Below are 123,011 nucleotides of genomic sequence, written 5' to 3'. Positions count from 1 at the left end.
TCTCTTCCTCTCTCTGCCACTCTTTCTCTCGCTCTCACACTCTTCCTCTGTTTGTCTTTTTCTCTTTCTCACACTCTTTCTCTCTTTCTCTCTCTCTTCCTGGCTCTCACTGTTTCTCTCTCTTCATCTCTCTCACTCTTTTTCTCTTTCTCTCTGTCTTCCTCTCACTCTTTTTTCCTTGTTATCTCTCTCTTCCTCTCACTCTCACTGTTTCTCTCTTTCTCTCTGTCTTCCTCTCACTCTTTCTTTCTTTTTCTCTCTGTCATCCTGACTCTTTCTTTCTCTCTCTCTCTTCCTCTCTACTTTGATGGACGCATGATGCACAATCTTATCTTGCTTTTTATCTAACAGGCTGTGATTCACGAATCAACGTCCCCCCCCCAATACCACCAGAGCTGAATGCGCGTAGAACCTGCGATGATGCATGGCCATCCTTACAATGCCTGAGAAAGTTGCTTCGGCACGTGGTGGACCCTCTTACACATATGCCAGGGCCGGAAGGTGAGCAGAGAGGCTTCTTTCTGCAGCAGGGGCAGTCCCCTCTGGGCGGTGGGAGTGGATAGTGTGCAGCAGCCTGAGCACACAAGAGTGCACAGACACTTCTGAGCAATGAGAGTGAATGGGGTGAAGCAGCCTGAGTGCGCATTGGCGAAACAGAGAATTACGTATGTGCAGTTGTATGTACTCTGCAACTACTAATTCTATACTATCTTTCAGATCACTAAACTTGAGGGTGCATATGTTCCGGCACGTGGTTGGAGACACACCGGTGGCACAAAGGTGAGCTGCAAAGATTTTCTCCAGTATCAACACTCCCTCTCCCTCTCCATCTCTCCCTTTCTCTCTCGCACACATTCTCTCTTCTCTGTCTCTTCCTCTCTCTCTCATTCTTTTCTTCTCTCTCTTCCTCTCTCTGCGCTTCCCTTCGATTCCTAGTGTGCACTCCACTTTGCGGAATTGCTGATGCTCTGCCGTGGCGCCCCCATTAAGGGGTGGTGCAAGCTCGACGGCCGAGTCGCCGCCATAAATCAACGCTCTTTTGCCAGTCCCACCAAATGAGCAGCACTCGAATGCACACTAAGGTGGCAAACCTTTTATTCAGGATACAGGTAAGTTTGCGCCACGGCAGAGCATCCGCAATTCCGCAAAGTGGAGTGCACACTAGGAATCGAAGGCAAGCGCAGTTTGCGGTGGCCCATCCATGGGCTTGAAAAGTTCCACAGAAATTAATGCACCATCTGAGGTTGGATTTTTCCGGGACTCCAACATCCACAATGCCGAGGGTTAATGGACCGGCCCATCTGGGGGCGTGATTTGGCAGTGATAAATGGAGACCGGAGCATGTATTCATCATAGCGATGGCCTCTGAGGAAGAAAGCAGCGACTTTCGAAACGCGTAAGGCGAATCGCATGCTGGCTGTATGATTGATACCACGAACTGAACTTGCCTGTATCCTGAATAAAAGGTTTGCCACCTTAGTGTGCATTCGAGTGCTGCTCTTTTGGTGGGACTGGCAAAAGAGCGTTGATTTATGGCGGCAACCCGGCCGTCGAGCTTGCACCACCCCTTAATGGGGGTGCCACGGCAGAGCATCAGCAATTCCGCAAAGTGGAGTGCACACTAGGAATCGAAGGCAAGCGCAGTTTGCGGTGGCCATCCATGGGCTTGAAAAGTTCCACAGAAATTAATGCACCATCTGAGGTTGGATTTTTCCGGGACTCCAAAATTCACAATCCCGAGGGTTAATGGACCGGCTGATCTGGGGGCGTGATTTGGCAGTGATAAATGGAGACCGGAGCATGTATTCATCATAGCGATGGCCTCTGAGGAAGAAAGCAGAGACTTTCGAAACGCGTAAGGCGAACCGCATGCTGGCTGTATGATTGATACCACGAACTGAACTTGCCTGTATCCTGAATAAAAGGTTTGCCACCTTAGTGTGCATTCGAGTGCTGCTCATTTGGTGGGACTGGCAAAAGAGCGTTGATTTATGGCGGCGACCCGGCCGTCGAGCTTGCACCACCCCTTAATGGGGGCGCCACGGCAGAGCATCAGCAATTCCGCAAAGTGGAGTGCACACTAGGAATCGAAGGCAAGCGCAGTTTGCGGTGGCCCATCCATGGGCTTGAAAAGTTCCACAGAAATTAATGCACCATCTGAGGTTGGATTTTTCCGGGACTCCAGCATCCACAATGCCTAGGGTTAATGGACCGGCCCATCTGGGGGCGTGATTTGGCAGTGATAAATGGAGACCGGAGCATGTATTCATCATAGCGATGGCCTCTGAGGAAGAAAGCAGAGACTTTCGAAACGCGTAAGGCGAATCGCATGCTGGCTGTATGATTGATACCACGAACTGAACTTGCCTGTATCCTGAATAAAAGGTTTGCCACCTTAGTGTGCATTCGAGTGCTGCTCATTTGGTGGGACTGGCAAAAGAGCGTTGATTTATGGCAGCAACCCGGCCGTCGAGCTTGCACCACCCCTTAATGGGGGTGCCACGGCAGAGCATCAGCAATTCCGCATATATATATATATATATATATATATATTTTTTTTTACTTTAATATCCCAAAAACTACTGAATGGATTCCCACCATTTCAACAAAAGTGCCCTTTCTGGACCAAGCCCTTTCTCCCTGCCAAATTTGGCGTAATTCCGTTCAGCAGTTTGACCAGTAGCCTTGTCTAATGTTTCCTATGGAAAATGCATTGAGAAAACCCGTTTTGGAACCCCCTTTTTTCTCAGCCCCCTCATGACCAATCACCCCTACATTTTCAAGATAGGAAATGATCAAGAAAGAGAAACTTTTTGGAAAATTTCGTAAACATTCACCAAACGACGCCAAAGTTATAAGCACACAGAGGGCTCCAGGAGGGGGGCCGCGCAATCCCCCTCCCAACATGAATGAAGCCCAAGGACTGTGGGGACCCCAGAGGGCCCCCGCAAACCCAGTGAGCCCCCGCTATTATTTTTTAAGAAATTCCCCCGGGACCTAGGCCACCCCGGGGTCTCATTAGAATAAAACACGGGAACCCGCGACCTCAGCGTGAATTGCGCCAACATTTCTTTTTTTATAAAAATGCTTTCTTTGGCCTTAGGGGTCCTTCTGGGACCCCCTGAGCAGGCCTAGAGGGTCAGGGTTTTTCTACCCTGCCCCCTTCTCTTGTTTTATACCTTTGTTTCACTGTTTTCTAGTGACTCGCTTCTACCAAGCCACAAGATGGCTGCCAACACTTCCTCGTTTGGAGTGTTGGCACCCAATCACAGTGAAGCTAGTGCGTGGGACTTAGGCTCCGCCCAGATATTGAAACTTTTATTTTTCTAATTTCTCAGCAACCACTTAACGGATTGACACCATTTTTTAAAAAGGTTGCTTTCTGATCCAAGTACTACCTTTTTGCCAAATTTGGGGTAATTCAGTTCAGTACTTTCGGCTGTAGGCTTGCACAAAGTTTCCTATAGGAAATTGATTTTTTTACTCTTTTTTTTTTAATTGCTCAAAAACTACTGAACGGATTTACACCATTTAAAAACAGCCTCGCTTTCCGAACCAAGCTCTACTTATCTGCCAAATTTGGGGTAATTCCGTTCAGCAGCTCCGGCTGTAGCTCGTCGCAAAATTTCCTATGGAAATTAACATGTGGAAAACGCGTTTTGGGACCCTCCTTTTTTCTCAGCTCCCGCTTGATGAATCACCCCCAAACTTTCAGGATAGAAGCTGACCTGGAAAGACCTTTTTTGGGAGAATATGGCAGAGTTTCGTCAAATGACGCCTAAGTTATTAGCAAATCAAAATGCTTTTCCTATGGAAACTAGGTTGTAACTATAACTACCTACTGGCGACCACCAGTAGGGAAAAAAAAAATATATATATATATATACACACACACACAAACACATGTTGGAATAGTAAATAAAAAATATTCACTATCCAGCACCCCCCAGTGTAATGCGTTGTAATGGAATGCGTTTTAAAACTTGCGTTGTTACAGCATGCATGGTAAAAGCATACGTTGTAACAACATACATCCGTTTATCAGGTAATTAAACCCTGAATGTGCCACAAAGACTCGCTCCTGCTCCTAATCCTCCCAAGCTTTGCTCCAATGGACTCGGTAAAAACCGAGTCACACGGCCCCCTTTCCAAATCCGCGGGGTGGTGCCTTTCCGCGGCTTGGCGGCCGCGATCACATCAAAAAACAAGGTGCCCTCTGCACGAAAGCTCACTCGAGCCAGCACCGATTTGTGACCAATCTTTATTCAGGGAAGAGCAGGATGCATGCCGTGTGAAAATATGTCCAATTGCTGTTTCAAAGCATGACTCGTTTCGGGCGGAACGCCCTTCTTCCTGGTGTACCACAGCAACTTAGTCAGCATCACGCAACTGTGCAGGTTTTGACCAAATTCTCGCCCTCTAGTGGGCCAAGGGGGGTTTGGGGGGGGTTGCCAACTATAAGGAGGTCCCCCCCCTTCCCCTGGGCTATTTGGGAGGGCTTCGGGGGGGGAGGGGAAGGGGTTCCCCTTCCAGAGCCTTGTAGAAGGTTTGCGTTGGGCTGCATTTTGGTAGGTTTTTTGCAGCCCAACCTATATCCCTCCCTGTCTCCGCCCCCCAGCCACCATTTTAGGTTTGGTGACCTGGTGGCTGGGAGGTTTAGCTTAGTTTTTGTCAAGGTTTCTGTGAAGTAATAATATATACATTTAGCTTTATAATTTAGGGTTAGTGTATTTTACAGTTGTCTCGCTGCGATGGAGGATCACCGTGTGCTGGAGGCTCTGCGCTTGTTGTCCGAAGCCGGCCGGATGGATTTGGTGATTGGGGGGGGGGGGGGGGGCGGCGCGTCCCTCGCGCCAGGCCTCTGCTGACGTGGCTGCGGTGGTGGCAGCCTGTTCATCGCCAAAGAAGCGCCGGTCTCAGGGGGTAAGTGAGCGGGCCGCTCCCGTACTCGGAAGGCGCCCCGTCTGCAAAGGCGCGTGCGAGGAAAGAGGAGGTGTCGGGTGTGTCACGCGACCCTCCGTGTGCAGGAGCGGAGGTCGCGTTAGTGCCGCAGGTGACCGGGCGCTCTTTTGAAGGCGCCGGTAGCGATGCGCGTCTTGGCCTTTTGGAAGCTTCCTCGGCGGCCGTTCATGGCCGTGGAGGCCGTAAAAGGAGCACGAAGCGCTCTTCTTCATTGTCGGGATTGGAGCGGCAGGAGGGGTTGGGAGCCGGTGCTTCACAGCACGGTGCGCGTAGAGGCTCAATTGCTTTGGGTGAGGGGAGGGGTGGTTTTGTAGAAGGCAGGGAAGTTTTCTCTTTTCCTCATGCGGCGCCTGGCCATGTTCATTTTGATCAACACTTGTTAGATGCTGTGAATGTGGCAGTTTTTGATGTACCTCATGACGATTTAGGCCAGGCTTCTTTTAATACAGATATTACACATGAAGAGGGGGCATATGAAGGGGCAGGTTTTGCGCATAGCCCCTTGTTGTTTTCTGGTCCTCCTTCGGAGCATGAAGAGGCTGTGTCTTTATTGGGAAGCTCTAGAGGTGAAGGAGAGTGGGCTCCAGTTGGGTAGGGGTGTGTCAGTGCTGGATCTGTTTTTGATGGGGGGGTTAACAGGTCAGGGGCTGGTGGTCAAGTTGAAGGTTTGTCTGATGATGTTGTATTACATGAGTTGGAGGGTAGGGTTGCACAGGGTGTACCTTGTTCACTTTCTCGTGTTGGCAGTAATGTGGGGCAAAGTGATGTTCTTCCTGTTAGGGGTCTGGTTAGTGTAAGGGGTGAGAGTGAAGGGGTTATTGTGGGAGAAAGGGGTGCTTCTAAATCTGGTTTCTCTGCGCTGGATGCGGGCCAGGTACGTGTTGGGGGGTCAGCAGTAGCGAATTTTTCTGAGGCTTGGAAAAATGTTTCAGATGTTGGTATTAGCAATGTGGTTACTTCTACATTCTCACAATATGGTAGGGATTTTGGGCGAGTGGGTAGTGTTTCAGTTCGGGGGTCTTCAGATGCTGTTCATTGTTTTTCAGAGTGTATGGGTGGTTCCCATTTTGAGTATCAACCTCCTAGTTGGGAGCGTTTTGGGAGGGTGTGCATGGATAGGAGTGGGCTGCAGAGAGAGGGTGGGGAGCAGGGGTTGGCTGAGAGGACGTTAGGTAGGGTGTCTTCTTCGGTGGTTGCACCTACTAGAGTGGTTTCGAGTGACAATGAGGATGTGGTGGGTGATTCTCCTGTGAGGGGGGCGCCTTTGAGGAGTATAGGTAGGGTTTTGTCTCTTGATAGGTTGCAAGCAAGGTCAGTTGGTCCAGTTGTTTTGCAGCAGCTTGGGGCTGGAACAGGTTTTGTTATGAGGGGTCCCAGCACACCAGTCCAAACTTTTTCTTTTCAGGTCATAGATCGGTGCGGCGGTCCAGACTTGGTAGGGCGTGGTCCAGTCCAATTTCGCCGAGGTGAAGTGAGGAGAGAGCCTAGCGCGGCCATCTCTGTTCCACCGAGGGAACCCGTCGCGGTCAGCACACGAAGGTATTGCGCAACCTCGCTGGCCCCAACGAATAGCAGGTCTCGGTGGTTGACCTTGCCGTCGGCTATGGAGCTACAGAGTCAGCGCTGGGGAAGGTACAGGCGTGTACAGTCTGTTCCCCCTCCAGGAAGACATTCTATTCAGTCTGAGCTTAATGTTTCTAATGACGGGTTGGGTAAGACCCGAGGTGTGATGGTAAATGAGAATGTGGGGCTTCTGGAGGTGGAGCCGGTGGTGTTGGATTATGTCGACAACACTCCTGAAGAAGGGGAATTGCGTGAAGTGGAGGGGAGAGCCCTCCCATGTGTCACATAGTGTTTTTCAGGTGTCGTCTGTCGCACAAAGGTCAAAGGAGAGACGAGAGCACGGCCCATCCATTAGGGCTCCTCGAGGAAGGACCATGTTGGATTTTTCTGCGCCACGGGCGGAGGCTGCAAGGGCAATTCCTTTAGAGCCAGGTGAGAAAGCAGTTACAAAGGCCAAACCAAAAATGGTGTCTGTGGGGACAGCAGTGGAGGGGGTTGGGGGGGTTGGGGAAGGGAGATTGTTGAAAGGTAGATATGTTAAGGACACAGGTGTAGGCACGGATGTCAGTGTTGGGTCAGTTTAAGGTAAGATTGAAAGGGGTACAAATACGGATGCTGTGGAGGTGGTTAAGGAGCCACTTCACAGTAAAGAGTTGAAGATTAAAAAATTGCCTTATATGGGAGTCACTAAACCTTTAGGCGCTCATCTTATGTTGGCGACAAAGGAGCGCATTTGGAAGGGTGAGTATGTGGAGATATTGAAGCTCCTTCACCGTGAAGTTAGGTCTGAGGAAGGTTCAAAGGAAGAGGAATATGAGCTAGCAAAACGCCCAAAGGTACCATTGACTATTGAGAATTGGACAGCGGCTTTTCTCATATATGCAAGTGTTTAGTGTGAGAAATTTCCAGAGCGCAGCGTTTCTATATTTAAATACATGGATGTGATCCGGAAGGAGCAGCTTACTGGTGGGGGGTATGCTTGGGCCCAGTATGATGAAGAATTCAGGGCAAGGATGGCATGGGACTCGGAAGCAAAGTGGGGGGAGTTGGATACTGATTTATGGCAGCATACGATGGGGGCCGCCTCAGGGGGCAAGACCATTTTTACGGCCAGCGGTCTTCCTTTAATTTTATCAGCCCTTTCAGGCCAAGCCCACCCGGGGAGAGGTGGGGAGTAGTTCAAGTTCACAGTCAGGAAGTGGTGCTTGCTGTGACTTCAATAAGGGGTTGTGCACCAGAGAATATTGCAAATATAGGCATGAGTGCTCCGGCTGTGGAAGGCGACACCCTTTGTTTAAATTTTGGGGGCCCAATCCGGGAGGTGGCCATCAAGCGACTCAGACAGGTGCAGGTGCGTCAGGATCGTCACAGCAGTTTAAAGGGGGTCGGGGAGGTAGAGGCGCGCAGGGCTCTGGGCCAAAGGGCTCATACGCCAGTTAAGCTGCCGCAATTACAACAGGCCCTTCAGGATTATGAGAATGCAGATGTTAAGCAGAAGCTGTTGGAGGGTTTTCAGTTTGGTTTTTGTTTGGGCTACTTGGGACCAAGGCAGAGGCGTTGGGCAGACAACTTAAAGTCAGCTTTCGAGCATAAGGCAGTGGTGCGAGAGAAATTGAGTAAAGAAGAGCGTGAAGGACGTATGGCAGGCCCTTTTCATGACTGGCCGATCCAGGATTTGATCATTTCACCAATTGGTGTGATCCCTAAAAAAGAGCAGGGACAGTTCAGAGTTATTCAGCATTTATCATGGCCGGAGGGGTCCTCTGTGAATGATTTCATTGATGAGGAGGCTGCTTCGGTTTCATATTCCTCAGTTGACGTGGCCATGTCACTTGTAGTGACCGCGGGCGCAGCTGCTGAGATGGCTAAGTGTGACATTAAGTCTGCATTCCGGCTGCTTCCAGTCCATCCAGATGACTGGTGTCTTCTGGGTATCCATTTTGAAGGGAAATGGTACGTGGACAAAGCATTTACGATGGGTTGTTCCATGTCATGTGCTCTTTTTGAATGTTTCAGCACTTTTTTGCAGTGGCATTTCACACACCATTCTGGTCATTCCCTGGTAATGCACTATTTAGACGATTTCTTTTTTGTGGGTTCCCCGGGCTCCGCGGAGTGCCAGACAGTTCTGGACACTTTTCATGGGCTCATGGAGGAACTAGGTGTGCCTTTGGCTCCTAAGAAAACTATGGGTCCTGCCACAGTATTATCATTCTTAGGCATTGAAATTGATTCTGTGGCAATGCAGGCTCGCTTGCCGGAGGATAAGAAAACAAAGATGCTGGAACTGTTGTGTGGTATGTTGTTGAAACAGAAGGTGCAGGTGAAAGAGATTCAGGTGTTGCTGGGGCACCTTAATTTTGCGTGCAGGGTGGTGAGAGCGGGGAGGACTTTGTGTCGTCGGTTGGGCAGGGCTCTGGCTGGACAACATTTGCCGCACCATCGTGTGCGTCTGTCAGCGGGAGTCAAAGAAGATTTGCGGATGTGGAAAGTTTTCCTTACTTCCTTTCATGGTGTGCCATTGGTCACAGATGTGGACTTTCAGTGGGATGTGTAGATGTTTTCTGATGCTGCGGGCAGTGAGGGTTTTGGCCTGTACTGGAATGGGAGATGGTGTGCAGAGCGATGGCCGGAAGATTGGTTGAACGGGGGAAGGAGTATAACATTTCTTGAGCTCTTTCCTTTGCTGGTGGCTTTGACTCTGTGGGGAGAGGATTTGGCACACAAAAAAGTACTTTTTTGTGTGGATAACATGGCAGTGGTCGAGATTGTGAATCGGCAGTCGGCCAGAAATGAGCAGGTACTGAAGCTGATGAGAGTCTTTGTGTTGGGTTTGAAGTATGACATTGCATTTCGAGCCTTGCACATTCCTGGTGTGGACAATGACATAGCGGATGCTTTGTCTCGTTCGCAGTGGGGGAGATTCCGTGGACTGGCCAGGGAGGCGGACATATCACCGACCCCAATGCCGATTCATCTGTGGCACGTAGGCAACGTCGGGTATTACAACTGGTGGTAGGTTCTTTGTCTGTGTCCACGCATTCAGCTTATTCTTTGGCATGGAAGTAGTTCTTGGAATCGGGGGCGTGCAGGCGTGAGGAAGTTTGGCGCCGATCTGAGGATGTGATTCAGTTCATTTTGGACCTCATGGATAAAGGCTTGTCTAGAGTTACCATTGCAGGAAAGTTGGCAGGGATATCCTTCATGGGAAAACGTTTTTGGGGTTATTCTCCGTCAGCTGGTGAGATTGGCAAAAGAAGGTTCCAGAATGTCTAGGGCTCCTTTATCTTGGCAGACACTGGCTCGGATATTAGCTGTTCTGCCTTCAGTTTGTAGTGATGATTTCGAAGCCTGTTTGTTTGCCATGTTGATGGCTTTTATGTTCTTTGGGGCTTTTCGTGTTTCAGAATTGTTGGGTTCCAAAGCTAAGGTTGGGATTTGCTGGAGAGACGTTTTTTGCTCAGAAGAAGGTGTTCATGTGTGGCTCTCCAGTTCCAATACTGACCAAAGGAAATTGGGCAAAGGGGTGTGGTTAGAAGAGTATTCTCCTAAGATTACATGTCCATTGCTGTTGGCTCGCCGTTGGCGCAACCTATCAGAGGGCTCTGATTGTGATCTTGTTTTTCAGCACATCAACAAAGCACCGGTTACAGCATATCAATTGCGCATGGTTTTGCATAAAGCTCTGCAGCAGATTGGTTTGGATGGGGACCAATTCAGGACACACTCGTTTCGAATTGGTGCGGCGACAGAAGCGCATAATAGGGGCTAGTCTCAAGGGGATATCATGAGGTTTGGCCGCTGGTCGTCTAAGTGCTTTCAGCGTTATGTGCGGGGAGACGCGGGGGAGGCGCATGCGTCATCCTCTTTTCCTTGAGCATTAATTGTTTTCTCTTTTACAGGTTCAGTGGCTGGGCCCCGATCTCAAGCGGTGACGGTTTGGATTGTGGGACATTCGTTCATCAAGTGGGCCCGGGTTCAGGCGGCCCAAAGTTATTTTGGAGAATTGTTGGGCTTTAATGATAAAATGTTCAATATTGTTTGGAAAGGTAAAGGGGGGATGCTTTGGAGTGAATTAGTTCCCTGCCTTAACAAAGGATTAGTTGGGAGTTGTTTCCCAGATATTTTAGTAATCCACTTAGGCGAGAATGATCTTTGTGCAACTAAAGGTGTGGTTTTGTTGCGGGCTATGAAGAGGGATTTGAGTTTTATTAAGGAACGTTGGGCTGGTTGCCATGTTTTTTGGACCGAATTGATACCCCGTAGGATTTGGCGAGGAGCAGTGAATCCGAGAGCAGTTGACAGGGCCAGAAAGAAGATGAATGCGGAGGTTTCTAGATTTTGCCGCCAGCTGGGTTTTGGGAGATTGTCCCATAGAGAGATTCGTTTTGAGTCGGTTTAGTTTTTTAGGGACAATGGAGTCCATTTATCCAGAATAGGCATGGACCTGTATTTGTTGGAGTTAAGAGAGGTTTTGGCTAGGTCTTTGACCATGCAGCGGTGAGTGTTTTTGGGGTCACACCTTTTTTCCTATTGGGTGGGCAGAAAGGGGGGATGGGTAGTGTTGCTCCCCCCAACTTCCTGGGTGGCGGGGTCTAGTTGTTTCAGGGCAGTTTGTGTCAGATTTTGGTTGATTATTGCTCAGGTTTGTGTTAGCAACAGGGAAAGGATAAGTTGGTCATTGGTTGGATGATCATACATTTTGGGGGTTTGACAGAGGTGAAGGGGCAGGCAGGTGATTGGTTAATGGAGGGCCTGGTATGTGTAAGTTATTGGGGTTGATATGATGACGTTATGTTTATTAATGATGATGTAATGTTTTATAATGTTGTTGTAATGTTTGAAATGTTGTATTGTATGGGTGGGGGAGGGGACATAAAAATGTTAGGGGAGGGGGTGGGGGCGGGGTCAGGTTTATTTATTTATTTAGTGAGGTCTAGTTTTGGAAGGCTTTGCCGAGGTTATTTAATTTGTAATGTGCACCTGTTCCTAATAAAGCGGCCTTTTCCACATTCAAGTTTTCTGGTCTGCTTTAACCCCCCTTTCCGCCCTCCCTCCCAAATCCTCGGGGTGGTCAGTGTGGCCCATTCAGAGTTTAATTGCCTGATAAACAGCAGAGATATTGTGACAATCAATTTTACACCCACTGTATGTCCCAGAATCCATCTGGGGCTGACCACTTACCTGATTGGCCCATTGGAGTGTGAGAATTTGGTCAAAACCCTCACAGTTGCGTGATTCTGACTAAGTTGCTGTGGTACACCAGGAAGAAGGGCGTTCCGCCTGAAATGCGTCGTGATTTGAAACAGCAATTGGACATATTTACACACGGCATGCATCCTACTCTTCCCTGAATAAAGATTGGCCACAAATTGGCGCTGGCTTGAGTGCGCTTTCGTGCAGAGGGCATCTTGTTTTTTATATATATATTTATGTATATAACTTTCTGGCGGTTGCCAGTAGGAAGTTAGGACCTAGTTTCTATTGGAAAAGCATTTTTTGACTTGCATATATATAACTTTTGTGTCGCTTGACCAATCTTCATGAAATTTTCCCCAAAAAGTGTTAAAGTAGGTTCTGTGTGTCATGGAAACTTTGGGGGTGTTCCGTGGAGTAAAGGCGCGAAATAAGGGTGCGTTTGTAATGTTAATTCCCATAGGACCGCATTGTCAAACCTACAGCCTGTACTACTGAACAGTATTACACCAAATTTGGCAGAAAGGTAGATGTTGTTACGCAGATTCTGCATTTTAGGTTTCACCTGCACAGCGCTTGTGCTATGCTTGAGAAATGTATTGTATTCATTATAATCTTGAAAGGAGCAACGTCCCGCTCACTTGCTTTTCATTGGCTCCTATGCTTATTACTTACTTTTCCTTCATTTCTATTGGCTGCAGCATAGTTCCATGCATTTACCAATGCTTGCTCCTCACGTGCTTCTCTTATTAGTTTCCCATCACAAAAGTACTGTTTCCTTCCGCTGTTCGGGCACATTTTTGGAATACACACTTTTGCTTAACGTTGTTTACTTTTCCTAGCTGCATGAATTTATCTCCCATTTTATTTAAACTTTTTGAGCGCACATTTTAAGCATACTTGTAAACCCATGCCGAGACTCGAACCCGCTCCCCAGCTCCAAGGTCAGCTGTTCTGGCCATAATGCTACATGCTCCGTCTTTCCCCTTTACTCTATTTTTTTCCATATAATCTGTAGCACTTCAAACAAGTGCATGTTTTTGCAGACCGTTCTCCCCTCATTGCATCCCCCAACATTGCTGGCATCCGTCTCCAGTCGCCGTCCCCTGCTCTGGTCATTACTTTCACCCGCCACCCGGCCCGTCATTTTTTGCTTATTTAGCAAGTTTCTGCTACCGAGGGCCGCACTCTAATATTAATATCACAGTGTGAAGGATTACACTGGTTTTAATCATCACGCGTTGACACGAGGGAAAGAACAAATTAAATCATTGCTATTGTTTTGCTATACATCACAACAACAACAAATATTAAGAATCTAATAGGCAAAACCTCGCGCATTTACCAATGCTTGTTTTTATTTGGTACAAATCCGCTCAGTAGTTTTTGATAAATGAAAACTCTTACAATATAGTGATATCTCTGGCTGTGGATATTTCACTGCGATTTTGCGATGGTCGCAGATATTTCACTGCGACATCATGGTAAAACGCGTATGTGTGTGCCAGCGGGAATGCTCCGATTGGCGGGATGCAACCTGAATAGAAAGTCGCGCCCACCATTTTATCGATCGGAAACGGTTCCCGCGGCTGAACATTTCTGTGAAAGCTAGCATAAGGTGTCAGGATAGAGGTACTCTGACCCCATGTTTGAGAAATGGGGCTGTTAGTGATATGTGTCCAAAATTTATTTTTTTGATTGTGTGTCATATTCGCTACGAGGCTGCAACCGTCAGTGCGCCCCCCCCCCCGTACCGTCACAGGGACGTTGTGACTATCTCAACATCTTCGCGAATGTTAGTAGAAATATGATAAAAATATATATATTTGTGCACACTTGTCGGTCACTGTCACAGACTCATGTATGCACTCACAAACTCACTCAGACACTTATACACTCATTCACATACCTACTCACACACTTATACATCCAGTCACATACCAACTCAGATACTCAATCAACTGCTCACATACCCATTCAGGTACTCATGCACCCACTCACAGACCCACCTTGGCACTCATGCACCCACTCACAGACACATTCAGATATTCATGCGCCCATTTATAGACTCACTAGAGTCACGCACCCATGTACAGACCCACTCAGAGACTTACACACCCACTTACAGATCCACTTGCATGTTCACTTATTTACTCACAGACCCACTGAGACACTCACACACCCATTGAGAGACCCACTGAGACTCATACACCTACTCAGAGATTCACTCAGATACTCGTACATCCACTCAGACACCCATACAGTCATGCACACACTTAGTAACAGACCGTCTTAGAAACTTATGCACTCAGTCACTAGCTCATACACTCAGAGACTCACACACCCACTCACAGACTCACCCAGATATACATGTACCTACTCACTCACCCACTCAAAGACTCACAGACCCACCCAGACACTCGCCCTCCCAGTCACAGACCCACTCAGACACTCATGCATGCACCCTTTCACTCACCCACTCAGAGACTTATGCTCTCACTCACAGACCTACTCAGACACTCAGAAACTCACTCACAGAGCCATCCAGATACTCACACACCCATACAGTCACTCACACACCCACTCACAGACCCACACAGAGACTTCTTCACCCAGTCACAGGTCCAGTCAGACAGTCATATACTTATTTTCAAATACACAAAGGCACTCATACACCTACTGACAGATTGACTAAAACACTCATGCAACCAATCACAAATCCATTGAGACACTGATTCACCCAGTCATATATGCACTGAAACAGCTACGCAGTTTGTTACAGAACATTGATAGAATGAAGCACGTCTTACAGAACACCGAAATACTTATAAAGTGAATGAGAGTCTTACTGATAAAGTGATGTATGCAGTCACAGGTTCCACTAAAAGAGTTATGCACTGTGTTATACATGCTACTGAGTCTTTTAGATAGTAATGAGTTCAGTGTGTTGGTTATAATCTATTTTGCAGTAATAAGTTTTGTATATGCTGGTAGTTATTGAATGTCTGCTTTTGTTTTGTCATTTCGCTGAATATTTCTGGTAATTGCAGGTACCGAGGTTATCGCAATTTCCGAGGTCGCCGCAAACTAGGAAAATAAATTTCAGATGTACTTTTTTCGATAAATGAATACAAAGGGGAAAGTTAAATCAATATCTTACTAAGCAGCTAGACTCAAACTTTAAATAAAACATATCTATTTATGTGTTTTACACTTTGTCAAGGACAAGCGGTATTCACTGTGTGCCCTCGGAATTTGCGATGTTGTCATGAAAAGCAAAAATATCTTGAAATAAGATGATTATTGTACTTTTAAATAATTGGATGACAAATTCAACAAGTGATGCACCATGCATACTTAATGTTCAATATCCAATTGTAGAAAAAACATACAAGGATGTTATAGGTATGAAATAAAATTTTAAAAACCTTAGAAGTTCACTGAAAAAAACCAAATGTTACAGGGACGTTATAGGTAGGAAATAGATTTTGAAGAACCATAGAACTTCAGTGAAAGAAGCAAATGTTACAGGGATGTTATAGTTAGGAAATAAAATTTTAAAACATTCACTGAAAATACCAAAGGATACAGGGACGTTATAGTTAGGCTGACATTTCACTCTTACAAAATCAGAGAAGTTCAGCAACTATAACTCGCGCCCCCGAAATGTACTGCTTATGACCTCACATATTACATCACTCATGACATCACTGATAACATTTCAATTGGCATCACTGATTACATCATCCACACAATCTCTGATGCACTGATTCATAGATCAACACACACATCCACTCACTCACCCACTCATACAGCCACTCCCACACCCACTCCCTCACTAATACAACCATTGACATCTACTCATACATCAATACATCCACTCACACACTGAGTCCGTCACCCGTAGAGTTACTTAAAACACCTGCTCACTCACCCATACGGTCAATCACAAAGCCACTTACTCACCCATACAGTTACACACACACACACATACTCATATACTCATACTGATACTAAGACATACTCCCTCACCTATAGTCATTGACATAAGCACACACTTACCCATACAGCCACCCTTACATTCACTCACTCACCCATACAATTACTTACATACATCACTCAACCATACTCTCTTTCACATACCAAGTTACTCACCCATATACCACTAACACATGAATTCATTCACAAACACAGCCATACACACACTCACTAACCCATACAACCTTTCACACACACACTCACGCACCCATACAGCCCTTCACACACACACACTCACTAACCCATAGAACCACTGATTCACCCATTCACTCATCCATACGAAGTCACACTCACCCTCACTTACCCACACAGACACCCAGACACCCATAAAGGTATTCAGACAACCAATCACTAACCCACACAGAAACTCACATACCCAATCACACACCCATACAACCTCTTAGACACTAACAGGCAGACAGATATAGATAACAAGATACATAACCAGTCACTCACCCATACATTCACTGAGACACCTAATCACTCACTTATACATTTAGTCACGCACCCACTGAATCATCCAATGAGGTACACATACACCCACTGATTCACCAATACACCTTGGTGTATATATTTAACACTCATAAACGTTTTAAAAAACAAAACAATCACAACCAATGGATGATGTCATCAGTGATGTCATTTGAGATGTCACAAGGGATGTCATCAGTGATGTCACTGACCATGTCATGAATGATGCTAACTATGACTGCTGAATTTCTCTGGTTTTGCACGAGTGAAATGTCAGCCTAACTATAACATCCCTGTAACTTTTGTTTTTTTGGTACATTTCTACTTTTTTTTAAATTCAATTTCCTAACTATAACGTCCCTGTAACCTTTGTTTTTTGTCGGATTCAGACAGATGTCTGATTTTAAAAGGTTCTCACTGCAACTGCGCATTAAAGAAAATGTCTCCAGGAGCAATCCATATAAAGAAGGAGAGCTAAACTGAGGCCATCTATGAGTTGCGATTGATCCTGTGTAACTTTGCCAGACCTTTATGGCTACCCTATCTTCGGATCATGCCCCAAGTTGATTGTAGCTGGGCAGCTGATACTGAGCCTCTATCTACTACCTTGGCTATTTGAGCCCCTCTGCTCTCCTTCTTTATATGGATTACTCCCGGAGACATTTTCTTTATTGTGCCAGATTGCGACATTGGCCAGAAGTTTCCTTCTTAGAAGAATGATGATCTTTACTCTATCCTAATATACTCCCCGATAACCAGTTGTTGTGAAGATTGTTGTGAGCTCCATGTGTAAAGTTCTATTGAATATCTCCTGACTGGATGGCAGGTTGCCACCGACCTAAAAACACAGACAGTGCCCTGATGAGGGTTGTTGTCATCGAATTGTAACTTCTGAAACGCGCGTCGGTGCACTTCTGTACATTCGTTTCAATAAATATCATAGTAGCATTTTCATTACTGTATTATAAATGTTATTACAATGAGTAATAATTTTTAGAACTTCCTGATTTTTCCTGTTTTTGATGTTTGTTATGTGTATATTCTTCCATAATTTCTATGGTGTGCTATTTGCTCTAATTGTTATGTAGTCGGTCATTTGTCCTTCTGGTTTTATTGTACCTAAATGAAAAAAATTAATTATTTGTTTGTTAATGTGTGGTGCTCACTAACTTTATATAAATGTAATGTATATATATATATATATATTTGCAAAAAAAAGAAGCAGAGAACTCTGGGTAGTTCTCAAGTTTAGGTGGAAAGCAGCTCCTGTACAGAGCACTCTCAACACCAGCGACACTCTAGATCTGCTCATCTCAAATGTCTACTTTTCTATCAAAGTCTTTAAGCATAGGTTTAGCACAGTGCTATCCACGCCAAGATAGAAATGGACAAAGTCTTTTGCCATTTCTACAGCAAAGTTTTTAAGCATAGGACTAGCACAGTGCTGGCCTTGCTGAGATGTAAAATGACAAAAGCCATTTATCACTCCAGGCACAGTATTACAGCTTTGAATTGATAAAATATCAACCAAGCCAACCTGAAATGAATAAGAGCAATCCCTGACACTGTGTTTCGCTTTAATTAGAGCTCTTCAGAGAGGTATAGCTTTGTCCAGGCACAAGGGAGCACCCAGTATAAGTCAAAAAATACCCTTTCAGGCATAGAGTGACGCATAAATTAAGCAAATAAAGAAGCAGAGAACTCTGGGTAGTTCTCAAGTTTAGGTGGAAAGCAGCTCCTGTACAGAGCACCCTCAACACCAGCGACACTCTAGACCTGCTCACCTCAAATGTCTGGTTTTTTATCAAAGTCTTTAAGCATAGGATTAGCACAGTGCTACCCACGCCAAGACAGATATGGACAAAGTCTTTTGCCATTTCTACAGCAAAGATTTTAAGCATAGGACTAGCACAGTGCTGTCCTTGCCGAGCTGTAAAATGACAAAAGCCATTCATCACTCCAGGCACAGTATTACAGCTTTGAATTGATAAAATATCAACCAAGCCCACCTGAAATTAATAAAAGCAACTCCTGACACAGTGTTTCGCTCTAATTAGAGCTCTTCAGAGAGGTAAAGCGTTGTCCAGACACAAGGGAGCACCCACTATAAGTAAAAAAATACCCTTTTAGGCATAGAGTGCCGAATAAATTATGAAAAAAAAGAAGCAGAGAACTCTGGGTAGTTCTCAAGTTTAGGTGGAAAGTAGCTCCTGTACAGAGCACTCTCAACACCAGTGACACTCTAGATCTGCTCACCTCAAATGTCTGCTTTTCTATCAAAGTCTTTAAGTATAGGATTAGCACAGTGCTGTCCTTGCCGAGCTGTAAAATGACAAAAGCCATTCATCACCCCAGGCACAGTATTACAGCTTTGAATTGATAAAATATCAACCAAGCCAACCTGAAATGAATAAAAGCAACTCCTGACACAGTGTTTTGCTCTAATTAGAGCTCTTCACAAAGGTATAGCTTTGTCCAGACACAAGGGAGACCCAGTATATATATAGTGTGCAGCAGGGCTGGGTGTAGGCACTGACTCTTAAACACCCGCCCAGGGCAAAGAGATCGTAACTGTGCAGCACCATATCCGCCGATACGATTCGGAGCAGGGAGGCGGCGGCCAATGATGTATTTAATGATTCGTCAAGTGGGGCAAATGTAACACAAGCGCTTCACAACACAGCGCAACCAGCAACTAATAATATCAAGGAGCTATTTAAAAGACTGGAGAAATGCAGCAAATAGGAACAGGCAAAATGGTGGGAAATTAAATCTTTGACCAGGTACCTGGAGGTGGGGAGGATACAGAGGGGGTTGAAAATTATGCTCACCCCCAGTTATGAGAATCCTGAGCCCCGGATGTTATCTGAATGGGCGGACTGTAACCTAGATTCAACGCTCAGACTGGTTACAATTTTGATTAAATATGCTGAAAGTAACGGGCAGCTTTGCAAATAAAGATCGATGAACTGAATGAGGAGATTGGGAAGTTGGATGACAAGGCGGCATTCCAAAACAAGCATATGCAATGCAAAAGGTCTTGCATTAGGAAAGTTTGAGCTATTGGTCTTGTAAATGACAATTTTTTTTATTTATGTGTTGGTTTTGAAAATAGCTAAATTAATAGCTTTGTCATTTACAATGCCAATAGTTATAACTTTCGCAAATGTGACACCTATAGCATTTGTAATGCAACATGTTTTGTATTAACGTGACTTAGATGTATTGATATTACAAATAACAATGGCTTATCATTTTTTAAATAATTAATACTTAAATAAAAGTGATTGTAATTTATGTCAATAGCCTAAACTTTAGTAAATAACTTTTGTGAAGATTATGTGCAGTGTATTTTATTGTGACGAAAAACCAAGAACAGAAGTAAAATATTAACATCTTTTTGTGACATTTGTGATAAAGCTTGAAACATTGAGAGAACATATTTGAATCAGTGATACTGTGGTGGTGCTGAGTGATGCTGTGGTTTCGCTGAGTGATGCTGTAGTTGTGCTGAGTGATGCTGTGGTTGTGCTGAGTGATGCTGTGGTTTCGCTGAGTGATGCTGTGGTTTCGCTGAGTGATGCTGTGGTTGCGCTGAGTGATGCTCTGGTTGCACTGAGTGATGCTCTGGTTGCGCTGAGTGATGCTGTGGTTGTGCTGAGTGATGCTGTGGTTGCGCTGAGTGGTGCTATGGTTGCGCTGAGTGGTGCTGTGGTGGTGCTGAGTGGTGCTGTGGTTGTGCTGTGGTGGTGCTGAGTGATGCTGTGGTGGTGCAGAGTGGTGCTGTGGTGGTGTTGAGTGATGCTGTGGTGGCGCTGAGTGGTGCTGTGGTGGTGCTGTGGTGGTGCTGGGTGGTGCTTTGGTGGTGCTGTGTTGGTGCTGAGTGATGCTGTGGTGGTGCTGAGGGGTGCTGTGGTGGTTCTGAGTGATAATGTGGTGGTGCGGAGTGATAATGTGGTGGTGCTGAGTGGTGCTGTGGTGGTGCGGAGTGATAATGTGGTGGTGCTGAGTGATAATGTTTTGGTGCTGAGTGATAATGTGGTGGTGGTGAGTGATAATGTGGTGGTGCTGAGTGGTGCTGTGGTGGTGCTGAGTGATGCTGCGGTGGTGCTGAGTGGTGCTAAGTGATGCTGTGGTGGTGCTGAGTGGTGCTGTGCTGCTGCTGAGTGGTGCTGAGTGGTGCTGTGGTGGTGCTGAATAATGCTCTGGTGGTGCTGAGTGGTGCTGTAGTGGTGCTGAGTGGTGCTGTGGTGGTGCTGAGTGGTGCTGTGGTGGTGCTGAGTGGTGCTGTGGTGGTGCTGAGTGGTGCTGTGGTGGTGCTGAGTGGTGCTGTGGTGGTGCTGAGTGGTGCTGCTGAGTGATGCTGTGGTGGTGCTGCTGAGTGATGCTCTGGTTACGCTGAGTGATGCTGTGGTTGCGCTGAGTGGTGCTGCGGTTGTGCTGAGTGGTGCTGGGGTGTTGCTGAGTGGTGCTGTGGTGGTGCTAAGTGATGCTGTGGTGGTGCTGAGTGGTGCTGTGGTTGTGTTGAGTGATGCTGTGGAGGTGCTGAGTGGTGCTGTGGTGGTGCTGGGTGGTGCTTTGGTGGTGCTGTGGTGGTGCTGAATGGTGCTGTGGTGGTGCTGAGTGGTGCTGTTGTGGTGCGGAGTGATAATGTGGTGGTGCTGAGTGGTGCTGTGGTGGTGCTGAGTGATGCTGTGGTGTTGCTGAGTGATGCTGTGGTGGTGCTCAGTGGTGCTGTGGTGGTGCTGGGGTGGTGCTGATTGGTGCTGGGGTGGTGCTGTGGTGGTGCTGAGTGGTGCTGTGGTGGTGCTGAGTGATGCTGTGGTGGTGCTGAGTGATGCTGTGGTGGTGCTGAGTGATGATGTGGTGGTGCTGAGTGATGCTGTGGTGGTGCTGAGTGGTGCTGAGTGATGCTGTGGTGGTGCTGAGTGATGCTGTGGTGGTGCTGAGTGATGCTGTGGTGGTGCTGAGTGGGAGATGGGGAGAGGGAGAAAAAGGAGAGCAGGGAGAGGGAGAGGGTAAAGAGAGAGAGAGAGGAGAGAGGGGGAGAGATGAGAGAGAGAGGGGGAGAGAGGAGAGAGAGACGGAGACGAAGAGAGAGGAGAGGGAAGAGGGGGAAAGGGAGAGAGGTAGAGGGAGAGAGGGAGGGTAAGAAGAGAGGGGGAGGACGAGAGCGAAGGACGGAGGGGAGGGAGAGGGGAGGGAGAGAGGGAGAGAGAGAGGAGAGCCGGCAGAGTGGGAGATGGGGAGAGGGAGAAAAAGGAGAGCAGGGGGAAGGTAACGAGGGAGAGAGGAGAGAGAGGGGGAGAGGAGAGAGAGAGGGAGAGGGTGAGAGGAGAGAGGAGAGAGGGAGAGAGAAGTGAGGGAAAGGGAGAGAGGTAGACGGAGAGAGGGAGAGCGAGAGAGTGAGGGGAGGGAGGGAGAGGGAGGACGAGAGGGAAGGAGGGAGAGGAGTGGAGATAGAAGGCAGAAACTGCCTGAGAAACAGACACAAAGAAGGAGTAAGAGAGAAAGGATGGCAGGCTTTGAGGAAGAAGAGTGCCGCAGACAGAGATCATGTGGTGAGAGACAGGAGGGGCAAAGGCAGATATGGAAGATGACGATCCACCGAGCAGGTCAAGCCGCGGAGAGGCACAGGCATAGAGCAGGCAGAGCACGGGGAGAGGTGGGGCACAGAGAGACTGAAGGGCAGTATCAGCTAGATTGTAGGTGCTATGAAAGAAGGAGATAGTAAGTCTGAAAAAGGTACGAGTGGACCAGAGAGATTGCGAGAGAGAAAGACGAGAGCAGACAATATGAATGAAAGGGAGAGAAAGAGTAAGACAAACTGGAGGGAGACAACGAGAAGTTGGGGAAAAATGAATGCATGGGGCTAGCAAATGAGGGACTGGGAAGTACGTGATACAGACGAGATAGTGGTAGTAGATGGACGAGTTGAAAAAAAGATGGCAAAAGGCAGTACAGTGAGACACAGGGAGAACGAAAGAGAAAGAAGAGGGCATCATTGGGTAAAAGTGACAGAGAGAGAGAGGCAAGAGGAAGTGTAAAGTTTGAGTCCAAGAGAGGAGAGCTATACAGACAATAAAAGCATGGGTGCACAAACAGACACAGGCAAGAGATAGAATACTCTGGGAAAAATATAGCAACGAGAGATAGAGTGACAGCAATAAAGAGACTAGGAGAGTGAATGGGAAACTCGGAATTCCAATATTTTAAGGGCAGAGTAGGAAAGAGACATGCATTAGACAGGCAATGAGGATGAGAAAAACGAAGATCAACGCACGAGAGGAAGAGAGCAATAAAGACCCTGAGTGGAGACAAAGTAAATGATAGAGAAATGTAAGTGCACCCACGGGAGAGACTGGGTGGGGCAGGACAGACAAAGTGCGATACAGAAAAGAGACATGCATCATACAGAAGGGGCAAAAAAGAGATAGAGACAGTAGAAAGAGATGGGCAAAAGGCAGTACCTTGAGAAAACAAAGATGAAAAAACATAGAAAAGGGTAGCAAAGAGAAAAGGAGGCTGGCAGAAGACAAACAACGAGTAAAATAAAAAGTTAAAATAAAAGGAGACACGGCCTGGAGGCCGTGAAACTGAAAGTACGGCCGGCCGTCCGTGAATAATTAGGGGAGCCTTTGATGCAGCAGGGGGCGGAGCGGGAAGAGCTGCTGGCGGCACCAAGCTGTGAGTGAGATGCAGAGCGTGAAGGGGTAAAACAGACAGAAGAGGGCCTGAGTGTTGCTCAACGATAGAGGAAGAGACAAGACAAGAGACGGGTCAGAAAGAGGAATAGTACAATGAAATCGAAAGGATGACAGAAATAGTCAAGAGAGACAGATAAAGGGAATGGAGTGTGCAAGACAAGGTGAGGCATGGCAGAGTGTGAGGCATAGAAGAGGCAATCAGATAGGTAGGACTTTGCAAAAGACAGCTGGATACTGAGACCGAAAAAAAAACAAGGCAGCTCTGGGAGGGGGGCTGGGCAGAAATGCGAGTCACGGCCTGGCGGACGTGAAGTGTGAAGCAGTGGGCGGGGAGGCAGGAGCAAATGGTAAGGGGAGCCATTGAAGAGCAAGCCAGAAACACCAGGGGGGCGGAGAAGCAGATTGCCTTCAAGGCAGGCAGGCAGAAGGCTCGGGCTCGTGCATGAGCACATGCACTCGTGGAAATCCTCTTTTTGGGAGACCTTAGTTTAAGTCTTGGTTTCACGGCATTAGACTCGTCCTATTCGTTCCTGCGGAATGGAATAGGCCGAGACCTAAATATCGGGAGGAAATGACTCATCACCTACAGAGAGAGAAAGAGGTGAAAAAAGATGCAAGGCCTACAAGTTTCAAAGAAATAAGGTGGATTACGAGCAAGGTCGCGTATTCACCTTTGCGAAGAAATATGACGCAGTAAAACAAGTGAAACTTGATGCTATTAGTGGCATGCAAGCTTCAGCTTCTGCCTCCGATCCGAGCTCAGCTTTTGACAGTAGCTCAGACACTGATCAAGTTACAAGTCGGGGGCTGGGGTTTACCAAACCCTCGGTGGGCCAAGAAATGGATTACATCAGGAAAGACAGAATGCAAACGCTGGGCCCACGAAACCAGACTGCCACTGCTGCCAAAGAAAGAAACAAAACAACCAAAAAAGAGGTGCATGAAGGCAGCAACGAAAGCAGAAACAAGCCAGGGTACAAAAAGCTGTCAAACAAAAGATGGAACAGACGCTAAAGGACAAAATGGATGCTAACACAGGCATTAATTTAACAAAAATGTCACTGAATGATGAGGAAAGAAGAACATTGGCATTGGGACTATCTTTCAGTCCTGTAAGAGATATGGACTATGCAAAAACGAGGGTAGATCTGTATAAATGTGTGCTCAAAATCAAATTGAGGAAATACCACCTAACCCAAGGAGCACACAACCGAGTTATGGATAATGAATTGCAAAATACAGGGAATACTGGCCCAATGATGGCAGTTGGTGATGGGACCTTGCTGAGATATTTGAAATCACTCTTGGATGAACAATATATAGACCAACCAATGAATGAAACCGAGCCTGCTCAATCTCAAACTGGGACTACTGCACAAACTAGCTTCAGACCTAAATCAACGTTTTGTACCATCATGCTTCGAGATAATGTGGACATTTTTCATGAAAAAGTGGTCTATGAAGTGAAAAAACGTTATTGTTCATGTATGCGATCCCAAAAGAAATACACCAAATAGGATCACATTTATTCCAAGCTGAATTAGAAATTTTAAGGGGATGGCAATGTCATAATCAGAAAGTCTGATAAGGGCGGCAACGTGGTCATGTGGCTACGAGATCTGTATATGGATGAGGCCCTGTTACAACTTAACGACAGGAGTTGTTACAAAAGAAGTACCATCCAAACAATCAAATGTGCATGGGGAGACTTTAACAATAAACTCTTGGTATGGAAATCTTGCGGCCTGCTAAGTGCGCATGAATTCAAATTTCTGAAAGTAGACTACCCTGTTATACCAGCTATATATTTCATCCCAAAAATACATAAAGACATGCACAAACCACCGGGGAGGCCCATTATATGGCCCAGGGTAGTCAACTTGAGAACACGCCCAAGTACGTGGATTTCTTCCTGCAGGATCATGTCCAGGGGCTCCCATCTTACATACAGGACACAGGGGATTTCCTATGTAAAATTCAAAATGTGAATTGGAATGAGGATTGTGTACTGGTACCACTTGATGTTACCTCGTTGTATCCTAGTATTCATAATGCTGATGGTATCAAAGCAATTGAATTTTATTTGATTACAAGACCCTCACAACATATAGCGCACAACAGGATGTTAATTGACATGATTTCCACCTGCTTGGAAAATAATTTCTTTATTTTCCTAAACCAGATCTTCCAACAAATCAGGGGTGTTGCCATGGGGCCTGCTTTTCTCCAAGTTATGCCTGCCTGCATATGGGTATGTGGGAGGAGCAGGTCCTCATGGCAACGCATAGCAAAACCATAGGCAACCATGTACTTTGCTGGTTTAGGTACATAAATGATTTGTTTTTAGTTTGGAAGGGAAGTGAAAATGATGCCCATTTTTTTGTATCTGAACTCAATAATAACAACCTTAACTTGCAGTTTGTAGCTCAGATGAGCAAAACTAGCATAGTGTTTCTGGATGTAGAAATTTATGTGAGGAATTGTAAGTTAGAGACCCGCCTACATAGGAGACCATCTGCAGGTAATACCGTATTGCATGCCTATAGTCAACATCCGAGCCATCTGATCAACAGCATCCCCTACGGGGAGATGTTGCGGATCAGAAGGATATGCAGTACGGACCTGGATTGTATACAAGCACAGATGGCAAGCAGGGAAAGGTTCATGGCAAGGGGGTACTCGGAAGGGGTCGTTCAGACAGCAATGGAGAAGGCCAACAGACTACAGCGCTCAGTGACTCTATTGCCAAAAACATTTGAGGCCAATTCACATTCAATCGTCAACATAAAACCCTCCGTAGAATTGTTAACAAAATTGGCCACTGGTACTTAATGACCCGGTATTAGGTAGATGCTTAACAGGACCTCCAAAAGGGGGTGGTGATTGACGGAGCATCTGAATAGATCAAACACTCACACCCAGTCAAAAGATCTGGGTTTAATCCATCACCGTTCTTTAGCCCACTCTGCCACCCCAGTTCAGACATGGCTATATGCAAATCAGTCTGACCCTGTGCCTCATGGGAACAGTCCAGCCCGAACTGCCAAGCCATGTCTTCCCTGGACCGGAAACAAGCTTCCGAGGACCGGTTTCTGGCATTCCAACCGTCTTCAGCCCGGCTTGCTTGAATCCAGTGGCAAAGTGAGCAAGAGTCTCACGTCTGAGCATACCCTGCCACATGGCTTGGCAATCAACTTAATCTACCAAGCGGAGTGCCGGATCATTATTTTTCTTGTGAGTGGATTAATTACGAGACCCTGTCCTGGTCTCGATTCCGGCACCAACTCGCAAGCGCTCCCTCTGCGATATATATATATATATATATATATCTCTATATATATATCTCGCAGTTTCCGTATCGGTAGACACAACACTACAATCCCAGTAGTAAAGAAGATACGGACACGGACCTCAATTCAGTGCTGTTACTTTATTTTCGGTGCTCAAGCGTCACGACGCGTTTCGGTCCCGCCTTGGACCTTGATCACACAATCGAGCCAATCCAGTATAAGAATTGGCTCGGTAGTTTGGTCTGCCCTGTTCCCATGATGCACGGGGCCAGGGTCAGACTAATTTGCATGTAGCCAGGTTCTGAGCTGGGATGGTGCAGTGAGCTAAAAAACGGTGATGGATCAAGTTCTGATCTTTGGACTGGGTAAGAGTGGTCTGCTTAATTCAGACACTCTGTTCATCACCTCCCCCTTTTCTGAATCGTTTTTGTCCACCATAAGCGTGGAAGGGTATACTCAGCTGTGAGTCCCTTGCTCATTACACCATCAGGATTCAAGCAAGCCGGGCCGAAGACGGCTGAAATGCCAGAAACCGGTCCCCGGAAGCTTGTTTCCTTCGCAGTATAAGAATTGGCTTGGTAGTTTATTCTGCCCTGTTCCCATGATGCACTGGGCCAGGGACAGACTGATTTGCATATAGCCAGGTTCTGAACTGGGATGGTGCAGTGAGATAAATAATGGTGATGGATCAAGCCCTGATCTTTGGACTGGGTAAGAGTGGTCTGCTTAATTCAGACACTCTGTTCATCACCACCCCCTTTTCTGAATCATTTTTGGCCACTATAGGTGTGGCAGGGTATACTCAGAGATGAGTCCCTTTCTCACTGCACCATCAGGATTCAAGCAAGCCGGGCCGACGACGGCTGAAATGCCAGAAACCGGTCCCCGGTAGCTTGTCTCCTTTCTGGTGAAGAATTGGCTTGGTAGTTTAGTCTGCCCTGTTCCCATGATGCACTGGGCCAGGGACAGACTGATTTGCATATAGCCAGGTTCTGAACTGGGATGGTGCAGTGAGATAAATAACGGTGATGGATCAAGCCCTGATCTTTGGACTGGGTAAGAGTGGTCTGCTTAATTCAGACACTCTGTTCATCATCACCCCCTTTTCTGAATCGTTTTTGGGCACTATAGGTGTGGCAGGGTATACTCAGACATGAGTCCCTTTCTCACTGCACCATCAGGATTCAAGCAAGCCGGGCCGACGACGGCTGAAATGCCAGAAACCGGTCCCCGGTAGCTTGTCTCTTTTCTGGTGAAGAATTGGCTTGGTAGTTTAGTCTGCCCTGTTCTCATGATGCACTGGGCCAGGGACAGACTGATTTGCATATAGCCAGGTTCTGAACTGGGATGGTGCAGTGAGATAAATAACGGTGATGGATCAAGCCCTGATCTTTGGACTGGGTAAGAGTGGTCTGCTTAATTCAGACACTCTGTTCATCACCACCCCCTTTTCTGAATCGTTTTTGGCCACTATAGGTGTGGCAGGGTATACTCAGACATGAGTCCCTTTCTCACTGCACCATCAGGATTCAAGCAAGCCGGGCCGACGACGGCCGAAATGCCAGAAACCGGTCCCCGGTAGCTTGTCTCCTTTCTGGTGAAGAATTTGCTTGGTAGTTTAGTCTGCCCTGTTCCCATGATGCACTGGGCCAGGGACAGACTGATTTGCATATAGCCAGGTTCTGAACTGGGATGGTGCAGTGAGATAAATAATGGTGATGGATCAAGCCCTGATCTTTGGACTGGGTAAGAGTGGTCTGCTTAATTCAGACACTCTGTTCATCACCACCCCCTTTTCTGAATGGTCTATAATAGGGGCACTAACATCTAAGGCCTGCTGCGCACAAGGTAATTCTGCAAAGGACATGAGAATAGAAGTACTCTCAAAGGGATTTAGTGTGGCCTCCTGCAGATCACCTTCTACCTGATGGGGAATAAGCGCCGGAGTTAGCGAAAGGCGCCTCTTGGTGTTCTCTATAGCAGTAGAGACGACGCCTATTGTTTTTGGAGCATTTTGTCTATGGCTGTAAGGGTAGGGAGAGGTTGGGTGGAAGCAGCTAGCTGCCTTGTCACTGGGCGTGAAGTGGTGCTAGGGGTGTTTTTCCCCATGTTAGTCTTTGTTAGTTAGATGCAAAAAGACAGGAAGGGGAACACTACTATGCTTAAGAATAAATGCACATTGCATCGGTCAAGATAAGAGATAATAACAGGTGTGGTCCCTAGCCGTTCAGCGTCGGCCAGTAGGGACAAGCTATGGCTGAAAATGGGGTGCTAAAGTGCCCCTATAGCATTAATACAAGAATATAAAACCAATGGAGAAAATCAAAGCATTTGAGTTGCAGATAAGTAGAGAAGATGTCTCAAAATGTCAGGGGGGTGGCCCAGCCCTGCCTCGTCCTGCCCTGGACGGCCACAGACGGCCCGCCCTTTGCCCGGGCTATATATAATTAAATAAAACAAAATGTTGTATTTAAAATAAATCATAAACTCAACTGGTCTGCCTTATGGTATTTGTTATATGCAGATTTTGGAGAAGTGCTTATGTTATTTTGCTAAGTGTATCTTCCCCTGGATTCTTCTCCAAATATATGTAGCTCCTCAGGGTCCCTCTGTATATTTTTGCAGCACTACAGTGGTCCATTTTAATAATTCTTTACTAAAATGTAAACTTTTTCAAAAGGTTCCTATAGGGGTAGGAAGAGTAGGCAACACTCCCTTTTCCGGAGCTGGTCATAAAAGTGGTGCATGGTTATTAATATGCTGGCAGGTGAAGTCCACATACTCATTTTTTCTTCTATGTGTAGGCCAGACAATATATAACATAACATGAAATAACGCTAAATTCAAAGAATGATATTTAAACGAATGCTAATTGTACGCAGCATCTGTCTCATATTCCCGGAGATGGAAAAGGGATGTGGGGTAACTGCAAGAACTGTGGACTGAGGAGGTGGGGGATTAGGTTTGATTCTCAGAACCTGCTCTACGGGCAGATTTACAAGATCCTGCACCATCAGTACGTCACTTTTTGTGACGTACTGGTGGCATATCTTACTGCCCCATATTTACAAGGACAGGAAATTCCTGTCCTTGTAAATAGGGCCCCTTTACATGCAGCACCTTGCGTAAAAGGGGCGTTCCATGGGTGTTGCTGTGGGTGTTCCCACGCAACACCCATGGAACGAGATACATTTCCAGATTTACAAGGATTCGTAAATCTGGAAATGCGTGTATGCAGGGGAGGCGTAGGGATGTGCAATGATTAGAAATGTTTTCATTTATCCTTGTTTTTTCCTCTTCAATACATGCTGCATTCTACAGCACGCATTGAAAGAGGAAAATGCCTGTAGCAATTGTTTTTGTGCAGGAAGGTGCTCCTTCCTGCACAAAAACTATTTCCCCACAACTTAGGCATCCTTGCAGCATGGTGCAAGGGTGCCGGCGCATGGCTGCAATTTGTGCACCAGGGGAAGCACAGAGATGCAACATATTGTACATATGTTGCATCCCTGTGCTTTGAAATTGACTCAGTGCAGCGCAGCCAAATGGCTTGCTGAATGCACTGAGTCACTTTCATTGTAAATCTTCCCCAACATCCTTTGATTCTGAGCAAATCACTCCATATTCTCATGCCTACAAACTATTAATGCGTCCTTGTGTAATGTAACTGGTGCTTATACCTTTGGGTCGATTATGTGCTCTATGTTAATATGTTGTTAATATGTTATTTGCATTTTAATGCGCACAGCTGCTCCAGCGAAGGAGCGTCCTGGCGCAGGTAAAGGTAAACACAACACAACACTAAGTCCAGTAACAAAAAAGCAGAACATTAAAAGCAAGGAACATTTAAAACAGGAAGGTTTTCAGAGCCCTACGAAAAGATATTAGGTCATTCGAGAGGCGGATTTCCAAGGGGAGCGCATTCCAGAGGGTTGCAGCTTTCACGCGGAAGGAGCGACCCCCCATCCGACTAAGTCTAAAACGGGGGACGACCACCAAGGACTGTCCAAGGGATCGTAGTGAGCGGGTAGGAACATAGGGAGAGATCAGTGTATTGAGTATCCCGGGTGCCAACTCTCTCAGAATTTTAAAAACCAGGCAAAGAGCCTTGAATTGGATACGTTTGCTTATCGGGAGCCAGTGCAGGGACCGCAGAGTGTTAGAGGTAGGGCAGGTTTGAGGCAGACCAACCACCGCCCTAGCCGCCGCGTTCTGGACTCGCTGTAAGCGAAGAATCTCGGCTTGGTTCGCTCCTAAAAGGAGTGAACTGGCGTAATCCAGCCGCGAGATGATCATTGCTTGAATGACCAGCTGTCTTGTAGGAGCATCAAAGAATCGCAGCAGGGGTCTTAGCCCGCGTAATACTCCAAAACAGCAGGCCGCCACTCTCTTCGTGTGAGTCACAAAGCTTAGCGTGTGGTCAAGCCATACTCCCAGATTCCTGAGTTCCAGGACAGGGGCCGGCGCTGATCCCAGCTCCGGAGGCCACCATTCGTCCCCCCAGTGGTCCGCTTCCCTTCCAACGATCATCACCTCTGTTTTTGTCGCGTTCAGCTGGAGACAGTTGTTATTCATCCAGCTGGCCACCTCTCTCAGTCCACTTCGGAACCTGAGGGCATCCTGCTTGGCATCCCCGCTGATCGTAACCGCCAACTGAGTGTCATCAGCATAGGAGACCATGGTTAGGCCCCATTTCCTGACGACCTCAGCCAGCGGCTGCACGTACAGATTAAAAAGCGTGGGACTCAGCGAGGAGCCCTGAGGGACCCCCAGGTCCAAAGGATGGTACTTGGACTGAAATGGAGGGGTGGCAACGCAGAAGGAGCGATCACTGAGGAAGGAGCGGAACCACTGCAGAGCTGAACCACAAATGCCAATGTCCTGCAGGCGGTGTAGCAAGATGCGATGGGAAACAGTGTCAAAGGCAGCGCTCAGGTCTAGTAAAATAAGCGCTGCCGTTTGACCTGCATCGAGCACACTCCGCAAATGCTCAACCATTGCCAGAAGGGCCGTCTCAGTGCTGTGGCCAGCACGAAACCCATTCTGCGTGGGATCCAGGACATTCACTAGGGTCATATGCTCCGTGAGGGCCAGATTTACATGGGCCTCCATGACCTTGGCCGGCCAAGGGAGCAAAGATATTGGGCGGTAGTTTTCAGGTCTCGACGGATCCAAAGATGGTTTTTTTAGGATCGGGGAAACCACCGCTTGCTTCCATTTGGCAGGGACCAGGCCAGAGGTCAGGGAGAGGTTAATCAGAGAGCACACTGCAGTGCGTCCCTGAAAAGCAACGTCCCTGAAAAGAGCAGATCTTACCGGGTCTGCAGGCGATCCAGACTTGACTCGCAGGGCCCACTTAGCAAACTCCTCATTAGAGATGGTAGGAAGGGAGTGCAGCGATGGACAGCTGCTAGAGCCGCTCCAGGGAATCACTGGAGACAGAGTGCTCGGAAACGCCTGGTAGATTTTCCTGACTTTGTCCAGAAAGAAGGTGGCTAGGGCTTCACAGTGGGCGGTGGAACTGTCCAACTGTGGGGGAACTCTCTTTGCCATCAAGTCTTTTATGGTTTTGAAGATGGTTTTGGTCGGATTGAGGCTATTTCGGAATTCGGCTGCGTAAAACGCCGCCCGGGCCCTACATATAGCTCGATGGTAAAGCTTGACTAAGGCCAGGTAGATGGATTTCTTGTCGGCATCGTACGACTTACGCCACTCCCTTTCTGCCCGTCTGCAAGAGGACTTCATTGCACGCAGCGCGCTGTCATACCAGGGGCTAGCCTGCCGGGGACTGGACTTGCTGGAGATGATAGGTACCAGGACGTCCAGTGCCCTGGTAATCTAGTTGCAGAACCGGTCATAGCCCGAGGTGGCATTCAGCAGGGGACCTAGAGGCTCAGCACCCATAATGCGGTGAAGGTCCTCTAACCTGAGTTTGTTCCAGTGGCGTCGGGGTATCCGCAAAGGAGGTGGTATAGTGGGATTGGCAGGGAGGGGAAGCCAAGCAGACACCAGATAGTGGTCAGACCATATCACAGGATCAACCGCCACAATCCGGACATCCGAGAGAGTCGTAAAAAACGGATCAAGAGTGTGGCCGGCCACGTGCGTAGGCTGAGAAACAAGCTGGGTCAACTGCAAGGCCTCTAAGTCGGCCAAAAAACCACTGATGGCCAGAGACTCTAACCTATCAAAGTGGAGATTTAGGTCGCCCAAGATAGAAAAATTTGCACAACCACTAGCCAATAGGCTCACAGCCTCCGGAAAGGCACCTCTAAAAGCTACGTCGCTGCCTGGAGGGCGATAAACAACCATCCCTGACAGCGAGAACTGAGGGCTGATAGAAACCTTAAACAGCGCACTCTCACATCCAGCAATCTGCAAGACCGTCCAGGTACATGTGAAGGCGGATTTGATAAATAGGGCGATCCCTCCACCTCTAGAATGGCGGTTAGATCTGAAGCATAGATAGCCCGGAGGACAGGCAAGATTGACTATAGCGTCATCAGTGTCTTGTAGCCAGGTTTCAGTTACAGCCAGCAGATCTGGTGTCTTATCCAAAATGAGATCAGCCACAGACAGATGGTGTTTCACTAGAGATCTGGTGTTCAGATTTAAAAATCGTAGACCAGATCCCAGGCTACCAGGCAACGGAGGGAGACCGGGAGGAGCTCGTGGGGTGGGGGAAGTGGCGAGCTCGCGAATACCTACAGGCTGGTCCAATGACCATCTGTTGCAAGCACACTGAAACGGGCCACACAGCGGATGGTAGGGTGTGGCAGAGCAGCGTGGGAGAGTATCTCTGATGGCAAGAAGCGAGGCACCGGAATACGTAATCATCCTGACAAGCCGACAGATACGGGCACACGGATATACACAAAGTAGAGATAAAAGATAAAATCTTTTGGCGTACCGCGCGTACTTGGCGCGGACGGGCGCAGACGGGCAGACTCTGGCTCGACTCCGGCGCGAGTCAGGCGCTACCGCTGCACGTCACCGCTGCGCGAGCAGAGTGAACTTTAAGTAGCAGCTCACCTGGGCTACAGAAAGCGCTAGAGCGCTCGAGCAAATGGCACAGGAGGCAGAGACCACCCCAAGACCACCCCAAGATGGCGGCCAAGCGCCACGAGGAAGCTACCAAAAACGGTGAAATTCCGCGAAAAAACGCGGTGGGGACACAATTTAAAATGCAAGTATGTGGCCAAATAAAATAAACTAGTAAAACGAGTCACATATGCAAAATTAATACAGAAGTCAAAACGAGCTTTTTAAAACAAGTAAATAAGCGGCGCACGCTTAAATGCTAGCCAGTACAGCGCGCATGCAGGCACCTTTCCCAAGAGTGAATAGAGGGAGAGCTCGCCTTAAGTAGCAGCTCACCTGGGCTACAGAAAGCGCTAGAGCGCTCGAGCAAATGGCACAGGAGGCAGAGACCACCCCAAGATGGCGGCCAAGCGCCACGAGGAAGCTACCAAAAACGGTGAAATTCCGCGAAAAAACGCGGTGGGGGCACAATTTAAAATGCAAGTATGTGGCCAAATAAAATAAACTAGTAAAACGAGTCACATATGCAAAATTAATACAGAAGTCAAAACGAGCTTTTTAAAACAAGTAAATAAGCGGCGCACGCTTAAATGCTAGCCAGTACAGCGCGCATTCCAGCACCTTTCCCAAGAGTGAATAGAGGGAGAGCTCGCCTTAAGTAGCAGCTCACCTGGGCTACAGAAAGCGCTAGAGCGCTCGAGCAAATGGCACAGGAGGCAGAGACCACCCCAAGATGGCGGCCAAGCGCCACGAGGAAGCTACCAAAAACGGTGAAATTCCACGAAAAAACGCGGTGGGGACACAATTTAAAATGCAAGTATGTGGCCAAATAAAATAAACTAGTAAAACGAGTCACATATGCAAAATAATACAGAAGTCAAAACGAGCTTTTTAAAACAAGTAAATAAGCGGCGCACGCTTAAATGCTAGCCAGTACAGCGCGCATGCAGGCACCTTTCCCAATATTCCTATAACACTGCAAAACGAGCATTTTGTAGCGTTTGTGCTTGGGCTAGCGCTTGAGCAGCAGCAGCGTTACGCTAATAATCACAGGAGCCGGTGTTACTGTCTACACGTGGCTCCGACTGGCTTGTCGTAGCCACGCCTCTTTATTTATAGTCCCCGGCGCCTGACGTCACGCGTCAGCGCAGTGACGCTCTGGGGGCGCGGGTCATCTAGACCGCAGCTTACGCGCCCCAGAACACTACATTCCTTCTAACCTTTATCAAAATAAAACAACATAGGCATTACATTAAATCATAAAGTGATGGATCTGTTACCAGTCTGTGAGTGTCCATTCCAGGCTTCAATCTACCAGGTAATCAGCCATCTGGGAGGAGGGAGCCGGGTTTCTCCTCAGTCCATACCGGAGTTGCCCGCCCAGAGACACCCCTGCCCTCGGTGTTTCTGAGGGGGGGTATCTGTTTCTCCAGCCGGAGAGGAGGGGCTCTGTGTCCTGTTTCCAGGAGTGCCTGGAGATGGAGATGCGTTAAGGTCTATCGGGCCTTCTTCCTCCGAGACGTACTGCTCCGTCTCTGGCTCCTCTCTCTCTCTTGGTTGGGGGCTTTGGCTGGGCTGCGCGGTCCTCGGGGACCCGCCCTGGTGGGCTTTCTTGAAGAATGATATGTCTCTGGTAACTGTGTCTGCTCCTCTTCTGGCTATCACCATGGTGCCCGTCCGACGGGTGACTGTCCAGGGTTGGTGTTCAAATGGGAGTCTGAATTTGCTGCCGGGGTATCGGTCTTTGACGTAGACTTGGTCATTCAGTGTGATCATGGACTCACGGGCCCCTCTCCGTCTGCTGGCTTGCTCATTGGAGTGAGTTCGATTCGCCAGAGTCTTTTCTTTGCTGGCTCGCGCCGGGACCCATGTGGGATGGTTCGGGAGGGTGTCTTTCACTATTCGGCCCATGGTCGAAGCACTAGGCGCCGCCTCTGTTGTAACATGTGGGGTCATGCGATATTCCCTGAGGAAACTGTAAATGGCCTTATCTAGAGGTGATCTGTCTGCGAGGGCTATGCGGATGGTCTTGTTGAGCGTGCGCATGAACCTCTCTACTTCCCCGTTGGCCTGGGGCCATCGCGGGGTTATTTTGAGGTGATGGATCCCCCAGCTCTTGAGGTAGTTGGCGAATTCTTGACCTTGGAACGGCGGTCCGTTGTCAGTTTTGACTACCTCAAAGATACCCTGAGTGGCGATGGTTTTCTCGAACTTTGCGATGACTTCCGTGGCCGTTTGGCCTCCTACTATCTCTATCTCCGGATACTTGGTGAAGTCATCAATTATAACGAGCGCGTATCGCCCATCAAAGAGATGTCCGAAATCCACGCTTACACACTCCCATGGCCTCTGGGGGTTGTCTTCGGTTACGACTGGGTGAGGGCGGTCCGGCATGTTCTGACAGTCTCTTCCACCAAGGGGTCCATGCCTGGGAACCATACCTTGGCTCTCAGTCGGCTTTATGTTTTCACCATGCCTTGGTGTCCTCGATGTGCTAGCTCCACCGTTTGGTGGGTTAGGCTGCTTGGCAGGACTAGACGGGGACCTCGTAGGATGCATCCTTGGCTGTCGAGAGACAGTTCCTCTTTGATCCTCAAGATGGACTCCAGGGTGGCCTTTGCCTGCGGAGTTCTTTTGCTCAGGGATTCCTGGATGGAGCGCCAGTTTTCTGACTGTATCGCTTCGGCGATTAGTTGGAGGCATTCGTCACTCTGTGATGCTTCGATGATAGACTCTAGGCTTATAGGTAGCGGTCAGGATCTTTCCATCACCAACCGGACATACTCATTGGTGTCCTCCGCTTCTTCCTTCTCTATTAGAGTGGCTTCCCGGGGGTGTCTTGACAGGTAGTCTGTGGGGTTTGTTGACCCTGGTTTGTACTCCACTCTGTAGTAATACCCCTGTAGCTGGAGTATCCACTTCTCGATTCTGGGAGGTGGTTTTGATACTGTGCCTTGGAACAGTGGCAGGAGAGGTTTGTGGTCCATGGTTACCGTAAAAGGGTGGCCATACACGTAGACGTGGAAATGTGGGCAGGCCCAATGTATGGCTATGGCCTCTCTTTCTATCTGCGAGTACCTCTGCTCCGTGTCTGTCAGCGAGCAACTGGCATAGGCAATGGGTGCCCACTCCCCGTTGTACTGACGCTGTGTTAGCACTGCTCCTAGCTCGAAGGGGCTGGCATCCACGGCTACGTTGGTGGACTTGGATGGGTCGAAGTACGACAGAGTGGTGTCTGCCGATAGGGCTGCTTTCGTGTCCCGGAAAGCTTTCTCTTGTTCTGGGCCCCATTGCCACGTGGTGGCTGATTTGCTCAGTTCTCGAAGTGGCTTGGTGAGGTTGGAGAGATCCGGGATGAAACGACCACCGAAGTTCACCATCCCCAGGAAGCTTCTTGCTTCTGACACGTTTGTGGGGGCCGGGGCTTCCTGGACGGCTTTCACTTTATCAGGATCAGGTGCCACTCCTTGGTCCGAGAATGTGTACCCAAAGAAACTGATTTTCCGCTGCAGGAATTGGCACTTCTCCTTGTGTAATGTCAGACCAGATTCTTTGACCCGTTGTAGAACCCCTCGTAGTCTTTGGTGGTTGTACGGGATCGGGAGCAGGAGAGGTGGAAGGGAGCGACTCTAACACGTTGAATAAAGTTTTTAAAGAGGGTTTTATTTTTAAGTAAGCTCTTCTCCTTCTAGTAGTTTGTTTAACATGAGCAAACTCGTTGGGATCCGTCCTGACTCCTTTAGGAAACGTTGAGAGTTCTAGGGTGTTTCTTCCACGCAGGTGCCAGTAGTTCTCCAGAACGGAAATGATGAGGGGTCGTCGGGGCCAAGGTCCTCAACTCCAACCATGAACGGAAGAAAAGAAACAAAAGGGAATCAGGCTGACGTCCTCACAGGATTATAAGGGACCAGGGGGTGAGGGTCACCGAGTGAAGGAGTGCAAGTAAACGTAAGCTCTAGTGCCTAGTAGTGCTCGTGAAGGGAGAGGGACAATGAGGCTACACTTTTAGCAGTGTTCACTCGTTTACTATACTACTACGATTCACCCAGCCCGCCACTTTGCCCCGTACCTTAGCAAGCCACACTCCTCCCGCGGGAGTGTGGCAGGGCGATTCGCAGGGCCGTTGGCCTCCTGGCTTGTTGTCCACTGCTGGGCTCGTCACGGCTTCTTCTCTGCAGGGCTCCGGTTCCGTACTTCGTCTCCAGCCTCGTCCGTCTTCTCCTGGGAGAACGCTGTCCGCCGCTTCTATGATTCCGCCTTCTTTTGAGCGTGTGACGTCGCAGGTGGGTGGAGCTTCGTTGGTAGAGTTAAAGGGGCCGTAGTTGATTCCAGCTTCGTGCCCCCAGTTGCCTCTGCGCCTGCGTGAGTCCATTCGTCCAACCAGGCTGAGTCCCGCTGTTTGTCAGAAACAGAAAGGGGAACAGCTGACCACCAGTCTTTTAGGTTATCGGGACTGTATGTTCCGGCACGAGTCCCACCCCGTCACAGTGGTGCTCTTCAATTGACGTTGCGTAGATGAGCAGATCATCCCTCACGTTCAGGACTCCCGGGAGGCCGCTAAGGACTTCGCGAATGGTGTTCTGGAACACTTCTGCGGCACTCGAGATTCCAAAATTGAGGCGCCGATATCGTCTCAGTCCTACGTGGGTGGAGAAGGTAGTAATGTATCTTGAATCTGGGTGGAGCGGTAATTGATGATAGCCCGACCAGAGGTCTACTTTGGAGAACCATTTTGCCCCGTTAAGTTCGCCCAGGATATCGTGTATAGTGGGGGTCAGGTGCCTCTCTCTCTTCACCGCTGCGTTCGGGAGATGCATGTCGACACAGATGCGGACTTGTCCAGGCTGTTTGGGTTCTCGGGCCACTACTATGGGGGATACCCATGGAGTAGTTCCACTGACCTTTTCTATGATTCCTTGCTTTTTCAGTGTTTCAAGTTCGTCTTCCACCTTTTTCCTTAAATGGAACGCAATGCGCCGATGCCTCAGTGCCACTGGTTGAACTGATGGGTCGATGTGGAGAGATACTTCCTTCCCTTTGAGGCACTCGATGCCCTTGAATACCTCTTCAAACTCTTCCATGATGGTGTCTAGTTCTTCTTCTAGTACTGCCAGAGCATAGGATATGAGTTGTAGGTCTTCTGCAGTTTGACCACTTAGCAGCATGCCACTGCGTTCTTTCGTGACGTAGATCGTGGTGGGCACTGTGGCCTCTTGGTGTCTCAGTTCTGTTTTGAAACATACGATCAGGGGGATGGGTGTCTTCTGGCCGTATGCGAACACTTGGATCTTTGCCTCGCGTAGCGGCGGTTTCACCTGCAGTTGGTTGTATACGTTTGCCGCCATTAGCTCAATAGATGCCCCTGTGTCGATTGTGGCTCCCACCTCCTGCTGGTTGATCATGATGCGGCATTTCAGGAGCCGCCGTTTCTTTCTTTTTGGTTGGTCAATGGCGTACATGTAGTGGACTGGATAGTCCCCAGTGTCATCGTCCATGTCTTCACTGTCTCCTTCTTCTTTCACCACATGTGCGGCTTCTTTCTTTGCTTTCATGGACCTGCATACCGCCGCAAAGTGGTTCATCCACCCACATACGCTGCATTTCTTCCCTCTTGCTGGGCAGTCTTGATGCGTTGTGGCTGGCCACCGCAATAACCACACTCCTTCCTTCTGTCTGGTTGCTTCCTCCCGCCTGTTTGTTTCCCTTTCGGCCTCACCACGTTCACTTTTTCCGCTGTGTGGGCCTGTTCGAGTTTGATTGGCCGGTGTAGGGCCGACTCCATATGGGACGCTCGTGCCTGGGACAGTTCTTTGGATCGACCCAGCTTGAGGATGTCCGCGAGGGGCTTGTCATCCTCTTGGAGTATGGCAACACGGAGTTTCGACGAGAAGCAGCCTTGGATGATCTGCCCCCTGATCTCTTCTTGCTTGTCCCGGAACCTGCAGGAGCTGGCTAGCTCTTTTAGTCTGCTGTGGAACGCATTTAGGGATTCATCTGCCTCTTGTTTCGCTTGGCGGAATATGAACCCCTCATAATCTTTGCCTGCCATAGGTTCAAAGTAGGCGGTCAGAGCTGTGAGGAGCGTTTGGTATGTCTTTGGGGTGGCTTCCGTCAATGTTTTGTATATGCGATGTATGTCCTTGCCACCAAGGTGTAGGAGCAGGGCTCTGCGCCTTTCCCTTGAGATTCCCGCTCCTTCGAAATATATTTGGAGGCGGTCCGTCCAATCCATCCACCGTGGGGCGAGGGATGATGGCGCACCGTCAACTACGAACGGTTCCAGGGCGGGAATGGACGCCATTTTGGCACGTGCGCGGTGTGCTGTCGAGCTCTGCAACGCTTATGGGATGAGGCCGCAGTCCTGGGCTACTTGGTCGCCCCTTTTGCTGGGAGGTGGTATCGTCCCTTGCAATGTTTGGCGCACACTCCCTGTCTGGCTCTGGGGCCTCAGTGGTGATGCACGTGCTAGTTGGCTGTGGGGTGGCCTTTGGCTATGGGGGCTGCGTAGCGCGCTGTTCTCACCCCCTTTTCCGGCGTAGGATGCACTGTGAATGCGTCCCCCCGGCTGTGCCGTCGCTTCGTCTCTCCGTTCACCACCCGTGGGTTGAGCAGGGCTACCGTGCCTTAGGATCAGGCCTAGTAGCAATGAGCTCCCCCTTGGCATCCGCAGTGCGTAGAAACTGTGGTGCGACAATGGCTTTGTGCCGGTGAGAGGGTGGGTTCGTTAATACTCTCGTCGCCAGTGTAGCGTTTGTGCTTGGGCTAGCGCTTGAGCAGCGGCCGCGTTACGCTAATAATCACAGGAGCCGGTGTTACTGTCTACACGTGGCTCCGACTGGCTTGTCGTAGCCACGCCTCTTTATTTATAGTCCCCGGCGCCTGACGTCACGCGTCAGCGCAGGGACGCTCTGGAGGCGCGGGTCATCTAGACCGCAGCTTACACGCCCCAGAACACTTCACATTTATAATGCATTCAGGCTTGCATTTGTGAAAATTAGAGCTATTGGCGTTGTAAATTGCAATGTTTTTGGCTGATTTTTTTTGTTCGCAGTGTGGTAATCATTTAGCAAGACAAGCATCTGCAATGAAATAGTTCTCGCATTTACGCGAGTTTGAGCTTTTTGGCAATGTAAATGACAATGCCTTTAATTTCTGTTTTGGTATTTAAAATAAAAATAAAAGGCATTGTCATAAACAATGCCAATAGTCCAAACTCACGTAAATGCGAGACCGATTGCATTGCAAATGCTTGTTTCTTGTAGTTCTGCGTTCCCACGTGCTGGATTACCTACGCTTTTAACACGGATATCCTATTCCACGTCTGCGTCCTGACTGGGAGCGCGAGGCAACTGTCACTATGCTATAACCAAAGCCTCTGGCTTTGTTGAAGGTTAAAACCATTGCAACGTATTTTCACGCGCTGCATAGGTATTTCCTCTACGTCATACTATTCAGAGACATCCTTCTTCAACCATGGCAACCGAGTCTGTTGTTCTACGTTCATCACCAACAACCAATCAGAAGCGGAAAGGGGATTTGAAAAGGCACGCGGAGAGTTAAAGGGCTAGCGAGACCCGGAGGGCGTTAACCTTATGGAGAGGTGAGATTAGTCACTGCCTATAACCAACCACAGTTTTAAATAAACATTGAAAGGCAGGGGCAACGGCCAATGATAACCGAGATGGTCGGTCTAATGAAGAATCGAGTGGCGGCCTGCGTTTGGTACATTTAAAGGGACCGCGTCAATTTACTTTCTGTTCAGCTTTTCTTGTCAACTTCCCTGGCCGGTTACCCACGTCTGCTGCTAGCGCGAAACTATCATGGCCAAAGGTATTTATCATAAGCGTGTTGTGGGGTGGGTTGAAGGATTTTTGGGAACTCGGTGCAGGGCCTTAATTTGTAATAAGAGTTGGTACACTGTTCCCCAAAAGCGGACGGTGCCTAAAGTGTGCCAAGTCCACGCCATTTATTAATTGCTTTTGTTGCATGACGCGGCCACTCAGGTGTGTTTTAATAGCTGTTGCGGGAATTCCACGAACTGAGTTGATTCCTTAGACGGATTATGTGTTCCTACTAAATGATCCAGCGTCGAGTGGGGCGCCATTGCCCTGTTCTGGCGTTTCGTATAACCATATTGTGTGTTGTTTTTTTTTTTTGCCTGAATGTGCAATTTAAAATCGAAACCACGAGTTCCAGAATGCAACATTCCGTTGCTAAAACGTTGGACTGATGGAATAGCTTGACAACCGCCGCACCCCGAAAAGCGCAAGCCTACGACCCTTACACGTGATGCTGCCCACTTAGCGTGGAACGAGTTCCTACAACCCACCTAAGAAACTAATGCTGAGGACATAACTTGCGAGCATAGATAACTTTTTGTTCAGTAGCTGTACAGAGCACGCTGTCTAGTTTCGGATTAGAATCTTTGCGCGAGTCTCTAGTCTGAGTAGCAGCGCCCTCCTCCTATCCGTTGCTTCGTTCCTGTGTAGTCTCCAGGTAGTCCCGCCTTCTCAAATCGTTTGAAGGACCATCTAGTCTAGTGGATGGGGAATAGCAGTTCCTTTCTTCAAACGTGCATTAATAGGATTGCTTTAATCTTACATAGCATTTGAATGGAGCGTAGGTTGCTACTTTTGCCGCCCCCTCCCCAGTGAAACCAGTTAGAACTTTGATATTGTAAAGTTCTTGCATGCATAATGTTGTTTTTTGACATTTGTTTTTGTGAGGCAGTGTTGCAAAGTGGTGGACAGTATTCGTGGACCTCCCATTCACACATGAATGCTGTGTCAGGGCTGATGTCCAAGAGTGCAGTAATTAGTTTGCGACAGTGTAGATGGCACTAGCTTCTCATTAGTGATAATGGCCGCCCGATTCAGACATATAATGTGATCTTACCACATTTGAATATAACAACATTGGAAAAATGCCTGATGACCAAGCAAGCCATTGTCACCTCTTTGTCTGCTATTTCAGATTTTTGCCGCCTCTTTAAAAAAAGAAGTTGGTCTATAATCCACGGCATGCATGAAGCTAAATAGTCCAGACTGGGGTAATTATCCAGCTTTTAAGCAGTGGGGTGCTGTACAGTATTCGGGCCGAGGGTACCATGCATCGAGGAGTTATTGCAGATTGTTTACCCCTTTTGGGTGTTTAAGCTGTAGGCAGGTATGAGAGTACATGCTGGGAAGAGGCCTGTGTAGAGCACTCTGGTTTTACTTGATGTCAACTGAGTCTCACGAAGTTATTTTTATTTTTTTTATTTTTTGTCATGCCATCAGGTGAATCTACAAACTCATCCGTTAGGTGATAGCTAAGAGTGTAGGACGATAGGCGGTGTTAGCTGAATAAAAATGGGCATTCCAAGAGGGCAACAAAGCATCTGGAAAAAGCATGTAAAACGTTTGAACTGACATTAAAAGATTCTGCATAATGCTAACCTAAGGGCTTCTGCAATACAATCTTAGTGCAGTTGTCATGCAATAAAATCTTAGTGCAGTTGTCATCCAATCTTAGTTTTCAGATACCCATGTCGAGGCAGGCTTGAATTTAAGATGAGTGCTTACTTAAAGTTTGAGTTTCCTGTTTAGGGACATTTAAAAGGGAATAAAATGCTACATACGTAGTTTCTGCACGTGTGACATCAAATAATCTATACCTATACTGGATGAGTTTATTCATAACTGAGTCCTTTGGCAGTGTCTGTGTCATATTACTAACATAGGTGTAGAGTTGTATTTATTTGTATTTACTTTACTCACCATTATGAGTCTTAGTCACTTATGTTCTATGTGATGCCTCTTTTGGAATTATTCAAAAATAGTTAACTCCCACTACTCCACACCACTCATTTGTAGCCATGCTGAACAGCAGCCACACTGGTGTACAACATGGCTGAAATACATTGCCAAAAGCATTAGCTCTAGCAGAGGTGAGACCTATTGGATTTGGCAGTTATTTTTATAGTCTGGCTAGATAGTGCAGCTGCTGCCACACAATGTGAGCATCACTAGAGGGGCTTTGCCCCCCCCCCCCCCCCCCACATGTTGGGAGCCAGGCGCATATGCTTTGTGTGCTTCTACAAAAAAAGGGGCTTACCCGCCACCCTAGTGGGATCATTTGGCTTATCTATCCAGCTGCCAGAGCTTGTACTTTCAGGGGGGGAAGACGCATGACTCTGGAATGCTGTTAAGGTGTCTTACATAAGAAGATGATGTCATTTTTCTCTGGCAACAGCACAGATATGGAGGGCAGTCATTAAACCTACATGGATATTAAGGTGTGGCTTGACAGTGTAGCTATCACTTGACCTTTTAACCTACACCAATACTATTCTACAGTTGTTTCCACACAGACACCTATCTATTCCCATGATGTTTACTTGTAATGCTTCACATTACCATACAACATTCCAAAGCCATATCTATTTGCATTGTCAATGCTTGTAAACCTAGTTTCAGCTTCTCAAAGTTTCTCCCAATGTTTTGCTTTCTGTGAAATGCTGCCTAGTGCCTACAGGCTATCATCTTCCAAGGGCATACATTTTCAATGGGATATTTACTTCGGTATCTACTTGTTAATAATTTGTATTGGAGGTGATCACCACTGTATTGTTACCCATGACCTCGTGAGGGCAGCTTACTGCATATCTTGCTATGTTCATTTTGATGTAAGACTTTGCTTTTGGTGCCACTTGGACCATGCTTCTGTGGAATGGCTGCCGGTCTCTGTCGTTATCTATTGCTATTATGTTTGTCCTTTGTATGTCGCTGCTGCTCCGGAAATACAACTGTTATTAATGTGACTGTTTATATGGAAAGTTCTGTGGCCAGTTTAAACAGTGTACATGCATGTCACAAGGTCTTCCCCCTGCTTCGTCTCACTGGTCGGGCTACTGCTCCTCCATGGCAACCACAGAGGCGCGTGCTGTCACCTCGTGCCTTTATACTAAAACCCTGCCGTTTCACTTGAGTCACCAAGAGCACGTGCTACTCCACCATGCACCCAGTGCAAGCCCCGCTGCAGGCCACGGAAGCGCGTGCTGCTCCCCATGCACGTCATACTGCCAGGTCAACTGTTTTCCTTGCACGTTGCTGCCCTGTACCTGGCATTAAAAGCCCTAGTTTTTTGGTCTCCGCAGGCCCCTTTTACAGCGTTACTGCTATTGCTGTCATAAATTGCAAAGGCCTTGTGTTCAGCACTGATTGTGGCGCACCTCCTGCAGGACTTGTCTTCACTGAGTAAGTGCTTCACGAGACCATGAAACCCCCTTACCCACCCCAACCGCCCCGTATAACTTGAGGACCTGTTTATTTTCCATCTCCACCCCGTGAACCAGTGTTATATTACATGCCCTTACACTTTGACTGCACCAGTCTGACAGAACCTTCCCTTCTAATGGGTTGTGTTGTGCTGTGCACCCTCGGTGGAGGCTCTGGTACCCTGTGCAGGCACAGCTGAGCCTATGGTTCTCCTTAGCCCAGGCTCTCCCATGACTGCCCCCAGCCCCCTCGTGCACGCTTGCTCGGACCCCTCGCGGTGCTCTGCTTGGAGCCGCAGCGGAGACCAGGTCTTCTCGGCTGGCAGTCTGTGAGCCGGCAGGGTGGGGCTCTGCTGCTGCCGGGCAAGCGTCTTTGTGCCGAGGCTGACCTCTCCCTCCCTGCTAGGCCCTTTTTCTGCCCCTTCTCCGCTGCTCTGGGGCCTGTCTGCTGGGTAGGGGCCCCGGGCCCGCCTGAGTGCGCAGGCCCAGCTCCTGGCCTCCGCACGGCTCTTGTAGGCCTGTCCCTGGTGCCCCGTGCCCACGGCTCGGCCCTCTCACCGGCTGCGCAGGCTCTCTGGGTGGGAGAGTGAAGCCCGGCCCCTCCTCCGGGCCGCCCCTCGGCTCCCCGTGAATGGGAGGCTCCGCCCCCTCGGCCCCCACTCTTGGCTGGGCCTTGGCCCTTCACTCTGGTGGCCATGGTCCGACCCCCTGCCTCCCCGTGCTGAGCCTCACCCCCTCTCTGCCCAGCCGGGCCCTGGGCAGGGCCTGTGCTCGTGGGGCGCCCCCCCTCCTGCGCTGGGCAGGGCCTGGCTCCCCTCGCTCCCGGCGCCCCGCGTGCTGAGGCTCAGCCCTCTGCTGGGCAGGGCTCTGGCTGGCTCCCAGCACCCTCCGTGCAGGCCCTGCCGTCGGAGAGGCTCGGCCCCTCTCTGCTGGGCAGGGCCCTGATTTCAGGCCACTTCTTGGCTGCGGCTGCTAGCCTCAGTCCCTTTAAACATGGCCGCTCTGTGCGCTGGGTGAGGTGGCACTGAATGAATTGAAGAGCGCTGTTCTGCTTCACCCTTCCTAAATCACACGAAACATTTCTGTTCTTCAGGGAAGAAAATGTCGAAATCCAAGGAAGGAAAAACGGAAGAAGTGTCAGAGAGCCAGAGAGGAGGCGGCACGAATGAGAACCACCCGAGAATGAAAGGGGTCAGCTTTCTTTTAATAACTTTTACATGTGTATTATGTCCTTTCCCGTACCACATGCATGACGCTCACAGCACCCACAAACACTCTATTTCCCACCATTATTCATGTTTACGTGTCATTCAGACCTGAAATAAAGCTTACACTTTTACATTGGTTGACCTCGCTTTTCCGCATTTATATTTCAACTTTAAAGTACTTGCTATCTTTAACCATCCTAATCTATGGTTATTCTCCTATTGGGGCCGCAGAGTATAAACGGTTATAAATCCTATATCCAAACATCTACACACACTATCCATGCTAGATCGTATAACCAAATGTCCACATAATATTAGCAAAGTCGTCAGAACTACCAGACGGTGCATATTATTATAGAATTTACGTAGCTCAGTCCCTGCTCCCAGGCAGCAGCACGTTTATGTTTACAGAATCAGCAAAAATGGAATGCACGAACCACTGGGGTGGCTGAAGTCGTATAGTGAAGCATGAGAAATAGTTTGCAATTATGCCCAAAATAAAATCCAGTTCCAATTATTGCTCATAATTGCTGGCAATATTAATGTAGACTTTCGAAAGCATGGAAGGTGTATTGCCGTGAGAAATTTCTCGAAGGTACATATTGCCGCGCTCAATAGAATACACCGCTTGCTGTCAGCCATAGCAATTCATAATACCAAAGCCTGTTGTCTTAATAGAACACATTAAAACTAATGGAAAACACTGGGGATGTTATGCTTAACTACCTAGAACTTTCAATGCCGATTTGGATGCTATCTTTGTTTAAACCGCTTTCCAGATTTCCACCATCAATACTGTTTTTTTTTTTGTTTTGCGAATAACACTTTTAGAGTATTCAACAATATTTCGAGCCTATTGTAACAGACCTGGATATAGCGCGGCTTTCCTGACGTACTTTAAAAAACAAAATCATATGATGCATTCTCTCTGGTATCAGTTTGCCTTGAAGTTGCAATGATGAGATATCCAATACATAAAGATTTTTTGTTTTTGCTCCTAGCTAAAGCATCTTTTGAAAACCTTTTTGACCTAAAAGGGCCAGAGGCAAGGACCGATCGGGCGAATATTTTATTTAGAACCAATGTTCTGAAGCACTGTGGGGCACCATTAGCATACAAAAGGTTCATAAAGGCAATACGTGTCTTACAATTCATAGTGTCTACAAATAGAGGCTTGGACATAAAGCATTCTGACTAATGTCCCAGTTTGGGACTATGTATACACAGGAATAACATGCTGCTTTATGTCCTCTTCAGAGTACTCTGAGGCACTGGAAGTATACAGTGATTCACAAAATATAGCAACATTTTTAAAGCCATTTGTGTTCCGCCATCTTCCATTTGCCACTCGTTTCACATTTCCAAGCTGACTTTATGGCACAGTTGAGTGTCCATCACAAACCTGATAGAGAGGAAACTATAAGCCGTTGGCAAGTTGCAGCACTGGCAAAGTGGATGGCTCTCACTTGCTCCTTACTTTGTTTGCATCCTCTTTCCTTTTGTTCAGGCAAGGCAAACTCCTCATTATCCAAGACGCCGCAAGGGTTTCTATGATTAAGTTTCAACTCTGACCCCACCTTCCTTTGGTCCCAGAATTGTTAGCTTTTTTTAGTGATGAAATCATAAGTGGTTTAAGCAGTGAGTCTTCAGTGGTGCTAGAAAGCCCACATATACCCTTCCTTTGCTCGAGGCAAAAGACAGTGTGCCTTGAGTAGATTTTGGTTATTCCCTTTTGGCCCTTTTATTGTGTGGAAGATTAGGGCTGCAAGGTTAACGATTAGGGTTTCTCTGCCCATGGAGTGCCTTGTCTATACATGCCCCCTGAGCCTCTTTCAAAGTAGTGAAGGGATGCACACCTTCTTTTAACACTTTTTCTTATTTTCTCCATTTTTATCTTTTCTTTATTGTCCATTGCGTGCAGATCGGTTATTAGGCATTTGCCCCACTGCCATTTGTCAAAATGTACTTTTAAGTGATGGGACTACCATGTAGCCCCAAAGAACCATTCGCACAGCTTCATGCCGCCCCTGGCGTGCATGTTTTCACCAAACTTTTTGAACCATTACTTTTATATTCCAACTTTTCTCTGTAATCTTTTTCTTTTACCTTAATTCATTATTTTTCACTCTTTCATCCAAATCCACAGACCGGGTAAAAATGCCAATTTTCATTTTTCTAGTATTCAAACAGTGCCAATCCAGGCTTTTCGAAAGAATATGGATAATGCAAAGTTCAACGCAAGCAGTCTTTATTTCTTATAAAAACCCAATGCATTTCGGGCCACCCATGGGCCCTTCTTCGGGGGTCACTGCTGTGCTTGTATTTAAAAACCCATCTTCATCAACATCGTACTCGAGCCTCTTTGACATAAAATGCCCCTATATGAGGTGCCATGTAGGAAAACACCTCGAAGTCTGAGACTGGGTCTTCACATCGTAAGGTGAGTCCCCCCCCCCCCCCCCCCCTCCCCCCAAGAGTGTGCACCCTGTGTGGCTTCTGACTAATGTCCCAGGTTAGGACTATGTATACACAGGAATAACATGGTGCTTTATGTCGTCTTCAGAGTACTCTGAGGCACTGGAAGTATACAGTGATTCACAAAATATAGCAACATTTTTAAACCCATTATGTTCCGCCATCTCCATCTGCCACTCGTTTCACATTTCCAAGCTGACTTTATGGCTGGAAGAGAAGCAAAGCTTCTTTGAGTCCTTCATACACCCATCACATACTAAGATCAATCCATTGTCTGTAGTCCATGGGCTGCCTACAAAAACATGCAGATTGGGGGTAAAAACTTATTTTCTGGTTGGTTGGCTGAAGGGAAACTCTTTCTCCTGAACATGCGCTCCGTGTAAACTGCTCTCATTTACAGGCAGGTCCTCAAAACATAGCTGATGCTACTCATCTGAAAATCCAAGATACATTAGGCTCCTGCAATACATAAAAAAGTCTAACCCTATCCAGACACCATTACCCCCTCATGGGTCCTCCCCGTCCCAGTCCTAACAACGTGAGGCAGTCCTGCCTCCACCCAGCCAATCACAACGCCAGTATTCAAAAGTTACATAAGCCCCTCCCGCCTACCGCCATGCCTGTTTTTTTTCTGCTCCGACGGCTGTCGGAACGCTGGTGCTCCCGGTTCCTGTTTCTGTTTCTGGCTTTCTTCAGGACGGTGCCGTGAGTGTTTCATTTGCAGTTTTATGCTTCTGCGTTATTTTACTGTGTGAATTTCACAGGAGTATTTCATTTGCAGTTTTTTACTTCTGCATTGTTTCCTGTGGGTTTTTCTCTCTGTGCGGCTGCTCCGGTCCCCCGGTCAGCTGCGCTCCTGTTCTGGGGTCAGGGACTCTCCCCGTTCATGTGCTGGGCTGGGGCGGGGAGTTTTCGTGGTGTCCTGGCCCCGGGTCGTTCCGGCGCTGTGGTTCTAGTGCAGCGTCCGGCCCCCACGGTCATGGTCTTTTGACCTGGGGCTGTGGGTGGAGACTACAGGGCTGCCCATTGTAATTTTCACCGGTCTCACATTGTGTGATTTGGTGATTGGGGGCAGTGTTGCTTGGAGGTTGCTGGGCACTTCCTTTGTTGTGTGGTGAGTTCCTGTTTGGTTCGATTGCTCGGGTTCACTCACCATGTGTGAAGGGTCGTCTTCACCTGTGCCTGCCTGGCTGTTTCCATGCGGCATAGTTTCCAGGTTCTGCAGGTGGATGACATTTTGCAGATTCTGGGGCTGCGCTGAATACTGTGAAGGGCTACTGGTGTTCACGAGATCTTCCTGCCTATGCTGTCCAATTACCTGGGTTGGTATAGTTTCAATCTGTGCTTTTCCACAGTTGTTGGTGTTGGCTGTCCAGTATGCGCTGCCAGGGCCTACTTTGCGTTGTCCTGAGGATAGGTCTTTATTAGGGTGATGCTGGGTTGTGGCCCTAGATCCCTGGATGCTGTGGGGTTTTCCGCACAGTTTGTTTACTCTGTGGTGGTTGACCTTTTCCTTCCATGTTGTCCTGTTGGATATCCTGTCTGATGCATGGCTTGCGGCAGATACGCAGGGTTTTCCTCGTTTTCTGGGATGGTGGTTTTGCCTGGCGGACTTTGTCTCTCACTTTCCTGCATTTCCATGTGTTGCTTCTTCTTTTGGGGTGCGTGCTGGCTCTTGTTCGGCCTGTACTTCACTTTTCCTTCTCATGGGTCGTGTGGAGTTTGGCTGTTTGCAGGCCTTCCTTCCTGTCTTGGCTTGATGGGTTGAGTCTTCTCCTCGGCTGACCTGGTCCTGGCGTCTTGGTCCACTGTCTGTTTTTCTGTGGCTCCTTGGCTTTTTGGCTCCCTCTACTGACAGTCTGTGTGGTGGTGCTCTGTCTTCCTCTCAGCCCTTTCGTGGTCGGGGGTGGGGGAGGCTGTGTTCCGTTTGGTTCCCGGCCTCTGTTGCGCCTACGGCTGCCCCTGGGTGTTGGTCGTCCAGGGTTTTGGGTATTGTTGTGCCCTGGGAGGGGGGTCTCTGTGACCTGGTGGTTGCGGTTGCATCTCTTTTTCTTTGGGTCTGTGTCCCACTCCTGGTGTTCATCTGTCAGTGGGTTCCCTGTCTCCGTTGCTGTTTTTGTTACGGTTTGGGGGGCTCGGATCCGTTGTTCCTGTCTTGTTGGTCCGGTCTGCTTTCCGACTGGTGGGTCCTGTCGGGCTTCGCTCTTGGTTTCCGGATTCCTTTCCGGGCTGTCCCCCTTTTTGGGCTGTTTTCACGGTTGCTCCGTTGTCCTTTGACCCGTGTTGCATTTACCTTCTTCTTTGGGCGTCGGTCTCTTTTTGTCCCTGGGCGCTGTTGTGCTGGTTCCGGTGGCGGAGCGGGCCAAGGTTCCTCTTCCTCTTTGTTCTTGGTCCTGGCGCCCGTTGGTTCCTTTCTGCACGGTTCTGTGTCCTGGGGCTTTATACCATTTGGTGCCGCTGGTCGTTTGTTCCCCTTGCGGTCTGTCATTCCCCTCTTCCTGGTGGGTGTTTTTTATTTTGTATTTTTTTTGGGCTTCCCTGGATTTGGGTGTTGTCTGTTTTTCACGTTCCATCCGTCTGGCTGGTCCGCGGTTCCTGCGGTTTGCTGTGGATGAGTTCCTTTCTCTGGTTCGGGTGTTGCCTTTCGGCCTCTCTCCTGTTCCCCTGTTTTTTCCGCGGTGCTGGCTCCTGCTGTGCAGGTTTTTTGCTGGTTGGCGGTTCCGCTCTGCTTGCACCTGTTGTTCTTTGTACTGCAGGGTCAGGTCTGGTCCATACCTGGGTGGGTGACCGCCTGGGGGGTGCTGTTGGCTTTTCCCTATGTGGCTTTTGTCCGGTTTCTGCTTCCACCCTCCTTGTGACTGTTCTGGCGATGGTGGCGTTGTGGCCTTGCTACGGTTACTGGGGTTTGTTGTGGTTCTGGCCATTTTTCTTCTGGTTCCTGTTCGGGGCCTTCGGTTTCTCGGGGCCTGTTCGTCACTTTGCAGGGGGTTGTTTTCACCCTCCGGCTCGGTTCTCTTCCCTGTTGGCTCTTTTGTGGGTCCTGCTGGGTCGCCCTTCTGCCCTTTGGGGTTGGTTGCGGTTCCAGGAGGTGGTGGCTGCCTCCACGGCTGTGGTTCCTTGGGTTTGCCTGTTCCTCCTGTCCTTGGTGTTTCTTCTGATTGGCTCTTTGGGTCCTTTTCCGTGCAGGTTACATGGCTCTGGTTCCTCTCTCCCCTGTTCTGGTTCCTACTTTGGCCTGGTGGCTTTGCTCTCCCGACCTGGTGTTTGGGGTGCGTTTTCAGCTCCCTTCTCTCCTCTTGTTGTCCTTGGACGCCTGTCCTTGGGGTTGGGCGCCACGTTGGGGTCCTTGGTGGCGGCCGAGTTTTTTGATTCGTGCTGGCCTTCCCGTGGCTATTTGCTGCTTGGGCCTTCTTGGGGGGACCAGTTGCATGTCTCTGTTCCTGCTGGCTTCCATGTGTTGTTCCCACGACACTATGGCTCATTGGTGTGTCTTCTGCCTCTGGTGGTTCGGGCTCCCGCAGGTCTCTCTGGACCGAGTCTCCTCTGTGGGCTTTGAGTTTGTGTTCAGGACTGTCTGCGTTTTCGTTCGTAGACGCTGCTTGGGCCGTTTCCTCCTGTCCTCTGTTTTGTGCCCTCTGTGCTCGCTTCGGCGGCGCATTTTCTTTGTTTGGTTCAATTTGGTGCGGATTTGCATGGCCCCTGCACATTTCCTTGGCCTTCGGGCTTTCTGTGTGCCTTCCCTCCTATTTTCTCCTCCTGCATAGTCTGGGGATGTAAGGGGGTTTGTGTAGGTGTCTGTATCGTTAACCTCTCTGTCTTTGATTTCTGCTCCTGCTGCTGCTGGCGGGGGTCGGGTTTGGCCGGACTTCATTGACTCCGGCTCCGCTTTTTGGTCCACAGCTGGTTTTTGCCCTGATGTCACTTGCTTCTGACGGCCTGGCTCTTGTGCGGCTGTGGTTGGCGTCTTTGGGCTATTCCTCTGTGGTGGCTCGTGGCATCCCGTTGTCACGTCGGCCTTCGGCCCTTGGGTGCTGTGGTCGTCTTTGGGGTTCTTTTTTCTCTTTGTGTTCTTCCCTTTGGGTCGTTCCTGTGCTGGGGGATCCTACCTCTGTGTTGGATTTTCTTAGGACATTTAGGGCCTTGCCCCTTCCGCTTTGTCTTCTCAGTGGGCGGCGGTTCGTGCTTGTCGGGGTCCTGGAGCCTCCTTGGTGGTTTTTGCCCCTTTGGAGAGTCGGTTTCTTCTAGGCTTTCGGCTTCGTCGGCCGGTCTCTCCTGTACTCGTGCCTTCTTGAGTTTTTGCCTGCTGTTTGGGGGGGGGTCTGATGTTGCCCCCTTTTGAGCTCTTGCTGGTGGCTGTCTTGTTCTGGTTGTCAGCTACTGTGGATTTTTTGCTGGCCATCACCTCTGCTCGTCGGTTGGGTGCTTTGGGTGCTCTGCTCGTTTCTTTTCCCTGTTGGGAGTTCCTGCCGGATTGGGTTGTTTTGTGGCTTGTTCCGGTCTTTCTGCCTGGGGGTTCTTCCTGTTTCCTTTGGCAGCTGGAGGTGTTTCTCCTGTTTTACCTGCTGCGGGGGTCCCTTGTTCCCCCTTCCTTGGTGGTTCGCTGGACTCTCCGGTTTTTCCCACCTTTGTTCCCTGGTGTTTTTCCATTTTCTCCTGCCCTGTTTGTCTCCTGTGGAGGTGTGGCTTGGGGGATATGGTTTTCCGGTTCTGAGGTTGGTCAGTGGGTGCGTTTGGCGGTCTGCCTGCCTTTTCAGTCCTTTGGGTCTGCCTCCTCCGTCTCTGGTGCTGGGTCGTTAGACACGTTCTGTGCCTGCTTCCTGGGCTGGGGCGGCAGGAGTTTTCTACCGGGAATTTGTTGGGCGGCCACCCGCTGTCCCGTCTCGTATTTGTGCTCCCTTCTTGGCTTGTTGTTTTGCATGCCTCTGCTGGCTGTTTTTCTGTTGGCGTCTTGGACTTTGCTGTTCATTGATCTTTACTGATTTGTACTCTGCATGGATCCCTGGTGTCCTGCGTGTTTTGTTGGTTCTCTGCTTGTGAGTTCCTCACGTTGTTAGGACTGGGACGGGGAGGACCCATGAGGGGGTAATGTCTTATTACTTACCGGTAATCTTCATTACCCCGATTAGGGTCCTCCCCGTCCCAGTCCTGTACCCTCCCGCCCTCCCGCTGTGTTTGTGTCGGAGTCTTGTTGATAACAGGCATGGCGGTAGGCGGGAGGGGCTTATGTAACTTTTGAATACTGGCGTTGTGATTGGCTGGGTGGAGGCAGCACTGCCTCACGTTGTTAGGACTGGGACGGGGAGGACCCTAATCGGGGTAATGAAGATTACCGGTAAGTAATAAGACATTTCTGAATAGTAGTACAACTAAACACTCATCTACCAAAAACAGCAAAATAGTAATACTCCTCTCTACTCCTCGGGGTAATTGAGTTACAAAGGACCACCTCTCACACATCTATACTACATTATCAATTGAAAAGTAATTCAACTAACTTAAGCAACTGTGTATCCAGAGTGTATTGTGCTTTAAATATTTGACTTTTGTGGCCATAATCTAACCTCTATATTGTGTTTTGTTTCCTACCGCAATACAACTGTTTTCTATTTCTATATATTTCCTGCCTTATGAAATAAGGTCAGAAGTTAACACACCTTTGCGAAATAGACAAAGGAACTGCCTACCTGCAAAAAGGGCACATGTTCCAACTAGTGAAATTTAAACCACTATGTAGGGGCAGGTAATACGTTGATGCTAGGGTACGAAAAAGATGAGGACCAAGCAAACAAGAACTAGGACTACAGTTCATTCTTAATATAGAGGGGGTAACTCCAGCTCGAGGCTAGGGTACACTTTCTGTGGACTGTGGCGAAATTATCACAAAGGCTCATTGGAAAACATTATTTTTTTAATAAGTTTTAATTGGTATAGTTTTCTGAAAAACAGGGTGCAAGTACATCTTTTGCTCTGAAGACTAAAAGCATTGTAAAACATGACAACTTTGAATCCAATCGGCAGTGGTACATTAATTTGTGGCATAGCCATCACTAAATAATGTCTGGTAATAAGTACAATCATATGGTATACATTGGGTTGGGGGGTGTATTTCGCCTCTCATCACTCCTGAGTCCCTTAGTCTTGGTTCTTCCTTACTCTTTATTTCAGACCCATAGTAGGTCAACCAGGGGTCACAAACCTTGGAAGACTTCTTCGAGTATCCTCTTGCTTTGTATGCCACACTCTCTGCACCCATGTATAGGTAAATTCCCTTTCTCCACTCCGTCACTGTAGGGAGGGTCGGGGCTCCCCAGTTTCTGGCATGGTCTCTCTTGGCCACTATCGGCCCTAGATTACACAACAGGAGTTTGTGCATGGGAAGATCCACCTCGGAGGGAATACCTAACAGGATGTGTTTGGCATCAATGGGTAACTTTGTCTCTACTTCAAATGCCCAATTACTCTATTATTTGAGTCCAATAGGATTGTATGTGGTGGCAATCCCATAGTGCGTATATGTAGGTCCCGTTCTCTCTTTACGGCGGATACACTCCGGTGACTTGGCTCTCCCGATTTTATGTAGGTGTGCCCAGTCAAAGTAGACCCATTTGAAGGATCTTGAATTGTCATTCGCAACCTTACTTTAATGGCCGCTTCTCTTGGATGCATCCGTGTCGCTTCCAAGTCTTTCTTCTAGTTCGCCCGTAGTATGCTCCCAGATTTTCTGGTATGTTATTTATCAAGGTTTTGTATGTCCATGAGATGGCTTTGCCTGGTATTTCTCTCTGAAGTAGCCTTCTCTCTAGGGGTCCGGATTCTGGGATAGCTTCTGTGTCTAGTTGCTCTGCCCTCCAGGTGTGCTGTAATTGAAAGTATTTATATCGTTGGATGTTATTCAGCTTGTACTCCTGTTGAATGAGATCAGGGAGCCTCCCTCTAACAGGTCCCCAAGTCTGGATATCCCCACCACATTCCAGGGTCCAAAAGTCCTGCAGCTTAACCAATTCTGGCAAGCGTACCCCCTCCCACAGCGAGGGGTCTCATTTGTGCATCTCTTGTCCCACTTCATTTGAAGTTCCGTCTCTTTCCAAGTGTCTATGGTCCTCTGAGTTGCCGGCAGCAATTGCTGCACTCCTATGCCCCTATTTATGTAGTGTAGATGTGTTGGGGTTTGAAACTGGAGCCTCTCAAGGGCGTATGTTGGATGGTCACCCGCTATGTATCCCCATTCATTGATGACCAATAGGTGTGTTGATCAATAAAATGATCGTATATCTGGGAGTGCTGTATCCCCATTGTATTGACTAAGTTGAAGTGTCTGAAGTGCTACTCGTGGATGTCCCCCTTTCCACAGGAGTGTGTGCTTCTCCCCGTCTATTGTCTTTGTATTTTGGGGGATATAGAATAACTTGGGAAGAGTGACCATTTTGTACATATAGGCTCTACCTAGTAGTGCCAAGAGAAGTCTTCTCCACCTTTCTACATCCTTATTAAAATCTATCGGCACTCTCTTTATATTGTGGATGAGCATTTCCGTTATGTTGGCGGTTATATAAAAACCCAAGTATCAAAACCCCTCTCTATTCACGTGGAGTTGCTTAAAAGACCCTGTGTAACTAGGCACCCTTCCACCGGATAAAGACTAGATTTGTCCCAATTTATCTGGTACCCAGCATGTCTTATTTCTCTGACCTGCAATATAATGGGAAGGGTCCCTTCAGGGTGGGTGACATGAAGGATGTCATCAGCGTAGAGTGAGATCCGCTCATTCCCTAAGAAGTCCCAGATCATCACTAAAGACTGTTATGGCTGGGTGGTTTCGTACCGGGCATGCCAGTGGTTTCAATACTAGAGCAAATAATAATGGAGACAGAGGACATCCCTGCCTGGTGTTTCCCTGCACACTGGGAACTCTGCCAACATTGCTCCATTTACCCGCACATGTGTCTATCCAGGCTAAGAAGTCGGGACCAAACCAGAATTTCAATAGTGCTTGTCTCTCGAATGGCCAGTGAACCTCGTGGAATGCCTTCTCTGTATCCAAGGAAAAGAACACATGCGGGTCAGGTATGTTTTGTACCGTGTCCAGCCAGTTGGCCAGCCGGCGAAGGTTGAATCTCATTGCCCTTTTTGGCATAAATCCGGACTGGTCACAGTGAATGAGGGAAGTTATCCTGAAGGAGGATTATATCCGGTTTCAATCTCCTGAAATAGTTGGCCACCATCCCTATCTTAATTTTATTTCCAAGTCTGTTGACGTTCCATGTCAATAACGAGAATATCTCCTCTCCTTGTACCTGAGACCTCACTCCATTATGGCGCCGTGCCATGTGTATCTAGCGTTGTTTGCACTCCTTGTTGCCTTCAATTCAACAACCTCTTTGTCTATCCCTTAATGATAAGTAACCCTCCTTTTGTCTAACTCTATAACTTAAGTCTCCAACACCCCCTCCCCCACCCCCCCCCATCCTCACATTTCTCTCACTAACCATGCATACAGTCAACATGACAACAGTGGCGTAGGTTAAGCCTTGGAGGTCTGTATCCTCCCCACCCCCCCTTTGGAGATTCTCCCCCCAACAGAGAGTGAGTTCCCCATAGAACTAGACACCCACTAGGTGTTACTTGTGCATGTCAGGGGCACTTAGTGCCATCTTACTGTCCTCTGACAAGCCTGCATTTCTCAGCCTTCTTCGCCTCCTTCATACACCTGTTGGGAGAGTTCTTGGACAGCAGTATCTGGATTTGGTTCCTCTAAGTAAGCAATCTTTTGGAGTAATGGGTGGTCACTATCTGCATCTGCTGAATGTTCCTGTTCTGATGGGTCAGAAGTGGTGCGTACTTGGACCCTGAGTTGTCCCCCCCCCCCGCCCCCCCCCCCCCTGTCCATCGTCTGTCCTCCTCTGTATCCTTAGAGTGGATTGCCTCACCGGAGCATCGTCTCCGTTGCAAGGGTGTCCCTGCATGCATCTTAATTGTCTGGCTTGGCCTATGACTCCAAAGCATGGGGAAAACTGAGCTGTCGGGAGGGAGTCCTTGAGCCACTGGGTGAGTAAGAGCCCTGCATCTGTTCCCTCCATATATCCTATAAAGCATAGGTTGTTCCTGCATGGCTTTTTTTCACTATTATCCACTTTCCAAGCCACCTCCTTCAGAGAGGCAGCGAGACTGGTGACTTCTTTGCGCAGGGTATAGGATGTGTCTTCCCTCTCTGATATATGATGTTCTGCCTTTGTGACTTTCTCAGACATGTTTTGCAGAGCTTTTTGTAAGAGGGTTACTTCGGAGCAGACCTCAACTATCCTCCCCGCCAAGGCCTTCTGGACAATTGTATTGCCGGCAGGATGGTTGCATTTTCTGGCCGGGGCGGTGTTTCCTCTTATGCCCCTGACGTCAGACCAACGGCATTTGTGTAGCGATCCATTTTCCCTTGCCACAATGTTTTTTGCTCCTTGTCTCTAGCCTTTGCGAGTGATGGGTTCACCGTCTCTCCTATCGGATGCAGCGTTGCTCTCACACCACTTCACTCCAAGGCCTGCAACCTGACGTAGGCCCACCTGTGCTATCATCTGTGGGAGGAGAAACCACAGAAGGGAGACTCTCTGGTCTCTGTGTGGCCTTCCTCAGTCTCTGGCGCTCTCCTTCATGGTTCCCTCTAGGCCCTTCATTCTGCCGAACTGCCCCTCAAAGGCACCCACCCCCCCCCCTCGTTTGAAGGTTTTTTCGCTGCCCGGGGCTTAGGGCTCTCTACCTGTGGATTCTGTTGGACAGGGGGCTGGAATTTAACGTCCACCTCTATGCACTGGTTCCAACCAGGTCTGTCCGGCTGGATATTTTCCCTGGGGCCTGACTGTGTACTGTTTCGGGGGGGTGGAGCTGTGTTTTGTCTCTTATTGCCTCTTCTTATGGTGTCTGTTACCCCCCCCCCCCCCCCCACACCTATACCTTGCATTAGTTCATAAGGATTCCTCCGGACTCTCCAGGTATCCATGCGGGGACAGCCTCTACCTCTGACTCTCACTCCTCGAAACTAATAAAGCAAATCCAGGTCCGGTTGCCCCAGCCTAGCATGCATTTTTTCACTTTGTGTATAAGTGGCTGCATGGGTTGGTGAGTAGGTACATGTGTAGGTATATGGGTTATTAGATGTTTTTTAGTATGAGTGTTTGTATGGTTTGGTGGAGGTATTACTTATCACATAGATGCATGAATGACTAACTCTCTCTTTGTATGTGTTTTTGAAGACTGCATATGTGCAGGACTGTATGGGTGGATGAGTGTGTATATGTGTGTGTGTTAGTGAGTGAATGACTGTCTCACTAGTGTCTTTATCAGTAACTACATATGTTTTAATCTCGTTTATGTGAGTATTGATGTATATACGTGAGTATATGTGAGTGAGATATTGAAAGAGTTCCTGTTTAAATAATTATGTGTTTCTATAAGTGATTGTTTAAGAGAGTAAGTATGTGTAAGTTTCCTTAGAAGTAAGGTGGTAGTGTGTGTATAGCTGTATATGCAAATAAATGGATGTTCAATAGTTTACTTGCATGTGTGAGAGTAACTTTTGGATGACTGTCGGTGTGTAACAGGATGTGTAGGTGAATCACTACATATGATTGAGTATATGTATGAGTGACTATATAGAACTGTTGGTGAATGAGTGGATGTGTATATAGATGGTGGAATTATAGAATTGGTGGTTGTAACTAGTATGGGTATCCCTTTTTTTTGAAAATTTTAATTTCTATTTTTCAATATGTGTTTCATGGGTTACTTTACAGTGAAAGGAGGTCTGTCACAAGGATGGTGTCGTCAGTGATGTCATGTGTGATGATAAAAGCCCTGGTCATGTGACCTTAAAATAACACTTTTCATTGGTTATCAGTTTTTTTTACAACTAATGAAAACCCCACCCATTTCCTTAATTTCTTCTTTCACTTTGGAGACAGCAAGACCTGTTTTTTTTTCTGTCCTACCATTTTGTGGAAAGAATGGCAGCTAGACCATCCAGCAGTAGTGAGGACTCGGATGGCTTCATTCTGAGGAAGAGCCTCCTCAGCCCAAGATCAAGGAGCATTTTATTTGGAAAAATTTTTTAATACCTGAAGGATTAAAAAAGGTGAATGCTCCCAAAGTAGAAGGCAAAATCTGCCAAACTGCTTTCCCAAGGCACGTAATCCCCCCAAGGGATGGTGCCTCTACATCTACAGGAGGAGCCACAACATCAGGGAGAGGACGTGCAGCGGAATTGGAGATGATTCCGAACATTCAACCTGTTTTTAGTGACATTACTATTAAGTGCAAGCAATGCGATGAACTGCTTTGCTATGGTGAGCAGAGCATCAAGCTCATTGCACGCAAGAGGCAAGAACACCGCTGCCTTCCCCAGCCCTAATTTGTCCCCTTTTTAGGTCTCTCGACCGATCGATGCGCGCAAGCGCATTGAGCGGACCGAGAATTCATGTCGGCAAAACACAAGTCAAACCAAGGGCTTTCAGCCCCGCGGTTTTCTTGCAGTTCGCGTGTACATGCACGCGCATCGCCAAGCCCAGCCTCTCTCATTCCCAGGCTCTCCCGCCCCCATCCGGCATCAGGCACTCCTCCCACACCTCACGGACATCTGCATGCAAGCCCAGCCTCTTGCATTCCCAGGCTCTCCCGCCCCCATCCGGCATCAGGCTTCTCCTCCCCTAGCAGCACTCCTCCCACACCATTAACTCCCCCCTCCCACACCAGCACCTCCCCTCTCTCTCCCGAAACACAGCCTTGCCCTAGCAGCACTCCTCCCACACCAGCACCTCCCCCCTCCCACACCAGCACCTCCCCTCTCTCTCCCGAAACACAGCCTTGCCCTAGCAGCACTCCTCCCACACCAGCACCTCCCCCCCCTCCCACACCAGCACCTCCCCTCTCTCTCCCCGCAAACACAGCCTTGCCGTTTATTTTTTTTAATGCAGCATACTTTGTGCTCCAAATTTCACAGAATGCTGAATCGGAGTGGTTTTGTTGTTTTCTTTAATTGTAGATTATAACCCAGATTTTGAAAATGGCCACTGACATCTAGCAACGTGAGCATTTGGTGTTGCTTGTTGACTATGCGGCAGTATCAAACCAGAAAGGATAGCCCAGAAGGAGTGGCCTCGGTATCAAGGTGCCCTACACCCCGTGAGAGAGGGGGACCCCTACCATGAGCTTCCTGCACAGGCGCTTCATTGCGGCCCGCAGCAGCTGCTGTCTGGAACCAGGGCTGGACTGGAGTTCTGGCATCATTTAAAACCTGCCTGGACTCTGTTGGACTCCAAACAGCCTCGAGGGCTGCTGGAGACGACCAGTGTGGTTAAAAGAAAACAGGATGTGCAGGCATGGATGCTGCCGAAAAACAACAAAGCAACAAACAGCGCATGCAATTCAAAGCGTGCAGCTGCCCGCAGAAAGTAAACACCCGTCTCTACAAGCGGCCCTTTAGAGGGGAAAAACAGACATTTTAAATACCGGCCTGACTGCTACAGGATAACGAGCCATATCACCTTCAACAAAAATACGTTTTAAGGCTCCAAAGTTTAACGTACAGTGTAATGACCAGCTACGGCGACGAGCTGCCCGGGGTTGGAACCAGAACCCACGGGGTGACTCCTCCCAGCCAGGCACAGAGACCGACACTGGGGGTCAGTCCTCTGCAAGCCCACACAGGCTGCACCCTCCGGTGCAAATTCTTATTAACCCCAGCACCTTCAGCTTTTCCACACAACCAAGTGCATACTATGTTGGCTTTTATCGGGGAAAGGGAGCGCCCCGAAGAGGCCCTTCCACCGAGTAAACACAGGCACTGTACAACCCCCTGCCGTCCAATGTTGAATGGCTCCAGCCAAGCCACGCTCCTTGCCCCATTTTTTTAATTCACATGCGATGCCGTAGCAGTGCAAATATCGCATTCTGTTATGCCCACATTAGACATTGCTGGGCAGGCTGCTGTACATGAAATGTGTAGTAAACCTGCTACGCCCCCTGTTTATAGTAAAAATCCGTTAAAAAAACAGGAGTGACATAAAGAGCAGTTATTAGAACTTCACTTAAATTAAATGAGCCCTTTTACTGTCTTTTGGGTTTTAAAATCTAGTTGTTACTGGTGAATAAGCCCACACGGTAAACTGCCTCAATCAGCACTTATTTTAAGGCGGAATGTATCTCTATTTATGTCTGTGTGGCCTGTTGCTGAACTGTCCTCCGTGCAGCCAGAAGAACAGAGTTCTTAATCCAGTTTGAACAAATGTATCCCTCGTTCCTTAATTGACAGAATCCAGATGCACAAGGAGACGTGCAAACATCTGTCAAAAAATGTTTTGCGTAAAGAGAAGCAGTTAGCGGGGTGTTTTTTTCACTAGGTTTTTTTTCCGTTTATTCCATGAACTAGATTGTGATTTTCCTTACAGCAGTAGTTTGCCAATGAGCAGAGCAGCTATAACCTGCACCCTGACAGCCGGAAGGGTTAGTTTATTGAGAGCAAGATAAGAAAATACCCAACTTGTCAAAGCTTCCATTAGTGCCTTCCCGCGGACTCTTAAAGGTGTGCAGTTCTATTATTTTCATGAATCCTATTCCTGATGGGTTTTTAGGGTCGGAGTGCATTGCCTGCTACAATACCCTACGGTCACATTTTTCCTCGGACCAGAAAGCGTTTTAATATAAACCTAATCAGGGAGCCAGTTCTCTTTAATTAGTTTAACATTTTCCTCCGGGAACCAACGCACTCAATGTCTGAATACTTTGACATTCTTCATCGATTTTGTATAAAGCTGCATGTCTTGCACGCGTCTGTCTAAACCTAAGCCATAGTGTTTGTGTACGACTAAGAATTTGCACAAATTCCACATATCTTCATATGTTTAATATATTTGCACACTGAAACGTTGTTTTTCTCCAATAAATGATGAGATTTGTAGTCTGTAGCAGTCGCTTTATTGAAGTTTCAACAAATCGACCAGCTCAGGCAAGCTCCTGACTGCAACTATCTCAGAACAAGCACTGGCGTTGCCAATAGGTCTCGCAGTAGGAAAGTTGGAGCTATTACAATTGCAAATAACAATGCCTTTTATTTTTGTTTTCATTTTAAAAACATAAAGGGCTTTGTCATTTACAAAACCAATAGCTCCAACTTTCCTACTGCGAGACCTATTGGCAACGCCAGTGCTTGTTTTTTGCTCCTGTTGAGCAGTTTTGCATTCCCTGTTTTTGTTTTTGTTCTGAAAAAAACATAAAAAAAGAAGAAAAATAACAGTTCTTTTTAGTACTACCTCCAGTTCTCAAAAAGAGCTATATTCTTATCAAATTCAAAATGAGTAACTGAAGTGGAGTGCAGTGAGCGAGGAGAGGAAATGAAAATGAGTGAGAAAGCAAAGAAAGGGACGAGAGGGGAAGGGAAGTGAATTAGGGGGACTGAAAGAAGGTGAGTGTGGGGAACGAGAGTGAGGAGAAGTAGAGTGAACATGGGGAATGTGGATAAGTGAAGAAAATGTAGTAAAAGAACAGTGGTGTGGAAGGGTAAGAAAAGACTGACGCAAGCCCTCTCACATTATACCTGCGCCAGGTGTAATGTATGCAAAGGGGGCTTATTGACGCAAGAAAGGGTCGTAGAAGTGACGCAGTGAAATCTATGAGATTTCACTGCGTCACTTTTAGATCACCATTGCGTCAAAATCTTGCACATGGGGCTGGCCCCATTTGAAAGGATGCATTGCTGGAGTTGCATCACTTTTGTGACACACTCCAGCAATGCATCACTACCTCTAAGTACTTTAAATTATTATTTTACTGTTTCACTGGGTTTTTAACATGGTACGCTCCCCGGTGCGCGTACCGGGCGCTCCCCCAGCGAAAATCGAAAAAAAAAAATTTTTTTGCCCTGCGGGGCCCTTTTATGGCACCCACATAAAAACTAGGGGATCGGGGGGAGTCTATCTGCCCCCTTATGGTCATTTCCCCCTTTGTTTTTGCCTCCTCTTGTGTCTCGATCTTACCGAGACACCAGATGGCTGCCGCTCCGGACTGTTTCGAATGTGTACAGACACCCGAGAGCCAATCGGCTTTCCGTGCGCAAGTTGCATAGCGCGCCCGGTGCGCTCCCCGGTGCGCGTACCGGGGACCTGCCATAGATGTATTTTTTTTTTTAACCTAAATTTACTCAAAAACCACTGGCGCACATATCATGAGACATAGCAAAGGCACATCAGGCTACCAGTCCCTACAATTTTGCCAAGTTTGGTGGAAATCCATTCAGCCGTTCGTGCTCAAAGTGAGTTCGACCGCCCTATGGAAATTAACATGGGGAAAACACGTTTTGGGACCCCCCCTTTTATCTCGGCCCCCGCTTGACTAATCCTCCCCAAACTTTCAAGGAAGGACCGGAGCTCCGCGAGGCAAAACTGAGGATATTTTCAGGCAGATTCGTCAACCGGCGCCAAAGTTATTCCAAATAGGATTTTTTTCAAAATCCTAACTATAACTACCTACTGGCGACCGCCAGTAGGTAATATACATTTTTTTTTTTTATATCGACCAGCAGCTCTGACAAGGCAGTGCACTAATTTTCAAGTGTCTATCCACACATGAACATGCGAAGGGCTTCCAGCTTATAAAGTGGGCTGACCCATTGCCCTATGTTGTATGCTTTGCTAGGCATTTAAAAATGACACTTTAACAGATCAGTGTATTACGTTTTTAGTAACATGATTTCCCCTCCCCGAAAACCTGTAGCTGGTGAGACCAGTAAAGTTGTCTCTTTGCTAGATCTAATAAGAGGTGTTGGTTCACACTTTACTTCCGTATTGTTAATTTGCCTCCTAAACTTTTGTTGTTGTTTCCTTCTGCACCAGGACATTGTATTTATTGGGCAATCCAAGATCTACACCTACATGAGTCCTACTAAATCTCCCAATGTACGCCCTCCACTTCAAGAAGAGAACTCTGCCAATCCATATGAAGTGAAATGTGCAGGGAAAGCGATAATTGAAGCTCACAGAAAAGCAGAAGGTGAGTTGTTACCGCCATGGCTCCTTAGTTTATAAGTATAGTTGTATTGTCATTTTGTAGGAAGAAAAGCACATCTACAGTGAACATCAAACGAGAGTAGTGTAACTACACATTTAGAATTCTCCTGCCACTCGGATCATTTTGCAGTATTCCTTTATGATGTACTTCCTTGAACTTTTGGGAATTAGGATTTTTTTGGGAGTCGTGCACTAGCATTTTAGTTTTGTTGCTGTAAAGATGTTAGTTAATTAAATGCCTGTGGGCCTTTGAGCTTCTACCTGCAGAAGGAGCTGATGCGACTTCATCATTCTCTAGCAGATGCTTGTCAGTCTGCAAGCATTGAAACGTTTTACTTCAAATGAAAATCTAGTTTCATAACTTATTAGTTTACTAAACTACATATTGACATTGAAGAGTACAGTAAATCGGTAATTTGTTAATTTAGAGCACACTGCACACCCTGGCAAGTTCCGGTGAGTTCTCAACAAAGTGGTTAAAAAATAGACTCCCAATCGTGGGCTGCCCTAATTGATTCTAAAAGTGTATGCCTGTTTCAAGAGACCTGGGCAAGGGACGAGCACACTTTTCGGGGCTTTGAGATATTTGCGATACCGGCAAAATGGGGAGGGAGGGGTCATCCATCGGGAGGACTCGCTATCTGGGTGGCATCCCACTTGGGTTGTCTAGCCACACGCTAAGTTGTGGATTCAGAAGACAAACTGGTCGTCCTTTTAGAATGGCCCAGATCGCTTAAATTACTCATAATAAATGTCTATTCCAGACCACTCCCTATATCTAGTGTTTCAAAGACCATAGAAGAACTGTCGTCCTTCCTGGATGCCATTCCTGGGGGCACGCCCTACGTGGTGGGGGTGGGGGGGATTTTAATTCACATTTCGAGCCATTACCGGGCCTACTAGATGGACCCTCCCTAGAGGAGGATTCAAGTTGGCAGGTTCCTCCCTCAGAGGCCCACCCGCCGAGAGCATAGACACCACTAGCCGTGCAGATAAATACATTTACCCTCACCCATGGCCTCAGGGCTTGTAATGGCCGCGTCAAATCTGACATCCCGAGAAAATGTACATATAACAAAACAGGGAGAGAATAAAGACTAGACTACCTCCTTGTACAGCTATCTGCCTGGAAACTGGTTATAGACTTTAGAGTGATAGACAGAGAAGACAGCGACCATAACGCCCTGGAACTGGAATATGTTATCCCACGTACCGAGGACAGGGTACAGGACGAACAAAGGGTCAAGGCTGGACATCTCCTAGAAAATAATAGAAAGAGAATAAGATGGGAGAATCTGTCCACCAGGGACGACAAGATAGCGATCCTCTATGCCAGGATAACACCGATTCTGGAAGAGGCATTTGCCTCGTGGGGGCCATAGGGTACCCAGGAAAACAGAGACCTGCTCCGGAGTATACACGAACACTTAATTAAAACTCTAGAGGTGGATCTGTTTAGCAGTGGACCCTCCAGGACCAGGGGAATACACAAAGATACCTGGTTTAACACCACATGCCGAAACGCCAAACGTGACCTTGTGCTTACAATCAAAGCAGGGGGAACACGGGAGGAGATTCGTGCCAGAAGGCGGGCGTATAAGACACTCGTGGCAAACGCCAAGGTGGTATGGGATCTCCAACACTAGGAGAAGCTCTCTGAGTCACTAGCAACCAGGGACTCCCGAACATTTTGGCGTGTAGTCAGCCACGGTTCCGAAAACCTTCCATCGGCAATTGAACCAAACATTGCCCCGAGTGTGTGGCAAAACCACTACCAGTCCTTATACGCCCCTGAGGCTGAATCCTTGGAATCCCCACCCCAAATCCTGCAAAGTAATCCGGCTCCAGAGCCCTTTACTGAAAAAGAGGTAAGGGCAGCGATCTCAGGTTTATCCTCTGGTAAGGCCCCGGGGCTGGATGGGGTGCCGGGATATTTATTTAAACAGGACCCAGGTATCTGGGCCCCCTACCTCCTGTTGATATTCATTGCAGTCCTTGAGGGGATGGAACTACCTGATACTTGGCTGGGGACGGAGGTGGTCCCGATATTCAAAAGGGGATCTCCCCTGCTTCCAGCCAACTATCGCCCAATAAGTCTAATTGACGTATCACAGAAGTTATTTGGCAGGTTAATACTCAATAGGCTACAGACCTGGTTGGACGAGACAGACATCCTCAGTCCACTCCAAGCAGGATTTAGAAGAGGAGTTTCCACAGTCGATCAACTATTCCGACAAAATATCATCTACTGGAAGACAGCACTGATTGAGGGCGGCATTTTGTACGCGGTCTTTGTGGACCTATGCGCCGCTTTCGATCTGGTTCCGGGGGGCAAAACTGTGGGAGGTAATGGCAGAGTTGGGCGTCCCGGGAGACATCCTCGAAATCCTAATCAGACTCCACAAAGATAATTATGCACGAATTGGGTGCGGGAAAGGTGGCAAGCTGACAGGTTCCCCGTTCGCAGAGGGGTGAGGCAGGGTTGTGTGCTAGCCCTGACCCTGTTTTGCCTCTTCGTGAACGGGGTGATAGAACTCCTAAGGAGGATTAGTAACATCGATGCACCAAAATTTGAACAGCAGCAGGGTGCCCGCAATCATGTTTGCGGATGACACCCTGCTGCTATCCAAATCACCAATGGGGCTACAACGGGTGCTGGACGGCTTTCTAGGATTTTGCAACGAAAGGGGGCTTGAAATCAATACTGCTAAGACTAAATTTATGATTCTCAACCCAAAGGCCAATAATCGCCCAAACCCCCACCTGGGCACAGTATGTTTGGAAAGGGTATATACAATAGAATACCTTGGGATAACCCTAAACCAATATTTAACATGGTCGGCCGACATAACAAAAGCTAGCATGAAACTATTGCAGAGGACGGGAGGCATCACGAGAATCGCTAGTAAATCCCCACTCCGCCTGCTGGCACCTGCCATTCAGATTTATAAAGCCCAGGCTCGGGGGGGGAATTATCTATGGAGGTGAGCTGTGGGGCCACACCTTGACACACCATCCAAAGCATAGAAAACAAATTCATTAGACAGCTGGTTGCCCTCTCTCCAAGTACTCCACTTCTCCCATTGAGACTAGACCTAGCTTTGAGACCTATTACGGAAGAACTGGGCCTCAAACCTCTGATCTACTGGCGCCGCCTCTGGAGCAGCCAGGATCTTGTCATCTACAGATCAGAGCTGCAGGAATTTCTCAGGTTACCTAATGCCACCAAAATTCCTTGGCTAAAGTATATAAGGAGAATGTGCGAGACTCCTGGAGTGCCCGACTTATGGCCCGATCCCGAAAGTGCGTGCAAGAGGATGTCCAGAAAAGCACGGTCTACTCTGTTCTACAATCACATGCTTCAAAAAACACTGGATACCACCCGGGAGGGGTCCTTAACAGATCTCTTCATTAAAATCAAAGATCTCTTCATTAAAATCAAAGACTCGTACAGCCATGAATGCGTCCTGGATGGCATGACACCGGTGCTTACAAGGAAGATCTTTTTGCAATGGAGGCATGGGTGTCTCCCTCTAAGGTCCTTCACAAAGGCTTGGGCAGGTGGATCGGAGACGGGGCGTGCCCGGCATGTGCTTATAAACTGGAGAATGACTTACATGTGGTCCTGTTCTGTGTAGCCTATACCAGAATTAGGAGACATTGGCTGGTCCCTCACCTAAAAAACTTGGGTTTCAGAACATATGCTCCGGCCTATAGAGTACTAAAGTCGGATCTATCTCCGACAACAGTGTTTGCTATGGCAGAATTCCTGACTGCAATGAGGCTGGCACGCGCTCGAATAATCAAGGGCACCACAACACTGTGAACATCTCTTCTTCCCTTTTTATGGGCTTACCCATTTTCTAGATTTGTATTGCATTAAGTATATACATATACTGCTTTTACTGGGTTTTTACATGCATTTTTATGATTATTTTATTCTGTGTACATCTTTTATGATCGAAATAAAGATTGAAATTGTACATTGGTTAAAAAATAATTATTTATTTATTCCCTTTTCTTAAAACACACTAAGGACTGGTCACAGTGTTGTGATGCCAGAGGATTTGTATTGGAATGAGGCGCAATATTTGATGTGGACGGTGTAATCTTTTGGGTAGCGGTGTGGGGTGGGTTAGGGGGAAGATCTACCATGTTAAGCGGCTATTTGGTGGTAGTATTTCTCTCAGTAAAGCAGCTTTCCAAATCTTCTACCAGGGTGTCGGTTGTATCACATTTGCAAACTAGTAGAGTCAACGTGGAATGTGTTTCTGACTTTGTGGACTCTGATAAAAAAGGCCGGATGTCTATGTTTAACTAATGCACAATTTAAATACCAAAATGTAGCGCAAAATAACCTGAAAAACCGGTTCTGTTGGCAAATACTCTTGCATACCAGTGTTCAGTACAAGTGCTGCAGCAGTGGGGGTTGTTTGTATTTGCAGATGGTTGAGTGACTTAAAATAACTTGGGTCATCCAGCCTGGACTTACTCTTTTGAGTACTATGCACTGCTTGGTAAGGCATGTACATTATACATAACTGTGGTTTGCAGTTAATTGCTATTCAGATGTTTTTAGGGGGTGTTGGGCATCTTCAAAGTTGCCTTGCACAAATATTCCTCCACGCTTAACGCTGAAAATGCTGGGTGGGTTCTCTGCAGGAGTAAATAAAACCTCTGTACTTTATGTATACATGGAAGTTGTGAACAGAAGCAAAGTTGACGCATGTGCCAAAATACCTTTTTACATCTTTTGGCTGTTTGAAAAAGATGAAAAAAAAACCGCGTTTGGGAATGTTCGGGGAGGAGACTGGCCAAAATGGTGTGGAGCTGAAGGACTTGGTTTTTATAGATGTTTCTTGTTTACCTACAATTGTGGTTCCCATTTGGCTCCTGACAGGCAACATGAGCATTTTGCTTGGTTGGAATCTACATGCTTTCACTGGTTAAGCAACTTTACTCCACCCAACCCCCACCTCACCGGTGATTTTTTATTTTTTTTGGATAGACCAGTAAGCCTGGAATTTTTCTTTTAGGAAAAAGTTACCCAGGGGCTTATTGTACGCTTTAAGGGAGGTGTCAAAATATACATGGTCTCCTTTACTAAGGTGCTTGCTTATGCAATAATATTGTATACTGTGCAGGGCTGAAACGTAGAATTTCGAGATAAAGAACGATGGATCCACGGAGGAAAACTCGTTTGTTGCCTTTTTTCTCTGTGCTTCAGTGACGTTATGCGGCTTCTGATGGGATAGAGCCTTGGTATGTGCCTTTCTAAGTGTCCAACTCCTTGTTAAATCTGCATTGTGGAAAAGAAAAACTGATCTCAATGAAAGGGCACAGTTTCATAATTTCCTTTGTGTTGTATGGCATAGTCTTAAGGTGTAGGATTACAATTAGTATATCCAGACCTTTCAAATTTTTAATTTTTTTTTGCACCTTTTCCCCACAGAAAAAAGAAATGCTTGTAATGCAGCTGAACTTGCAATGAAATCCATAGATAAAGAAGGATGTAATTCCTTGGAGCCCATGCACAATGGCCAAAAAGGAACTTCCACAGAAAAACAAGTGGATGTTGCGTTGCCGCCAGCGGTTAAAATAAGTGCAATACCCGCCACTTCCATCAAAGCAAAACCTGCATCAACAGCAAGGAGGAAGTAAGTGAATTGTGCTCTGGCTTTGAAATAGGTCATTTATCTGTTATCTGTTATTTTTTAACTAGTTTAAGTAGTATTATAGTTGCATTTAGGTTTTGCTTCATTCCTCTAATGCGGCACAAGTGCATTACTGAATGGAGAGTAGGAAGTACTTGTTTGGAAAAGGGTTGTGCTGGGTGGCGAAAAGTAATTTGGGTGTGTGAACGATGACCGGAGTGGTGGTGCTGTTATGCTATTGCCATAATACACTATTAAACACAAGACCCAAGATAAATCTAGGTCATAAACGTGTGCAGTTTGAAATAATTTATTGTGCTCTTGTTGGAAGGGTGTGAGTTATGAATGTTGCCTATGAATGAAGTGGTTGGTGTCCTGTGTAGTGCATAGCAGGATGCCCATCATGTGGCTACGTTCATGCTAAGAATGCAATGGAGGAGAGTAAAATAGATGCACATGTGATCTTGCCTACCATCTTTGAGAGGGAACAGGTTCCACTTCTTGGGTTTTATTGATCTACACATAGAAGAAAGCATCAGAAATGCCCTTGATACAGGGAGCCATGGTACATACTCTGTGGACTTAATCATGGAGATACAGAGGAGCCACATGCATCATGTGGGCCAAAGATGGTCATAGCAACATGTCCTTTTTTTTTTTTTTTGCATCTGGGTACTTTATTGCGCCATCTATTGGTTGTGTCCAGAAAGTCTCCCTGAAGTCCTTTTCTCTCTCTGCACACCGTTTTAGGTCGAGCTAGAGTAGCGCATGCACTGCTTGCTCGACTTTTAGTAAGGGGCTTCAGAAATCGCCCCAAGCTCACCACACACTTGTGCGTTTTTTTCTTTCTTCCTCACAGCAGGGCTTTGCGTGCGTCTTTCAAATGTATTTATTTTTATTTTTATTTTGAAAGTTTTATATAGCGCGGACAAGATCTTTGCAGATATCAGAGCGCTTTACACAGAAGGGGTACATGAGGAAGCATAGTCAAACAGATAAATCAGAATCATGTAAGTCAATAATACAGGTAATACAAATAAACAACTGGGTCAAACAGGTAGTACAGATCATTGCAGAGTCTTTAAAGAGTCCGAAGTAATAGTTCAGGTGTATTTTGCCATGAGGATAGCTTTTACTTCTTTCTTAAAGAGTGTAGTGGAAGAAATGAGCCTAGTTTCGGGAGGGAGTGAGTTCCAGATCCTGGGTGCCATTCCTGAGAAGGAGCGTTTATAGGTTTTTTCCTTCCGGAATCTACGAGGTTTCAGCAAAAGCTTGTTTGTGCCTTTAGTGTTTCTAGCGCCGCCAGAGATTGTCAGCTTCTGAGTGAGGTAGCCGGGAGAGTTCAGGTGTACCGCCTTGTGTGTCATGCAGGCGATTTTCAGATGTATTCTGGCTTCAAAAGGCAGTCAGTTCAGGGATTTCAAGTCAGGAGAAATATGAGAGTGCTTTTTTGACCCAGTGATGAGTCTCGCTGCAGCGTTTAGAGAAGCTTAGGGGTGCAGTAGTAGTTAGGGGGAGTCCGCAGAGGGCGACGCTGCCATATTCAATTCGAGGGATGACTAGTGCTTGTACTGCCGTTTGGAAGTCTTTGGCTGGGAGGAAAGGTTTAAGTTTCCTCAGGGTATTGATTTGGAAGTTCGCTCCCTTAGTTGCCTTGCTGATATGTTGCTGCATGTTGAGATTGGTGTCGAGGGTTCTGCCTAAAGATTTAGCTGAGTCCACGATGGTGGGTTGGACATTGAGTGCTGTTAGGTGTTTAAGCCAAATTTGAGTGGTGGAGATCTTCTCTGGAGGTGAGATCAGAAGGAACTCTGTTTTCAGAGCTTTGAGTTTGAGAGGGTTATCGGCCAGCCAGGATTGGGTGCTTCTGATCGTTGAGTTTAGGAGCAAAATGTTTTTGGGGGATTGTCATTTGAGATAAAGTTGGGTGTCATCGGCGTACATGTGAAAGTGTACATTGGATGCCTGTAGCAAGGTGGTGAGAGGTTCCATAACTAGGTTGAACAGAGTTGGGGATAGGGAGGATCCTTGGCGGACGCCCAGCATTACAGGTATTGGCGAGGACAACAGGTTGTTGCTCTTGAATTTCTGCGACCTGTTGTGTAGAAAGGAAGTGAACCACTTGAGAACAGTTCCAGATAAACCCATTCTTGTGTTTAGTAGTTCGAGTAAATTCTCATGTTTAACGGTGTCGAATGCTGAAGAGAGATCAAGAAGGATGAGGAGGCAGGTGTCGTTTTGGTCTAGCATTTGAAGTGCGTCGTCAATTATGTGAGTCATAGCAGTTTCTGTACTGTGTCCTGCTCGGAAGCCTGATTGATGAGGGTTGAGGAGATCAAACTGATCTATGTGTTTAGTCAGTTGTAGTTGTACGCATTTTTCCAACAGTTTGGCGAGAGTGGGAATATTGGTAATAGGACGGTAATTGTTTAGATCAGTGGGGTCTGCTGTTGGTTTCTTTAGTAAAGGTGTGACTTGTCCAACTTTGAGGGAGTTAGGGATGGTTCCTTGTTGAAGTGAGCTGTTAATAATTTTGGTCCTGTGGGAGGAGCAAAGGGGTAAAGTCTTTTACAGCGTTAGCAGGAAGGGGGTCAGTGAGGTGATTGGATGGTTTCAGGGTGCTGAGCAGTCTGCCAATTTCTTCTTCAGAGTAGGTGCCAAAGGATGACCATGTAGCATTGTTCTTTGGTTCAGTGGATGCTATGTGGTGGGGTTTGGAGTAGAGGCTTGCGTCATTGAGGAGATCGCTCCTTATGTTGTCAGTTTTTTGGTTAAAGAAAGCAGAGCAGTCTTCACAGGAAGGTGTATCGCCCATAGTGCTGAGTGATTGGCGTTGTTCCTTGGATTGTGTTCTGATTAGCTCAAACAGTTTTCTCGGACGGTTTTTAGTTTGGTCGAGCTGGAGGCTGAAGAAATCAGTTTTGAGCGTTTTATTTTCCTGAAGTAGGCGTTTCTCTTTTTCTTCAGAGTTTTTAGGTGCAGTGCAGAGGGAGCTGATCTCCAGGTGCGCTCCGCCATTCGCATGGCCCGTCTATCTTCATTGAGACTCCCCGTCGTACCATGGGTTGGAGATCTTGGTGGAGACTCTTTTCAGTTGCATGGGTGCAGCCTCATTGATTATTGAGGTCATAGCATTGAGATAGTGGTTAGTCAAGAATTCAACATCCGTAGCGCCGGTAGGAGGAAGTAGGAGATTGCAGCTGTTAGGGGGTAATGAGTTTGAGTTGAGTTTCTTCAGGTCTCTATTCCAAACTTTGGGCTTGGAGGATTGAACTGGGTTAAATTTAACTTTTTCATTGATGAAGAATGTGACGATATGATCCGACCAGTCACAGGGTTGGATTGACTCAAGTTGAATAGAGTCCTCTTTGGAGATAAGGTCGAGGATAGAGCCTTTGTCATGGGTCGGACTATTGCATATTTGGGTGAGATCAAGAGCGTTGAAGTTTTTGAGGCTATTTACCACTGTGTCACTGCGATCATTCCAATGGAGATTGTAGTCGCCAAGGAAAATTTGAGTGTTTTGCCGTCCTGAGTTGGTTGAAATTGTGTCCATGAGTTGTTGGGAGAAGGTGAGATTGTCCCCAGGTGGGTGGTAAATGATGTGTAGTGAGCATACAGGTTTGCTTTCGCTGGTGACATCAAGGCTTAGACGTCTTCTGGTTCCACACTGGCGGGATCTACATCAGGTGGTGTACAGATGTTACCCCGGTAAGCGTTCCAAACTCCCCAGATCTTACCCCACTTGCGGGGTCGCCCCCCTCGACACATACACAGACCTCTTTCGGAACATACACCAGTCGAGGTCCACAATCCATCCACTTCCCAACCCGAGCAGCACCCCAGAGTTGTGCAATATTGCGTTTAGCTATCGCACAAGCTAGATTGACCCAGAGTTTGCCATGACTCAAGAGGTCTCCAGCTCGCTCCGCACACCCCATACTTCACTCATCTTCAGATGTATCCTCGTCCAAAAATCGCGGACCTTTTCACACTCCCACAGGATATGAAGGAACGTTCCAAGCATTCCACACCCTCGCCGACAATCCCCAGATACGACCAACCCCATTCTCAACAATCGAGGACCCATGGTGTAGGAACGCTGCAGAATCCTGAGCTGACCAAAAAAAGTCTCATTGGAACCGCCACTACTCTAGGGGATGACACCGCCTCCCTCCAATCTTCCTCATCCAGGACTAAGCCATCCACCACCCACTGTTCCCTGAGCTGCACCAGGGGATCCTCAGTATGGTTAATGAGTTTTGTATAGGTTAACGATATTGCTTTGGTGGGCAGATAACCATCCAACAGTCTGTCTTCCAACGGGGAGGCTACCGGAGGTGTCTCCACTGGGGATTTCAGCATGTAGAGCATGACTGACTTGAAGGTATCTAAACCGTTCAGTATCATGCAGCTGGTACTTGGCCTGCAACTCCTCAAACGTCAACACCCTATCCTTACCCCACACATCATGCACCCGAGTAATTCTAATCAAATCCAAACGGTCAAACCCTTTCGTTTTCCACAGAGTACCCAACAGCTCCACAAAGGCGTAGCTAGTGTTATTCGCCCGCCCATTTGAGGGCCCTGTTGACCTCATGCCATACCCTCGTCGCCGTCGATGGAGGACCCACCAAAGGGAAACGACCGCACCTCGCATACAACACTCTGGTCTTCTCACCCCCGGGCACTTGGCCACGGTCCATCGCAAAGCCCGGGTCTACCGGCGAGCCATAAATTGCATGATTGATAGGAGCCAACTGGGACGCCCAATAGTATTTCCTGATATTAGGCAGACCAATACCCCTGTCATACCAGGGCAACATCAATTTTGACAATGCGATACGCGGCCTTCCCTCCCGCAGCAGGCCCCGCTGCAAAGATTCAATCTCTTTAAAATATGACTGAGGCACCGGATCAAAGGAATTCTGTAGAGCGTACAAAAAGCGCAGGAGGGCCAACATCTTGAAGAGGACCGCGCGGCCCAACAAGGAGATCGGTAATACTTTCCACCTTGCGACATCACCTTGCAGTCTGGCCAATGGGGGTAATAGATTCAGGCTAATACGTACCTTGGGGTCCTTCGATATCTGGATCCCCAGATAACGAAAACTGACCAATTCCAGCTTCACCAGGCTGTTCACTGGCACTCTGGGTGGTTCACCACTTAACACAAAGAGGACGACTTCGCCCAATTAATAGCGAAGCCGGAATGCCTCCCGAAAATAGCGAGGATGTCCATAAAAACTACCAGGGAACTGTGAGGGGAGGTCAAATACAACAGGATGTCGTCCGCATACAGCGAGATCTTATACTCCCCCTCTGATGTCCAACGCAGTCCTCTAATCGAACGGTCCCATCGCACCCAGGCCGCGAGCGGCTCCAGTGCAAGGGCGAACAAGAGTGGTGAAAGGGCAACCCTGACGAGTGCCCCTCCCGAGTGAAAAGTCGTGGGATCTATGATTGACGACCACACGAGACAAAGGGGCTGAGTAGAGGCGAACCCAACCAATAAAATCGGGGCCAAACCCCAACTTCTCCAGGACCGCAGGACTCGATCAAAGGCCATAGTGGCATCCAGGAACAACACCGCCGGTTCATGGATGCGAGATGCACCTGCCACCACTCCGTGGAGCCGTCTGAGATTAAGGGCGGTGTTCCGACATGGCATAAAACCGGACTGGTCCGGATGCACCAGTGTCGTGATGACCTCCTCTAGTCGGGCGGCAAGCAGTTTGGCTAACACTTAAGGCTCTACATTTAACCGGGAGATCGGGCGGTACGATGAACACTCCAGACGCGGCTTACCATCCTTATAAATGAGCACAATATTGGCGATGCGTTGATCATAAGGCGACTCGCCACGGTCTCTACTCTCAAGATACATATGTTTCAGGTGCGGGGCCAAACGGTTGGCATGAAGATTAAACAGTTCAAATGGGAGACCGTTTGGGCCCGAAGCCTTGCCGGAATGAACCCCCCCCCCCTGATGGTCATCGCCACCTCATCATTCGTGAGGGCATAGTCCAGAAATTCCCTGTATTCGGCAGACAGAACCGGCATCGGAATGTCCCGAATCATGTCGGCATTTTCTCCCTCCGTAAAGTCCCCTGCCTAGGTATAAACCTCCTCAAAATTACGGGCACATCATCTACAATTAACTGAGGGTTCGACGAAACCTCTGCACCTGGGATACGCAATTCCGGCACTAACCGAGATCCCCAATCCCCCTTTTCCAGCCATGTTATCAACTTCCCGGCCTTGTCGCCATGTTCATATATTCTACTCGGCGTGGTAGCATGTTGCGCCTTTGCTCTGTCACGTCAGGTTCCTGTACTCGTTCTGGAGCAATCCGAGGCGGTGCCCCGCCCCAGGGTCACTCCCCGAGGAGACAGCAGCTTCCAAGACCAAAAGCTCCGCCTCCACCCTATCTATTTCTGCCCTGCTCTTCTGCCCAGATACTAGGGAGAGAACCTCTCCCTTGCAACAGTTTTATACGCTTCCCACAGGGAACACTTCGCTGTAACCCGCCCTTCATTCTCCTGAAAATAATGATTCGCGACACGTACAAGTTCCTTCCTGACAGCAGGGTCTTTCAGACGCCATGCATTAATCTGTGCCACCCTACCCACATCACCCTGTCCCATCCGCAATCAAAGCCATATCGGTGAATGATCAGACACGCCCGCGCCAAATGAGTCCCCTCCTGAATAAAGGCCGCCTGAGACGCTGGTAATAAAACATAGTCTATCCTTGAAAGTGAGTGGTGCGCCGCAGAGGTGTGTGTATAGCTCACATCACTAGGGTGCCGAAGGCTCCATCCATCCACCAAACCCGACGCAGAGGTAAAATCCGCCAGCCATCTACGGGAAGGCAATAGCACACGGGAGGGGTGCCTGTCTAGTTCACCATCCAGTACAGCATTAAAGTCCCCGCCCAGCACCATTGTCCCGATGGGTGAAGTCAGAAACACCCTGCCCAAATCACGCAAAGTATTCACCTGTAACGCCGGAGGGACATAGACCGAAACGTGACAGTCCTACTCTCCCATAACCCCGATATTCCAACATATCGACCTCTGTTGTCAGACCACGTCGACTGGATAGTGAGGGGAAATGAGTTTTTCACCAAAATCCCCACTCCTCTAGAGCCGGAAGTAAAGCCGGCATGAGCCACTAGTTTGTTGCCTCCTCTGTGAAGCGCCATACAACGTTTACCCATGAGATGAGTTTCCTGTAGCAGCGCCACATCGGGCGAGTACCTTCATATCAGCTGACTCACCATAGTGCGCTTGATCTTATCACCCACACCATTCACGTTCCAGCTAAGGACTGAAAACCCCAAACCCAACCTAGCGGAGGTCATTCCTATCTCCGAAAAAGAACAGAATATCCATAGGCACCCATAGATAACTCTGGTCTCACAAAATAAACCACTACACTATCAAAAAACCCCAGTTCCATTCCCCAAACCCCCTCCCTGCACCCCTGCATGTAGCAAACGCACAACCCCAACTCGCAGTGTGCCTGTCACCCCCAACTAACTACAGGTATCTAAAAATAGAAAACGGAGGAGGATCTGGCAACAGGCCGTTCGCCCAAGCAAAAATAGTCCGGGGGGGGGAATAAAGAACAACCCAACCAGTTCCACTACGCTACCAGTAATGTTAATGCGATGCAGTCACAGCGACGAGTCGCTGTTCTTCACTATCGGTCCGAGCCTGACCCCCAGAGTCCGAGCCCTCAATCCGATCCAGCCAGTCCGCGGCAACCTCAGGATTATCTAAAAACCAAGTCTTCCCGTCATGTTCAATCCGAAGACGGGCTGGAAACATCATAGAGTACTTCATCAACCAACCCGGAGACCAACCCACCCTACCATTTGCTGAACATTCTCCCCCCGTGAACACCCTTAACGACTGGAACCCAATCTCCACTGAGGACACAATCCGCCAGATGAATTCCATCCACTCAGGATCCCCCACAGACCCATGTCCTCACCACATCTTCAACAAAGCAGACTCCGTCATAGCACCGCACCTCCGAGACGTCCTCAACTGCTCCTTCAACTCCGCCACCTTCCCGGAAGACTGGAAACACGCTGAACTCACCGCCCTTCTGAAAAAACCCACAGCGGACCCCACCGAACTCAAAAATTACCGCCCCATTTCGCTCCTTCCGTTCCCGGCCAAAGTCATCGAGAAAGCTGTCAACAACCAGCTCGCCGCTTTCCTCGAAGCCAACAAATCCCTCGACTCCTCACAATCTGGCTTCCGAGCAAAACACAGCACTGAGACCGCCCTCATCGCAGCAACAGACGACATTCGAACTCTACTGGACAATGGAGACACAGTCGCCCTCATCCTCCTCGACCTCTCCGCAGCCTTCGACACAGTCTGCCATAGCACCCTTCTACAGCACCTCAAACATCGGAATCCAAGGAAAAGCACTGGAATGGATCACCTCGTTCCTCACCGGAAGAACCCAGAGAGTCCGCCTTCCACCATTCAAGTCAGAGGCCTCTGAAGTCATCTGCGGCGTGCCTCAAGGATCTTCACTCAGCCCCACCCTCTTCAATGTATACATGAGCCCCCTCGCGGCCATCGCCCGCTAACACAACCTCAACATCATCTCTTACGCGGATGACACTCAACTAATCCTTTCTCTCACCAATGACCCCAGCACCGCCAAAACTAACCTACACGAAGGAATGAAAGAAGTTGCCGAATGGATGAAACAAAGCCGTCTGAAACTGAACTCAGACAAAACAGAAGTCCTCATCTTAGGTACATCCCCCTCTGCATGGGACGACTCTTGGTGGCCGGAAGCCCTTGGAAAAGCACCCATCCCGACAGACCACGCACGGAACCTAGGCGTCATCCTGGATTCTTCACTCTCAATGAACAGACAAGTCAGCGCCGTATCCTCATCCTGCTTCAACATTCTTCGCATGCTCAAAAAAACATTTCGCTGGATCCCCACTGAAACAAGGAAAACAGTCACCCATGCTCTGGTCACGAGCCGACTGGACTACGGAAGCACCCTCTACGCAGGTACTACCGCTAAACTCCAGAAGAAACTTCAACGAATCCAAAACGCCTCAGCCAGGATCATATTAGACATCCCACGCAACGAACACATCTCTGGTCACCTGAAAGACCTCCACTGGCTACCCGTCAATAAGAGGATCACTTTCCGACTGCTAACCCACGCACACAAATCACTCTACGACATCGGACCAGAATGCCTCAACCAGGGGTGTGGAATTTAATAAAATATCTACTTGTCCATGGGACAGGTTGCTTTATAAATCAACTTGTCCTGTAACTAAATCCACTTGTCCCTTTGGTGCCATGTAGCGCACCGTCAAATAATGGCAGCATTCTCATTATAGAGAGCTCGGATAATAGCCTCTCTGGTTATGTCAGGCTCAGATTATAGAAAGTTTCTAATACTAGTGATTTCTTTATATCTACCCATTCATCTTTTCATTCACCTACTGATATCTAGCTTTTCACCTTTACATTGGTATACATTCATTCTTTCATCAGACTTTCCCCATTCTGTTTGTCCATCCATCCATCCATCCATCCGCCCATCTATATTCAAACCTACTCATCCATCCCCAACCATATCCATCCATCTCCGCAATCGACCCATCCTTCCGTTCATTCATCAATGTACCCTTTCACTCATCGATTCTTCCACTCATCCATCAATTTACCCTTTCACTCATCCATCAATACACCCTGCAACCATCTATCTTTTCACCCTTTCCTTCATCAACACATCCATCCACCATCCCCATCACTCATCCATCCTTTCACTCATTCCTCCATCTAGTAAGCCAGTTAGTCACTCATCATCCATCCATCCATCCATCCATCCATCCATCCATCCATTCATCCACTCACTCTCCGTTACACATTAATTATGGGCCTTTGACTGCTGAGCTGCAGACAGATGAGGCCCATCAAAAGCTCAACCCCCACTGTAGCTGCTAAAGAGAGGGGTTCACAATGCCCCGGTCCAAACCTATCCTTCCAGCTCTAGATCTATCATTTTAAATTAATTCATCCCTCCTTCCTTCCTTCCACTCATCCATCCATCCATCCTTTAGCTCATCCATCCACTTTCACCCCCTCTATCCACCCTTTCACTTATCCCTCCATCCTTTTGCTCTTCCATCTTTCACCCCCATCCTTCTTTTCCCTCATATCCATTCACCTTTTCACTCATCCCTCCATCCGTCCTTTTGCTCTTCCATCTTTCACCCCAACCATCCTCTTTTTTTCCTCCTATCCATCCACCCTTTCATTCATCCCTACATTCACCACCCTTCTATCCATCAATCTATCCATCCTTCCACCCAGCCATCCATACACCCACTCCACCATCCATTTATCCACTCTCCATCCATCAAGCCACGCTTTCATTTAATCATTCATCCGTCCACTCATCCATCCACTTTCACCCCATCCATTCATTCACCCTTGCACCCATCCATCCATCTACTCATCCATCCTTACATCCATCCTTTAACTCATTCATCCATGTATATATCCTTTCACGTCAATTATGAACCTTTGTCTGGTCCTGCAGAAAGAAGAGGCCCATGAAGAACCCTACAGCTGCTGTAGGGTGTTCAGATTCCCCTGGTGCACGCATGAAGTGAGACGAGAGGCCCAGTGCAAGGACAGACATGAGGGTGTGCCTGAAGACTGCATGAATTCCCCATGTGGAAACTATTGAGCGTTATTGTAAGCCCTGGATGATGCAGGATATGAGAGGCCAATGGGGCGGGTCAGGGGAGTCAGAGGGGGGTAACAGAGGGGGGTGGGATTAGCTAATTCAGGCACTGGGTGAAACATAAGGTGCACAGTAAAGGCAAAGTGCAAAGGAGGGTTGTGCAAGAGCATGATGATAAGGAAAAGCATGTGCTTTACTGCAGGCCCACGGAGGCGAGGGTGAGGAGCGATCCTGGGTTCCGATTGAGGCCCAAGGGTGAAGCACAGAATAAAAGGCAGCGGGTCACAAGGTTCAAGTCTGAGCAGGAGCCAAGAGGCCGATAACATTACCTTCCAGTTATGTGAGTGTTCTGGCGCTGCAGAAGCTCCGTGTTCGTTTTGTGCTCTAAGAAAATGAAAGGGCTAGGGGAGGGCCTGAAAGGCACAAATGAGCCTCTGGGAGAAAGCAAAAAGACTCCAGTGCTGTGAAAGTATTATACTTAGCTGCAACCTTGAGCTCAGCAGATCTTCATCATGTTGTGCTTCTGATATTGGGAAATTAAAAAGCAGACCCCAGCTTTTACATTTACCCTTTCACTGACAATAAACTTTGCAGAGCTACTTATTAACTGGCTGTGACCAACAGGGTTAAACAGCTGTGTATCAGATTACCGTAAGACTGTCTACTTGTCCTTTGGACAAAATAGAAATGAAAACCTCTTGCCCTTGTAAGAAATCTTGATGTCTTGGGCGTCGGGAGATAGGAATTCCCCACCCCTGGCCTCAACTCACGACTGTCCTTCTACACCCCCTCCCGCCAACTACGTTCTTCCAGCCAAGCCCTCGCCACTGTACCTCGCATCAACAAGACCACCATGGGAGGCAGATCCTTCTCATACCTGGCTGCTAAAACATGGAACTCACTCCCCGCTTACCTTCGCCTTACCCAGAACCACCTAGCATTCAGAAAGCAACTTAAAACGTGGATATTTGACAAGTAATCCTCCTCCCCTTTCTAAGCGCCTTGAGACCCTCTGGGTATGTAGTGCGCTATATAAATTCTCTGACTTGACTTGACTTGACTCTGCACCATCTGAATGAAGTCCGGGAAAAACAATAGCGAAGCGTTCTCATAGGCCAGCGGGCCCGTGGATCTTGTTGTTTGCAGGTTAGCGTCTCGGTCCCGAAAGTTCAGGACCCCGGCTATTATGGGGTGAGGAGGTGCCCCTGTCTTCGGGCGACCACCGGGCACTCTATGGGCCCTCTCCACCGTAAAAAAGTTACTGAGTCCCTTAGGCTTGATGTTGCAGGACGAGTTCCTCTACAAAAAGGTCTGGAGTCAACCCCGCCGACCTCTCCGGCACTCCCAGGATACGGACGTTATTGCGGCGCGCCCGTCCTTCATATTCGTCGAGCTTTCGATCGAAATTGAGTCCGGGCCGCCTTAAGGTCTCGCACCTCTTTCTGCAGCTCCGACACATCCTCGATAAGACTCGTCTTAATTTCCAAGCCCTTAACTTTCTCCGCTGTTTTAGTCCGATCAGCCCTGATGAGGCCCACTTCGATCGACACAGAGTCAAGTTTAGTGTCCATCTTACCCAAGGATGGTTGGACCCTGGTGATCGCTGCCATAAGTCTTTCATTGTAGGGTCCTCAACGACCGAGTAGCCATCCCGACCACTAGTCTGAGTATGTTTCGCATCAACCGGGTACCCCTTGGAGAGGGCGTACTTGTCTATTTTGTTCTGGATCTGACTAGTATTCTTCGCCGACTTCGACTGGGGCTTCTCATGGTCTCCTCTAAACGCCATTGCCACCACCAATCGGGTCCTGGCAACTTCCTCAGCAATGCGACCTTAGACCAAGTTAGGTGGACTCAGGACACCCCAGCCACGACTCTCCTGCGATGAACCAGGATACGACCGGCCACTTCCGGTCCCAGAGGCCGATGTCTCACCCCACTGCGGACCCCTCCACACTCGGGGTCCCGGCTTCCACGTCCGTAGGCCTCAAAGTTTCGGACGACGATAGTCTGTCGCCAAAGCGCACAAACAAACTAGAATTTCACCTAGTGACTCAGGTGCTGGCCCCCCACCCGATGGTAGGGACGGGGGTTCAGGATAATATGCCGGAAGGCTGGTCAGGATGTGGCGGCCGGCGGAGCCGAGGCTCAAGCGGCCATCTTGGTCGATGGCGCGGCTCCTCCCCAGCCCTCGCTAACTTTAGTTACACTTTTCCTCCTTCTGGGTGGATGTCGTGCGGCTTGTAGCAGAATGCTTAACAGTCAACACTTGAGTTAGTCCGTTGTTCCTAGGTGAATGCTGAATGACACATAGCTGACTGCTCTACAGTGCCTCAAGGGATATATTGGATTCTGGCTGCTCCTAAAAACTGTTTTCTCAAACTGCATAGCCTCATTCTTCTGCACAGAAACATCTCCCACTTGTCATTCCACATCCAACAATGTCAGATCACCTGGAGTGCCAGGCACCAGATTCCAAGTTGAAGTACTTTGTTGCCTTGTGTATATCCATGATGCTGTTTTGCAAGGAGCGGTTTAAAAAAAGCATGCTTGTGTCCATCTCGACTACAACTGACAGTCTAGTCACACAGATTACATTGCTTTTTATAAGTGAGAGGACAAAAGTGAAAAGCATCTGCTGCTGACAATGTGGATCACAACAATGATGGTGTTCTGTTTCACATGCAAGGCTTTTATAGGCACTACCTTCATTTTGTTCTCCCTTGTTGTTTGTGCTTCCATACTTCATGATATGTTCCTTTTTTTTTTTTTTCTCCTCCAGGCTTCCAGTCTCATCCTCCAGGGTTCAAGGAAGACATTCTCAGAATCGAAAGGTTACAGACTACTTCCCGGTCAGAAGAAGTGGCAGGAAGAGCAAAGCAGAATTACAGGTATGTGCCAGCTTCGAATCGTAGGCAGTGCAATAAAACCCAACCGTGTAAACCAATTGCCATGAATTGTGAGCCCTCATGGATCCAAAATTAACTAATAATCTGAAAGCTCAACTTAGTCCACTGCACACCTGGGATAGGTTTTTGATTCTTATACTCTTGTTTAATTGTATTTCTTCACATGAATTAGTAACGTTAACGCTTGACTACATTTACTGTTAATATAACACATTTTTTTTTTCACATTCTTTCCAGTCTGAAGAAAAGCTAAGGATAGATGAATTAATTAAAAGTGGTAAAGAAGAAGGCATGAAGGTAAGATGCACCCCTAGTTCTAAATATCTTAATCTATATATTTATTTTCATAGGAAGATTATGACTGGCCTGCTTGGTGACACATGTGTTTGGTGAGGCCTAGGATATGGCTGGTTAACCCATGATGCTAGACCATTATGGGCAATTAATTCAGGATCTGAGAAGTTGCAAAGTGTAGCACGTTGCCTATTTTGTTCCTTTTTTTTTTTTTCCTCATCTGTTTGAAGCTGGTAGAGGTTATTTAAAAAACCCTGAGCAGCAACGGCAATGGTCCTGCCCAGGACTGCAAGCGCACTTCTAACCAGTCGCATCTTACCGGTTCCTGATGAGTCTGTTGATTCTATGTGTGCCTTCATTTGCCGCCTATCTTGGTGAGTCCAGACTGGGCGATTTTTCTTTTCTACTGTAGTTCACCCGATCTTGGCAAATGCTGGGAGCCATTTTGTGCATTTAGATTCGTGAAGGGGCCCCATTAAGAAGCAGCCCCTTCCGGACTTGAAGTCCCTTAATTCTTCATTGGGGGCAACTTGGATTAACCCCCGGCTGAGAGATTCCCATGCTGCAACTTTGACCCATCTAGATATTGGCTACTCACTTCCCTGTCACGATGAGGAACTTACAGACCTGCGGTCGAAACAGTCGATCATAGATGTTTATAGACCTCACTCCTAAGAAATAATGGAAGGATCAGGACGTTACGTCTTTTTATATATGATGCCATTTGTTTCACTTATCTCTGCATATTCATTTAATGTTTGTGGGCACTGGTTCTTCTGATGGATACATCTGCCAGTGGATTTCTCACCTTGTTAATATTCCCCTGCGTCAGCAACATTCGGAAATTCTTTTGTAGCTCTACCCGCCGACGACGTCACAGAAGCACGGCATCACGCGCGGCTCCGCTGATGTCACAGACTCCATATTGGGCCTACGTCGGCGTGATGACATCAGTTCCCTTTTTTCTGCATCGTCGACACGAACGGTTTTTCTATGGATCCTCGGTAGCTCGTTTGTTACTGTTACTGTCTAGTTTTTCCAGTGTTTTCTTGTATCTTTTCTAGTTGTCTTCGAAGAAAACTGGTTTCAAGCCCTGTGCAGAATGCAGAAATATGTCTATCTGATCTGCATGAAGATTGTGTGTGGTGTCTCATCTGACCACGACGTCCAAGGCTGTCCCAGTTGCAAGAAGATGAACCCCAAGGCGTTGAGAGAAAGGGAGGCAAAGCTTCTTGTGGCGAAGTTGAAAGGCAAGAAGGAGAAGAAAAGGTCGAAGTCCTGTTCCAGACGTTCAAGGTCGGCTTCGAGGCATGCTTCTCTATCCAAGAAGAAGCATAAGAAAAGGAAGCGCGGGTCTTGGCGTCATTCCGATAGAGTCCGAGCCGAAGTCTCCAGGTCGTCGACATCCGAAGGATTATGTTTCTCCTTCTCCTACTGTACCGGAGCCGGAAGGTGAGCCATCGCCTGTTGGTTCAGCGGAGCAGTCTCCGGCTCGAGAGTCTAATCCATTCCCGACGTAGATTCATTCTCCACCTCAATAGGAGGAAGAGGCACCTTTGCCTGAGGTTTGTGACTCCAGTCCATCGTCCCGAAGTTCCAGTTAACCCGAATCCAGTGCCTCAGGAGCAGCCTGTGGGTTCGTACCCTCCTTTTCCAGGCCTGGGGCAAGACCCAACGCATAACTTAAATGCTATACACTGGGTCTTTTCAAGAGCCATATCCCCTCTGGAGCAACGGTTGGTCCCATGGGGTCAGATGGCTTTTAATCTGGGAGTCCCTCAGACGTATGCTCCGGTGCCGTTCATGCCCTTTATGCCGGCACCGGCTCCGTCTTGCCATCTTCTCCGGGCGCCGATTCCAATTCGACCTCGTACGCTCCAGCCTACTCCTTCGGCTCCGAGCTTGACGCTGGCACCTGCTCCATCGGAGTCCATTGTGGATCCACCAACGCCTAATCCCGAAGATTAGGTCTAGAAGGGAAGCTCAGCGGCTTCTGCAGGAAGAGAGCTATAGAGAAGAGGAAATGGAGGAAGGTGAACTGCAGGATTCTGAAGGTTTCTTTGATGATTTTAAGGAGGCTAGTGGTTTAGAACTATCTCCGGATTGGAAGCTTTCCTCTGCTCCTGATGTTCCATCAAAAGATGTAGCACCATATCATGTAGTCATTAAAAAGGCGGCTGAGCTTTTAAATTTAAATCTGACCACTGCGGAGTTTAAATCAAACACTTTAACAGAAGTGCTTCACTCTCCCTCTTCAATTGTAGAACCTATGCTTCCTTTTAATGATTCATTAACCAGGCAAAACGTGGAGGTGTGGCGTAAGCCTTTTTCGGCTCCAGCAGTTTCAAGGGCTGTCACAAGGAGATCCGGACTTCTTATCTTCCCATCCTTCTCCTGAAAGCTTGGTGGTACAGGCGGCCTGGTGCTTTTCCTCAAGTGCCTGGTGACAAAGAGTCTAAAACTAGATCATTCGGCTAAAAAGGTTTTCTCTTCAGCAAGCATGGCTCTCAAGTCAACAAACGCCACTTGCCTTTTGGGGCATTACAATCGCGCTCTAATGGACTCTGCGAAACAGTTGGTTCCTAAGATTCCTGACTAGGACAAGCAGAGCTTCAATGAGGTTCTTGCTGATACTCAAGCTGCTGCTCACCAAGTCATCCAGAGTGGCTTGGACACAGCAGACTCCGTGGCAAGGGTCTTGGGGTCATCGATTTGCTACCAGGAGAGCTGCTTGGTTTAAGTCATCTGAGTTTTCTGCAGATGTCAGGCTACCTTAATAGATTTGCCATTTGATGGTTCAGGCCTGTTTTTGGAAGAAGGTGGATACTGCCTTGGAGAGATTCACGGATAGTAGAGCAACGTCTAGATCTTTGGGTCTCCAGTCCAGAGGTTCTGTGAGTAAAAGGTATATCTGATTCGGAAGGTCTTCCTTTCGGTCATTCTAGCAACCACAGCAGCAGAATCCGCTGTACAAAGCCTACAGAGGCAGGCTCAGGGGCAGTCCTCTAGGGCGTCAAGCCTCCTCCTCCTCTTCTTCCCACCCCCCTCTTACCACAGAAAAGCAGCCCTAGATCCTCCATTCCGGATCATGTTGGTCTTATGGGGGGGGTCAGCTTACTCATTTTCTACAAGATTGGTAATCGGTCACGTCAGACCTTTTGGGTTCTCAATCTTGTAGAGAATGGGTATGCTCTTCCCTTTCGGAAATTTCCCCCAAATTACCCTCTTTGTCCAGGATTTTGCACGGAGGACCACCTACTTCTTCTGCAGGAGGAAGTCATGGCATTACTTAAAGGTACAATAGAGGTGTTTCCGGAGCAGGAAAGGGGTCAGGGATGCTACACCTGGTACTTCCTGATACCCAAGAAGGATGGCAGAATTCGTCCAATCTTGGACCTCAGGGTCTTGAACCTTTATGTGAAACAGGAGAAGTTCAAGATGATCACCCTTGTGCAGGTTCTTCAGGCGCTGCTGGATGGTGTCAATCGACTTACAGGATGCGTATTTTCATATTCCCATCCTGAAGTCACACAGGAAGTATCTCCTTTTCACGGTGGGGTCGCAACATTACCAGTTTGCGGTCCTACCATTTGGTCTTTCTACTGCACCTCGAGTCTTCGCCAAGGTGATGGCAGTGGTTGCAGCCCATCTCAGAAGGTCAGGGATACCTGTATTCCCTTATCTGGATGACCGGCTGATCAAAGCAGAGTCGCAAGAGAAGGTGCTCCATCATCAGCTGATTAAAACACAGTTGTACAGGTTGGGTTTCTTGATAAACATGCCCCAATCTCACCTGGTGCCCTCTCAGCGCAACCTGTTCATAGGTGCGGTGCTGGATACCACTGTGTCGGGCATTCCCTCCTCCACAAAGGATTCTCGACATACAGGAAATGATTCTTTCATTTTACAACGGAGCAGTCGTTCCAGTCCTGAAGGTCCTTCGCCTCCTTGGTCTAATGGCTTCCTGCATACTGTTGTTCAATCATGCAAGCTGGCACATGATGGCACTCCAGTGGTGTCAGCACAACGGAGATCTCAGGGAGTCAATCAGGATCTCCAGAGAAACTGCAGCGGATGGGTCTGGGTGGAGTGTGGAAGGCAATCTGTCTCGAGGAAAGCCTTTTCATTTGCCTCCATCGGTAGCCACAGTGATAACTGATGCATCCACTCTAGGGTTGGGTGCTAATCTGGGGGATCTGGAGATCAAGGGTCTTTGGCCTTCAGAAGAAAGGTTGCTTCACATCAACCTTCTAGAGTTGCGGGCGATACGTTTGGCACTCAAGGCCTTCCTCCCTTCCCTTCGCGGTCAGTCGGTTCAAGTCCTAACTGGGAACACGACCGCGATGTGGTATGTCAACAAGCGGGGATGAGTGGGGTCGGATTGTCTTTGCAGAGAGGCTCTGCGACTTTGGTCCTGAGTTCAGGGCCATCAGATTTGTCTGATGGCAAATCATCTGGCCGGAGTTCTGAACGTGCGTGCAGACCGTCTCAGCCAGCAGTTCTCGGCCGATCACGAGTGGAGGCTTCATCCAGAGGTAGTTCGTCACGTCTTTCGGATGTGGGGATCTCCTCGGGTGTACCTGTTTGCCACTCACAAGACTGCTCACTGCCCGTCATTCTGCAGTCTCCAGTATCCGATGCAGGGGGACTTGGGGGACGCGTTTCAGATGAGTTTGGGCTCATAACTCCTTTACGTGTTTCCTCCCATACCCTGATTCCTCGGCTTCTGAGATTCGCCAAGACCGGGCCCAAGTCATCTTGATTGGCCAAGAAGGGTGTGGTACACAGATCTTCTCCACCTCTTTGTGCCCTCCACTCCGTCTCAGGGCAGACCTCTCTCAGATGGAGGGGCAGATTCTACACCCCCACCTCCAGACCTTACACCTGGAGATGGAACGGGGCAACCTGAATTCTTTTTGTCTCCCACATGATGTGGTGAATGTCATCTTATCAGCCAGGCATCATTCCACCAAATCTATCTACTCTTATAGGTGGTCCAAATTTGTCTCTGGGTGTAGGGAGAAATCCATTGACCCTTTGAAGGCTCGATTATCTGACATTCTTCAGTTTGCGCTTTTTTTGGCTCAGCAGGGATTTGCTGTAGCAACAGTCAAAGGTTATCGGTCGGCCTTGTCTGCTTTCCTTTCTCTGACGGATCAGCCGTCCTTATTTAAGTCTCCTATTGTCTTAAGGTTTTTAAAAGGCCTTACAAATTTCCTCCTACTCCTTTTATTGTACCTCAATGGGACTTAAACCTTGTCCTTACTTTCTTGATGGGATCACCTTTTGAGCCTTTGCATAGGTGTCCCTTGAGGTTGTTCTCTTTTAAGACTGTCTGTCTTTCTGATTGCAATTACCTCGGTAAGGAGGGTAAGTGAGCTTCAAGCTCTGTGTTCGAAACCCCCATTCTTGACCATTCATGCTGAAAGAATGGTACTCGGGACCAGGGCTGCTTTTCTCCCTAAGGTGGTGACTCCTTTCCATCTGGTACAGTCTATTACCCTCCCTACCGTGTACAGCTACAAAAGAATTTCCGAATGGTGCTGACGCAGGGGAATATTCACAAGGTGAGGAATCCACAGGCAGATACTGTATCCACCAGAAAAAGCATTACCGAAGGTAAGTAACTTGTTCTTCTAGAACAAAAAAATGCTAAAAATTGTTTTAATAAACTTGTAAACTTTGCAAAAAAAATGCTTAAAATTATAACTTTTTGGAATTAGTTATACAAAAATGTCAGACACTTTCTTGAAACTAGTGCTTTGTAGAAATTCCATAAATGGCATAATAATTATGTGTACATGTAAGGGATTACACCTATTAATACTTTACAATGTTCTCTTTATGGAATATAGTGATACTCGATATTAGAGTGATACCTTAGTGATATTAGAATGATACCTTATGGACCACGGTTTCCTGTTTCCATGTGCCATTATTTAAGGTTGTGAGAAGTTGCAAAGTGTAGCACTTTGTCTATTTTCTTTTTTTCTTCCATCAGTTTGAAGCTGGTAGAGGTAATTTTAAATCCCCTAACCAGCTGCAGGACTGCTCCTGCTCAGGCCGCAAGTGCACTGCTCACCAGTCTCATCTTACCGGTTCCTGATCAGCAGTGCCTGCTTTCAAAAATTCCAGGGCAGTTATGGAGCTAGAAACGCAGGCTGTTGGTGGCTCGTGGGGTAGTGGCCATTTTTTTTCCCCTGTCAATCTGGGCTGACATCTCTTAATCACAGCGGGGAAACCGAATAATAGCATTGAGTGACAACAACAAAAAATTCCTTGCAGGTGCACTGTGACTTAGAACACAAATCTTTTGACACACTGAAACAATTGTTTTTCAGAGTGATCTACCTCTGTTACAGTTCGGTTTAAAAAGAATTTCTGCTGTTGTCCACTCTAGTTTTTAATTATAAAACCCGATTTCTTCTACATTTTAGTGTTGGACCTGCAGAAGTATACTAGCAGTAAGGAAATAACATCTTGTGATGTGATGCAGAACCTGCTGGCTTTGTCTTTTTTACCAAAGAGAACCCCCTCCCTCCCCCTTCCCCTTCCTAGGATGCGTACCTTCTGCTGTGTCCACAGCTTCCCCTTGATCACAGCCCAAAGTTTATCTGCACAGGTCTCTGCATCTCCTGATGAACCCCAATGTGAGAAGAAGCCAGCTGTGTTGTTCAACACATACTCTGGTCTTGGCAGACTGCCAGTGCATGAACATGTGTGCAGCTCAAAAGCACCCAGGATCCATTCTCATGTTTGTTTGGTGAGCATGTGCCCCCAAACCTCTTCTTCAGGAAATGACTGTCCATTTATGTTGTATACTCTGTGGCATCATTGCAAAAACATGCATGATGTTCATACATTCAGTAGATTGCTCGCAGATGTATTAAACAGCTTGTGTAGAACTTGTAAGGAACCTACTGCAAGCTGTTTCAAACTGTAGTAGGGGATCTCTGTGTATAGTCATAATCTAGTGAATAGCCCCGCCCATGTGCATGGACCCCTGCAATCAAAAATAATCTCTTAAATTGTCAAAAAATGCAGAACTGCAAAGACACTTAAGAGAGAATTAAAGACAAATAATGCAGCCTATATCCACAGGCTACACTGTCCAGTACTAGAAATTCCACCACAAAAACCACTCACAGCCTGCCTAGTTTCCTCCATAGAGAAACTTGCCTCTACCTGAAAAAGCCTCTGGAATGATAGAGAGGAAGGCATGGACAGACAAGCCCCATAGGCTGCCATTATGTGGCTTAAATAGGATACTGTGCCTTTAAGAGAACTTTCCAGAACTTCTCCCAGTATCCCAGAATGCACAGCAGGTCCCTTTTACTTTCAGTTCTTTTTTCCGGCTCCTGCTAACAGGACCCTGGTGCATTGAGCTCTCCCTTTTTCAAGGGTTTATTGGATTTTTGTGCACTTTTGGTTTAAAAGTGTTTTCAGTTTGTGTACTTGGTGTTTCCCTTCACTCCTGTGTATTTGTTCAGGCTCTTTAGGGCTTAAAATGCCTGCTCTTTTCGACAAGTGCCCAGCATGTGGAAGGAAGAAGTCCAAGACTGATCCACACGACGTCTGCATACTCTGTCTCCCTGAAGCACATGTCCCTGAAGAATGTGACATCTGCAAGAACTTTTCAGCAAGGACCCTGAGGGAAAGGCTGAAGATTAGGCTTCAAGGCCTAGAGGAGAGACGGCTGTAGGTGGGTCTGGGCAGGCTGGGAAGGCTCCCTCTGCCTCTGCTGAGGCCTCTGGGGGGCTCCCCAGAGGCAGGAAGCCCAGCAAACGGTCCCGGTCTCCGTCGGCGTCAATTGCATCGACGACTTCGTTGAGAGGGATGACTACGGTGTGCTCCCCATCTCCCCAGGGCTCCGGGTCGAGACGGCGTGAAGGATCGACGTCTAAGGGCCTGGGTAGGCCGCCGTCGAGATCAGTCGGCGAGTCCACCGCCGGTCGCCGTCTAAGACTGTCGGCGTCGAGGGGATCCTCGACGTCTAGGACCTCAAGAAAGCGGTCGCGTCAAGGAGTCGATGCTCATCGTAGAGGACTGAACTTTCGATGTCTGGAAGGCGGCGTTCGGCGTCGGAAGAAGCGTTCGACGTCGCGGAGGCGGTGTTCGATGCCTGAGTCGCGCAGGCGACGCTCTACGCCGGAAAAGCTACGCTCAGCGTCGAGAAGAGATCAGCGTCTCAGAGACTTTCCAACTCTCCTAAGCGGCGCAGAAAGAGTTCTGGAGCCAGAAGTCACGCTGGGTCTGGTGGAGGACGCCGGAGATGGCAATCACCTACTGGAGGGGCTGGTTCGCAGTCTCCTCCCCCGAAGAAGTCACCGGGCTCGGTGTACTTGGTGGTTTATACACCATCTCGGCCGAAGACGCCCCCACCTCCTGTACCTAAGGAGGATCCTCCCATCAACCCTCCACTTCCTCCCTCAGGACAACCACTGCTTCCGCCTCATGGGCCGGCTCCTCGGTCGGAGATGCCTCCTGTTCCTCCGCCAAGGTCTGTGTCACTGCCTCCACTCCCTACGCCTCCTAAGGGGACGCCTAAACCAAAACCCCCGGATAGGCCATGGAAGACTCCTCCACGGAAACCCGCGGAGCGTCCACGAACTGGGAGATCACGCTCTCGTTCCAGGAGGAGGGAACGATCGCGCAACAGGTCATCCACGCGGTCGAGACGACGCCACAGGAGGTGCAGTTCTCGTTCCCATACGAGGTCCTCAGGGATAAGGGACTATTCTCCGACTTTGTCGGAGACAACGGTGTCACCGGTTGACGATCTGGTGTCCTTTCACGATGTCCTTTTAAGAGATGCAGCAAAATTTGGCATCTCATTGACGGTGCCCACGCCCAAGACATTGGTAATCTTCGAGTCGCTGCACCAGAAACATCTGTCTCGGCCATTACTGCCACTGGTACCGGGCCTGGAGGATCCGGCCATGGACCTTTTTTCTCACCCCGGCGGTGACTAAGGCGGCCCCCTCGAGACTACAGAAAAAATACCGGGCTCCCGACTCGGATCCGGCTTTTCTAAGGGTGGAACCTCCTCCAGACTCTGTGATAGTGGCTCGTAAACAGCACGCCACTACCCAGTCATCCACAGTCCCACCAGATAAAGAATCTAGATGGCTGGATTCGGCTGGGAGGAAGGTTTGTGGGACGTCTGAGACTTCCATGAAGGCTGCAAGTGCCACAGCCTTGTTGGGGCGCATGACCGAGCCCTCTGGGAATCCCTCCAGCAGTTTGTAGAACACCTGCCTCGTGACAAGAGAAAATTTCCAGGAGGTGTTAAATGAGGGGATGTTGGTGGCGAATCAGGTCACCAGTGCTGCAGCCGATTCTTCCCTCCTGGCGGCGTATGGGTTCTTCAATGGGATTAACCAGCGACGACACGCCTGGCTCCGCCTCACGTCGCTGAAACCTGACTCGCAACAAAGGGTTGCCAATTTACCATTCTCTGGCGAAGCCCTGTTTGGAAAACATGCGGATGACGAAATGGCCCGCATGAAGGAGGCCGAAACACTTACGGCTGTGGGTCTGGAAAAGCCCAAGGATACCAAGAAATCGTACCGCCCGTTCCAGAGACGGTTCGGTGGACAGGGCAGAGGGCGTGGCCAGGCTTTGGGACAGCAGCAGCAGCAGCAACAACAGCAGCAGTTCCGAAGACAGTTCCAGAAGCGCCAGAAAGGCAGAGGCGGCCAACAGTCGGCACCAGCGACCAAAGGCCCGGCCGGGTCTAGGCCCTGAGCGCTTACTTCCCCTGCATCCGTTACCCACTCCGGTGGGGGGGGAAGCGTTCAATTTTTTCTGGCAGAGTGGAGAAAAATTACTCCGGACAAGTGGGTGCTGAATATTGTTTGCAATGGCTACAGTCTTCGGTTCACCAGTCCGCCTCCAGCAATTCCACCGGTCAGCTCGCGGTTTCAGCTGGGCGAGCTCCAGGCGGAGGCCGATATCCTGTTAGAAAAGGGCGATAGAAGACGTACCTCTGTCTCAAAGAGGAAGAGGTCTGTACTCCCGTTTCTTCCTGGTTCGCAAGAAGGACAAAAACGAGTTCAGGCCCATTCTGGACTTGCGACAGGCAAACAAGTGGATTCGCAGAGAGAAGTTTCGCCTGCTGTCGTTGCATCAGATTTATCCTCCGTTGCAACAGGGAGACTGGCTATGTGCTATAGACCTACAAGATGCGTACTTCAATGTGCCCATTGCACACAAACACAGGAAGTTCCTGCGGTACCAAGTCGGCGCCAATCATTATCAATACACAGTACTCCCATTCGGACTGAAGTCTGCGCCGAGAACGTTCTCGAAGTGCATGGCGGTGGTAGCGGCACACCTGAGGAAGAACAAGGTGTTAGTCTACCCGTACCTGGACGATTGGTTGATCAAGGCCTCCTCCTTCTCGGAAGCTCGAGCACACTTCCAGAAGACGTGCATTCTCTTGAATAAGCTGGGGTTGCACATCAACCTGGCCAAGTCTGTCCCGACTCTGGTCCAATGCATACAGTACTTGGGAGCCTCCATCAGGAGGAGCGACTTATCACTCCTTCGGAAGGCTCAGGCTCTTATGACCACTCCATCTACAGCAGTGAGGACGGTGTGTTCTCTACTGGGATCAATGGCCTCTTGTATCTTCCTAACGCCACACGCACAACTGCACATGAACCGTTGCAAGAGTGCTTGGAGGACCAGTGGGACCAGAGGAACGTATCTTGGGACGACAAGATACGACTGTCTCTGCATGCTCTTCAGTCTCTCGTGGTGGTGTTCAGCAGAGAATCTCCTCAGAGGGGTTCCCATCCACAAGGACATTACCACTCAGACTGTCGTGACTGATGCTTCTCTCCACGGTTGGGGGGGTGCACTCTGGAGACTTACAGATTCAAGGAACGTGGTCCCCGATGGAGGCCACGTATCACATCAATTTCCTGGAACTCATAGCTGTTCACTTGGCACTGAAGGCGTTTCATCCATCCTTTCAGACCAACTCTCTGCTTGTACAGACGGACAATACGACCACGATGTATTACCTCAACAAGCAGGGGGGTTCGAGATCACGCACTCTGTCGCAGGAGGCGGAGGCGATCTGGCACTGGCTTCTGGCCAGAGGACTGACGATAACGGCTACCCATCTGCCAGGTGTGCAGAATGTTCAGGCGGACGCACTTAGCAGACTGATTCAGGAAAACCACGAATGAGTCATAAACGACTAAGTACTAGGAGAATCCTTCGCAAGGTGGGGGACTCCAGACGTAGATCTGTTCGCCACCGCCGAAAATGCAGAGACTTCGCCTCCAGGTACTACCAGCAGGGGACGCGGGGAATGCGCTATGGATCAACTGTTAGAACAGCTTTCTGTACGCTTTTCCACCTATTCCCCTGATTCCGGCGGTGCTCATCAAGCTGGCCCGGTCCAGGGTGCGAATGATACTCATTGCTCGGAATGGCCCAGGCAGTGGTGGTTCACGGACCTGCTTCACCGGTCTCTCCTTCCTCACATACGGCTGCCGTGCACGCCGGACCTTCTCACGAAGTTCGGGGGGCAGATGTTGCACCCCAATCTCTCGTCTTTGAGTTTGGCGGCATGGCTTCTGAGATAGTGCAATATGTCAAATTTGAATCTGCCCGAAGATTGCATGGACAAACTGAACGAGTCTAAGAGACCTTCCACTCGGACTTCCTATGCTTACAAGTTGAAGAGGTTCTGTATCTGGTGCAAGTCCAAGAACTATGACCCGACTACGTGCAAGGAAGACGTCATCCTTCCTTACCTTCTACATTTGGCGCAGTCTGGCCTTAATGTTCATTCCATTAAGGTTCATCTCGCTGCATTGACTGCCTTCAGGAAATGCCCTTCACAGACTTCCTTCTTCCAGATCCCTATGATCAAAGATTTTCTGGAAGGCTTGAAGAAAGTATTCCCTCCTGTCAGGCTCCCTTCTCATTCATGGGAACTGAATGTGGTACTGTCCAGGTTGATAAAGGAACCTTTTGAACCTATTCATAAGGCTTCGCTACAGCACGTGTCATGGAAGGCTGTTTTCCTCATGGCCATTACATGGGCCCGCAGGGTGAGTGAAATTCAGGCATTGTGTTGCCAGGAACCTTATACTGTATTTCATGCTGCTAAGGTTGTGATGCGTACTCACCCTAAGTTCCTTCCTAAGGTGATTTCTGATTTCCATGTCAATCAGACTATAACTTTACCTACGTTTTTCCAGAATCCTTCCACTCCAGCGAAAAGGTCTCTCCCTTCCCTGGATGTCAGAAGGGTGTTCTACTTAGATAAGACCAAGGACATTTGTAGGTCAGACCAATTGTTTGTCAATTATGGGTCGGTCAGGACTGGTCTTGCCACCTCTATATCTTGAGGTGGATTGTGTCCTGTATTCAGTTATGTTATGAGAAAGCTAACAAGACCTTAGGGGGTAAGCCTAAGGTTCATTCTACCAGCAGCAAAGCAGCTACAACGACTTTGCTACGTAATGTTTCCATTGCAGATATCTGCAGGGCTGCCACTTGGAAGTCGGTCCATACCTTTGCTAAGCATTACTGTCTGGACTCTGATGCCAGAGCAGATGCTCAGGTTGGGCAGGTTTCGTTGACTGTTTGCACAGTAGTGGCGTTGTCTTTTATTTTTCTCCACCGCTGACTTTGTTTGTTGGGATGGGCTTGCCATTCTATTCAATAGATTATGACTATACACAGAGATCCCCTACTACAGAAGGAGTAGTTTCTCACCTATAACTCCAGTTCTGTAGTAGGGGTATCTCAGTTGAAGTCATAAATGCCTGCCCTCCTCCCCGGTGGAGAAAATGATAATGTACTGTATGCTATAGGCCTTGCTTTATACACCTTCAAAAAGAACAAAGTAAAAAGGCTTTGGCTGTGCATCCTGGGATCCCGAGGGTCTCTGGAGAGTTCCTTAAAGGCACGGTATCCCTGCTTGTCTGTCCAACCCTTCCTCTCTCATTTCAGTGAATTATTTTTTTTTTTGTGTTGAAATTTTTTATTACGAAAATTATAAATAAATTGCAAAGATAGATACAAATGCAGAGGAAAAAATGAAACCTAATATAAATGAGGAAACCATTTCAAGTATTTTGGTGAAGGAAGTTTCTCTATGGAGGAAACTTGGTCACATATGTAAAATTTGACTTTATTTGCTGCAATTCTACTCTCAAAACTTCAGCTGTCTTTCAAGGAAGCCTTGGGCATTCACCAGTCAGTGTAGCTCCTCCTCTAAAGCGGAGGCACAGCACCCCACCACTCAAAAGGAAAAAATAAAAGGATAACTTATCGTTATCATTTTGTTTTCCTTATTGCAGGCAGTGGTGCGGTGGGGCTCCCCAGAGCAGGGGAGGGGGGTGCGCACTCTAAGGGCACGTGAATTGTGTGGCAGGCCCTCGTGGGCCGACCAAACAGTTCATGCACACGTTGCATGTACCTACCTGTCTGCATTACCCAGCCTGGTGAGGGACATGCACAGGCTCCCTATTCCAGCCGATCAGCAGCACTCGGACCAATCCCAACGCTGCATTGCAGCGTTGTGATTGGCTCAGGGGAGCCTGTGTGCCCAGGTGATATCTGCTGCTGGCCAGGACAGGAAGATGACAGAGGAGAGGCAGCGGCAGGCTGTTAAAGGTAAGTCCTTGTCTTTTATTGCATCTCACCCACCCCCAACACCCCCATCCGGTAGCAGCCGCTACTGCATTCCGATTTCCCAAAAGCAGCGCACGAAAGTGGATAAGGCTGCGATCTCCTTACCCCATGAACAACCATCCCTTCACCTTGTACCTTGGCCTTCACTTTACCCACCTGTTCCTCCAGTGGATCCCCTTGACTTCACACCTCAGCAGAACCTGTTGAATATGCCTTTTGATGGTCCACAGGTAGACCAAATATTTTTTTTTTTTTTTTTTTTAAGTTTGAAGTTTATTGAAATATAAAGAAACAAAGACAGAAAATGAAGAAACAATCAAAGGTTATGAGAAAATGAGAGTAATCCTACATATGAACGCAGTACATTTTGGAAACTGAAGCATAAAATATGAATAAATAAGCAATGAGAATGAGGAACATAGGAGGGTGAGGAGACATCTTTAAAAATATGAAAATAGATTAAAAATATGATAAAACATTTGCTGTAAATAACAATATGATAATCGAATAAATTAAGGTAATGCATTTATGGAGGTTTACAAACTTCAACCGTACGTATTGGAAGTGGAGGAGGAGGTTTAGCAACTGAGGATAGATAGTCAGTGAGGGGAAGCCATAAGAGATCACGTTTGATTGCTAAGGAGATAGGAGAGACAAAATTAGTGTCAAGTCGGTGATTAAAGCACACTGCATTCCACCATGCAGTAAAAGAAACATCCCTAGCTTGTTTCCAATGCGATGTGATATGGTGGAAAGCAATGGCTATGCATAAGTCAAGTAATTTGTGGTTGGAGTTGGACTCAACAAAGGTGGGGGATAGGGAACCTAAGAAAATGTGTGAAATGGAGAATGAAACCGTAAATTTAAAAATTTTTTGTAGCTGGGACCAAACTAAGTGCCAGAAACGTAATATAGGGGGACATTCAAATAGCATGTGTTTCAAATCAGCTGAAATGGACGTGCAGGACCAACAAGTAGATGGAGTGTCTGGGGAAAAGGAAGACAGGAGCAACGGGGTGAATAATAAACGATTATAAATAAAGAATAAGGTTTGTGTGGTATTTGCAGCCCTGGATGTACTGTGGATCTTGGACCAAATTTTGTCCCATAAAATGGTGGACCACGTGTGAGAGAAATCTTCTTCCCAAGCCAACTCAACCTTAGATTTTGAACGATCAACAGAGGATTGTAGAGATTTATAAATAAATGATGCAGAAAGAGATTGATCAATAGCATTAGAAATCGATAGATAAGTGGTAGGGATAGAGTTAGAGGTTGGGAGAGAAGAAAGATATTGAGTAAGGGATGGGAGTATCGATAAATATTGTTTACGGGATGAGGCAGGTAACGAGAATTGAGTTTGAAGATCTTGGAAAGAAAGAGGCTGATTATCTGAGAGAAGTTGTGAGATCCATTTTAGACCAAGGGAATGCCAGGATTTCCAATATAAGGAACGGTTGCGAATTTTGAGGAATTTATTATGCCAGATAGGTTGAGCGTGGGTGGAGGAGGCAGATGGGTAGGTGGATACTAAGTATGGACGAAGAAGAGAGCAAGAGTGAGAAATGATGGGGGAACATAAGGATGACACCTTAGAGGTAAAGGATAGGACTTCTCGAAAATCGTAAGGATGCAGAAGAGAAGATTCTAATGTGAACCAAAGGGGAGGAATGCGAGGAAGATCTGAAGAGAGCCATCTCATAGATTGTTTTAATGAAAATGCGTTATGATATGACTTAAAGTGGGGGAACTTGACACCACCAAGGGATTTGTCTTTTTTCAGGGAAGAGAGTGCAATCCGAGATTTTTTGCCTTTCCATAAAAATTTTAATAGAAGGGAGTCTATCGATTTGAAGTAATGATCTGGAATACGGATGGGAATCATGGAAACAGAATAGAGGACTAGGGGTGCTAACATCATTTTGATGGAATCTAGCCGGCCCCACCAAGAAAGGAACAGAGGATTCCAACGTGTTATTGATGTATTGATTTTGTGAGAAAGAGATTCGAAATTAAATTTAATAGTGTCTGGAATACGGGGGGCAAACCAGATACCCAAGTATTTAATCTTTGTGGGTTGCCATGAAAAACCAGAAGAATCAAAGAGATGTTTTTGGCAAAGGGGGTTTAAAGGCAAAATTTCACATTTATCAATGTTAAGACGATATCCTGATACTGTAGAAAAAGAAGAAACTTGGCCAAGGAAGGAAGGTAGAGTTGTTTGAGGATTTGAGCAGTAAAATAAAATGTCGTCAGCGTATACAGACAGTTTAGCTTGTTGTTGAGTACCATATTGGAAACCAGTAATCGTGTCATCAAGTCTAATCTTAGTTAGAAAGGGTTCTAGGGCTATAATAAATAATAAAGGAGACAGTGGACATCCTTGACGAACCCCTCTTTGGAGAGGAAAGTAATCGGAAATCATACCATTTGCGAAGATTGAAGCATGGGGGCTGGAGTATAGTAGAGAAATTAGAGAAATAAATTTAGGGGGGAAGCCAAACCAATGGAGAGCTTGGAACATAAAGTCCCATCCAATTCTATCGAATGCTTTTTCAGCGTCAAGGGAGATAGCCGCAAGGGGGGAGGAAAGGGATGGAGCTTTACTCAGGATATTAAAAAAGACACGAGAATTATCTGATGATAGGCGACCCTTGACGAAGCCGGATTGTTCAGGACCTATAAGATCAGGTAATAAGGGGTCAAGTCGGAGAGCCATAATTTTGGCGAAAATTTTATAATCAGTGTTTACTAGTGATATGGGGCGGTAATTCTTACAAAGGGTATGATCTTTATCTGGTTTAGGTATTAAACAAATCAATGCTTCTTGGAAAGTTCCTTGAGAGGATCCGGAGGCCGCAAAGGATTGGAATAGGGAATGCAATTTTGGGAGAAGAAGAGAGGAGAAATGGTTATAAAATTCAATGGTAAAACCATCGGGCCCTGGGGCTTTACCTCGACGGAGAATAGAAATTGCATGAGAAATTTCCGATTTGGTGATGTCCAGGTCCAATGAGTGAAAGTCAAGATGGGAAGATTCTGGAGGAGGGATGTTTTGAAAATACGAAGTAAGATCTTGAGGGTCAGGAATAGATTCTGGGGTATATAGATTCTGGTAAAAGGAAACAAATTGAGCAAGTATGTCTTTATCTTTGAAGAAAGATACTCCATTTGGGTTTTGCAAGGATTCAATTTTTGTACGTTCTTTACGTATTTTAAGGTAGTTAGCTAGAAGTTTGCCCATCTTGTTTTGTCCGCCGTAGTAGCGGGAATTGCATTTTAGAAGAGAGTTAGAGGCGGCGTTGGTGGTGAATTTATTGAATTCAAATTTGGCTGCGATTAATTCACGTAAAGAAGCTTCAGAGTTTGAGTTATAGTATGCATACTCCAATTTCTTAATTTTATCCAAGAGTTGAGTTGACTTAGAGATTGATTGTTTTTTCTTTTGGGAAACGAAATTAATAATAAAACCTCGTGCAGCTGCTTTGTACGAGTCCCAAATCATGACAAAGGGGGAATCAGGAAGATGGTTATGTGTAAAAAATTCAGTGGAAAATTGTTTAAATTGGGTGCAAAACTTAGAATCAAGAAGTAGGGAATTATTAAATCTCCAACGGCCTGAATGAGGGGAGTAGGGAAGAAGATCAATGTCTACAAAAACGGGGGCATGGTCGGAAATTAGGATGGAGCCTATATCTGAATGAAGGGCGAGTTGGGCCAGTGGTTTGCTAAGAAAAAGATAATCAATACGCGATTGGGAGTGATGTGTGGGGGAATAAAAAGAATATTCTCTGAGGTCAGGGTTACAAAGCCTCCAAATGTCAACTAATGCATTATTCTGTATAGATGAGATAAACTGGGTGTGCATCTTGGAAGGAACAAATTTAACTTTTGAATTTCTATCAATAAAGGGGTCAAAAACTTGGTTACAGTCACCACCAAGAATAACGTATTGGTCATTGAGGGTAACAAGTTTGTCCGAAATAGCAGGCCAGAACATTTTATCAACACCAGTTGGGGCATAAACATTGAAAATAACTAGAGGTATTTTATCTATAAGAAGATTAACAATTACCCAACGACCATCATCGTCACACTCTTGAGATACAATTGAAACATTTAACTTTTTGTGACAGAGTATAACAGTACCATTTTTCTTACCTACAGCAGGTGAATAGAGAACATGACCCACCCAACATCTTTTAAGTTTAGTAGCCTCTGAATCTGTGAGGTGGGACTCTTGAAGAAGGGCTACATCTGTTTTAAGTCTGGTTAAATGCGTTAAAACTCGTTGACGTTTAATGGGGTTATTTAACCCTTTAACATTCCAGGTGACTACGCGGAATGTAGATTAGCATGAGAATGATATAAAGGAAAAGATAAGGTAGGATAAAAAGGTAGATGAGAAGTGTTGAGGAAAATAGTAAGATTACAAGAACAGATGTACGAGAGAGATAGAGAGAAAAGGTGAGAGTAAGAAAAATATGAGAGATAGAAAAGAGTATAAAAGAAGAGAAGAGAGCAAGGCAAGAGAAGAGACATTACAACAAATACAAATGAGAACTGGGGTGTGACGACGCCAGAAGAGGACGACATCAACAACAGAAACTCACGTCATCGAACACCGGAGGAACCAGCTTAGGATCAATTGAAGGAAGCAGAAAACTACACCGGGATGGGGAACAAAAGGAGAAAATCTGTGATGAGACAAAAAATGGAGGAGAGACGTTAGGAATACATAAGCACGCTAACTGTAGGGACTACGCAACATTATAACATAATAAACAAGGAAAATATGTGAACAATAGGATATGGGAAGTCGATACTAGGCACAGTAGGGAAACAAAAGGATAAATACTCAATCAATCAAGAAGACTCATGAATTATTAAACTGGTCTGGCAGTGTCCATGTTGATGGTTTCATGATGACGAAGGAATTCTTCAAGGACTTGTGGATCTTCAAAAGTCGTCGTCTTTTCTTTATACGTAACCTTGAAGAGGCAAGGATGTAGGAGACCGAATCTGGCACCAAGGTCGCGCAGTCGTGGTCGCAGATCAAGAAATTGTTTCCTTCGGTCAGCTGTCACTTTGGCTACATCTTGAGATAAATACAGACGATGACCTTCCCAAATAATCTGTTTCTTTGCCTTGGCTGCCGAAAGAACTTGAAGTAAATCGGTATATTGTAAGAAGAGCATGATGACTCCACGTGGTTTGGAGGAAACTCTCGGACCCAGTCTATGTGCACGTTGAATATTAAGAGTGACAGAAGATGGAAGGTCTAGAATTTTCGGTAAAAAGGTTTGGAAGAAGGAGGTTGGATTAGACCCTTCGGTGAGCTCTGGAAGATTGTAAAGGCGTAGGTTATTGCGACGATTTCTATTTTCCAACTCTTCTGTCTGTCGCCTTAAGAGAGAGACATCCTTCTCCAAAGTAGAAATTCTAGAACAAGAAGATTGAAGAGCCTCCGTTGATTGTTCCACTAACAGGACTCTGGATTCGAGAGTGGACCATTTATCGTGAAGAAATTGTAATGTTTTGGTTGTTTCAGCCATAAAGGGTTTAAGAGCTCGGAGTTCTTCCAGAATGAGATCCATGGATGCGGAAGATGGGTCAGAACCTGGAGATGGAGGATCTTTCTTGTGACGCTTCGTGGAGCCAGGTTGTGGAAGTTTACTGGTGACAGTAGCCTTAGGTATTGCCCCACGAGTGATATCCGTTTTAGAAGGAATAGTGTCCTCCATGACGGGTGACGCTGAGTCAGAGTCAGAGGAAAGAGGCAATTTGGTTTTGGAAGCCGTGAGCTTGAGAGTGCGCAGTTTCCCCATAAATGATATGGGAAATAAATAATAATGTGCCTGTGGACTGCGTAGAAATAGGTTATGTGAAGACGGCGCTCTTAAACTGAGAAAATAGCAGTGTTTGGAAGGTAGAGCTCAAAGACAGTGATGTCAGGGCCGTGTACACATGTGAAGAAAAATGCGTCACACAAGGACATCAATAAAATAACACAGCTGGAATTACACTGCATATGGTGCATAATACAGGGGAAACCGTTTGCATCATGTAGAAGAGTTGATAGAAATTATTGGGGGTAGCCAGAAACAAACGGTATCCTGTTTAATGACTGCCATTGAAGAGCGGCGTCCAAATGAGGAAAAAAGCTTGAAAATAGCATTAGTGTGGAGAAATCCTGAAGAAAAGAATGTATCAAAGGCTGAAAAGCGCCAACATGAAGAATTAGCCACTGAGGAGCAGGAACAGCATAAATTTCATCATTGCTGTTTTGAGCGCGTTTCACCTGTAGAGCGTCGCACTTTGGCGCTGGTTTTCCGCTGACAGAATCAAAGACGTGGCAGAGTCGATAGAAAATGGCGGCCGCTGGGAAGCGCGCCGCGTTATTCACGCAGAAATTGCATTTAAGCGGAGCAGAGGGTCGCAGGCGGTATCAGTCTGCTCACCTCATGCTCCGACGTGTGGAAATGCAGTCGGCGTCCAGAATGGTGCAGCAGGAGAGGAGAGAGCCGCTGGTGTCGGCGCTCGACGTCCGGAGCTCCGCAGTTAAGCCGCCATCTTGTGCGGCGCTCAAGCCACGCCCCTCTAGACCAAATATTAAACGGTCAAAAAGTCCAGGAGACAGTGGAGACATTGGGTGCACTTCCGACACCTGCTCCCCGCGGCTCCTTCCGATGCACACCCCATCATGGAGGCTCGAAAACCACCTGCCCCAAAGCCTCCACTTCCTACCAGTGCACCAGGGGACAACAATCCTCTTCCAGGGGTTACTTTACAGAGTTTTACAGGAGCAACAACTCTGAAGGAAAAGGTGGCTCCCCAAACGGAGCTGCAACCACCACCAAACCCTGTCTTGACTCTCCTTCCCATGACTGAACAACAATCGGGGGTCACCTTCAGGGCTTTTTTTTCCCCATATGGCAGACAGTCCCCTCAGACCATTGGGTGGTAGATATTATCCAACATGGTTATTTGGTGCTCACTTCAACGACTCCCACCATTCCACCCCAAAACAGACTTTCCCCAGAACACCAAAGGCTTCTCAGAGGAGGTCAAAGCGCTCCTCAGAGGCTATAGAACCCGCCCCCCACCATCAGCAGGGAAAGGGAGTGTACTCGCTGTACTTCTTAATACCGAAAAATGACTGGTCCCTCAATCTCATTCTGGACCATAGGCCCCTAAATGAATACATCCTTTCAGAGCTTGTCCATATGGTCAATCTCCAGGATTTCCTTCTGCTTCTTAGAAAGGTGACTTCATGACTGCGTGACCTGAAAGACTCCTATATTCACATACAATACATCCGGCTCATCACCGATATCTCTGGATTGTGGTTAGCAAAACAAATTACCACATCAAAGTGCTACCCTTGGGGTTACTACTGGACCTTGAGTGTTAACCAAGTGCCTTGTGGTGGTGGCTGCATACATGAACCGACCGGGCATCCAGGTCTTCTTTTATCTGGACAACTGGCTGATCAGGAGTGCCACCCACCAGTAATGCTGAGAACACTCATCACCAGGTACCTTCTTCTCCAATTGAGGTTTACCATCAATACCACAAAAACCTACCTCTAACCCCTCCAGATCCAACCCTGCCTTGGGCATGGGCATGACCTATCACAACCCTGCCAAGATCCAGACTTTCAGACACTGCTCCCTCTTTTCAAACCAAATCAAAATTCACGGTCAGAACAGTCATGCGCCTCCTATGCATGATTGCAACCTGCATTGCGATCTCACCCCATGCCAAGTTGCACTTGCACCTGTTGTAGGAATGCCTAGTGGAACAGAGGTCTCAGGGGGAGGGTCATTGGAACGATCTAGTGATGATTGGCTGCCGCACTTGTTGCTCTCTGCAGTGGTGGAACACCAACAGCTTTCCTCGACCCAGTTCCACAGAGGACTGTTGCAACAGATGCCACCCTTACAGGTAGGGGCAAACACTTGCAAAACTTGACTTCCAGAGACCGTGAACTCCAACACCAGGGCGGCCACATAAACTACTTGGAACTTCTAGCCATTAACCTATCATTGAAGGCTTTCCTACCTCACCTGATAGGCAAGTTTGTTTGTATCTGGGCAGGCAATATGACCGCCATAAATTCTCCTCAGAAACATTGGGGTACACTCTCCATAACTCTCTCAGCTATCCCAGAACATTTGGCGGAGGGCTCGTTGCCTCAAAATGCATTTGATAGAGGAGTTCCATCCGGGCATGGACTACTATTGTGCTGACCTCCGTAGGATGCGGCAAGAAGTCCACGAGTGTGGAACTCTACCCGCAATTCCTCTTCTGATACTCCCTGAGATGGGGGTTTCCCACAAATGGACCTGTTTGCCACAGCAGAAAATACCAAATGCCTAAACTTTGCCTGCAGGTTTCCACACCCACAGTCGGCTGCAATGCAATATGGATGATTTGGTCCGGGATATTTCCCTATTGTACTCTGCCTCTTCTACTTCCATTTCTGGCTCTGAGGCTTTGGCAGACGTCCCTCACTCTCATCCTGGTGGCTCCCACGTGGGCCCGCAAGCCCTGGTTCAGTACTCTGCTCGAACTCGATCTGGTGCCGCACGAGAGGCTTCCCAAAGGCCAGACCTTTTCACAAAGAACCGTAGAGAAATCAGGCACCCAAACCTCTTGTCTCTCAACCTTGTGATCTGACTCCAGAGGTCATAGAATTCTGGTACCTTAATCTGCCAACTTAATGCATCAAGCTTTCTCAAAGAAGCACACAGACCTACCACCAGTGCCTGCTATGCAACCAAGTGGAAGAGATTTGTGTAAAACTGTCACTCAAAAGATATTGATCCTTTTAAAGTGACGGTGCAGGACATTTGTCTGCTACTTACTCTACTTTCAAGTTTCTGGTCTGGCCTTCATCTCCATTCGATTACACCAGGCTGTCTACCTTCAGAATAGAAAACGCATTTCTCTCATCAGGTTTCCGGTCAGTGAAACCTTCATGGATTATGTCAAGAGGGTAATCGCTACCCCCTCCTCCCCCAATCGACCCCTCTTTGGAATATCCGCATTGTACTCCCAAAACTCATGGGCTCCCCTTGTGAGCCCCTTCAGTTTCTCTCTTGGAATGAACAATTTTGTTGTTCTAATTTAATTTGGGCGTGTCAGTGAGCTTCAGCCATTCACCCTGGAAGAATGCTTCTGTACAAACCCCGAATTCCTCCCTAAAGAAGTCTTTCACTTCTACCATAACTAGTCAATTGAACTTCCTGTCTTTTTTTACCACCACCTGATTCAGTTGTGGACCAGGCTTTCCATATTTTGGATGCAAAATGAGCCCTTGCGTACTATGTTGACCGAGCCAAACCATAAGGAAGACTCTTTTTATTGCTTTCTCCAAACCCCATAAAGGGGAGGCGCTATCCAAATACGCCATTGCCAGATGGATCATTAGATGCATCCCGTTATACTATGCTGACGCTAAGAGGACTCGACCCATTCCTCCTAGAGCCCACTCTACTCAGAAGAAAAGATTCTCTATGGCTCATCCTGAGCGATGCAAAACAGCTCCTTGGTCTACACCACACACTTTCACAAAACATTAGTGTGTGGATGTGCTAGCCCCCCTACAAGCTAATGTTGGACAGGCACTCTGTCAATCGGCTGCCGGCTAGCTTCCACTTTTTGGGAGGACTGCTTTACATTCTATGCACAGCATGTGTCTCTACAGCCACACATGCCTTGAATGGAAAATGTTACCTGTCCTGTAAGCATCTGTTCATGGCTTGTAGTGGTGTTGTTTCACATGCAAACACAGGGAGTTGATGGTTCGAGTGCTGAAGCTTTTCAGACACCCACCCCTAGTCACAGATCTGGGTTGAATCAGTCATCACTCCTTAGCTCACCTTGCCACCTCAGTTCAGACCGAGCTATATCCAAATCAGTCTTGTAACCCTGTACTGGTCCTAGGATGCTTGCTTCTGGTCCAGGGAGGACCTGGCTTGGCAGTTTGGGCTGGACTGTTCCCATGAGGCACAGGGTCAAGACTGATTTGCAGTCAACCAGGTCTAAACTGGGGTGGCATGGTGAGCAAAAGAATGATAGATTTAACCCAGATCTCTTGACTGGGGTGAATTTTTTGATTTGTTCTGCATTCCGTTCATTAATTGTCACATGCGCCCTCCCTCTTCTCCCGACGCTGTGGCTGTTAGTGTCTTTATAATTTCTTCCTCTTTTGCATGGACATCTCTCTATAAATCGCTTTGCTGCATATTACTTCCCATGTGGGAAAATAATCTAACAATGGAGCCGATGACATGCACGTTATCCACAAGAGGACTCTCTGCACTATTTCGGGACTCAAGACTTCTTCGAAGAAAAACAGCTTGCACACATCCAGGCACAACACTATATGGCAGGACTATGTCTAGCATATACAGCATGTAAATATACTGCACTACATGCCACAGGGTAAGTAATATGTTCCTTTTACTTCCTCCGTCAACCAAACATGGCATACCTTTCCCATGAAATCTATTTTTCACTAGTATAATAATTAAGAGTCCCATTGAGGACTGGTTGGGAACTGCACCCTCACTTATGTTTGTAGGGATTTCGTCTTCTGGATAACTTTGCTACCCAAAACCTGGCTTATAATTCTTTCTTTGTTAGAGTACCATGGCACGACTGTTTTTTGCGGTTGCAAACAAGCAAGCTGCCCGTTTGCAACCGTAAAAAAAGGGTCCTGGCATGCACAAATGCTATTTTGCAAAGTAGCGTTTGTGACACTCGCTATTAGGAAGGGGCGTCCCTTCCTAATAGCGATTCACCATGGAATGTACCATTGTTTTGCAGCAGCAAAACGCTTGCAATGTACCACCTACTACAAGTAGGTGGTAAACCACTCGAAAACTGGAAGGGGTCCCCAGGGGACCCCCTTCCCCTTTGTGAATGGATAGGAAAATATTTTTTGCAGGCAGTGGTCCCAGGGACCACTGCCTACCCTTAAAAAAATTAAACAAACTTTTTTTTCTTTTTAAATGAATCCCGTTTTCCTTTAAGAAAAACGGGCTGCATTTAAAAAAAACTTACTTTATTAAAAAAGCAGTCACAGACATGGTGGCCTGCTGACCCCAGGAGGCCACCATCCCTGGGACTGCTAGCCATTCTTAATGGGGTCGTAAATGGCACCTGCGAGCCAATTGGGAATCGCTAACAGTGTCTGAGACACTGCTGTGAATTGCATTTTGCAAGTTGCAAAGCTACGCAATTTGTGAGTCGCAAAAGGGTCGTACATCTGGCCCCAGGGGTGCAAGTCCTTTATTTGCCCTGTGCCGGAAACTATAAATGTATGATGTAGTTAAAAATGAGTTCAAATTTAATTTTCCCTAGCCCTTTTATATTTCTGTAATCTGGCCTCTACATATCCTAATGATGTGGTTGCACAGCACTTGCATTTGTAATACTTCAGTTCTTTAAAAAAGAAAATGTCTACAATTTCGATGACTGCGGTGAAAGGCTTTTGTGGTTTTCCGTTTAAACTGTCTTTTGCTGCTCAACCAATTCTTGGTGTGGATGAAATGGAATTTAGCAGGTTTCTTTGACATTTGAGAACTGGTGAACTCTTAATGGAAAAAATGTTTTGTCTTTTCTCCTGATCAAACAGATTGATTTTATTGATGGCAAAGGCAGAGGAGTGTTTGCCACAAGAGACTTTAATCGAGGGGAATTTGTTGTTGAATACCATGGTGATCTCATAGAGATTACTGATGCAAAGAAACGAGAAGCACTCTATTCACAGGACTCCTCTACAGGCTGCTACATGTACTACTTTCAATACCGAAGTAAAACCTACTGGTGAGTGTCAGTCTTATAGCATTGTCTTTAGCTTGATATAAATTGAATGATTCCTCTTGCATAACAAAGATGCAGACTGAACTGATGGATCAGCCTAACTTTCGCAACTTCATTTATCTAAAATCTCGTTTAGTTGATTCAGTGTTCGAGCAGCCTTTTAGCAATTACTTGTCTTGAACAATTCTCTGGTACATTAGTTAATGTCTTCAATTTCCCTTGCACTTCCTGCATCCGCACTATGTGTCATTGTTAAATTACTATTTATTTTGATGAACTTTTGGTTAGGGAGAATGTATTTCAAATGCCATCTACCCTTCGTGAGCACCATGTGTAGACCAGCAGTTGCTCTTGTTCCTCTGAAAGCCAAAACAAAAATGCAACTCTCAACCTGAATCTTTAATGAAGATCAAGGGAATATGAATGTCGTATCGGACTTCCACGATTTATTTAAAGATGAAACCTAAAGTGTCAGGAGTAGTAAGTCTCCAACCAGCTATATGTTGTAGATGAATTGCCTATTAGTAATGCAGCATGTTTGGGACTTCTAGTCCACCCAGTTCAGGATGCAGAATGGATCCAACAAATTCTGCAATAGCTTTTGTGCTCTAGAAGGTGGCCTTACTAGTTTCTGCTACAACTTGGACACCTTGACTCCTGATATGACACAGAGCTACATATCGGGGCCACCCCTGCTCATTGATGCAAGTACCTCTTTTTCTACAGCCAAATGTTCCCTGATGACACCAGAAGCCATTTGCGAGTGAGAAGCAAAGCTTTGTTACAGAGTATAAAACAATTGCTTCTGCTCCAATTCTAGAGGTCCTTTCTCAGTCCCATTCACTGTCTAAGGTCCAGTGCAAGCCTAAGTAAAGAGAAAAGTCCGAGTGCACAACAAGTTTACCCAGGTCTCTTTGCGTCCTTTGCTTGCACTGTGAGGAGAGTTCTCATAATTGGCTCTTTAAAGCCCTGACTCCAGCTTTAACCTCTTGTTGATCAGATTTCCATTCTAGAGCAGATGCACACTAATTTCACTTGAAAAATGTGGACTCCATCAGATTGGAACTCTTTAGAATGGTTCTGGACTTCTCGGATGGTGTTTTGCACCCCAAGGATCTATTCGGGCCATCGGTCTGCATTCAGCTTGTGAGTCCTCCCCTGATACTGACCCACCCCATGCTGGCTTTGCTTTGAATTTTTTGCTCTAGTCTCCATCATTTGCCCCTTTATCAAGGCTGCCCGGGTCTTCAGAGGTACCAGTACTGTATTCCACTCTGACTGCAGAATGATCGACAGTCCTCTTGCCCCCTTGACGTGGCAGCAACATTTCAGGAGAATGGATGGACTCTTTGGATCGGACTTGGATGCTCTTCACGGTCTTGAACAGGTTCCCAGCAATGAAGACTATGATCTTTAGGGGGGAGATAATCGTTAGTTACTCCTTTTTATATTGATGCTGTCATATCTTGACTTTCAAAAAGCCAGTGACTTGGACACTCCACCAGAAGTGGAATTTAATTATCCCCTAGTGGCCCTTGCAGAAGAGAACGCTTTATTTGTGGTGGGAGTACGCAGAGAGGGGTCACTTGTAGCTCACTACTTTAGAGACCAAGGCCACTGACTGTTCTGACCCAAATCTTGCCGGTCGGGCATTCCCTTCAGGGCCCTTTAATGAAGCTTTGACTGAGACCCTTTTGGGGTCATGGTCCAAGGCTTGCTCTGCCCCACCAGTGGGTTGTCCGATTTCTAGACCGCACAGACCTGCCTTGGGTGATCCAGTTTTCCTGATGCAGGATACAACTCCTAAGAACCTTATTGTGCAGGACTTCCTTCACAAACAAAGTCTATCCAAATTATTTTCTTTCAGCTCCACTAAACAGTGAATCGGAGAAAGAAGCTTTATATCTGCAAATGTAGCTCTCCGTTCCTTGAATGCTGTTTCTCTCTTGTTACTATAGCCATGCTTTTCTGAACCTGAGGAATGAGGTATTACCCACTTTGCCTGAGGATTTCCAAAACTCTTTTGCACAGACGGTACATGATGGCCAGGACAAAGTGAAGTATATTGTGAGGTCTGGCTAAGATACCACTGACTTTGTTTCCCAGGCTATGGAGACGTGTAGTCATAAGATATTATGAATGGATGGGAGTCCCTGGATTTTCCAAAGATGTCCATGGCTCCTTTTAGACATAATCTTCCTTCTCACCAATCAGGTCTTCTAAAAAGATCATGTATTAGAACAGACCTACTGGCATTTTTGTGGATTAAGTGGTGTTTTCTCTGTTTTTCAAACCTTTCGGAATCTGGCTGCCTAACCCTCAAAGTAGATAGAAACTTTTATTCCAGTGTTTACAAAAACTGTTGTTTTTATGCAGTGATTACTATAAAGCACATATATAATTTAAAGGAGAAGTAAAACCGAGTATGTAGTGTCTTTTCATTGGCAGTGCACCCAATGAACTTATGATGGTCTATTTTAGACATATAAGTTGCATTTTCACTCGCATCTCATTACCCTTTTTAATATTGCATAACCTCTTGCACTCTGGCATGCCGGTCTGGGGTACAGGACTACTAATAATATTAATAAAATAAGTGCCGTATTCAAAACTTTCAATAAACACATTTCTGGACACAGTTGGGATCAATCATCTACTCCTTACTGAATATTAAGATGGGGGTGCTAAGCCTTCCCAGCCGCTTAGTGTGTTGTGAAAGCCTTCAAATCTTGAATTACACCAGAATATTTTATGTACCTGTATTCTAAAGCACCTGACACTTGATGCTGTAAGCATGCTTGCCCCTACTTTACTGCATTATTTGCCTGACTGTATTAAGGTAGTGCAACTGTTTTGTGCACATGCATAGGTGCCACATGACCCCATGGAAAATGTCCCAATTTAAGTGAATCCTGACCTTTTAACAGACCTAATGTTGTATTCTGGGACTTGAAGACTTGCATTTAACATTGTAACTTCGGGCTCCAATGCCCCTGCAGAAAAGTGCAGTTGGGCCAAAAGCCAGGAATTGTTGAAGGTATCAAATAACAATGGGACACCTTGCAGCTATGAATTTTGTTATGTGTAAAGTCTTGTCATGTTTTCACCACTATCACCTGTATGTTGTTATAGCACTCTTTTCACAGTTGCCTGTCACTACACCTTGCATTGAATTTTTTTAATCTGGGGTGTTTGGCAAGTGACCTGCGTTCAATATTGACGTGTTCGAAAAGGGGGCTGGTATATCAAAGGGTTTTACCTGTTCTGTGTTTGGGGGTAAATGTGATGGTGCATATTGTCCAAGATTCTTAGGGGAAAAAATCGAGCGGGAAGGAAGAGAGAAACTGATGTTGTGACAAACTCTCCTCAAATACATTATCATGATCAAGAGAGTCAACCTCCAGTCATCTAGGGTGGGCCCACTGGATGTAGGGGAAAAACCTTTTCCATGCAGGCTGAGTGGGGTCCCATGATGACTGTGTGACCACTGGGCACACTACCATCCAGAGATCGCTATGAGGCACCAGAGGGGCCACTATATAAGTGGACCCTCTTCTAAGATAGGTTATTACGGTAGTTTACAGTATGTGTGTTGCATGGAATGATTAAATAACTGCTACTGTTTCCCAAAGGGGTATTAATAGGGTCATACTGATCCTGACGAAAGCCACCGGGCTTGGGTATGTGGCAGAAAGTAGTTGATCACACTTAAAGGGCCAAGGAGTGACCGTAACTTCAGCTAGTCCGTTTTCCCAAGTTTCTAAGCTTGTCAGATGGACCTGTGAATAAACACTAACTGGGCACCGCCTCAGCACTTTTAAAGGTTCCCTCCTATAGATCTCTCACACTTTTTCCTTAAGAAGTGCTCCCTTGTAAGGAAAGAGGTTGCTGCATGCCCTGACCGTCAGAGGGTTGGAAAAAACTCTATGATGAAGCATGTCACTGGATACCATTTAGAGTGAGTTCCTTTAAGATAAAGGTCTTTTCCTTCTATCCAGTGGGCCCACCCTAGATGACCCTAGGTTGCCTCTCAAGATTCTTATAAGCCAACCATTTCACCAGTCGGCAAAATAATTAAACCCTGCCAAAAGATAAAACAAGATTTTAATATTTTCTACAGTGTTTAACCTAGTTAGATCGGCCCTAAAACATTCTTCTAAACCCTCCACCTTTAATCCCAACACACACAACTGTAGGAATCCTAGGGAAGACAAAACAATATTTTAACGACCGTCCTAAACGGCGAAACTCAAGCGGAATAATATTCCAGTCTTTCTTGTTTCTACCTTGTATAAAAATGTTACTTTGGGTTGAAGGAAATAAAAATGTTACATTGGGTTGAAGGAAATAAAAATGGACTCCTTCCTCCTGTTCCTTTCTTTGAATGGCATTTTATTTTCAGATTGTGCAGGTGTTTAATTATTATGACTATTTCCCTTTTTGGTGGTGGTTTTTTAGGTCTTGCCTACGCAGCGCGCATGCGTTGCGTTGGAGACTTTTAGCCGTCATTCAGCTCTTTTTGAAGCACACACTTGTGCTTGTGGCGGCATACACCTTGCGGGAGTGTGCAGGGGCATGCCAGAAGCACAAGTGTGTGCTTCGAAAATGAGCCTACTGCTCTTTCTCTTTCGTTCCTGGCCGCACAGGCAGGCCACTATAAACCTGCGCTGACAGACATATGGTTACTGGATGCCCCACCCTCTCCCCACCACATTCACTTGTTCTAATAGGCTTTAATAGCTGCTACGGCTTCTTCTAAACCGCATGTTATTTACCAGACAGCTCAGAGTGGGGGCCTCGTTCATCAGTCAACTAAACATGTAAATATGCATTGCACTGCTAAACTATGCTGAGCTGAGCCACTCCACAATGAAACAGACTGACACAGCGGGTGTAAAACTAGAAAGCTTGGCACTCATTGACGGCAGTGTTTACCCACACGCTCGTGGTTTCAGACGCCATGCTCATAAGCAAAGCAGGTAGGAACTCGTTGTGTAGTTGAGATGAGATCCCGCTCCCGCACATCGCGCTCTGCCTCGGAGGCAGGAGCACTTCAAAGCAACAAGCCTCAAGCCTGGCTGGCATATTCCTGGCTTTGAAGTGCTGCTGATATGGACAGCCGTGCAATGAATTCCCTTTGGCACCAGCGCATGTGTAGCGGTACATTTTGATTCCACAAAAGGCGCAAAGTAGTTCTATTTCTACCTATGGCTCGAGTTAGACATTTATTAGATCTGCAAGAAGCTATTAGTCTTGCAATTGTGGCTTAATAGAGACCCTGAAGAGGTGAAACATAAGTTACGCGAGCAGAGCTGACTTCTTCGACTGTGGCAACTCTGCAAAGTGTCAAGAACTTATGGTTTTGTAAAGTCTATTTTCGATTCGTGGATGTGCGCATTCAAAAAAATGTGTCGGAGAAGGGATCCTGCAAATGAGAACCTACGCAGTGGTACATTTGTGAGGGTTCCCAAAAATGTTGAACATTTTTAACGTTTATCTGTCCTAAATTCGCATTGTAACCAGGTATAGTGGGGGCACCAATTCTCCCTCACTGCACGGGAGACTTGTAGACGAGACAGAATTTTCATAGAAAATATTTAAAAAGGAAAATATCAAACCGTAATTTTTTTTAAATTTCATTACTAATATAACCCCATCAACGAGGGCTATAGTGATGTGGAGAGTCCAAACGTAGTCTTAAAGAATAGGCATACTCGGAGGAAGTTTGTAAATTGTAAGTTTTGCTCACGTACACCCACTTTTTTTTAGGCTCATAGTCTCAACTAGAGGTTCCCTACACGAACCTGTGGGGAAGTTTCTTGACCGATATCCACAACCCTTTGTCCAAATGATGAGAAGCTACACAAAAGATACTACTGACTTTCAATTGAAACTATCAGAGATCTCAATACAAGAAGATGAACAATTAATCATGTGTACAGCAGCCGTTAAATCATTATTTACATCAATTCCCCATGATGGGGGATTGAGGCCATTGAAAAAACACTTGTAAATGGCGAGATAGAAATACGGATGCAACAATTTCTTATGGAGTTATTGATATTCACATTATATCACAGCTATTTTGAATATGATAAGGTATGGTACAGGCAACTATCGGGAATGTCTATGGGCAATTGCGCAGCGCCCACATATGCGAATCTGTACATGAAAGAATTTGAGGACATACATATTTACAGTAACACCACCTGGTCAAATAACCTGAAAATGTACATAAGATACATAGATGACCTATATCACAGCTATTTTGAATATGATAAGGTATGGTACAGGCAACTATCGGGGAATGTCTATGGGCAATTGCGCAGCGCCCACATGTGCGAATCTGTACATGAAAGAATTTGAGGACATACATATTTACAGTAACACCACCTGGTCAAATAACCTGAAAATGTACATAAGATACATAGATGACCTATTCTTTATTTGGAAGAACACAAAAGAAAGCCCCATCACTGCGTTAACTGAACTTAATACCAAAGACGACAGAATAGAATACTATCACATTCTTGGACGTTTCCATTTCGAAAACACCCACAGGATTTGAAACCGATATTTTTCGCAAAACTACCGACCGCAATAATACATTGTACTACATCAGCTTCCACCAGGGTGCTTTAAAAACCCATCTCCCTTACTCTCAGATGTGAAGGGCTAAACGTATCATGTCAAACATTGACCTGAGAAAACACGCATCAAAGAAATGGGAAATAGATTTTCAGAAAGAGGATACCCTAACGAAGTCCTAAAAAAAGCTGAGGAAAGAGTATCAATGATCACCAGAGAACAAGCATTGAAAAGATCAATGAAACCCAAAGGTAATAGGATGGTCCTGGTATCAATTTTCTACAGTAAGTTCTACATACAGAAAAATCACTATGCTTAATTGGCCAATTCTCAGATCTGAAACCGAATTCAACAACATCTTCAGTCAAACTTACATCTTTGCATACACACGAAGTAATAACATTAAGGAAATTTTATCAAAAGCAACCTCAATCCATGAAAATACAAAAGGAACCCTTCCATGCATGAACTGCAACAGTTGCAATAATGTTATTAAAGGCAATTCGATCTCACATCCCATGAAAGGTCACACAATCAAACTCCATGTTAATGCAACATGCGACTCCTCAAACCTAATATATTTACTCAAATCCCCCTGCGGGAAAATCTACATTGGAAAGACGGAAAGGAAAATAAACACTCCTTAATGAATATAAATCGAATATACGTACCAAGAACATGAAATGTAACATTGCTGTACATTTTCAGGAACAAAAACACAACATAGCGCAATTGAAATTTTTGGTCCTTGAAATAATTGAAAAACGCGAAGGAAGAGACAATAATAGGACCCTACTTCAACGAGAGATAGCTTGGATATATCGTCTTCAAACAATGAAACCCTATGGGCTTAATGATCGGACAGAATTTAGTTGTTTCATTTAGCCATATTTTTGACATTCTGACTCATTGCATCTTTGTTGTTCACTGTTTATATATGTACTGATAATAGTGTGATGTAATCTGCGCTTTGTTTACGTTTTTAACTTGTTGACCACACAACATACCCTTTCGACTATATTCCCACACTTAAGATGGCACCTAAACACTACAGTCCGTTTTTTATGTCGTTTGAACTTGTTGCTTGCACAGCCGATCATGTGATTAACATCACATGACGAATATCCATACTTCCGTGAACGCGAATACACATCACCCCACCTCGTAGACCTTCACGGACTACGCTGAATACTTTGTCATCAACCGTTTAGAGACGCGACGCGTTTCCTGAAGTAAGTGGGATTAAGCTATTAAGCCCGACAGTGTTCTAACTTGCTCCGCTGTGAGTGTATTGAGGGAATCCTCTAATCTTTACTACCCCGTTATTTTCACTCTAGAACTCAAAAGCGTTCTGCGACTGAGTTCATGGAAGTATTATAGCTTACAGCACTCCCACGCGTTTCACGTTTACGAACCACAACGGCTTCACTTTTTTGCGACACGTTTTTTACAGCATGTTGTATATAAACACCACGGCTCACATAAGGCATGTACATATGGCACACTAACTGCAATATACGTATATCAGTTTGAACATATTGAGTTGATCAGTTATATGGGATATCCTATTTATTTTTGCTCATAGTGCCCCTGGATAAAGGGCTATGGAGCCCGAAATGCATTGGAGCGTCTGAAAATGAATTTGAAAAAGAAGTTACATGTGAAATCTTAAAGAAAAGGATGTATTGGATATGAATATAATATCTAAATCAAGTGTGATGAATAAATGAACATTGTTAATCAAACTTAAAGGAGTCTTTGTCTGAGAACCTATGGTGTGCCCACACACAGGGATGCGCTCACAGTGAATGTGCGCACAACTTTTAGTTTATTCTATTACTAACCTAACCCCATCAATGAGGGATATAGTGATGTGGAGAGTCCAAACGTAGTCTTAGAGAACAGGCATACTCTGAGGAAGTTTGTAAATTGTAAGTTTTGCTCACGTACACCCACTTAAAAAAAAATAATAATAATATTCGGTTATAAGGGACAAACGTTGGCATAGAATGGGGACCAGCCAGGTTCCAGTACTGGCAGCAATTGTTATGCAAGAACAAGGTTAAGGTCCCAAGAAATCATCCACCTTTGTCACATTGTAGTACGATCACACTGGAAACAAGCATGGTCTAAGCAAATAGGTCTCACCTTTTGGACCTAATGGCTTTGACAAAGCTTTTTGGCGATGCTGTACTAAATCTGCACATTTATTTTTTATTTTTTTTATTTTACACCTGTTGCTCAGCATGACAAAAAGGAAAACAAGTATTGGCATAGTTGATAGGTCTCTCCTTTGGGACCGTGTTTAGCTATGCAACAGTTGATGTTGCACCAAGGCTATTGTGCTGCATAATTAAATACTTATAAGGTCCCAAAGGTGAGACCAATTGGCTATGCCAATGCTTGTCAATTATAGGTTTAAACAAGATAGCCTAGATATCGACAAAACAAATGCAGCTTTCTGTCGTCTCCTGCCATCTAGTGTTTGGTGTGGAACATTGCATCTTTTGTTACTTAAGACCTCGATTTAGGCATGTGTTTAAATGATGCGAGATCATTATGTGGCCCTGTAACTTGCGGTTTCAGGTGATCATGAATAATACAATTGATACCAAAAATGCTTTTGGTGAAAAACCAGTTGCAATACTCGGAACCTAGTACAAAATGGAATTAGATCCCACAACATGTCAGTCTACAACACCCCATGCTGCAAATGTTTATTACAGGTAAGTAACATAAATATTGTGAATGCTAACTAGTGCGTGGGAGAGGGTAAATGGGTTGGGGCTGCTTGTAACAATCTGCAGGCAATTTGAAGTGTTGTTGGGCTAGACAAACCTGAGTAAATGTCCTTGTTTTACTTTGGTGCAATCAATAATGCATGTGTCTCCATTTTTGTTTTCTTTTTAGTGTTGACGCTACTCGAGAAACCAATAGACTGGGAAGATTGATAAATCACAGCAAAGCTGGTAACTGTCACACGAAACTTCATGACATTAACACGGTGCCTCATCTTATCTTAATTGCCTCCAGGGATATTCAGGCAGGGGAAGAACTATTGTACGATTATGGGGACCGTAGCAAGGCCTCCATTGAAGCACATCCATGGCTGAAAAAGTAACTCAGCCTTTTTTCCTGGACTGAACACTTGAAGAGTTGCTGTTAATGATTTTACCATTATCCTAGGAAACTGTTTTGGGTGGTTTTAAAATTTGCCTTTTTACTCTAACCATTAGAATTGAAAGCTGGTTACGATCAGTTTCAGGGCAAGCAGCCTTAGATTACCAAAACTTTTTTTATATTCAACTTTTGTACATTTTGTGGAAAAGTCGGTGCTTCCAAAGCATGCAATGAATTATTATGCAGGATTTTTAGATGGTTTCGTTTACCTCGCCTCAGACAATGTTGTTTGTTGACCTTAACTGAATAGCTGCATACATCCTACATTCTCCTTACTTTCATTACATTGTTCTGTATCTCTGATGATGTACTCTGGAAGTTCAAGGTAACCTCAGTGACTTAGTGGATGCAACTTGTGAAAGATCATTCATGGTAAGCCAAAATACCAGGAAATATATGATTGTTTAAGCATCGTCCAATTTAATATCTTGACTATCCGGTTTTGGAGATGGCTGGAAGTGAAATGAAATGGGACAAATCTTCTGGTTGGGTACATCCGTGGATTCCATTCAAGAAGGAAAAACACTTCAAACAAAAGGAAGATTAAGGATTTTGCGGAATTCACTTGTTCAATGTGTCCTGGGTGCTAGAAATAAAACAAATCTTCCTCTCCTCCACCCAAGTATCTGGATTCAGCAGAATACTATAAATTAAGATGGAAAGTCTCAAGCTTGCCTTGGCTTCCTAAAGGAAAAAAAGAAAAAATATACTTCTCTCCAGTGTACTGTTTTAGATTGCTGCAATGCGGAATGTCCAAATCACGATGCCTTGGATCTACAATATTTAAGAGCAAGAAGAGTGAGTTGGAATTGTTTTTAAAATGGGGTCAGAGAAAGTAAAAATTGTCAAAAAAGAATAAATATTTATTAACATGAAAGCACATGATTCAGAATGTTTCTTTTCCAATTTCTGAATGCCGTGGAAGTACTTTAAACACTGCACATGTGTATAATTCAATTGTGTGGCTGCATTAATTGGTTGTCTAGAACACATATGGATTACTTGTGGCTGTATAACCGTAGTTATTATGCATCAGATAAAGTGAACAAGAGACTTTTATTTACTTGGGGTCCTGTATGTTTCAGTTAGTAGTAGCGCATGGTAAATAGGAGGGAGATGCTTGGTTTAGCAAGTGACTCTTGGGCCGTGGACTGGGAAATTGGGTCGGGAGGCAGGTGTCGTCTATCTTGGTTCTTGGAGTCTTCATTCATATTAACATGGACCAGCTCTCGGTCTCAAGTTCTGCATGTCTAATTCTACCAAGTCCTGTGTGGAAAACTACTCGGACCTTTCCACATAGGTGAGCAGCTGCTTTTCCAGAAGAGAAGAAACTTTACTTCCACCACAGACAGCCCACTTCCCCTTGGAATTTTCAGAACCTTAGGTGTGCCCAGACGGTCTGTATATGAAATCCTGTAGAGAATAGTGCACATTCGTCACTCGTCACTTAATCCTATGGTGAGAGCACGTCCACTGACTAAACCTAGGTAGCGTAGGTGTCTGGTGTGTGTGTTTGCGACATTTCAGGTGTTCTCGTCCTTTGTTGTGTAGGACTTTCTATGTGTGCGTAAAATGCTTGTTTTGGCTGCACATGTGAATGCCGGTGCCAGTGAAGCCCTCCTAGCTGTGGTGTGATGTGGGTGCCGAGCGGGAGTAGGAGCCTTGTAGCTGCGTTCAGGATAGTCTGGAGTCTATGTAGGAGTAGTTTGGAGATTCAGGCGCAGAGTGTTGCTGTAATCCAGCCTGCTGCTGATGAGTGCTTGTGTGATGAACTGTGGTGTTCTGGGGCAATCGTTTTAAGATCTTTTGCAGCATGAGAAGGATATGGAAGCTGGAGGTGCACACTTCTTTGACTTGAGTGTTATGTTGCGCCTGTCATCTAAGATGATCCCTAGATTTCTTGTGTGGTCTGTGGGTATTGGAGTTGGTCCTTAATTCTGACGGCCACCAGGTGGAATCCCATGGGGAGGTCTTCTTGCCGAAGACCAGTACTTCTGTATTGTCAGAGTTGAGCTTCAAGCAGCTGGTACGTATCCTGTCGCTGTCATGGTCCTGCAGTTGGTGAAGCTGGTTCTGGTGGTGTTTGTCAGGGAGAGAATGAGTTTGGTGTCGGACGTAGGAGATGACGGTGATGTGGTGATTTGAATGATGTTGCCGAGCAGTGTCATGTATATGTTGAAAAGAGTGGTGCTGAGGGACGATCCCTGTGGGACACTGCATATCAGTTTCTTGGTCTCTGATGTGAAGGGTGGCAGTCTGACCCTTTGGGTTCTTACCATGAGGAAGGAACACATCCATTGGAGAGTGGATCCTTGTATGCCAATCTAGTGCAGTCTTCTGATGAGGGAGTTATAGAGACATTGTTGAAGGCAGCGGAGAGTGAGCAGGGTGAGGGTTTGTAGGAAACTGGCTCTCTCTCTCTATATATATATATATATATATATATATATATATATATATATACTACACCAACATGAGATATAGTGTGTATAGAGCTGTTATGGCTGTCTTTTTGCTAGCTCTTTGGAGAAGGAGAATGATGGAGAGTGACTCCAGCCTATCACCCCCATAGCATAGGGATTAGGCCGATAGACAGGGACCCTGTCTTACATATATAAGGGCATTTTCGTACTATTTTCCTTAGAGTAAGGCTTATGAATTTAAGTTAGGGGATAGATATATAAATAGTAGTCATGATTCGCTCATTTGCTAACATGCTGAGCTGTTTTTCATGGAGCTATGCATATTATGGGCTCCGTAGGCCTTAAACGAGACAGACTCCATTTTGCTTTCTGCCCGGTAGCTCGAGAAGGCCTTCTAGGTCAAGTGTAATGTTTTAGTTTTAAGCTGTTGTTCGCTTGGAGAGAACCGGTTCAGGCTGACCCTTATCGGAGGAATGTATTTTTCTCCACTCCGAAGACACAACTTCAGGCCGGCCGGCTGGGAAAGTGTCCTTGGTACGGGGAGGTACAAGAATTTGGTGGGCGGCAGGTTACTGGCCGTGGATTTCCATGACGGAACGGGCTTTGATATTAGCGAAGGTGTTAGTCAGTTTGTCAGTTAGTCCGTAGGCGGCATCTAGCCGTTAGCATCTCTGCCATTATTCATTCTCATGGTGGACAAGTCGCCATCTTTGAAGTCCGAGAAAGATTTAAGACCGAAACTCTCTGAGATAGACTGAACGAGAAGTAGCGCGGAGCGCACTGATACAGAGAGAGAGAGAGACGGTAGCTAATAATCAGCAAGGTTCCGAGGTCCTGAGGGGAAGCAGACGAGGTTGAGCCTAGCGGTGCAGACGTGTACTTGTGACGGCTGAGGGTGACTGCAAGGCGAGCCAGGACACAGAGACGAGAAGGGAACCTAGATGACTGCCGAGTCCAAACTTCATATTAACCAGGTGATGTCCGTCCATTGCTCATAGATTGTGCACTCTAATCTTTACCTTTTTCTTGCAAATGTTATGCTGCATAGTAATGTGATTTATGTCTATTGTTAATAAATACCCTAATTCATATAGAATTATTGTGTACCTGGTGTTCATGTTCAATCTAGGTAAACCGCACTTCTAGTTGAAAGCTGTTTAGGTGAACGGATGAGAAATCCCGATCAGGTAAATGGTGATCGAATAAAGAGGGAGTGAGTGGACCTTTGATGCCAAGAGCAGGGAGTACACTATATAATCTGGAACCATATTCAAAGTTATTATTTTAGTTGTGTCCCGAGTAGATTGCTGAGATATCATCCTAATAATGGTTCATAGGAATGTGGTCGTCGTTGATATGCGGCGTTAATGAGAACACTGGGTGGGAGACCAGTGCCGATACCCACTGGATTGTGGCTTGAATAAGTGAGAACGCCAGGGAGGATACTGGCGCTTAGTTTCGCAGGAT

General features: G+C 47.0%; 1 protein-coding gene across 1 annotated transcript; it reads left to right on the top strand.

Annotated features, from left to right (window-relative positions):
* Positions 1-40,936: 40,936 nt before the first annotated feature.
* KMT5A (lysine methyltransferase 5A) lies at positions 40,937-119,998 on the top strand. The gene is made up of 8 exons (XM_086942916.1): positions 40,937-41,098; positions 45,619-45,716; positions 64,078-64,234; positions 69,704-69,908; positions 83,436-83,544; positions 83,800-83,859; positions 109,166-109,356; positions 118,852-119,998. The coding sequence occupies exons 1-8, from the start codon at positions 41,089-41,091 to the stop codon at positions 119,060-119,062; spliced, it is 1,041 nt and encodes a 346-aa protein (XP_086799042.1). The 5' UTR covers positions 40,937-41,088; the 3' UTR covers positions 119,063-119,998.
* Positions 119,999-123,011: the final 3,013 nt, after the last annotated feature.

The sequence above is a fragment of the Lissotriton vulgaris genome, chromosome 11 (assembly GCF_964263255.1).
Source record: "Lissotriton vulgaris chromosome 11, aLisVul1.2, whole genome shotgun sequence".
NCBI lineage: Eukaryota > Metazoa > Chordata > Amphibia > Caudata > Salamandridae > Lissotriton > Lissotriton vulgaris.
Note: the sequence above shows the minus strand (reverse complement) of the source record. Positions and strands in the feature narration are given on the sequence as shown.

Excerpts from the sequence above, each read along its gene's own strand:
- KMT5A (XM_086942916.1), top strand. Across the intron at positions 64,235-69,703 it reads AGCTCACAGAAAAGCAGAAG|AAAAAAGAAATGCTTGTAAT; the intron begins GTGAGTTGTTAC and ends TTTTCCCCACAG. Across the intron at positions 83,860-109,165 it reads GTAAAGAAGAAGGCATGAAG|ATTGATTTTATTGATGGCAA; the intron begins GTAAGATGCACC and ends CTGATCAAACAG.